This window comes from Coregonus lavaretus (assembly GCF_964263955.1).
Source record: "Coregonus lavaretus genome assembly, chromosome: 12".
Taxonomy (NCBI): Eukaryota; Metazoa; Chordata; class Actinopteri; order Salmoniformes; family Salmonidae; genus Coregonus; species Coregonus lavaretus.
The window spans coordinates 49,557,431-49,681,040 of NC_139999.1; the positions used below are offsets into that span (position 1 = coordinate 49,557,431).

At 41.7% G+C, this 123,610-nt stretch overlaps 2 protein-coding genes across 2 annotated transcripts in view; one reads left to right on the forward strand and one right to left on the reverse strand.

The window, feature by feature from the left end:
* Positions 1 to 10,352, forward strand: part of LOC311138539 (protein-glutamine gamma-glutamyltransferase 2-like) — a 24,719-nt gene extending 14,367 nt beyond the window's left edge. Inside the window, exons 2-13 of the mRNA XM_084173275.1 lie at positions 601 to 780; positions 1,905 to 2,123; positions 3,197 to 3,315; positions 4,233 to 4,361; positions 4,524 to 4,701; positions 4,915 to 5,050; positions 5,669 to 5,772; positions 6,042 to 6,281; positions 7,127 to 7,402; positions 7,775 to 7,935; positions 8,110 to 8,246; positions 9,304 to 10,352. Of these exons, the coding sequence (XP_084029401.1) occupies positions 601 to 780; positions 1,905 to 2,123; positions 3,197 to 3,315; positions 4,233 to 4,361; positions 4,524 to 4,701; positions 4,915 to 5,050; positions 5,669 to 5,772; positions 6,042 to 6,281; positions 7,127 to 7,402; positions 7,775 to 7,935; positions 8,110 to 8,246; positions 9,304 to 9,454 (2,030 nt within the window). The 3' untranslated portion in view covers positions 9,455 to 10,352. The remainder of the gene's footprint in view (positions 1 to 600; positions 781 to 1,904; positions 2,124 to 3,196; positions 3,316 to 4,232; positions 4,362 to 4,523; positions 4,702 to 4,914; positions 5,051 to 5,668; positions 5,773 to 6,041; positions 6,282 to 7,126; positions 7,403 to 7,774; positions 7,936 to 8,109; positions 8,247 to 9,303) is intronic.
* Positions 10,353 to 37,876: 27,524 nt separating this feature from the next.
* LOC311138941 (V-set and transmembrane domain-containing protein 2-like protein) lies at positions 37,877 to 93,796 on the reverse strand (the record flags this gene model as incomplete). The annotated part of the gene is made up of 4 exons (XM_084173753.1): positions 37,877 to 38,191; positions 38,350 to 38,391; positions 40,880 to 41,046; positions 93,679 to 93,796. 4 exons carry the CDS (start codon positions 93,794 to 93,796, stop codon positions 37,877 to 37,879), a joined length of 642 nt encoding a protein of 213 aa, XP_084029879.1.
* Between the last annotated feature and the right edge of the window lie 29,814 nt (positions 93,797 to 123,610).

Below are 123,610 nucleotides of genomic sequence, written 5' to 3' on the forward strand. Positions count from 1 at the left end.
ATGGAGTTTTTTCAATGCCCGAGATTGCTTAACAACACCCTGTCTTGTCTTGAGGAAGCAGGATGACTATAGTTCTTCCTATAAACAGGAAATCAGAAGGTGGGATTTTAGTCACACCGAGCCCTGGGAATAAGGAGGAGTACAATATGTGCTTGTACACGTCGCCTAGCAGGCAGTAACAGAAAAGTAATGTTGTCTAATTTTCTCTCTTGTGAAATACGTCCCTTTTGAATCAATGAAAGTGTTGAGAGAGGGGAGCCAGGTGCAATTGGAAGAGTCAAGTTCTTCTCAGCCTATGGCTGAAGACAAAGAAAGCCTTTATAGACCCTACTGTCCTAAAAGCAGGGGGAGGGTTGGTCCACCACTGAGGCGCCAAGATAGTCATTCAATAAAATTGTATTTGTATAGCTCTTTTAGAAAAACATTTGTCAGAAAGTGTTAAACCATACTATAATGAAGGTGGGCCTACACCCTCAAAGAACAAACAGAGGAACTGTAGAGCATAATTCTGTTCCCTTGTAACTGGCTGGGTAGATGTTAAGAAGTAAATCCTGAGGTCATTCCACTCACTATGTCCTCTCTCTCTCATCCATCTCCCAGCAATGGAAATTGCCCGATGGGACCTGGAGTGTGAGTTCAACAACACAGACCACCGTACGGAGCTCAACGGGGTGGAGCACCTCATCGTTAGAAGGGGCCAGCCGTTCACCATAAACCTGCACCTCCGCTCGGGGGTCTACCAGCCTGGTGTCAGTGCCCTCGACCTCACCGTGGAGACAGGTAACTGTGTTATCACTGAGTTGTCAGCTAACATCAATTCAGTGTGAACGGCACTTGCTCAATGTTATTTAATTTTGATTTAAAACCATAGGTTAAAATAATACAAAAATAGAGCATAGAGTCTGTTGTTATGGTATTTGCAAATTTAGACTTGATCCCCACTGAGCAAAAACTGGTTGAATCAACGTTGTTTCCACGTCATTTCAAAAATGTTGAATCAACATGGAAAACTGATTGGATTTGCAAAAGGTCATCAACGTAAGGGAATTTCTTTTTTTTTTACCAACATTTAACCTAAATCCAATGTCATGGTGACATGTTTTGTTGATTTCATGTTGAATTCACGTTAGTTGACAACTCAAACAAATGTAAATAAAAAATGTACGTTTAACTGACGTCTGTGCCCAGTGGGGAGACGTTGCTGCCACGCCCAATAGACTTAAATATTTTGGAAATAAGTTTCTGTTTACATTTTGAACAGAGAATGGAGAACATTCTTTAACTGGGTCTTGTCTGTCTGGAAATGTCAACGGTACGATGGAAATGCCTAATTGTGTGTTTCTATTGGCACTGGGACCTTGTTTATTTTCCGCAATGGCAATTGTGATCTAGAAAATGATAGGGAGAAAGAAAAGATGATGGTGAGGTCTAATGTTGCTTGCTCCAATTGTCAGTGTTACCAGTATTGAGCAGAATAGTTAGCTGCCTCCTCTACCATTACTTACCCTCAGGGTTGGGTATGTTACATTCTAAATGTAATCCGTTACAGTTACTAGTTAATTGTCCCAAATTCTTATCAGTAACGGAACTTTACCCAAACTCAGTAATGTAATCTGATTTGTTTCCGTTACTTTTGGATGACTTTCCCCTTAAGAGGCATTAGAAGACAAAAAGGATCCATCAAAAGCATTTGGTGTGTCAACATAGTGGTCTCTGACTTGTGGTCAGACTCGCTCAGATGGAGCAAACTTAAACTTGCACCTATTTTCAATGCTGAATTGAATGTCATTGAGAAAACCACAGAATGGTGTCATAATGTAATTTTTTTCCACAAACATCCTTTCGGTGTTTCAACAGTTCCTATTCCATCCCTATCCCTTTCTCTCCTCCATGTCCTCTTCCAGGTCCCCAGCCCAATGATCAGTATGGCACACGGGCCTCCTTTGGTCTGATTGACCAAATCGACACCTCCCGCTGGAGTGCTGCCGTCACCAGTCCCCCCGGGAACATGGTGTCCCTGTCCATCTGTTCCCCCCCGGACGCGCCTATCGGACGATGGCGCCTGACCCTGGGTCAGGGGGGCTTGGTGGAGTTTGTGCTGCTCTATAACCCTTGGTGCACAGGTGGGTAAACATTCCTGGAGTCACGCTGTCTGCGAGTGTATCCATTCAGTGTAGTGGGGCCTATGTACAGTATAGCGAGGGAATGCCTTAGATGTCTCTGTTACATAGACAGAGAGCATGACCAATGGAGAGATACGGGCTTACAGCAGTGGAAGGATCACGAAGTGTGGAGAACAGGATGGATGGATGGATTGTAGTTTGGGAGAGGATCTGATGATCATGAATGGGATGGATGGGGATGGATTTTTTCCCTACCAAGTGCTGTATCTACAATACATGTTTTACTTAGAAATGGTGTCCCCATAGGCAACAAAGTCAATAAACAGCATGTAGTCTCATTAATAGAGACAGTTCTACCATGCATGTTTTAGCCAGCAGCATACCATCCTGCATCCCACTGCTGGCTTGCCTCTGAAGATAAGCAGGGTTGGTCCTGGTTGGTCCCTAGAAGGGAGACCAGATGCTGCTGAAAGTGGTGTTGGAGGGCCAGTAGGAAGCACTCTTTCCTCTGGTCTAAAAAGTATCCCAATGCCCCAGTGATTGGGGACATTGCCCTGTGTAGGGTGCTGTCTTTTGTTGGGATGTTAAATGGGTGTCCTGACTCTCTGTGGTCACTAAAGATCCCATGGCACTTATCGTAAGAGTAGGGGTGTTAACCCCGGTGTTCTAAATTCCCAATCTGGCCCTCATACCATCATGGCCACCTAATCATCCCCAGCTTCCAATTGTCTCATTCACACACAGTATCTGCACATGTGCACGGTTCATTTTATGCAGTTCACAGCTTGGTGACCAGGGCACCAAAACAGAGGAGAAGTTGAGCTTCGCACTTTAATGTTCTAAGTTGTTGCGGAAATTGACCCACTATTCTGTTTATTTCTTAATCTACGTCATATCACTGAGTCTACCTTTAATAAACCCTATGCATGTTGAAAATGTTGAAATACTGTTTTCTTACTGTAAGCACATAATGAGGTGTCCTTCATTCCATTTCATTTAGCATTTTGGGAGCTTGTCTTTTTCTATGGAGGACGATACCTTATCACTGTATTATTTATGTCTCTTGGCAACAGGCGATGTGGTGTACATGGACAGTGAGGAAAAACTGACGGAGTACGTCTTGGCTCAAGATGGTATCATTTTCCGAGGCAGCTGTAAACACATCATCTCTACACCTTGGAACTTTGGCCAGGTACCAACACCAACACAAGCGCTATCAGCTCCACTTTGTAAAAACATCTTCCTTGGGGGAGAGACAAACTGGAATTTGGTAATGATAAAGGCTTGACTTTTGAATTTGGCTGAAGCTTACCCCAATAAGGAAAACATTTCCATTATCAAGAGATGTGCTCTAAACCGCTTTCCTACTACTGTACTGTGTACTGTACTCTGTCCTGTACTGTGTACTTTCAAAATAGAGATAGTGCTGCTTATCAGTGGCCTGACAAGTTTGATGAAATAAAAAGGGAAAATAGGGTTCAGATGAACTTGTGATGGGTGGGACTTCCTGTCAACTGTTGACTGGTGATATCCACGAATCTAGACACTTCCATTGGTTCAATCAGTGTATGATTGACAGATCATGATAATCCCATTGTGAGATTGTGAGACCTAGATTCCATTGTTGATACAGCTCTGTATTTCATTGGTGTGTGTCATAGTTACATACTGCTTATGCATGTGACTGGCATCCAGCTTTACTAAGCGTTTGCACCTGTTATTTTCAGGGCGGAATCAAAGACGAAGCAAACTTCTAATCCTTCGATCTTTATTTGACATTTTGCTCACCCTTGCATGTTTAGTTCCATTTAGAAAATAAATAGGTGCTATTTGCATGTACAGATGTAGGATCTTGAACGTTTAGTTCATAATGTTGCTTGATTGGTAGTTAGGCTATTAGCTGACCAAAAGTAGGCTACATGAAAAGTGCAATACTGTTAATATAACTAACTGTGTGTTAGTGTGGGTTTTCAGTTATTTTTTGTAAATCCCTAAAATAATCTGCATTTCCTGTGGTGTAGAAAAGTTTTCAGCAACAAAAGAGTCCTCAAATTGAGATCCTACATCTGTAGTCAATCTTTCCTTGTTTGTTTTGTCTGTGTTGTGTAGTTTGAGGATGGGATCCTGGAAGCTTGTCTGAGAATCCTGGAAATGAATCCCAAGTGCCTGCGTAACCCTGGGAAAGACGCTTCAGGCAGGAGGAACCCAATCTATGTGTCCAGAGTTCTCAGTGCCATGGTGAGATCACATCAAATGGGTTTCCCATCCAGTCATGCACTGCATTACACACTACAGTACATACAGCAGAATAGTTTAATATAGATGGCAAATGGCACCGCTCAAGATTACAAAGCAAAATGTGAAATGAAGAGCCTGACCATTGTTGTCCATGTCCCTCAGTTGAACTGCAATGACGACAAAGGGGTCTTGCTGGGCAGGTGGACTAAAGACTATGAGGGCGGGGTGAGCCCCATGTCATGGAGGGGCAGTGTGGAGATCCTGCGGAACTGGGACACAAATGCCTGTCAACCTGTGCGCTTTGGCCAATGCTGGGTGTTTGCAGCAGTGGCCTGCTCAGGTTAGACATGAACGCATAGAAATGCTAACAGCATGTTTTCATACTGTATCGTGATGTAAGATAAATACGTTTTGTTTTGCACAAGACGCGTTAAGTAACACATTCTATGAACTACTTGTGTACAATGTATTTATAATGCCATATGTTCCACCTGTAGTAGTATAGTTCATGAGTAGTACTGGCTAACTATACATTATTTCTGTGCCCTGTCAGTTTCACGAGCCCTGGGCATCCCTTGTCGAGTAGTCACCAACTACGATTCAGCCCACGACACCAACAGTAACCTGGTGATAGAGCGCTACGTGGATGAGAACGGACAACTTGTTCAGACGTCGAAAGACATGATATGGTGAGAACTCACGAGGACTATCAAATTGATGAGTGACTGAATTTCCACTTAAACAAATTCAACACAGAGCTACAGTATATAGTTGGAAAATATCGGTTTCACTTTTTAAAATAAAAGTGTAGATTCAAAAGACATCTTTCAAAAGAAAATCTTAAAATTACAGACATTTACATTAAGAGTAAGAGTGAAAAAAACTGTTAATGAACTAATATTAACTGCTTTGGCAGGCTAAAATGACAGTACAAAAACTGTACTTTTTTTATCAAAGTATGTGTTTTAAGATGTAACTGAAAAGTATTGTAGATATACATTCTAAATAATCAATTTTAGGGGTAAATTACTGTATATTTACAGTTTTCAACAGTACAGTAATTCTATAGAAATACAAAATCAAAATACAGTAATTTCTGATTAAAGTAGGTGTTTTAAGATGCAAATCAACCTGCCGATTTTGTAAAAATATATTGTAGTATAGATTAAATTTGCTCATGCCTTTTTGCCAACAATCTGGAAATAGTCAAAGCATTCGGGAAGATATGTGAGCAAATGTCCTGCTCTTTTGCCAGACAGCAATCTGGAAATGTTTAAGGGGTTACAATGGTTGTTGTGTCTTTGTAGGAACTTCCACTGCTGGGTCGAGAACTGGATGACCAGACCTGACCTTAAACCAGGTTATGATGGCTGGCAGGTCATGGACCCCACACCACAGGAGAAGAGTGAAGGTAAGGCCTACATGGCATTGAGAATAACCCCAACTACAATAACCTCAACAGCCTCAGAATAGCCCATAAAATGGCCTTACCCCAATTAAAATGTGTATTGATTCCACTGATACCATTCAAGTTAAGTCTTGGGATTTGGTGTAGAAACTACTGAGTTGCTAATCATCATATTTTACTAGTAGGGATAAAGATATACCTTTAGATACGTCTTAAAAACATGTCATTATCAGTTCTGACTTTTTCACTCACTCACTATCGCTTTCTTTCAGGAGTTTACTGCTGTGGCCCTATCCCACTGAAAGCCATCAAGGAGGGCGAGCTCACTTATAAATATGATGCCCCATTTGTGTTCGCTGAGGTCAACGCTGACGTGCACACCTTTATTAAGCGTGAAGATGGCAGCACAACGAAAATCATCAGCTACGACCATGTGGGCCAGAAGATCAGCACTAAGAGTGTGGGCAGTGATAGAAGAGAGGACATTACACACCTGTACAAATACCCTGAGGGTAGGGAGCTTCACTACAACAAAAAATAAGGAACCCCAACACTTACCCCTGAGGTACACCACAGGGGCCACATGTAACCGTGATAAACATTTGTGGCAAGGCTGGCATTCTATTATGTAGGGTGACCAACAGAGTCAGATAAGTGATAACCTGAGGTGCATTCAACGAGGGAAATAGTTTGCGAATGTTACCTAACGTTAGCTTACATATTCCATTTCTCTTGTGTTAGCCGTGACCGTTCGCTTACATTAGCTAACATTCTAAGAAGGTAGCGTGTGGCGAACATAAGTGTCTGTTTCGGGTCTAAACTGCCACTACAAATAATCAAGTGACCATGTAGGCTTTCTATTACATGTAGTAGGAATAGCAAAGCCATTTGCAGTTTGAATATTGTTGATAAAAAGTCATCCTTACAAAAAGTAGCTGTTTGATGTTTCACCGTAACATTTGAGAATGTATATTCAAATCGTTGAACTGAAATTGTTACTCTGGCAACATGTTGGCAAACAGAAGCCTTGTTGAACTCGCCTCAGGTTGCAGTGAAAAGGCGGGGATAGAAGAAGGGGAAGGAGAGGTAGGAAACAGGGGAAGCTTGGGGTCGATGATACAAACACACCACTGTAACATGCCACCAGGACACACCAATGTCACATTACACCACAATATGCCACCAAGATAGCAGATAGGAAAGCGTATGGAGCCTCGACAGAGGAAATATATGGTGAAAGTCACTAAGGACTACTCTGCTTTGGAAACAAGTTCTTATTCTTCCCTAAATGTGTCAGAGTTGATCAGAGGCTAAACACAGTATGAAGGCATGTATAACTTGTTTTTTGTGCCCCCAGGTTCTGACGAGGAAAGGGAGGCCTTTACAAAAGCCAACCACCAGAACAAACTTCTGCAGCAGCAAGAGAATGCTGGCCTGCTTATCGTTATCAAGGTTTCCGCGGAGATGAGGAAGGGCTGCGACTTTGACGTGTTCGCCGTGGTTATGAATAACACGCCCAATGAGAAAAAGTGCCGTCTGGTGTTCGGCTCTAGAGCTGTGTCCTCCAACGGCATTCTGGGAGAGAACTGTGGGTTCAAAGACCTGCTCAACGTAGAGTTGGCACCTGGAGAAGGTCAGTTGGCTTTGTAGAATGGAGTGTTCTGTGTAAATATGTATGAGTGTGATATACTGTATGTATTTCTGGCATTGATTATCATTTACACCTAGCTCATTTAGAGTATAAGACTGTGTATGGATTTATCTCTTCATGTTCTTTCATTGTCTAATGCTAATTGTGTATCTGTGTCTATTTAGGCCTCCTGTAGCTCAGTTGGTAGAGCATGGCGCTTGTAACGCCAGGCTGTAAGTCGCTCTGGATAAGAGCGTCTGCTAAATGACTAAAATGTAAAAACTCTCCAGTGCTTTATGTATCTGCTTATGTCAACATGTGAGATGTTGTGCTTTTGTGAGTGTCTCACTTCCTCTGCTTTATGTCTCGCTCCAGAGAAGCGGGTTCCTCTGAGAATGAACTACTCCAAGTATGTCGAGAACCTCACTGAGGACAATTTGATCCGGCTGGCGGCTCTGCTCCTAGACTACGGCACCCAAGAGACCTATCTTGCTGTGAGGAACGTTGTACTGGAAAACCCTGAGATCAAAGTCAGGGTACGGTCACTACTGTCACTACCTCAACACTTTACAAAACAAGAATACAGCATACAATAAAAATGTGTTCATGTAATAGTTAACATGAATAGTGTATTCATTAATGCATGAATCTTTCTCTAGCCGATTAAATGCAATGTTTTAAAGCATTAAGAGATGTTCCTTACGCTGTAGATTCTTGGGGAACCCAAAGAGAACCGTAAGCTGGCGGCTGAGATCACCCTACAGAACCCTCTGCCAGTACCACTGCAGAACTGCTGCTTCACCGTGGAGGGGTCCAACCTCACTGGAGGACAGATCATCACTGAGAAGTAGGACAACCATGGCAGTGTGACATCTATGTTATGTCCAAAAATAACTAATAACAGATCATTAAACACTAACAACAGGACAGGTGCTTTTGTGTATATAGCACATGTTAGTAAAGGTCAAAGCATATATAGCCATTTAGTGTTGTGTGACAGGTATGTCCATAACCATGTGTAATTCATGCACATAAAATAATCTAGTCACTGAGTGGTGTATGTCCATGCTTTGGTAGTTGTAGTCAATGATAAGATAAATGTCTGTTTTGTAGCAGACAATAATGCTTACATGTCAAAAGCAGAATAACAGCCTTATTAGGGCTAAGATGGATACTGAATTCCCAGCCATCTACAAATCAAGCAGACTAAAACTATCCAAGACTTTTGCCAAGGTCACAATTCATGAAGCTTTTCAAAAAAAGATTTTGATTTGAAAAGTAACACTTTCACATAAAAGACTAGGGAGTTGGCTTGACAAAAGCTGTCTGTTTCACCAGTTAATGAATGTTAGTCAGGATTAATTCACTATTTATAACATAATTGGATTTTGAGAGTATCGCTTTGTCAGAGTTGGGTCTCCAAGCATTCAGATGGTTGTGATGATAGGGTTTAGTTGACTTGCGACTCCCAGGTGTTTGGCTCAATGTGGTGTTACGCAATCAAGACGACTGCCCAGAGGCAGAGAATATGAATGGATTTGATCATAAAGACAGTTTTGAATGTGTTTGACAATCTCCTATGACAGATTTACATATCCTATACGGATATATGAATATGGTTATATGGTTATTTTGCAGATTTTTTTATCCAAAGTAACTTCTATTTATATGGCTGGCAGTGTAGGATGAGAGCATACTGTAGACAGTGATGCAATACATACACAGTCCTGGCTGGTCAACTCAGCAAAATTATTACAATAACACTAGCTAAAGACATCCATTGATAGCCAAGGTGTTCATCAAAAAAACGATCAACTATCTAAACAGTTATGCTGAGAATATTGCATGATAGAGTGTTACAGAGCATGTCATTAGAGTCACTTCTAAATATGTACTTTCCTTAGACTTAACTCCACGGTGGAACCCGGGCAAGATGCCAAGGTCAAAATCTACTTCACGCCCACCCATTCAGGCCTGAGGAAACTGGTGGTCGACTTTAACAGCAATGAGCTGTGTCACGTCAAGGGATACAGGAATGTCATCATCGGCAAATAGAAGACCCACCCTGAGCCTACACGCTATGCATATTTCTATACCCCAAGATCTATTTTATCACCTATAGATATACATTTCTCTGTTTGTTAGAATTATATCATATCATCAAGTAAAATTCTGAGTATGTGTAAATGTACTTGGCAAAAAAAGGTGATTCGGATTATACATTTTTGCATGCAAAGCTTAGAAATGTAGGACTTTTATATTTTTGCTTATTGATATATTTTAAATGAATTTATTTACAATATAGTGCACACTAGAGGCCTTTTCATATAAATGGACGCAAAACAACATTTACATTTTCGGGCTCACTTAAAAAAAAAACTATTGTCAAGCAAATCCACTATTTGTTGGGATTAGAAGTCTGTGCAAGTAAAGCTTTATAATGTCATATTTTTATTACGCTTTTTGATGTAGTAAGTGGCCTATGTTGAACATGAATATATTGACAATGCTGCAGACTAGTATTGCTAATAGTTATAGAAGTATTAAATGGATTTGAATTGTCTATTAAAAGTCTACAATGATGAATGGCAGAATGTGTACTATGTAATATTTTTATACTCAGTTTGCAGTAACCACTATCATTAAAATGTATTGGATTATACTGTGTATTTTCTTATTGCAATGCAGCAGGCAATATTACAATATGTTAATTGGTAGAAATACATTTCGATACCCATGAAAAAGTATTTGATATGCTCATTTATTATTTAGTCATATAGCTCTACAGAAGTCACGCCAGCTCCAACCCTACAGTATATGAAACCTTCATAAACAATTGTACAATGAGAAGAGCAACATGAACAAATACAGTGGCTTGAAAAAGTATTCACCCCCCTTGGCATTTTTCCTATTTTGTTGCCTTACAACCTGGAATTAAAATAGATTTGGGGGGGATTGGTATCATTTGATTTACACAACATGCCTACCACTTTGAAGATGCAAAACATATTTTATTGTGAAACAAACAAGAAATAAGACGAAAAAACAGAACTTGAGCATGCATAACTATTCACACTATTCACTGTGGGGATGGTGTTCTCGGGTGATGAGAGGTGTTGGTTTGCGCCAGACATGGCATTTTCCTGGATGGCCAAAAATATCAATTTTAGTCTCAACTGATCAGAGTACCTTTTTCCATATGTTTGGGGAGTCTCCCACATGCCTTTTGGCGAACACCAATCGTGTTTGCTTATTTTTTTCTTTAAGCGATGGCTTTTTTCTGGCCACTCTTCCGTAAAGCCCACCTCTGTGGAGTGTACGGTTTAAAGTGGTCCTATGGACAGATACTCCAATCTCCGCTGTGGAGCTTTGCAGCTCCTTCAGGGTTATCTTTGGTCTCTTTGTTGCCTCTCTGATTAATGCCCTCCTTGCCTGGTCTGTGAGTTTTGGTGGGTGGCCCTCTCTTGGCGGGTTTGCTGTGATGCCATATTCATTCAATTTTTAAATAATGGATATAATGGTGCTCAGTGGGATGTTCAAAGATTTGGATGTTTTTTTATAACCCAACCCTGATCTTTACTTCTCCACAACTTTGTCCCTGACCTGTTTGGAGAGCTCCTTGGTCTTCATGGTGCCGCTTGCTTGGTGGTGCCCCTTGCTTAGTGGTGTTGTGGACTCTGGGACCTTTCAGAACAGGTGTATATATGCTGAGATCATGTGACACTTAGATTGCACACAGGTGGACTTTATTTAACTAATTATGACTTCTGAAGGTAATTGGTTGCACCAGATCTTATTTAGGGCCTTCATAGCAAAGGGGGTGAATACATATGCACGCACCACCTTTCCATTATTAATTTTTTAGAATTTTTTGAAACCAGTTATTTTTTAATTTCACTTCACCAATTTTGATTATTTTGTGTGGTTACGAATAACACGCCCAATGAGAAAAGTGCCGTCTGGTGTTTGCAATGATCATGAGAACGGTGAGGAATCAGCCCAGAACTACACGGGAGGATCTTGTCAATGATCTCAAGGCAGCTGGGACCATAGTCACCAAGAAAACAATTGGTAACACACTACGCCGTGAAGGACTGAAATCCTGCAGCGCCCGCAAGGTCCCCCTGCTCAAGAAAGCACATATACATGCCCGTCTGAAGTTTGCCAATGAACATCTGAATGATTCAGAGGAGAACTGGGTGAAAGTGTTGTGGTCAGATGAGACCAAAATGGAGCTCTTTGGCATCAACTCAACTCGCCGTGTTTGGAGGAGGAGGAATGCTGCCTATGACCCCAAGAACACCATCCCCACCGTCAAACATGGAGGTGGAAACATTATGCTTTGGGGGTGTTTTTATTCTAAGGGGACAGGACAACTTCACCGCATCAAAGTGGCACAGTGGTCTAACGCACTGCATCGCAGTGCTAGCTGTGCCACTAGAGATCCTGGTTTGAATCCAGGCTCTGTCGTAACCGGCCGCGACTGGGAGCACAATTTGGCCCAGCGTCGTCCAGGGTAGGGGAGGGAATGGCCGGCAGGGATGTAGCTCAGTTGGTAGAGCATGGCGTTTGCAACGCCAGGGTTGTGGGTTCGTTTCCCACGGGGGGCCAGTATAAAAAAATAATGTATGCACTCACTAACTGTAAGTCGCTCTGGGTAAGAGCGTCTGCTAAATGACTAAAATGTCAAATGTAATATAAATGTATGATGGACGGGGCCATGTACCATCAAATCTTGGGTGAGAATCTCCTTCCCTCAGCCAGGGCATTGAAAATGGGTTGTGGATGGGTATTCCAGCATGACAATGACCCAAAACACACGGTCAAGGCAACAAAGGAGTGTCTCAAGAAGAAGCACATTAAGGTCCTGGAGTGGCCTAGCCAGTCTCCAGACCGTAATCACATAGAACATCTGTGGAGGGAGCTGAAGGTTCAAGTTGCCAAAAATCAGCCTTCGAAACCTTAATGACATGGGGAAGATCTGCAAAGAGGAGTGGGACAAAATCCCTCCTGAGATGTGTGCAAACCTGGTGGCCAACTACAAGAAACGTCTGACCTCTGTGATTGCCAATAAGTATTTTGCCACCAAGTACTAAGTCATGTTTTGCAGAGGGGTCAAATACTTCTTTCCTCATTAAAATGCAAATCAATTTATAAAATTTTTGACATGCGTTTTTCTGGATTTTTGTTGTTGTTATTCTGTCTCTCACTGTTCAAATAAACCTACCATTAAAATTATAGACTGACCATTTCTTTGTCAGTGGGCAAACGTACAAAATCAGCAGGGGATCAAATACTTTTTTCCCTCACTGTAGGACATGTTAGTAAAGGTCAAAGTGTATAGCCATTTAGTGTTGTTTGTCAGGTATGTCCATAACCATGTGTAATTCATACACATATAATCATCTAGTCACTGAGTGTTGTATGTCCATGCTTTGGTAGTTGTAGTCAATGATAAGAGAAATATCTGTTTTGTTGCAGACAATAATGCTTACATGTCAAAAGCAGAATAACAGCCTTATTAGGGCTAAGATGTATACTGAATTCCCAGCCATCTACAAATCAAGCAGACTAAAACTATCCAAGAGTCTTGCCAAGGTCACAATTCATGAAGCTTCTCAAAAAATTATTTTAAATTGAAAGTAACACTTTCACATCAAAGACTAGGGAGTTTGCTGGACAAAAGATGTCTGTTTCAACAGTTAATGAATGTTTGTCTGGATTTATTCACTATTTATGAAATAATTTAATTTTGAGAGTAGCTCAATTGGTAGAGCATGGCGCTTGTAACGCCAGGTTAGTGGGTTCGATCCCCGGGACCACCCATACGTAAACATTTATGCACACATGACTGTAAGTGGCTTTGGATAAAAGCGTCTGCTAAATGACATATTATTATTATTATTATTATTATTATTATTATTATTATTATTATTATTATTATTATTATTATCGCTTTGTCAGAGTTGGGTCTCCAAGCATTCAGATGGTTGTGATGATAGGGTTTAGTTGACATGCGACTCCCAGATGTTTGGCTCAATGTGGTGTTACGCAATCGAGACGACTGCCTAAAGGCAGAGAATATGAATAGATTTGATCATAAAGACAGTTTTGAATGTGTTTGACAAGCTCCTATGACAGATTTACATATCCTATACGGATATATGAATATGGTTATATGGTTATTTAGCAGATGTTTTAATCCAAAGTAACTTCTAGTTCACAAATACTGTATTTATATGTCTGGCGGTGTTGGATGAGAGCATACTGTAGACAGTGATGCAATACATACACAGTCCTGGCTGGTCAACTCAGCAAAATTATTACAATCACACTAGCTAAAGATATCCATTGATAGCCAAGGTATTCATCAAAAAAATTATCAACTCTCTAAACAGTTATGCTGAGAATATCGCATGATAGAGTGTTACGGAGCATGTCGATAGAGTAACTTATAAATACAGTGCCTTGCAAAAGTATTCAGCCCCCTTGGCATTTTTCCTATTTTGTTGCATTACAACCTGTAATTTAAATGGATTTTTATTTCGATTTCATGTAATGGACATACACAAAATAGTCCAAATTGGTGAAGTGAAAGGAAAAAAATAACTTGTTTCAAAAAATTCTAAAAAATAAATAACGGAAAAGTGGTGCGTGCATATGTATTCACTCCCTTTGCTATGAAGGCCATAAAGAAGATCTGGGGCAACCAATTACCTTCAGAAGTCACTTAATTAGTTAAATAAAGTCCACCTGTGTGCAATCTATGTTTCACATGATTTCAGTATATATACACCTGTTCTGAAAGGCCCCAGAGTCTGCAACACCACTAAGCAAGGGGCACCAACAAGCAAGCGGCACCAAACAGGTCAGGGACAAAGTTGTGGAGAAGTACAGATCAGGGTTGGGTTATAAAAAAATATCCTAAACTTTGAACATCCCATGGAGCACCATTAAATCTATTATTAAAAATGGAATCACAACAAACCTGCCAAGAGAGGGCCGCCCAACAAAACTCACGGACGAGGCAAGGAGGGCATTAATCAGAGAGGCAACAAAGAGACCAAAGATAACCCTGAAGGAGCTGCAAAGCTCCACAGCTGTGATTGGAGTATCTGTCCATAGGACCACTTTAAGCCGTACACTCCACAGAGCTGGGCTTTACGGAAGAGTGGCCAGAAAAAAGCCATTGCTTAAAGAAAAAAATAAGATAACACTTTTGGTGTTCACCTAAAGGCATGTGGGATACTCCCCAAACATATGGAAGAAGGTACTCTGGTCAGATGAGACTAAAATTGATATTTTTGGCCATCCAGGAAAACGCTATGTCTGGCGCAAACCCAACACCTCTCATCACCCCGAAGAACACCATCCCCACAGTGAAACATGGTGGTTGCAGCATTTTTCATCGGCAGGGACTGGGAAACTGGTCAGAATTGAAGGAATGATGGATGGCGCTAAATACAGGGAAATTCTTGAGGGAAACCTGTTTCAGTCTTCCAGAGAATTGAGACCGGGACGGAGGTTCACCTTCCAGCAGGACAATGACCCTAAGCATATAAAAATAAAAATAAACAAAATTACCTTATTTACAGAAATATTCAGACCCTTTGCTATGCGACTCAAAATTGAGCTCAGGTGCATCCAGTTTCCATTGATCATCCTTGAGATGTTTCTACAACTTGATTGGAGTCCACTTGTGCTACATTCAATTGATTGGACATGATTTGGAAAGGCACACAACTGTCTATATAACAATGCATAAATGACAGTGCATATCAGAGCAAAAACCAAGCCATGAGGTCGAAGGAATTGTCTGTAGAGCTCCGAAACAGGATTGTGTCGAGGTACAGATCTGGGGAAGGGTACCAAAAAATGTCTGCAGTATTGAAGGTTCCCAAGAACACAGTGGCCTCCATCATTCTTAAATGGAAGAAGTTTGGAACCACCAAGACTTTTCCAAGAGCTGGCCGCCCGGCCAAACTGCGCAATCAATCAGGCCTTTATGGTAGATTGGCCAGACGGAAGCCACTGCTCAGTAAAAGGCACACGACAGCCCGCTTGGAGTTTGCCAAAAGGCACCTAAAGACTCTCAGACCATGAGAAAAAAGATGCTCTGGTCTAATGAAACCAAGATTCAACTCTTTGGCCTGAATGCCAAGCGTCACATCTGGAGGAAACCTGGCACCTCCTCTACGGTGAAGCGTGGTGGTGGCAGCATCATGCTGTGGGGATGTTTTTCAGCGACAGGGACTGGGAGACTAGTCAGAATCGAGGCAAAAATGAACAGAGCAAAGTACAGAGAGACCCTTGATGAAAACCTGCTCCAGAGGGCTCAGGACCTCAGACTGGGGCGAAGTTTCACCTTCTAACAGGACAACGACCCTAATCACACAGTCAAGACAATGCAGGAGTGGCTTCAGGACAAGTCTCTGGATGTCCTTGAGTTGCCCAGCCAGAGCCCAGACTTGAACTCGATCGAACATAGAGAGAGAGAGACCTGAAAATAGCTGTGCAGGAATGCTCCCCATCCAACTGACAGAGCTTGAGAGGATCTGCAGAGAAGAATGGGAGAAAATCCCCAAATACAGGTGTGCCAAGCTTGTAGCGTCATACCCAACAAGACTCGATGCTGTAATTGCTGCCAAAGGTGCTTCAAAAAAGTACTGAGTAAAGGGTCTGAATACTAATGTACTCTAAACGGGATATTTCATTTTTTTATTTTTAATAAATTAGAAAACATTTCTAAAAACCTGTTTTTGCTTTGTCATTATGGGGTATTGTGTGTAGATTGATGAAGAAAAAAAACTATTTAATCAATTTTAGAATAAGGCTGTAACATAACAAAATGTGGAAAACTTCAAGGGTCTGAATACTTTCTGAAGGCACTATCATATCATTAAGTAAAATTCTGAGTATGTGTAAATGTACTTGGCAAATAAAGGTGTTTCTGATGATACATTTTTGCATGCAAAGCTTTGATATGTAGGACTTTTATATTTTTGCTTATTGATATATTTTAAATGAATGTATTGACAATATAATGCAGACTAGAGGCCTTTTAATATAAATTAACGCAAAACAACATTTACATTTTTACTTTAAAAAAAACATTGTCAAGCAAATCATCTATTTTCTTGGGATTAGAAACCTGTACAATTAAAGCTTTATAATGTCATATTTTTTTATACGCTTCTTTTGATACAGTTAGTGGCCTATGTTGAAAGTGAATGTATTGACAATGCTGCAGACTAGTATTGCTATTAGATATAGAAGTATTAAATGGATTTGGATTGTCTATTAAAAGTCTACAATGATGAATGGCAGAATGTGTACTATGTAATATTTTTATACTCAGTTTGCAGTAACCGCTATCATTAAAATTTATTGGATTACACTGTGTATTTTCTTATTGCAGCAGGCAATATTTCAAAATGTTAATTGGTAGAAATACATTTCAATACCCATGAAAAAGTATTTGATATGCTCATTTATTATTTAGTCAGATAGCTTTACAGAAGTCAAGCCAGCTCCAACCCTACAGTATATGAACTCTTCATCAACGATTGTGCAATGAGAAGAGCAACATGAACAAATACAGTGGCTTGCTATCAGTAATCCTTTGGCGAATACTGAGCATTTTATTATGGAGGGCAAAAGGTTCACTTCCATCTTCTTGACAAATATGTAATAGTAAAACTGTCTTCTGCATCAATTAAATAAATCATTGGCAGAAGCTAGAGATACAAATCATTCAACAAGACTGGTTCAAGAGATGAGATGACACATTGGCTCCATGTAAAACTTGCTGTACCTGGAAACTGGTCAAGTCTATCATGAACGGACAAAGCACTGTGGTAGAATTCATCTTGATGAACACTTAGCACACCATCAAAGTATTTATATGATTAGTCCCTACACGTTGAACAATCCACAGGAACATTTTAATGTCTTCCATTGAATGATGATGCCATGAAGAATGGGGGTGCCATTAAGTAATAGTTTCCATCTAATCTTTCCACTTCCTTTGGTTTCAGTTTGTGGTGGACACACTCAACACCCACACAATATACTCCCTATATACTCTCTTACCTTTCATAACTGTCTAGAAATACACCTCAGAAGCACTGAGGTGTATTTCTAGACAGTTATGAAAGGTAAGAGAGTGAGAAGGGAAACTAGCTTGTTAAACCAGGAATGTGCCATGTCGTTTGGGGATTCTACCCAGTAAAATGCCTATTCTACCCATAAACCTTTGGACTGTGTAGAATCCATCCACTTTCATTGATAAATCAGATCCAGGGGGAAAATGCACAAACAAATGCAATAATTCATTTTGAGCAGGACATCTGGATGTAATGCTCTGGATCTGGTTAGGTTCTGATAGTTGGTTCTTACAAATGGACCTCCATTTCGTCGTGCATAGCAAAGTTAGCCACAGGGACATTTTAAGCCCTGATTGTTCGTTGAATTGTTGACTTTGACAAAACATTACATGTTATTAATTAATAGATGTTAAATCCTCCATATGTCCGACTGACATTTAGGTATACTAAGTGCTCTGTGAATGCAGTAGGGTCCTGTGCCTTGTCAGAAAGCCCCATTTGTCTACTCTCCCCTTGTACTCTCTCAGTGGAGCTGACTTGAAGTGTCAGGTTTCAGACCCCACATTTGCACGAACAGTGACAGTTTATCTGTTGTGGTTTCATCTCGCTGTGATATTTTCAGCTGGATTTAGAGCTCTCAACATGAAAAAATACTTCATTGGACTGTGTGTACCATGTGTATCCTGTACATGCTGTACGACTAATAAAAGTTGATACACATGGCCATCTAATGAAAAATAATTACGTTTGGGTATGTCTATTTAGGCGGAAATAGATATGTTTCCCTATCATAAAATCTACTGCTACCAACAGAGGGCAACAGGTTCACAAAACCATCCTCTTTAAATTGGCAATCCAGGATTTAATCCACAACAGCGCTGGTACCCTGCCACTTCTTTTGTGAACAAAGCAATACAAACATTGGACTAAAATAAGCTTTTATTTTGGAGTTATGATGGGGTAAGACAGTTGAACAAAGAGGCATGAGGCATTTATAAGTTGTATTCTTCAAAAATCAATGGCTATTACATCATTAATTTAAAAGTCCACAAATGGATGTACCAATCCCAAATTGTCCCTTTAAAGCTAGAATTCTTTTTTGGTCAAACTGCTACGTCCATTTGGGATATTACAACAACGAAGAAGTTACAGCAAACAACGAACACAGTTTTAAAACAGCTGAATATGTACAGATATTTTTTTTACCATACCACGCTACCGGACACTCCTCCATTTCGTCAAAAAAACTCATACAAAGGCGCTGGGGAAAACAGTAGTGCTGTTTCCCCAAATGCGAATTGGTTCTTCAAGGTATAGAAGATATTGTACAATTTTACTTCATGTTTTTTTTAAATGATTTGATTGTTTGAAAACAAGAAAAATAAGTTTAAGTATAGGTTGTAAATCAAGTGTGTTAACACAAACATAACTTAGTTGCATGGATATAATCATTCTGAAGGTAGTTATACCAATGACCTCAGATAACTCTAAACTTAAGAGTTTCCATCAGGGCGGAGTTTTCATCTGGGCTGGGATACAGCATTTCTAGACATGCTTTAGAGCAGTGATTCCCAAAATGTGTAGGGGGCACGAGGGGTCGGCAGGGGGGTGCGGGAACTCAGTCCGGCTTTTAAGGAACTCAGTCCGGCTTTAAACTTACTCTTGAAAGTTGTAATAGTAGAATGCACAAGGTGCAATTTCGAAATTGGGTAGTGCATCATCAGTTCCTCTTGTCATGTTAGTCATTGCACACCTTTTTTATTTAGGTTTTTTAGCCCATAGATATTGTTGTAATTTTTTTGTCACTCAAATATCACATGAATACACATACACATAGAGCACGCAGGCAGGGGGGGAGTGGGATGTTCCCCAATGCTGGAAGTGGGGCCCGAGTGAAAAGGTTTGGGAACCCCTGCTTTAGAGCACCACAGTGAACTACCTCCTGCTGAAATGGAACATGTCTCGCACCATCTGAAGAAACCTGAACTGCCTCATATCCACACGGACCTCTACTGTTCAAACAAGGAAGTGTACCTAAACAGGCTGAAGAGCACCGGTGATTGTAGTTCATCGTTAGGACTGTGTGTGGCAGTAGTGCACTGTATCCCAATTGATAAATAAAGTGTGAGAAGAGTGAAAAGGGGTGTGTGAAAAAAAACTGTATCCTAAAATATTTCCCAGTGGCAGTATAACCTTGTGTATGTTGCATCCCTGCTCTCCTTTAAAATGTTCAGAGAGTATGTAACTGTAAATGGAAGATAACCTTCACCTACCTTACTTTAATTGTATTCATGCCTAAAACAAAAGACACAAATTAGTCAAATCACCCCCTAAAGAACACATGGATGCTGGTGGAAGTAAATACTCAGAGACTAATTAATACACTAATTTAACACCAGTTATAAGAATGTATTTATCCATTCCTCATAATGTACCTCAAGTGAAAACTTGAGCCGACTAGATATACTCCTGCACACTGTACTTGCGAATTCAAAATGTATTCTAACATACAATGAATTGGTCACAAAGATTAATAATTAATAATAATTCATTGTGAAGTCATATAGATATGGACAAAAATATATAAACAATCAGAAACAGTTCAATTGACACGAATGGAAAATAGTAAATACATGAGTTAAAACAACTGATTATGAAGGCCATAGAAACAAAACATACTTTATATTACAAATACAATATCTAAAAAATATAAAATACAATCACATTTTAAGTAAAATCCTGCACAAGAGAAGACTTCAAATAAAAAGTGCAGTGACTTTGAATATACAATAAGAACAAGAACAATATGATTACAGCAGGACACACAAAATCAGTTCATTATTCAAGCCTCTGTAAGAAGGCTTGACTTTGCGAGTCTTTCACCACCTAAACAGATGGATTTCAACATCATTAGTGTATACACTACCAGTCAAAAGTTTGGACACACCTACTCATTCAAGGGTTTTTCTTTATTTGTACAATTTTTTACATTGTAGAAAAATAATGAAGTCATCAAAACTATGAAATAACACATATGGAATCATGTAGAAAACAAAAAAGTGTTAAACAAAACTATATTTTATATTTGAGATTGTTCATATACAGTGCCTTGTAAAAGTATTCATCCCCCTTGGTGTTTTTCCTATTTTGTTGCATTTCAACCTGTAATTTAAATTGATTTTTATTTGGATTTCATGTAATAGACATACACAAAATAGTCCAAATTGGTGAAGTGAAAGGAAAAAAATTACTTGTTTCAAAAAATTCTAAAAAATAAATAACGGAAAAGTGGTGCGTGCATATGTATTCACCCCCTTTGCTATGAATCCCCTAAAGAAGATCTGGTGCAACCAATTACCTTCAGAACTCACATAATGAGTTAAAAAAATCCACCTGTGTGCAATCTAAGTGTCACATGATCTGTCACATGATGTCAGTATATATATACACCTGTTCTGAAAGGCCCCAGAGTCTGCAACACCACTAAGCATGGGGCACCAACAAGCAAGGTGGTCCTCTGTAGCTCAAATGGTAGAGCATGGCGCTTGTAACGCCAGGGTAGTGGGTTTGATCCCTGGGACCACCCATATGTAAAAATATATGCGCACATGACTGTAAGTCGCTTTGGATAAAAGCGTCTGCTAAATGGCATATTATTATTATTATTATTACCATGAAGACCAAGGAGCTCTCCAAACAGGTCAGGGACAAAGTTGTGGAGAAGTACAGATCAGGATTGGGTTAAAAAAAAATTACTTTGAACATCCCACAGAGCACCATAAAATCCATTATTTAAAAAATTGAAGGAATACCCCCCCGTCCCCAGGGAAAGTTGCGCCCCTGGATTTAAAAGCTGTTAAGATATTAATGTTTCAAGAAAGGAGTGTATATATTTGGCCTGGCGAAGCGGTTTTATGCGCTGACTGATAATTATGAGTTTTTTACTCCGCTGGTCTCTGCTTGTTTCTGGAAGAAATTACGAGTCCTCACTGTCCGAGACAGAGTAAAAATATATCCGACTCCGAGACAAGACCAAGACACTCAATATGTGGTCTCGAGGCCAGTACAATACTGGATTGAGGTGTCATTTCTCCTCAACCTCCCAGACACAACAACTGTGTAAAAACTGCCTTCCTAAGACTTTTCACACCTTCTTTAGCCCCCCCAGCCCATTCACTTTGTTGACTGATCTTTCCTCTCAAAGCAGCTCCCAATGTCTCCTCATTGTCCCTAAACAATACGCTAGCCGGTCCCATTCGATTGACACCTTTACCAACAAAGGCGTGTTGCCCTATGTCCATTCCACTTTCCAGGAGATGTGCAGTACAAGCAAATCTTCTGCAAGAGGACCAAACAGTTGGTGGTTAAGAAGCCGTACACCACTTTCGTCAGAGTCTTATCCAGCTGGCCACTCACCGCAGACAGGACAAGCCCATCGCCATAAGCAAAAAGAGTCTCAACTTCCCCAGCCCACCATTCTGAATAAAATTGCCAGCGTATTGAAGCCTGATAAAGGACTATCGCTGCGTTTCCACATGCAGCCCAATTCGGATATTTTTTTCACTAATTGGTCTTTTGACCAATCAGATCAGTTCTGAAAAAAATCTGATGGGATTAAGACCAATTTGTTTGAAAAAATATCCGAATTGGGCTGCCTGTGTAAACCATGTTGAACACACAGGAGGCTGCTGAGGGGAGGACGGCTCATAAAATGGCCGGAACGGAGCGAATGGAATGGGATGTATTTAATACCATTCCACTAATTCCGCTCCAGCCATAACCACGAGCCCGTCCTCCCCAATTAAGGTGCCACCAACCTGTTGTGGTAGAACAGGGGTCTCCAACCCTGTTCCTGGAGAGCTACCATCCTGTAGGTTTTCGCTCCAACCCCAGTTGTAACTAACCTGGTTCAGCTTATCAACCAGCTAATTATTAGAATCAGGTGTGCTAGATTAGGGTTGGAGTGAAAACTTACAGGACAGTAGTGCTCCAGGAACAGGGTTGGAGAGCACTGATTTGGTATTTTCTATCAATCACCCTTATGCATTCACAGAATATATTTATATAAGCTGTACAGACCTCTGTAGTAGCAAACAAATGCTAGACATTCAGATAGCCAAAGAATGTTTGTTTAATGCTAACTCAAGCGAACTGTGTATTCAACAAGACTGTTGTATGGTAAAAGTAACATACAAAATAAATAGTATGAACAGTGTAGTGCAGTGTGTCCGAGTGTGTCTCAGGTAGAGACACACAAGTGCAGAGAATTGTAGCTACAGATTGTTACACCAGATAATGTGATTTACCCAAAGATTTTTGCTGACATCTTGTCTATTTCAAGTCTTCTCTCATTGATCAAGACAGGTGGGTGTCCACCCTAAAGTGCTGCATGTCATGATGACAGAGACCTGTCTCGATCAATGAGTGAGAAGACTTGAAATAGACACGATGGCGGCGCACATATTGTTGGATAAATTTAGCAAAAAAAGTACTTTTTAAATAACGGAGCATTTTCTAAATTCAAATTGTACCTATCCTGTAACTCCCAGTAATGGATACCAACAATCTTTGGGTAAATCACATTATCTAGTGCAACAATCAGTAGCTAAGAGAACTGGTGATCAGTTGATGATGGGAAAGGTGGTCATGAAGAAATTGCCATTCCAAAGAAACATACAGTAAGTTCAGGGAATACTTGTAACGCTGGGGGAGTAGTGTTGTCATGATCAAACTGCCATTCAGCTCCTCATGAGTCATCTGTTTGAAATCCAGCATAATGTCTAATCCCTGGAGAGGTATACAGTTCACGGAATACAGTTCTGCTACAATGACACACGCAGGCAAAGGAATTATGTTTCTGTATCTAGAATCCACTCCAGGAAGAAGTCCAGGCACCACAAGGTATTTTCTGTACTCGATTGTACAGTTTGAACAACATTTGAACCGTGCCAGAATAACATCAAAGACTCCAGCCACCCAAGGCATAGACTGTTGTCTCTGCTACCTCACGGCAAGTGGTACCGGAGCGCCAAGTCCAGGTCCAAAATGCTCCTTTACAGCTTCTACCCCCAATCTATACGACTGCTGAACAGTTAAATCAAATGGCTAACAGTACTATTTGCATTGACCCGCCCCCTCCCCCCCTTTTTTAATGCTGCTTCTACTTGCTGTTTATTATCTATCCATAGTTACTTTACCCCTACCTACATTACCTCAACTAACCCGTAACCCCGCACATTGACTCAGTACCAGTACCCCCTGTATATAGCCTTAATATTGTTATTTTATTGTGTTACTTTTTTTTACTTTAGTTTATTTACACCTGTATATAGCCTCGTTATTGTTATTTTATTGTGTTACTTTTTTTACTTTACTTTATTTAGCAAATATTTTCTTACTCTGCATTGTTGGTTAAGGGCTTGTAAGTAAGCATTTCACGGTAAGGTCTACACCTTTTGTATTCGGCACATGTGATTTGATCAACGTTAGGGTAGACTAGTTGAACATGCATACATGTGCACAGACAAAGAGATTACATTTACAACCATATCTAGCCTAATAGAAAGAAATATTGCATAACCCTCAACATTTGCAAAGTGACCAGACCGTACAAATAAGCCTAGGTAGGTAGGCAGACAGTATCTACCTACAGCCATGTCTATCAGGAATGCTTAGGCAAATATGTTCATAGTAAAACCAGCTTCAGTTTTAGAGATTTACAACAGTAAATTGTGATATGATTGTTTCTCCTCACTGTTTGCAAGTAAACTGGCTTGCTGGATCTAGTTCCTTGGTGTCCACATCACGAACAAACTAACATGGTCCAAGCACACCAAGACAGTCGTGAAGAGGGCACGACAAAACCTATCCTCAGATCCTCAAAAGGTTCTACAGCTGCACCACCAAGAGCATCCTGACTGGTTGCATCACTGCCTGGTATGGCAACTGCATGGCCTCTGACCACAAGGCACTACAGAGGGTAATGTGGACGGCCCAGTACATCACTGGGGCCAAGCTTCCTGCCATCCAGGACCTCTATACCAGGTGGTGTCAGAGGAAGGTCCTAAGAATTGACAAAGACTCCAGCCACCCTAGTCATAGACTGTTCTCTCTGCTACCGCACGTCAAGTGGTACCGGAGCGCCAAGTTTAGGTCCAAGAGGCTTCTAAACATTTTCTACCCCCAAGCCTGAACATCTAATCAAATGGCTACCCAGACTATTTGCATTGCCCCCCCTTCTACGCTGCTGTTACTCTCTGTTTATTATCTATGCATAGTCACTTTAATAACTCTATCTACTTGTACATATTACCTCAATTACCTCGACTAACCGGTGCCCCCGCACATTGACTCTGTGCCGGTAACCTCTGTGTATAGCCTCGCTATTGTTATTTTACTATTGTTATTTTTCTGCTGCTCTTTAATTATTTTTTTACTTTTATTTCTTATTTTTTAGGGTATTCTTTCTGAAAACTGCATTGTTGGTTAAGGGCTTGTAAGTAAGCATTTCACTGTAACGTCTACACCTGTTTTATTCGGGGCATGTGACAAATAAAATGTGATTTGATTTGGATATGCAATACTTGTTATTTACACCTTTTTTTTATCCTATCTTGACTATAATTTTGTAAGATTGATATGCATCCATGGTCATCATAACCAATGTCAACCCTCATCAATTATGTTACATAGCTAGCTAGTAAAATTATTTACAGTTGCTGATGTTACAAATGTTTGTGAACAAGTTACATATGCGAGGCATGGTGCATAACAAGTTAGCAGGCGCCAGGCTAACTAGCTAGCTAACTCCAGCCATGCGCTAACGTTTGCTGGTAAACCTAGCTTTAGGTGGCTGGTTGTAATGTTGTAGCTTGCTGTTTAGTAGCTAGCCATATCTACGACTAAAAAGAGAATCGTTTTTTACAATCGAGATACAAAAGATCTCAGATTGTAAAACCTCTTCTATTTTTAGTCATAGATATGGCTACCAGTAGTTCTTAAGCTAGCTAACGTAGTCTGGTCAGTTCTTTCAATTTTGCCCAAAATATTGTTGTTAGAGTCCACCTCCTTTTCAAAAAAGCCTGCCTTGGGGGAGGGACGAGGGCCAGAGCATGAAGCACCTCCAAACACAAGTTGTAGTCTTTCAGAGACTGGAAAACATGTCTACTTGTAAATTTAGCAATGAATCCGCCAATAGGAACATTGCTGAAAGACGTCCAATGGCTCTATCGAACAAGGACAAGCATATCTACACCCACAAAAATGTATAGTGCGATCAGTATAACATAGAGCCTTCGCTAAATGCCACAAAGCAGGACTACATTCAACAATATACCTGAAGCGGCCATAGGGTGTATAATTCAGCGCGCGAAGCCCTGACCTGCCTTCCTCCTGGGCAATTATGTGTAAAACACATCTATCTCACTGTCCTAGAAATGCCTCAGACATGATGAAAACAAGCCCAGATTCCCCCAGGGTGAAATTCCCACCTAGTGTTCTCACTATTGCCCCCTATCTTTGATAAACCCAGATATTAAACTGTTTTCCAAAATGTTGCTGTTCCGTCTCGAGACTGACTTACCCAAATTGGTCCACATGGACCAAAGCTTGTTTGTTAAAAAACTTTTCTCCTCGAATAACCTCCGTCGACTTTTACATATCTTAAAGTCTTCACCAGAAACAACAGCTCCTTGGGCTGTTTTATCTCTCGATGCAGAAAAGACTAGAATTGTCAGATGTCTGGTCTGTCTTGGAACATATGGGAATTGTCTCCAATTTCATTAATATGATTAAAATATCATATGCCAATCACTCAGGCATAGTTAGAACAGGTCATATCTGCTCTTCTCCATTCAGAATAACTAGAAGCAGCAGACAAGGCGATCCGATTTCTCCTTTGCTATTTTAATTACCCATGGAACCCCTGGGCCAGGCAATTCATCAATCAAAGGAAATAACACAAATTTCCCTCAAATCTACTGATGACTTAACCTCATTATACGCTGACAATATTTTACTTTATCTAGACAATGTATCTCAAATGCTCCCAAACGCATTGAAGATCATAGATAAATGTAACTTGATCTCAAGTTATAAAATGAATCTAACCAAATCAGCCCTACTGCCTTTCAAGACCCCGATGGAGGACTCGATCTCTACTTATGGAATCCCAATGGTTTCCGATAGAAAATTTCCTTCTTTTGGTAAAACCATTGCCAGAAACTTTAACAGAATGCTCAAGTCAATTAATTCCGACCTCAGTAGATGGACTAACATCCCAGGTGCTTTAACCGGCAGAATATCTATTGTCAAAATCAATATATTGCCATGGCTGAATTTCTGTAGTTCAATGCTTTCCATGTCTCCCCCATCTGGCTATTGGGATAAAATTCATGGTGCAGCTTCAACATTTATATGACAAGGTAAGCGATCCCGGATTAAATTAGCACACTAACAAAGAGGGAAAGACGTAGGAGGACTATACGTACCAGAAAAATTGTATTTCCAGGCACTAGCATTTCACCCCATCCTAAATTGGTTTAGACATGATTATTCTGCCCCCTGGCTGAGTATAGAGAAAAATATGGTGTCTCCTATTGCCCAGGAAGAGGTGGTCTTCACTGATATATCCCTTAAACAATGTAAACTATGCTTTGGTCGTATTATTGCTCACACAATTTGTATTTGGCGCAAAATGTTAAAACAATGTAACTGGGAATCAAAATGGCATGCCCATACTCCAATATTTAACCACAATGCCTTGCGTTCTGGAGGACGGCCATTTGCATTCCCCCAATGGTCAAAATTTGGAATCTGTACCCTTGCTGATATCATGAACAGTAATGGTTTGAGAACATTCCAAGATTTGAAAGACACGTACACACTACCAGGCAAGTCCTATATTTACATCTTAGGTCAGCTTTGCTAGCCTATGTAGTCCCTTGAGAAAACCAACAACCTATTACAAAATCCTATGTGATCATATGATGTGTTTCTTGCGTTTGTTTTTCTTTTTAGTGGTAGCCCATTGGTACATGTTATATAAACTGAATATATGAATTGTTATGAATATTGTACCGGTAACCCCCCCCCCCCCCAGTCTGGGGTAGAACTGGCAGCTGAAAAGCAGACATTACAGATGGCTGGATTATTGATCCCAGACAGAAACAAAGAAGCTATATGTATGCGGGGAAATGGGAAAGGTAAAATGGCTGTGGACAGAGAAAAGGTTGCAATTTTGAGAGGGACATCAGTTAAAGTAAGAGGGGTAGTTAATTAGGGAAAGGTACATCAGGTGGAGCAGCAGGCGAGACTGTAGCTGGTTGACAGGCTGGAGTGGTTGGGGAAGGGGAAGGAACTAGGAGCTGCAACAGGAAAAGGATTAGGAGTATCAGGAGGAGTTTTAGCCACAGCAGGGGCATTAGGAGGAGTGAGAAAATGAGAAAAAGGTGCAAGAACATTTGACGAAATGAATCATCCAAATTAATCTGAAAAGAGCAAAAAGCAGACATTACTGATGGATAGAATCGAAAAAGATGCAAACAACGAAGACATGATAAAATGTGGAGGGAACAGGGACAGTAGGAGTAGTTGAGGTAGGAGCAGCAGGTGGGGCAGCAGGCATAGCAGTATCTGGTTTAGACGCTGTAGAGGCTGGGGTAGGACTGCGAGCTGGGGAGTCAATAGGAATAGGACCAGGAGCATCAGATGGAGTTTGAGCGGCAGGAGGGGCAGTGAGAGGAGGGATAAAAGGAGCAAAGGTTCAAGAAAATCTGACCCAGTGGCGATGCGTGATTCACCTGTTTTGAGTCCCACCTCTTTGTTATTTGTGTGACTGTTTTGCATGTTATTTTGGTATTAATACGTGTCACATATCAGTTTGCAAACAATGTTTAAAAAAATCATTGAGTTAATAAAGTCGCATAGAAACATAGTCTATTTTTTGCTTTCTTGAGTAAGGCAGCTCCAAAATGCAGGTGTTTCAGCCTAGCTCAGTGCTTTCTGTGGTGGTGGAGCAGCCAGCGGAAAATACGGAGCGTAGGGGTTGGTAATGTTATCTAGTTGCACCGTGATTGGCTCATTGTTTTGTCACTCATGGGGACACTACGTCACCGCAAAATCTACGGGTAGAGCTTGAAAATTCATGCCCCTTGGGTGCTGCCATAGACTTACATTAGAAGTGCCCATCGAAGAAGGCTCAAGGTCATTGGCCACAGATAAAATTACGTAAAATCATGTAGATTTGATTGGACTGGGGTGTTCTTAATGTTTTGTACACTCAGTGAATATTGATACTGTAGATGCTTAATGTTTTGTACACTCAGTGAATATTGATACTGTAGATGCTTAATGTTTTGTACACTCAGATAAAATGACGTAAAATCATGTAGATTTGATTGGACTGGGGTGTTCTTAATGTTTTGTACACTCAGTGAATATTGATACTGTAGATGCTTAATGTTTTGTACACTCAGTGAATATTGATACTGTAGATGCTTCACAAAGTATTTTCTGGTGGATTCCTGATCACAGCAAAGTAGATGTAAAAGAACAGAAGCATCCATGACCTCCATTGAACTGCAACTGTTTAATCAACTATCGTGTTGAAATGTTTAGATTTTTGTGATTACATTTTTCTCTGACATGAGATCACGCAGGTATCATAGTCCTGTAACTGAACAATAAAAAACAATTCCAAAGACCAACGTTTTTTTTTCTCCATCAAATCAATGTATTTAACAGAATAGCTATCAAACAGCCGCACTTAGATTGATTGAAGAAGAAACCCAGTCAAGAAGAGGAAAAACATACCTTGTCATTTTAACTCCATTGATTAAATAATTGCACAAAAAAATACCCTGCGCTAGTTGAGAGTACATACTCTAAGGGCAGGTTTCCCAGACACAGATTAAGCGTAGTTCTGGACTAACAATCATTCTCAATGGAGAATTTTCATTGACAGTGCATTTTATTCCAGGACTAGGTATAATCTGGGGCCGGGTAACTGACTCATAGTGTGCAATGATTCATTTGGTTAATTAGCACTTAATACATTGTGTTGTGCTGATAGGAAAAGTGTGTGTGTACAGTGTGGAGACAATATACAATTTATTAAATGTGATGAAGGCATACATGTATGTTTGGGTTTTCGTCGGAAATTCTAGAAGTGGTTTAGATAGTTCCACCATTTCGATCAAGATATACACTACCGTACAAAAGTTTGGGGTCACTTAGAAATGTCCTTGTTTTCCATGAAAACATACATGAAATGAGTTTGAATAGGAAATATAGCAACCTGCATAGGAAATGTAGTCATTGACAAGGTTAGAAATAATGATTTTTATAGAAATAATAATTGTGTCCTTCAAACTTTGCTTTCAGCAAAGAATCCTCAATTTGCAGCAATTACAGCCTTGCAGACCTTTGGCATTCTAGTTGTCAATTTGTTGAGGTAATCTGAAGAGATTTCACCCCATGCTTCCTGAAGCACCTCCCACAAGTTGGATTGGCTTGATGGACACTTCTTACGTACCATACGGTCAAGCTGCTCCCACAACAGCTCAATAGGGTTGAGATCCGGTGACTGTGCTGGCCACTCCATTATAGACAGAATACCAGCTGACTGCTTCTTCCCTAAATAGTTCTTGCATAGTTTAGAGCTGTGCTTTGAGTCATTGTCCTGTTGTAGGAGGGAATTGGCTCCAATCAAGCACCGTCCACAGGGCATGGCATTGCAAAATGGAGTGATAGCCTTCTGTCACGGTTTCGGCCGAGGCTGCTCCTCCTCCTGGTTCGGGCAGGCTTCGGCGTTCACCGTCCCCGGAGTACTAGCTGCCACCGCTCTATGTTTCTGTGTTTGTTTGCTTTTGTCTGTCTGTCACACCTGTGTCTGTTTGGGAGTTGATTACGTGTCTTATAAGTTCCGTGTTGTGATCTAGGGTATTTGTGTGTTGTTATTCTGTTGCCACTGTGTCTATGATACGTGTTTGTTTTTCCGTGTCATTTTTTCATGTTTAGTGTTTTACGCGTGTGCGTAATTTTCCCTCGCCACTTCGTGTTTTCGAGGTCGGGGTTTTGTTCTCATGTTATTGAGACTATTAAAAGTCTTTTTGGACTAAACCTCTGTTTCCTGCGCTTGACTCCTCCACCACATCCACGACGGCTTAGTGACAGAACAACACACCATCATGGAGTCAGCAGGAACAGCGGCGGCACCCGAATCCCTGCTGGACCGGATCAACTTCCAGGACGCCATGATCCGGCAACTCGGGACCGCCATGGACGAGGTGTCCAACACTCTGCGCCGATTGGTGAACCCTGAGGTGGCCAAGGACCCTTACAACATCGCATCACCAACGGCCAGTCCTCCTCTCTCAGCACCGGAACCCAGTGGCATTCGGCTCTCACTCCCGAGGGCATATGACGGTTCTGCAGCCGGGTGTCAGGGATTCCTCCTGCAGGTAGAACTTTACCTTGCCACCATACACCCGGCGCCCTCGGGATACGAGAGCGTCTCCGCCCTCATCTCCTGTCTCTCCGGCAAGGCGTTGGAGTGGGCCAACGCCGAATGGAGGGGAATAGACGCCGCAACCATCACCTACGCGGAGTTCTCCCGCCGCTTCAGGGCTGTCTTCGATCATCCCCCTGAGGGGAAAGCGGCGGGAGAGCGTCTATTCCACCTCCAACAGGGGAAGAGGAGCGCACAGGAGTTCGCACTGGAGTTCCGGACACTAGCGGCGGATGCGGGGTGGAATGAGAGGGCCCTCATCGACCAGTACCGGTGTAGTCTACGAGGGGACGTTCGTCGGGAGCTGGCCTGCAGGGACACCAACCTGTCGTTTGACCAGTAGGTGGACATTTCCATCCGTCTGGATACCCTGCTGGCTACCCGCGAACGTCCCGAGTGGGGGTCGTCCAGTCCACCCTCCAGCACCCCCGAGCCGATTCCCATGGAGCTCGGGGGTGCTGGCGCTAGAGAGAGGAGGAGAGGGAACCCGAGGGGGGCCATCCCCTGCACCACCTGCGGTCGTGGAGGACACACTGCGGCCAGGTGCTGGGGAGGGTCTCCTGGGAGAGGTGACAACAGGCCACGCACTGGGGAGTCATTTCAGGTGAGTAGGCGCCCCACTCACCCAGAGCTCTCTGTTGGTCACATGAGTATTCCTGTGAGGTTTCCACAGGTGGCACCTCATTCCCAGCATAAGGCGCTAGTAGATTCAGGCGCAGCTGGGAACTTTATTGATCGGGCATTTTGTAGTAGGTTAGGAATTCCCCTTCGGCCGGTAGACGATCCATTTCCTGTCCACGCATTAGACAGCCGGCCGTTGGGGTCGGGCCTGATCAGGGAGGTCACAGCACCACTGACGATGACGACGCAGGGGGGTCATGAGGAGATCATTCAGTTTTATCTGATTGACTCTCCTGCGTACCCCGTGGTGTTGGGCCTTCCCTGGTTAAGCACCCATGATCCTACCATAGCGTGGCAACAGAGGGCTCTTATGGAGTGGTCTGCTCAGTGTGTAGGGAGATGTCTAGGTGTTTCCGTAGGGGCGACCTCGGTAGAGAGTCCGAACCAAGTGCCCGCACTGCGCATTCCCCCTGAGTATGAGGATTTAGCACTCGTGTTTAGCAAATCGAGGGCAACACGGCTACCTCCTCATAGACAGGGGGACTGTGCGATAAATCTCCAAACAGGAGCGGCTCTTCCACGGAGTCATGTGTATCCCCTGTCTCAAGAGGAGACAGCGGCTATGGAGACATACATAGCCGAGTCCTTGGCACAGGGATACATACGGTCCTCTACTTCCCCAGTCTCCTTGAGTTTCTTCTTTGTGAAGAAGAAGGACGGGGGATTGCGCCCGTGTATTGATTATCGTAGTCTCAATCAGATCACAGTTAAATACAGCTACCCACTTCCACTGATTGCGACGATGACGGAATCATTACGCGGAGCGCGGTTCTTCACAAAGTTGGATCTCAGGAGCGCGTACAATCTGGTGCGCATTAGGGAGGGGGATGAATGGAAGACAGCATTTAGCACCACCTCGGGTCATTACGAGTATCTCGTCATGCCATACGGGTTAATGAATGCTCCGTCAGTCTTCCAATCCTTTGTTGACGAGATTTTCCGTGACATGCATGGGCAGGGGGTAGTAGTTTACATCGACGACATCCTAGTGTACTCTGCTACTCGAGCCGAGCATGTAGCCCAGGTGCGCCGAGTATTGAGAAGACTGTTGGAGCATGACTTGTATGTCAAGGCAGAGAAATGCCTGTTCTTCCAGGAGTCCGTCTCCTTTTTGGGTTATCGGTTGTCCGCGTCTGGTGTGGAGATAGAGGTAGACCGGGTATCGGCCGTGCGTAATTGGCAAACTCCAACCACTGTAAAAGAGGTGCAGCAGTTCTTGGGTTTTGCTAATTACTACCGGAGGTTTATTCGGGGTTTTGGACAGGTTGCAGCTCCCATTACGTCCCTGCTAAAGGGGGGTCCGGTTCGTTTGCAGTGGTCGGCTGAGGCGGACAGGGCATTTGTCAAACTTAAGAACCTGTTCACCTCGGCTCCGGTGCTGGCGCATCCGGATCCCTCTTTACCATTCCAGGTTGAGGTAGACGCGTCCGAGACCGGTATTGGGGCAGTCCTGTCACAACGGTCCGGCGCGCCACCTAAACTCCGCCCCTGTGCTTTCTACTCGAAGAAGCTCAGCTCGGCGGAGCGCAACTATGATGTTGGGGACAGGGAGCTGTTAGCCGTAGTCCAAGCCCTAAAGGTGTGGAGGCATTGGCTTGAGGGGGCTCAACACCCTTTCCTCATTCTGACTGATCACCGTAACCTGGAGTACATCCGGGCAGCTAGGAGATTGAACCCTCGTCAGGCTAGGTGGAATATGTTCCTGACCCGGTTTGTTTTTAAGATCACATACATCCCAGGGTCCCAGAATGGTAAGGCAGACGCCCTGTCCCGGCGGTATGACACGGAGGAGAGGTCCAACGAGCCTACTTCCATATTGCCGGAATCTTGTTTGGTGGCTCCGGTAGTATGGGAGGTCGATACGGAATTCGAGCGGGCACTGCGTACCGACCCTACTCCCCCCGAGTGTCCTGTGGGGCGGACGTACATTCCGCTCGAGGTCCGTGATCGTCTTATTTATTGGGCTCATACATCACCCTCCTCTAGACATCCAGGTATTGGCCGGACCGTGCACTGTCTTAGCATGAAATACTGGTGGCCAACGTTAGCTAGGGATGTGAGGGTTTATGTCTCCTCCTGCTCGGTGTGTGCCCAGTGTAAGGCGCCTAGACATTTGCCCAGGGGTAAGCTACATCCCCTGCCCGTTCCACAACGACCATGGTCCCACCTATCGGTGGATTTCGTAACAGACCTACCCCCCTCCCAGGGGAATACCACCATATTGGTCGTTGTGGATCGGTTTTCCAAGGCCTGTCGTCTCCTTCCCATGCCGGGTCTACCTACTGCCCTACAAACCGCTGAGGCCCTATTTACCCATGTGTTCCGGCACTATGGGGTCCCCGAGGATATTGTGTCTGACCGAGGTCCCCAGTTCACTTCCAGAGTTTGGGGAGCGTTCATGGAACGGTTGGGGGTCTCGGTAAGCCTTACCTCGGGGTACCACCCAGAGAGTAATGGGCAGGTGGAACGTGTCAACCAGAATGTGGGTAGGTTTTTGAGGTCCTATTGCCGGGACCGGCCGGAGGAGTGGTCGAGGTTCATCCCCTGGGCAGAGATGGCCCAGAACTCTCTCCGCCACTCCTCCACCAACTTAACACCTTTCCAGTGTGTTTTAGGTTATCAGCCGGTCCTGGCACCGTGGCACGAGAGCCAGATCGAGGCCCCTGCGGTGGACGAGTGGATTCGGCGCTCGGAAGAGACGTGGGACGCTGCCCATGTCCATCTGCAGCGTGCCATCCGTCAACAAAAGGCGAGCGCCGATCGCCACCGCAGTGAGGGACCGGTGTACGCACCGGGAGATCGAGTCTGGCTCTCGACTCGAAACCTGCCCCTCCGCCTGCGCTGCCGGAAGCTGGGTCGGCGGTTTGTGGGGCCCTTCAAAGTCCTGAGAAGATTGAACGAGGTGTGTTACAGGTTACAACTGCCAATTGAGTATAAAAATATTAACCCCTCGTTCCATGTGTCTCTTCTCAGGCCGGTGGTAGCTGGCCCACTCCAAGAAGATGAGATAGGAGAGACCCCTCCGCCCCCTTTGGACATCGAGGGGGTCCCGGCGTACAGGGTCCGGACCATCTTGGACTCGAGGCGCCAGAGGAGTGGTCTCCAGTATCTCGTGGAGTGGGAGGGGTACGGTCCGGAGGAACGGTGCTGGGTGCCCAGGAGGGACATACTCGATCCATCCCTCCTGACTGAGTTTCACCATGGGCATCCCACGCGCCCGGGTCCGCGTCCTCCTGGCCGTCCCCGAGTACCCCCCCCTGGAGTCAAGGGGGGGGTACTGTCACGGTTTCGGCTGAGGCTGCTCCTCCTCCTGGTTCGGGCAGGCTTCGGCGTTCGCCGTCCCCGGAGTACTAGCTGCCACCGCTCTATGTTTCTGTGTTTGATTGCTTTTGTCTGTCTGTCACACCTGTGTCTGTTTGGGAGTTGATTACGTGTCTTATAAGTTCCGTGTTGTGATCTAGGGTATTTGTGTGTTGTTATTCTGTTGCCACTGTGTCTATGATACGTGTTTGTTTTTCCGTGTCATTTTTTCATGTTTAGTGTTTTACGCGTGTGCGTAATTTTCCCTCGCCACTTCGTGTTTTCGAGGTCGGGGTTTTGTTCTCGTGTTATTGAGACTATTAAAAGTCTTGTTGGACTAAACCTCTGTTTCCTGCGCTTGACTCCTCCACCACATCCACGACGGCTTAGTGACACCTTCCTTCTTCAAGATCCCTTTTACCCTGTACAAATCTCCCACTTTACCACCACCAAAGCACCCCCAGACCATCACATTGCCTCCACCAAACTTCGATTCGTCTGTCCATAACACTTTTTCCCAATCTTCCTCTGTCCAGTGTCTGTGTTCTTTCTTAATCTTTTATTTTTATTGGCCAGTCTGAGATATGGCTTTTTCTTTGCAACTCTACCTAGAAGGTCAGCATCCCGGAGTCACCTCTTCACTGTTGACGTTGATACTGGTGTTTTATGGGTACTATTTAATGAAGCCAGATGAGGACCTATGAGGCGTCTGTTTCTCAAACTAGACACTCTAATGTATTTGTCCTCTTGCTCTGTTGTGCACCGGGGCCTCACACTCTGCGCTGTTCTGTGAAGGGAGTAGTACACAGTGTTGTATGAGATCTTCAGTTTCTTAGCAATTTCTCGCATGGAATAGCCTTCATTTCTCAGAACAAGAATAGACTGATGAGTTTCAGAAGAAAGTTATTTGTTTCTGGTCATTTTGATCATGTAATCGAATCCACAATTGCTGATGCTACAGATACTCAACTAGTCTCAAGAAGGCCAGTTGTATTGCTTCTTTAATCAGCATAACAGTTTTCAGCTGTGCTAACATAATCTCAAAAGGGTTTTCTAATGATAAATTAGGATTTTAAAATGATAAACTTAGATTAGCAAACACAACGTGCCATTGGAACACTGGTTGCTGATAATGGGCCTCTGTATGCCTACGTAGATATTCCATTAAAAATCAGCCGTTTCTATCTACAATAGCCATTTACAACATTAACAATATCTTCACTGTATTTCTGATCAATTTGATGTTATTTTAATGGACAACAAAATAGCTTTTCTTTCGAAAACAAGGACATTTCTAAGTGACCCCAAACTTTTGAACGGTAGAGTATATATATATATATTTTTTTTTACAAAACATCAAAGCAAAATGTCAGTACAAACCGAAGAACAACCTCCAAAGTCCTTTCACAGAGCTTGATAAATTAAAATGTGGTTTACATGTAAGTACTGCAGCTTTTTTTGGAATATGTTGCCATTAAAGACCATTAAGAAACAAGGCATTTCAAAGTGTATGTCACAGACAGCAAAACCTCTCTTTTGATGAACCATGGGGTCTAAATACTCCTGAATCACTTCCTCTAATTGTCTCCTTTACTTCATAACTTCAGATATAGAAATACCTGGATTGGTTCCTACTATACTGAACAAAAATGTAAACATAACATGTAAGGTTTTGGTCCCATTTCTCATGAGCTGAAATAAAAAAGGCCAGAAATATTTCATATGCACATAAAGCTTATTTCTCTCAAATGTTGTGCACAAATTTGTTTCAATCACTGTTAGAGAGCATTTCTCCTTTGCCAAGAGCAGGAATCCATCCACCTGACAGGTGTGGTATATCAAGAAGCTGATTAAACAGCATGATCATTACACAGGTGCACCTTGTGCTGGGGACAATAAAAGGCCACTCTAGAATGTGTAGTTTTGTCACACAACACAATGCCACAGATGTCTCAAGTTTTTGCGTGCAATTGGCTTGGTCACTGCAGGAATGTCCAACAGAGCTGTTGCCAGAGAATTGAATGTTAATTTCTCTACCATAAGCCGCCTCCAACATCGTTTTAGAGAATTTAGCAGTACATCCAACTGGCCTCAAAACCGCAGCCCACGTGTAAACATGCCATCCCAGGACCTCCACATCTGGCTTCTTCACCTGCGGGATCGTCTGAGGAGGGGGGTGCTCAGGAGTATTTCTGTCTGTAATAAAGCCCTTTTGTGGGGAAAAACGAATTCTAATTGGCTGGGCCTGAATCACCAGTGGGTGGACCTGGCTCCCAAGTGGGTGGGCCTATGCCCTCCTAGGCCCACCCATGGCTGTGCCCCTGACCAGTCATGTGAAATCCATAGATTAAGGCATAATTAATTTATTTCAAATGACTGATTTCCTTCTTGGAACTGTAACTCAATAAAATCTTTGACATTGTTGCATGTTGCGTTTATATTTTTGTTCAGTACATATTGCTGTGTCCTTTCCATTCATTTCAGATCAGTGTTTATTAAGGAAAGGATACAAAGGAAAGAAGCTACTTCAGACTATTGAGATACAGGCCTTCCCTGCATCCTTTCCACCCAACGACACCCTCATCTTCAACCATCACAACCCCAGAGTCAGAAATCATGGACAAAGCATTTAACGAAGGTGATGAGAAATATCATTACATTAAGAACCAAGACAACACGATCATGCCCTCTGGTGGTCTGTGACAATCCGAATTCAAACAAGCATAAACAACTCTCAGATAAACAAACAACTAAACAAATCGATTCATAAATGAACATATAAATTACGCAGTTTTTGTCCAGGCCTCTCCAGGTGTATAAATAATCATCCTTCTTAAGATAACTGGGAACATGCACTCCTGTTCTTCCTATCTGAACCAGACTCTAGAGCACACAGCTCTCAGTGCAGTCCGTGGTGCTGTCATCGGCCGATCGCCTCTTCAGTTCCCGGCCCTCTGTTTGGTGGGGGTGCACCTGGCTCCCCTGTCCCTTCTGTCGGGGCTCCTTGGGCTGGGAGTCTGCTGACCCGTGGCCCAGCCTTCTCTCGGCTTCCACCTGGAGGTAGGCCCGGATGTGGTGGTGCTGTGCCACGCTGCCGCTGAAGTCGATGACGCGGCACTCGTACATGCCCTCGTCTGACCGCTTGACGCTGGAGAGGCGGAGCTTGTGGGAGATGTTGCTCCCGGCCACTTTCACCACCTGTGGCAGGAGATAATGTATTTGTAAGTCATATGCATATGAATCATATTCCTGGGTTTCAACACAGGTAATTAAGTTAGTAATGAGTTAATCATGTTTAGTTAAGAGTCAATTTAGTTTACAGTGCAGTACTGTATACTGTACATGTGTCTCCTCACACTTATTTTGGTGGCATCCTTAGACATCTCCATTGGCACCACCTATAAGGAATTGATTAAAATAAGTCAGGCATATGGCTGAAATAACATTAGCAAGTGACATACAGTATCAATTTAGATAGAATCAAAATGACTTGACTTGTTTTTCAATGATTGTGTTTTGCTTTTAGTGTATTGATGTGAATATTGATGTGTATATTGATGTGAACTTACAGACGCACACAAACAATGGCTACATATCATCTGCCCAGACCCGCATGCTCACAACCCCATCCCTAGTGCCTACATTATTGTTTGGCACTTGGCCTTAAATTGTACCAATTCGTTTTTCTCAGTCGCCCATGCTATTTCAATATTTCAATAATAAATCATTAGATTTTTCCATTGGGTTAATGATGGCGTATTGATTTCCACATTTTTAGTATAAATTTTTTCAAGATCAGTGTTGAGAAGAGAATCGTCCAGCCCATTGGGTAACTTGAAATATGCAGACAGACAGATTAAAATAAGTTTACGTTCTGACAGCCATCTTTCTAGCTCCACCCATAACTTTTGGACTTCATAGCATTCCCAGTAAGCATGGATTATTGAGTCATTATTAGTTTTACACTTAAGACATGACTCTGCTGTTGTGCTGCATAATTTTGTCTCTTGTATAATACATTCTATACATTAGCTAATACTGGATTAAGCGCACATTTTAGTTAACTGTAATTTTGTTAGTTATTCTCCCAACTTTCCCTCCATCTTGTGCCAACATCAGTTATTTTTATGTCTTGGTTCCAATTGTTTATTTTATTTTTTCTGAGAGATTGTCAGTTGGATATGCTCTCTGCAATGTTTTGTACAGTATATCTTCCCTATCATATGAACATCATTTTCTGACTCAAATAAGATTCCCTCAAGGTTGCTCTGATGTCCAAAGGATTTCAAATCGACATTTTGTGATATGTAACTTTTAAATTGCATGTATTTGAAACTATCTACATTGGTCAGTCCAAATATTAGTTTTATTCTGTCATGGAAATAAATGTATTTCCTGTTACCAAGTCATTTAAGGTTTATATGCCTTTAGTTTTCCATTTGGACCAATTTATCAGTGAATTCTGAAAAGCTAGTCAAGGATTGTTCCATAAGGTTGTGTTTATAGGAAGTGATATTGGTTCTTGTAGAATAAGTTTTATTTTATTCAATATTATTATAGTGTTCTTAACTATGAAGTTGTTAATGTTCTTATGGGCATAGGTATGCATTATGCATCGAACAGAGATTTGGAAAATCTATTCCTTCCTTAATGCCAATTATAGTGTCTAGCGCCACAGCAGGGGGTTAGAGAAGTCAACCTCCTCCCACAGCGCTAGTAAAATGCTAATCAGCAATTATCTATTATTTCCAGTGCCAAGGGCTGTGGCTAATGTATTTCCTCTGCCTGCTGTATTGTAGGCTAATGTGGATTCAGTCGATTCAGTTCTGTCCACAGTAATATACATTATCTCTTTGTATGGTAATAGTGTGTTAACAAAGTCCATGTGGGCTTAATTAATGTTTTTTGCATTTATTTATTTAATTTATTTAATTTAACCTTTATTTGATTAGGGAGTCATACTGAGACCAATTTTTATTTTACAGATGACCATGAATTACATAAATGACAGAAAATACACATATCAAAATATAAATACAAAATGCAAGCAGAAAGAAAAACATGGTCATAAAAAACTAACACATTCATCAGTAATAAGGTCCTCAATCAGCTTTCTGAATTGCCCTAGAGGCACTAAAACATCAAATTTAAGAACATTTTGAAAACTGTTCCACAAATAAGGTGCAAGAAAACTAAGAGCTGATTTTACCTAACTCAGTAGAGACTAAAGGAATTTCCAGAATTAGCCATCCCTGAGACCGGATGTGGTAACTCGTATGGCTAAAATTTAGTAATGATGTTAGGTACAGTGGGACTTTTTGTAAAAGGGCTTTATGAATTAAAACATAGCAATGTATCAACCTATGTGACATCAAAGAGGGTAGTGCTATGATCTGGTAGTGCTATGATCTGGTCTAAAACCCGACTGATGTACATTTAGAATACATTTAAAAGATAATAAATATCTTAGCTAATAATTAATAAAATATTCTAATACTTATAATTATAATCAGATAAAGGGCTACTCTTTTAAGAAACAATAACATAATGCAAGTGAATAATGCATGGTCAGGTTAATGCAGGTTGGGAGGATGTTATACACATGCCGACACACGTATCTCAAGGAAGGATTCGGGACTCCATTTGTAACCTTTCAATAGACAAACCAGGGTTGACAGTTACTAATATTTAGTGGGTGGATCTACATTGATTAATTGTGCTCATCAAGTTAACACAACCACTGCTACTCTATGTCAAACAGAATCACAGAACAGTAACTCGGATCATTGACTCACAGGTGTCACTCAAACACCCAACGGCCAATAACATTCTCCACTTAAAAGGCAAGTCCCGCCCTCCAACCTAACGTTCCTCTCAGCAGCTCACCTGATTGGAGGTCCAGGCGGGTTTCTCTGGCCAGTCTCTGTGGTTCTTCATGTACCACCACTGGATCTCCAGGGAGTAGGAGGGCCCCGCCCCCCGGAATGAACAGGCCATCTCCACATCCTGACCACTATGCGTTGTGATGTCATGAGGGACCTCCGTGAAGAGAGCTGAGTGGAGAAAGAGTGAAGAGAGTGAGCATTTATGCACCCGAAAAGTGACCACCCAGGAGTAGCACTGGAAATAAAAGTTATATATTTGTGCCTTTAAATCACAAAGGGTCAAAAAGTCCCTGTCTGTGGAACATTGCAAAATAATTGTTAAATAACAGTAAAACTAAAAACAGTGTTTCTTATTGGACAACTTCAGGTAGTCCCTCCCTCTTTCAGTCGGTTTTCTTCCATTCGGTACTTAATGAATACCACCCAGCTTTGCTGACTCAGCCAACGTCATGTGTGGGCTTTTTTGTTTTCTTGATCCTTCAGAGGGCTAAAGTAGCCTGGGATATCTTTCCAACAAAGACATCACTCCCCTATATCCCCTATCTATCCCAACACATCGAGCTACTAGACCATCTGTAAATCCTGTTAACTGCACCCTTAAAACACATTGCTAATTCATGGACTAATCATCCTTTATAACTTCACTACCACAGAGGCTTCCTCCACCAAGAGCTTCAGTCTTACAGACAAGTCTATGAAAGATAAGGTAGTCAATTGTATTCTGAATGTGTTGTTGTTTAAGATGCACCATCTGTTATCAGGATAAAACTTCAGAAAGAAACAACAGGCAGATGAAGATAATTAAGTTGAAGGGCACTTTGGGGATTTTGGAGGGGATTTTCTTGTATGCTGTTGGGAGATGTGTCTTGGAGCAGGGACTGCGAGAGATGTTTTGTGTGTCTTAGTACATTCTTAAAGACATTACAGATGTATCAGACAAATGCAACTTTACTGGATAATCTAATTGCTTTCTGAGTCATGCTTCTTAAGGATATTGTCCTTTAGGTAATGAGAAGCATGAGTACAACATGTATCATAATAAATAACTACTTCAATAGATATGGATAGTATGATTGTGAAAATGTGTGTCTTATCTAAGGGATTTACCCCTGAAAAGATATACCCCTATGGAAAAGCATTCAAAGTGTTGTAGGCATTCCTGTGTCCATTACATTTCACAATCCTTCCTGACGGCATATTGTTTTCCCATCTCTCCTGCAGCGACCCCTTGTGTATAGAACATGCAAAGAAACATTAAGGAAACATTACACCTGTCATACAGCAGCCTTTTGTCTTGTGTTGTGATAACATATTGTCCCAACACAACTGCATGACAAAAGCTTAGAGAACACAATACACATTATCACCGTATCATGCCTATCAAATCAAGGTCTATTCCAGGAGTCTCCAAATCCCATCCAGGGTGTGCAGGCTTTTGCTTCAGCCTAGCAATAACACCCCTGTTTTAAAGAATAACCTAATCATGATCTTCAATCTGGACCATGCTAAGGTAAATCAGGTGTGGTAGTGCTGGGCTTGAACGAAAGCCTGCACCCCCAGTAGCTCTCCAGGACCGGACTTGGAGATCCCTGGTCTATTCAATCTCATGCAATGACAACTGGTTCATTTTGTTCACATCAATCATTTTGATCTATCTTCATTTGATCTATCATCACACTAATGATGGTGGTTAATAATGTGTGGTGAAACTAGATGTATGTTCAGTACATTCAGTTCCTGCTCTACACAGCATAGAAGCCTGAGGTCATGTGTGATTGTACACTCATCACACCCCATTGAGTCTCACATTTTTTACTATAAAGGTCTCTCTCTCTCTCTCTCTCTCTCTCTCTCTCTCTCTCTCTCTCTCTCTCTCTCTCTCTCTCTCTCTCTCTCTCTCTCTCTCTCTCTCTCTCTCTCTCTCTCTCTCTCTCTCTCTCTCTCTCTCCATATTGACTTTATATGACTATGTACTTACAGTGGTGAGTTACTTTGGGAGTAAGTGCTTTGTCCTGTACAAGTGGGCCTCTCCTATTTGTTTATTTGATATTTTTACACAAATGTTGTTTCTCAATAAACAGATCATGCAGAGTAGCTCCAAGCCAATTCAATTTTGCACAGGACACGATAGAAAGATACAAGTATGTATAATCATTTTAAATGATTATACATCTGCCCATTTACCAAGGGAGACTCAACTACTACCTCTTCTTGGTGAGGGCAAATGGTAAGTATGTTAAAGGTACATAAACACTGCTGTACTTCAGCAGCCAAATGCTTTAACCTTGAGAGGAAAGGCTGTGTTCTGAATTCGCTGAATCTGGGACCATAAAACAGGCAAGTGTGAGGGCGCCTCATCACTATGTGGGGTCCTTCTCATAAGCACCTGAGTGGTATACTACGAAGCAAGCTAGATCTACTCAGGGCGGACTTCAGCAAAATGCTGCTAAACGAGCCGAAAACTGAGAATTTGAGCAGGATGGAGGACAAGAAGAAAAATAATGACCGCGAGGAGTAATGCGAAGTCAAGATGCGCAAGAAAGATGGCAGAAAAATCGGAAGTAGATCTCCAAAAAGGAAACCCACATCTCCGGTTTATATGATACAAATATTAAAATACAAAATATTCTATATTATGTATTTCCTATTCAACAAAATTGTATGAATAGGGCTTGAAATGACTTATATTCTTTCTAAATATAGTATAATCGAATTATAAAACTACTAACACTAAGATTTCACCTTCATTATAACTGTAAAATACATATTTGTATGTTTAGTGTTAGAGAAAATGTGCATATTTTCTAAAGGTATGTCTTGATAAAAATGCCTGCCCCCATCGCTGTGAATCTCTCACAGAGATTTAGCTTGGCTTCCTGAACTCGTTAGGAACTCGCCTTTCATCTCATATGAATGAGTGTTTTTCTGTTTAAAATCTATTAATTATTTTAGATGAATGGCTATAAATCCATCTCTGAACATGCTACAGTGATGACATCACTCTCTCCTGCTGCACTATGATGTATGGATTGCAGGCATGTGCTTTGTCAGTGTCTGTGATGTAGGGTTCAGCCAGGAGTTGATGGACAGTCAGACGAGCGAATGAAATGGTAGGAGGCAGAGCATGTGAGCGGAGTGGAGCGGGAGCGAGCGTGGAGCGGGAGCGGGCGGATTTTGGACAGAGCGCAGCGCAGAGCGGCATTTTTAAAAGGACGGAGCGTCGCCCTATGTCCCGCTCCAATTTCGCTCGGTCACACCACGAGTCTGAAGCATGCTCAAGCCTGACCCAGAATCCATCTGTTTAATTTAATTTGTGTCGTCCATGAATTTGTATTTTATAGAGCGAGAGGAGCAGCAGCACAAGAGAAAAGGGTTGAGGAATTCAAAAGTTTCTTCACTGCACACAAAGGCCCAACCATAACAAGGGAGAGAAAAATAGAGCTGGATGTAGCATTTTTAAAAATGATTTACATGGACTCTGAACCGCTGAGTAAAGGAGAACGCGAAGGGATGCAACACTTCGCCAGCGCAGCTCAACCGGGCTACACCCCCCCCATGCTACAACACCGTACGGGACACGCTCATGCCACATGCCCTGGAAGAGATGGAAGCCATCCAGGACCTCTATACCAGGCGGTGTCAGAGGAAGGCCCTCAAAATTGTCAAAGACTCCAGCCACCCTAGTCATAGACTGTTCTCTCTGCTACCGCACGGCAAGCGGTACCGGAGTGCCAAGTCTAGGTCCAAAAGACTTCTCAACAGCTTCTACCCCCAAGCCATAAGACTCCTGAACAGCTAATCATGGCTACCCGGACTATTTGCACTGCCCCCCCACCCCATCCTTTTTACGCTGCTGCTACTCTGTTAAGTATTTATGCATAGTCACTTTAACTCTACCCACATGTACATATTACTTCAACTACCTCAACTAGCCGGTGCCCCCGCACATTGACTCTGCACCGGTACACCCCTGTATATATAGCCTCCCTACTGTCACTTTATTTTACTTCTGCTCTTTTTTTCTCAACACTTTTTTTGTTGTTGTTTTATTCTTACTTTTTTTGTTTAAAATAAATGCACTGTTGGTTAAGGGCTGTAAGTAAGCATTTCACTGTAATGTCTGCACCTGTTCTATTCGGCGCATGTGACCAATAAAATTTGATTTGATTTGATTTGAAGCCAAACTGCAAGACCTACTGCAAAATGGTGATGAGCTCGTTCTGTCAGCAGACATTTGGACCAGTAGAAGAGGGCACAGCTTCCTTGGCATCGTGGCCAGTTTCATTGATGGGACGTTCCGGGGGCACACGGTTTTGTTGGGTTTTGAACGTGCAACGACGTGTGATTCGGGAGGCGGAGGGTGAAGCCTCCACTGAAGAGGAGGCGGAGGGTGAAGTGACCGCGGATGCCAGCAGCAGCGCAGAACATGAAGAGGAGGATGAGGGACCACCTGCGCCCTCGCAAGTCCATGTGGAAGTGATAACCACTAATGTAGAAACTATGATAAATCAGTACTTTACTGTGTCAAATTTACATCTGAGATGCCCCATTCACATGCTTCAGCTGGCGATCAAAGACGCCGTTAACGAGCACGACAACATGAATAGGCTGTTAGTGAAAGTCGGCACCTGGTGAAAAGTGTACGCAAGAGCACCCTGAACACAGAGGAAACCGACCAATTAGGTGTCCGCCCCACAAATGCCTGCGCCACTCGATGGAGCAGCCAGCTGCGGATGATTCAGTCGTTCATCCAGTTGTTCCAAAAAGACCTGTTATGGCAAAACAAAACTCAAGTCTAATGTTGCTAACATCACCCTGAATCAAGTACGGCAGCTGACGCACCTTGTCAGTGTGCTGACACCACTGGCAGACCTCACAGACAAAATGCAGAAGGAGCTGGGGAACCTGGGGATGATCCTCCCTGCTGTCACAGAAATCAAATCCCTGTTCACCGATGACACTGCATTTCCAATGGGCATCGCTGCTTTTGCAGAAACATTGGCAAACAACGTGTCAATTCGCTATGGAATATACTATACTGATAAACATCTCATTTTAGCATCAGTGTTATATCCCAGTTTCAAGACAGAATGGATAATCCGAAATGAGTCTGTATGCAACAAACTCGGGGAGATAAGGTAAGGCTGTGGTTTAAGCTAAAAGTGAAATACATGCAGATTGTTTTCCTTTTTTGGAGCGAGCGGGGGGGGGGGGGGGGGGCGATTTGAGTGGAGCGCAATGCAAACTGCGTTGAGCGCTGAGCAATAATGAGCGGACTGGCCTGATGTGGCTTTGAGCGGGGGGAGCGGAGGGGTGAACAGCTCCGTGAGCGAGGAGATGACATTCTCACCGCTCCACTCCGCTCATATGCTCTGGTAGGAGGGACATTCCAGCTTCAAGAGGTTTCAGATTTCACATCCTATGTCACAGAGACTCAGAAAATATACTACTCTGTCCGTGGGAACCAGAGCTATTGCTCAATGCAAGCCATTTCGATCTATGGTGTCCACAGATCGATTTCTAAGCAAAAAGGGCCCAGATTTGTGCACTCAAATCATCATTAAATCATCATAAAAGCATAACCTACCGTATACCCTACTGTAATAGATTGCACACAACAAACCATCTAACATGTGATTTCGAATTACAGACCAAATAGTCTTGTAGGCCTACGTAAATCCATGACTCTTGCATTTAACATGCAACTCACATAGACCTACACATAGTAAACCATAGGCCTATAATTAATAGACTATGAGACTTGAACATAATGCCCTGATATAACAATAATAATCACAATAGGCTTGGCAACCTCTCACTGGCTCAGCGACCAGGAGATAGTAGTCTAGGCTAGGCTAGGCTCAGCGACCAGGAGATAGTAGGCTCAGGGATCAGGAGATAGTAGACTAGGCTAGGCTCAGGGACCAGGAGATAGTAGGCTAGGCTAGGCTCAGGGACCAGGAGATAGTAGGCTAGGCTCAGGGATCAGGAGATAGTAGACTAGGCTAGGCTCAGCGACCAGGAGATAGTAGGCTAGGCTCAGGGATCAGGAGATAGTAGACTAGGATAGGCTCAGGGACCAGGAGATAGTAGGCTCAGGGATCAGGAGATAGTAGACTAGGCTCAGGGACCAGGAGATAGTAGGCTAGACTAGGCTCAGGGACCAGGAGATAGTAGGCTAGACTAGGCTCAGGGACCAGGAGATAGTAGGCTAGGCTCAGGGACCAGGAGATAGTAGGCTAGGCTCAGGGACCTTGAGATAGTAGGCTAGACTAGGCTCAGGGACCAGGAGATAGTAGGCTAGGCTCAGGGACCTTGAGATAGTAGGCTAGGCTAGCCTCAGGGACCAGGAGATAGTAGGCTCAGGGACCAGGAGATAGTAGGCTAGGCTCAGGGACCAGGAGATGCTAGGATCAGGGACCAGGCTAGGCGGCCACAAATGTAACCATTTAACACTAGGAGAGCAGTGAGTGTCATATTGACTCAAAACACATTAACTTTTGTAATTACTCTGTCATTTTTAAAGTTATGTCCCTCCCATCCTTGACTTTTGCTAAATAAGTCTAACACACTATCATTGTTAGAATCTTAATATCACAAACTCATTTTTCCCCCCTGCCTGTCAGGCGTCTGCAGCTAATGATGGCCCATCGAAACTACACCTAAACTATATATCGAAACTAATTTCACACATATAATAATAGAAGATAAAAGATAAGATTAAATTGTCTATAGTCTAATGGGTGAGAATATTATCAATTGTTAAATTGTATATGAATAATCTGATGAACAGCGCAGCTTGGAACTGACAACAGAGGCAGGGAAGTGAAATGGAGTGCCAAAAAGTGACTTTTGCTCATTATCTTACAGAGTCACAAGCAGGTAAGACATCTTGATGTCTATATAGTATCAGAAAGAGCAGATTCTGAGGTTTCCAAATCACCTATGCTTGCCAAACAACTCTTACAAATGAGCTCTATTTCAAAATATAACTTTTGGGGCAGAATTACTGCTATTACATGCGCTCCCCGCACCCAAAGCACAGTAATATATTTAAACTCAAAATATGCCATTCTGTTCTGTTGAAATGCATTTTCTTAAATTCATAAATTAATTCCTTAAGACCTGCCCTTAATAAATTAATAATGAATGATCTATTTGATGGTGTTTATTTAATGGATTTTAAACCTGAATTCTGTTGTTTTAGTGTTTTTTATTTTGTATATATAGCCTACTGTTACATAAACTAATGAAAATGTTCTTTGAAATACTTTTTTCTTTCGGGAGGGAGGTTCAGCACAGACTGACTGACTGAGCTCCCACGAGTCTGCCCTCGACGCTCCGCTGCTCGCGGCCAGGCAGCAGCCTCATTTGTGAGAAGGAGAGAGAGAGGGACAGAGGTCGATGAGAGAGGGAAAGGGACAGAGACAGAGAAACAGGAATGGAAGAGAGGGATAAACTAAGAGAGTGGGGGGATGAAGGGTAAGAGAGGGATAGGGAGGGGATATAGAGAAAGACAGAAAGATAAAGAAATGGTACAGAGAGAGGTTACCTTATAAATCAGACTTTTATACCAATACTTGATATACAGTCTGAAACATAGCAAAATGTTTCATAAAATTACATTTTATCTTAATCTACCGGTTGGTCCTTCAAAATATCCACCGGAAACTACCAGACTTTTTAGAGTGCTGGTGTCATGAGATAACTCACGGCCAGAATAGATGGCCACCAAACGCACATTGCAAAGAACGCTCGGTAAACCACACCCCAGTTGGCAGAGGCATGTTGCTTGTTTACTGGGATACATTTTACTATGAGAAAGCCAGATTGGCCTCTCATTTTACAATGGTCCGCAGTAGTTCTGTGTAGTTATGCTAATATATTTCAGACAAGTGTATTGCAGTGAATTTCATCCATGACTTAATTATCAGCAGCCAGGGAAACAACAAGTCCCAGACAGTTCTCAATATAACATTTTCTGCCTGATGGGGGCGTTGTTTACCTGGATTCTTTGGATTATCTAGTGACCAGTGTTGGAGTAAATTGTGCTCGTTGACAAGACAGACCTGGGCCTGGTTTCCCAATAGCGATGGAATTTAGGCATACGAGTGGTTTAACGATGCATAATTTTTACAACAGCCCAAGATGTAACATGCGTTTCCCAAAACACCATGCAGAGAGAACGATCGCTAAGTGCATCGTTGGCGCATGTGTCGATACTAATAGGATCAAAAGAAAAGGAGCGCTGCTCTCGGATCAGCTTTCTCCATTCAAATCTTTCCTTAACATTATAATTACTTCACAATACTGACGATGGATCAGCTCCTAGAGAGATATTACCACCTACGGCTGCAAATATTAAGGCGTCTTATTCTAATGCTTACCCAATATAAATGCACTAAATCACCGATTTGGAACATTATTGCACACATGTTAAGCTACATATCATGAAATATATTGAGACAAATTAGAGACAGTAGCCTACAAGTAGCAAAATAGAACTCAATTGATTGAACATGAAATGTATTTCAATATGATTGAAATAGGCCTACAGCCTACTGTTTATATTTTAATGCAGTCATCTCGGTTTCTTTTTATAGGTCGCTTGTTTGTATCAATTACAAAGACATTGGCCACTTTGTGTTTGTAGTCAACTTTGTTCTGAAGTTATCGGCGGCCACAGAGAGACGGCTAAACCATGTGATTCTATGTTTAGCAGAGATATTTTGTGTGTAAAGTGACGCGTGAGGGCAAAGAAACATGTAAGGACGCACTTACAGTAGCTGTGGTCTGAGGCAGGCATTAGATTCAAGTGCAACGTTAATAACGATGTTTTGGGAAACAGCTTGGAGATTTAATGATGCTCCTACGAAAGTTATAACGATGAACTTCGCCTTAAGATGCTTTTGGGAAACTTGGCCCTGGTTAAAAAATGTTTGGTCATTTAGCAGACACTCTTATCCAGAGCGACTTACAGTTAGTGAGTGCTTACATTTTCATACTGGCCCTCCGTGGGAAATGAACCCACAACCCTGGCGTTGCAAGCGCCATGCTCTACCACCTGAGCTACAGGGGACATTAAATTCATATTATTGTGAAGAACGGCCATGTTGCAATTGTGGTGGGGAACATGACCCAGAGTTTTGGAGTGCCCTGTAAGGGTGAAGAAGGTTGAGGTGGCTTAGGTTAGGGTGGTCCTATGTGGAGGCAATCAAAATAATTGAACTTTTTTGGTGTTAAAGCTTTCCAGTTTTCACCCCATCAAGTAGGTGGCGCAATACACATAATAGGATGTAGTCCGCCGTAAAACCCCACAGAAGAACAAGGTTAGATGCATGCGTCGCGTGCATGTACTTCCGTCTTGTGCACCTGCACAAGACCAACTGAAGGACCAACACCACGGACAATCACAGACCATGGGTGCATCTCAATAGTATAGAGATGACAGCCTTTCCTCGTCTCATCTCCTTCATTTGCACACTTATCTGAAAGGAGTCAACATGTGGAAACCAATACTCCGATTTATATTGCTGAGATGCACCCAACAACACTTATGGAAGGCAATGATCATTGTACATAGCGGCAAAGCTACAGTATAAAACTAGCTGAAAACTGCACACACATAATTAAAGGGTGCCTACACACTGGAAATGGTCCAAAGGGTGCATTACACAGAACAGAAAGTGACCCGAACATTGACTAACCATTGCCGTCTTTTGAATCATGAACAGTGTGCAGGCATGCACCCTTTGTTTTATAAAAGTGGTTTATCGGAACATCCAAATTCAAGTGTGGCATACCCAAGATAGCAACAGTACATTTGTGGCAGTCTACTGACAACAGCATCTCTTAAAAAAAGCTAAACACAAACAAAAATAAATAGGTGAAGGATGGTGGTTGACAGAAAGAGAGAAAATGAACATTAAGGATCATAGCGAAGTTATTAAAATTATGTTTTTTAAACAATGAACTACAACTAATTTGGTTAGTGATCACTTTCATATGGGCTTATGGCTTGGGAAGGGCATTGAAAGAGAGTCAGCAGACAGTGAAGTCTAATTTTGACAAACCAGCCTTTGCTGCCCACGGTCTTCTGTATCTACAGTGCATTCGGAAAGTATTCAGACCCCTTGACTTTTTCCACATTTTGTTACGTTACAGCCTTATTCAAAAATGTATTATATTGTTTTTTCCACATCAATCCACACACAATGCCCCATAATGACAAAGCAAAAACAGGTTTTAAGATGTTTTTGCAAATGTATTAAATATAAAAAATGGAAATATCACATTTACATAAGTATTTAGACCCTTTACTCAGTACTTTGTTGAAGCACTTTTGGCAGCAATTACAGTCTTCTTGGGTATGACGCTACAAGCTTCGCACACCTGTATTTTGGGAGTTTCTCCCATTCTTCTCTATAGATCCTCTCAAGCCCTGTCAGTTTGGATGGGGAGCGTCGCTGCACAGTTATTTTCAGGTCTCTCCAGAGATGTTCAATCACGTTCAGGTCCGGGCTCTGGCTGGGCCACTCAAGGACATTCAGAGACTTGCCCCAAAGCCACTCCTGCATTGTCTTGGCTGTGTGCTTAGGGTCGTTGTCCTGCTGGAAGGTGAACCTTTATCACAGTCTGCGGTCATGAGCGCTCTGGAGCAGGTTTTCATCAAGGATCTCTCTGTACTTTTTTCCGTTAATCTTTCCCTCGATCCTGACTAGTCTCCCAGTCTTCCTGACAGCATGATGCTGCCACCACCATGCTTCACCGTAGGGATGGTGCCGGGTTTTCTCTAGACGTGACGCTTGGCATTCAGGCCAAAGAGTTCAACCTTGGTTTCATCAGACCAGATAATCTTCTTTCTCATGGTCTGAGAGTCATTAGGTGCCTTCTGGCAAACTCCAAGTGGGCTGTCATGTGCCTTTTACTGAGGAGTGGCTTCCGTCTGGCCACTCTACCATAAAGGCCTGATTGGTGGAGTGCTGCAGAGATGGCTGTCCTTCTGGAAGATTCTCCCATCTCCACAGAGGAACTCTGGAGCTCTGTCAGAGTGACCATCGGGTTCTTGTTCACCTTCCTGACCAAGGCCCTTCTCCCCCGATTGCTCAATATGGCCGGGCGGCCAGCTCTAGGAAGAGTCTTGGTGCTGCCACTGTGTTCTTGGGGACCTTCAATGCTGCAGAAATGTTTTGGTACGGTTCCCCAGATCTGTGCCTTGACACAATCCTGTCTCGGATCTCTACGGACAATTCCTTCGACCTCATGGATTGGTTTTTGCTCTGACATGCACTGTCAACTGTGGGACCTTATATAGACAGGTGTGTGCCTTTACAAATCATGTCAAATCAATTGTATTTACCACAGGTGGACTCCAATCAAGTTGTAGAAACATCTCAAGGATGATGGATGGAAACAGGATGCACCTTAGCACAATTTTGAGTCTCATAGCAAAGGGTCTGAATACTTATGTAAATAAGGTATTTCTGTTGTCTAATGTCTAAAAACCTGTTTTCGCTTTGTCATTATGGTGTACTGTGTGTAGATTGATGAGGAAAATAATTAATTGAATCCATTTTAGAATAAGGCTGTAACTTAACAGAATGTGAAAAAGGTCAAGGGGTCTGAATACTTTCCGAATGCACTGTATAGCCTAACAGATAAAACCCTAAAGCAAAGCAAAGTCATCTCAATGACAGCACTATGCAGGGAGCCATGTAAGATTCTTAGATTTGGGATTCCACACAACAGTAGGATGGTCTTGGGCATTTCCATGTAAAAAGCCTCATGAGCACTAACGTGTTCATCGGAGCACATCAAATTAAAGCTAAGCCTAGCTAAGCTAATTTTTTCAACAATTTTTCATCCCAAAAATATGGAATAAGCAAAGACCTTGATTTCTGGTCAACAGATGGAAAAGCAGTCTTAGAAAACGTTTAGCATAAATGTCACGGTTTCGGCCGAGGCTGCTCCTCCTCCTTGTTCGGGCAGGCTTTGGCAGTCGTCGTCCCCGGAGTACTAGCTACCACCGTTCGATGTTTCATGTTTGTTTGGTTTTGTCTGTTTGTACACCTGTCCCTTGTTAGTGTTTGATTTTGTTTCCTATTTAGTTATCGTGTGTTGGGTCAGGTGTTATGTGTGATTGTTATGTCAGCTGTTAGCTGTTGGTGGGTTTTCCTCTCATGTTGTTTGTTTTTTGAGAGTCCGCACTGCGTGCGCGTTTCTACTATTTTACGCACTGTTGTGTTTGTGCGTAATTGTTCATGCCTCCCGGTTGGGTTGGCCAGTTACCTGTTTGGAGTTATATTTTTGGATCACTAAAGTCTGTTGACGAACGCCCTTGTTCCTGCGCTTGATTTCTCGCACCACATCCACACTCAGCATTCTTGACAGAATCACACATCCTACCATGGAATCAGCAGGAGCAACCGCGCCAACGGACATCATGGAGGACCGTCTTCATGGGCAGGAGGACAGGATCAACCAGATCGGTCACGCCCTGCATCGGGTGATGAACACTCTCCACCGATGGGAAAGCAGCGGGGTACCCACGCCCCCACCTACCGGACCATCCCCATCGGTCAGTCCTCCTGTTCCCCTTCCGGAACCCAGCGGGATTCGGCTCTCTCTCCCGAGGGCGTACGACGGCTCCGCTGCCGGGTGTCAAGGGTTCCTGCTGCAAGTGGAGCTCTACCTTGCCACCGTACACCCGGCGCCCTCGGGACACGAGAGCGTCTCCGCCCTCATCTCCTGTCTCACCGGCAAGGCGTTGGAGTGGGCCAACGCCGAATGGAGGAGAATAGACGCCGCTACTATTACCTATGCGGAGTTCTCCCGCCGCTTCCGTGCCGTGTTTGACCATCCACCAGAAGGGAAGGCGGCGGGGGAGCGTCTGTTCTACCTCCGACAGGGGATGAGGAGCGCACAGGATTTTGCTTTGGAGTTCCGGACTCTAGCGGCAGATGCAGGGTGGAATGAGCGAGCCCTCATAGACCACTTCCGCTGCAGCCTCCGGGAGGACGTCCAGAGAGAGTTGGCGTGCAGGGATACCACGTTGTTGTTTGACCAACTGGTCGACATGGCCATTCGGCTGGACACCCTGCTCGCCACCCGTGGACGTCCCGGGTGGGGGTTGCCCATTCCACCCTCCGGCACCTCCGAGCCGAGCCCTATGGAGCTCGGAGGTGCTGGCGCTAGAGAACGGAGGAGTAGGAACCCGAGGGGGGCCGTTCCCCGCACCAACTGTGGCCGTGGAGGGCACACCGCGGCTAGGTGTTGGGGAAGGTCCCCCGGTGGAGGTGAAGGCAGGCCACGCATTGGGGAGTCCTCCCAGGTGAGTAGGCGCCCTACTTACCCAGATCTTTCTGTCGTTCACATAACCTTGCCTGTTTGTTTTCCACAGGTTGCACCTCGTTCCCAGCATAAGGCTCTAGTAGATTCAGGCGCAGCTGGGAATTTTGTAGATCGCCAGTTCTGTGTAGAGTTAGGGATTCCTCTCCTTCCCGTTGATAAGCCTTTCCCTGTACATGCCCTAGATAGCCGTCCGTTAGGATCTGGGTTAATTAGGGAGGTCACAGCGCCCCTTAGGATGGAGACGCAGGGGGGTCATGAGGAGACGATTCAGCTCTATCTGATTGACTCTCCTGCGTATGCGGTGGTGCTGGGACTTCCCTGGTTGATTACCCATGATCCTACTATTTCGTGGCGAGAGAAAGCTCTTAAAGGGTGGTCTGTTCAGTGTGAGGGGCTATGTCTGGGTGTTTCCATAGGGGCGACCTCGGTGGAGAGTCCAAATCAAATGCCCGCACTGCATATTCCCCCCGAGTATGAGGATTTGACACTGGTGTTTAGTAAGAAAAGGGCGGCGCAGCTGCCGCCTCATAGACAGGGGGATTGTGCGATAGATCTCCAGTTAGGAGCAGCACTCCCGCGGAGCCATGTGTATCCCTTGTCTCAAGAGGAGAGGAAGGCGATGGAAACTTACATCGCCGAGTCTCTGAGACAGGGATACATACGGGCCTCCACTTCACCCGCTTCCTCAAGCTTCTTTTTTGTGAAGAAAAAAGATGGAGGTTTGCGCCCGTGTATTGATTACCGCGGTCTCAATCAGATTACGGTGAAGTACAGTTATCCACTTCCTCTGATTACGACTATGACGGAGTCATTACACGGTGCTCAGTTCTTCACAAAATTGGATCTCAGGAGCGCATATAACTTGGTGCGCATTAGAGAGGGCGATGAATGGAAGACAGCATTTAGCACGACCTCCGGTCAATACGAGTATCTCGTCATGCCATATGGGTTAATGAATGCTCCCTCAGTCTTCCAATCCTTTGTAGATGAGATTTTCCGGGACATGCAGGGGCAGGGAGTAGTCGTGTACATAGACGATATTCTGGTGTACAGTTCTACCCGAGCTGAGCATGTAGCCCTGGTGCGCCGAGTATTGAGGAGGCTGTTGGAGCATGACCTATATGTCAAGGCAGAGAAATGTCTGTTCTTTCAGGAGTCGGTCTCCTTTTTGGGTTATCAGTTGTCTGCGTCAGGGGTGAAGATGGAGGTTGACCGGGTGTCAGCTGTGCGTAATTGGCAAACCCCAACCACTGTGAAAGAGGTGCAACAGTTCTTGGGTTTTGCAAATTACTACCGGAGGTTTATCCGGGGTTTTGGACAGGTGGCAGCTCCCATAACGTCCCTGTTGAAGGGGGGTCCGGTGCGCTTGCGGTGGTCAGCTGAGGCGGACAGGGCTTTTGGGAGACTGAAGGACCTGTTTACCTCGGCGCCGGTGCTGGCGCATCCGGATCCCGCTTTACCATTCCAGGTAGAGGTAGACGTGTCTGAGGCCGGTATCGGGGCCGTTCTCTCACAACGGTCTGGCACACCACCTAAACTCCGCCCCTGTGCTTTTTATTCTAAGAAGCTCAGTCCGGCGGAGCGGAATTATGACGTAGGGGACAGGGAGCTGTTAGCCGTGGTACAAGCCCTAAAGGTGTGGAGGGATTGGCTTGAGGGGGCTCAACACCCTTTCCTCATTTTGACCGACCACCGTAACCTGGAATACATCCGGGCAGGTAGGAGACTGAATCCTCGCCAGGCTCGCTGGACTATGTTTCTAGCCCGGTTTGTATTTAAAATCACTTACATTCCTGGGTCCCAGAACGGGAAGGCAGATGCCCTGTCTCGGCGGTATGACACGGAGGAGAGGTCCGTTGAGCCCACTCCCATACTACCAAAGTCTTGTCTGGTGGCACCGGTGGTATGTGAGGTCGATGCAGAGATCGAGCGGGCGTTATGCACCGACCCAAGTCCTCCACAGTGTCCAGTGGGTCGGACGTACGTTCCGCTCGAGGTACGCGATCGCCTCATTTATTGGGCTCATACGTCCCCCTCCTCTGGACATCCAGGTATCGGCCGGACAGTTCACTGCCTTAGCACTAAGTACTGGTGGCCAACGTTAGCCAGGGATGTGAGGGTTTATGTCTCCTCCTGTTCGGTGTGTGCCCAGTGTAAGGCGCCCAGACATTTGCCCAGGGGTAAGCTACAACCCCTGCCCGTTCCGCAACGACCCTGGTCCCAGCTCTCGGTGGACTTTGTTACAGACCTTCCCCCCTCACAGGGGAATACTACCATCCTGGTCGTTGTGGATCGGTTCTCGAAGGCCTGTCGTCTCCTTCCCATGCCGGGTCTCCCTACTGCCCTACAGACCGCTGAGGCTCTGTTTACCCATGTCTTCCAGCATTACGGGGTACCCGAGGATATAGTGTCTGATCGAGGCCCCCAGTTCACCTCCAGAGTGTGGAGAGCCTTTATGGAACGGTTGGGGGTTTCGGTGAGCCTTACCTCGGGTTACCACCCGGAGAGTAATGGGCAGGTTGAACGTGTCAACCAGGATGTGGGTAGGTTTCTGAGGTCATATTGCCAGGGCCGGCTGGAGGATTGGGCGAGATATGTTCCCTGGGCCGAAATGGCACAAAACTCTCTCCGCCACTCCTCCACCAAACTAACCCCTTTCCAGTGTGTGTTAGGGTACCAGCCGGTTCTGGCACCTTGGCATGAGAGCCAGATCGAGGCCCCTGCGGTGGATGAGTGGGTGCGGCGCTCGGAGGAGACGTGGAACGCTGCCCACGTTCTTCTGCAGCGGGCCATCCGTCGACATAAGACGAGCGCCGATCTCCACCGCAGTGAGGGGCCTGTGTACGCACCTGGAGATCGAGTCTGGCTCTCGACCAGAAACCTGCCCCTCCGCCTGCCCTGCCGGAAGCTGGGTCGGCGGTTTGTGGGGCCATTCAAAGTCCTGAGGAGGTTGAACGAGGTGTGTTACAGGTTAGAACTGCCCATTGATTACAATAATATTAACCCCTCGCTCCATGTGTCTCTCCTCAGGCCGGTGGTAGCTGGTCCACTCCAGGACTATGAGATAGAAGAGACTCCTCCGCCCCCGTTGGACATCGAGGGGGCTCCGGCGTACACCGTTAGGTCCATCCTTGATTCGAGACGCCGGATGGGGGGTCTCCAATATCTCATGGAGTGGGAGGGGTACGGCCCGGAGGAGCGGTGCTGGGTGCCGAGGAGGGACATATTAGACCTGTCTCTTCTGACCGAGTTCCATCGGGGTCATCCTACGCGCCCTGCTCCGCGTCTTCCTGGTCGTCCCCGAGGCTGGGGTCGGCGCACGGCTGGAGCCACGCGTCGGGGGGGGGGGGGGGGGGGGGGGGGGGTACTGTCACGGTTTCGGCCGAGGCTGCTCCTCCTCCTTGTTCGGGCAGGCTTCGGCGGTCGTTGTCCCCGGAGTACTAGCTACCACCGTTCGATGTTTCATGTTTGTTTGGTTTTGTCTGTTTGTACACCTGTCCCTTGTTAGTGTTTGATTTTGTTTCCTATTTAGTTATCGTGTGTTGGGTCAGGTGTTATGTGTGATTGTTATGTCAGCTGTTAGCTGTTGGTGTGTTTTCCTCTCATGTTGTTTGTTTTTTGAGAGTCCGCACTGCGTGCGCGTTTCTACTATTTTACGCACTGTTGTGTGTGTGCGTAATTGTTCATGCCTCCCGGTTGGGTTGGCCAGTTACCTGTTTGGAGTTATATTTTTGGATCATATTCTCGCACCACATCCACACTCAGCATTCTTGACAATAAAAAGTCTTAAAAGGTATTAGAAATACACCAAAACACAATAATGTTGAAGTAAAGACCCTACCAAATAATATCAACATTTATATTTAGTTTTGCAGAGGTTATTTGCCTTCTGTAAATTTAAGAAATAATTGTCATTCTGTTACAAAAAAAACATATACAGTGGGGAAAAAAGTATTTAGTCAGCCACCAATTGTGCAAGTTCTCCCACTTAAAAAGATGAGAGAGGTCTGTAATTTCCATCATAGGTACACGTCAACTATGACAGACAAATTGAAAAAAAAATTCCAGAAAATTACATTGTAGGATTTTTTATGAATGTATTTGCAAATTATGGTGGAAAATAAGTATTTGGTCACCTACAAACAAGCAAGATTTCTGGCTCTCACAGACCTGTAACTTCTTCTTTAAGAGGCTCCTCTGTCCTCCACTCGTTACCTGTATTAATGGCACCTGTTTGAACTTGTTATCAGTATAAAAGACACCTGTCCACAACCTCAAACAGTCACACTCCAAACTCCACTATGGCCAAGACCAAAGAGCTGTCAAAGGACACCAGAAACAAAATTGTAGACCTGCACCAGGCTGGGAAGACTGAATCTGCAATAGGTAAGCAGCTTGGTTTGAAGAAATCAACTGTGGGAGCAATTATTAGGAAATGGAAGACATACAAGACCACTGATAATCTCCCTCGATCTGGGGCTCCACGCAAGATCTCACCCCGTGGGGTCAAAATGATCACAAGAACGGTGAGCAAAAATCCCAGAACCACACGGGGGGACCTAGTGAATGACCTGCAGAGAGCTGGGACCAAAGTAACAAAGCCTACCATCAGTAACACACTACGCCGCCAGGGACTCAAATCCTGCAGTGCCAGACGTGTCCCCCTGCTTAAGCCAGTACATGTCCAGGCCCGTCTGAAGTTTGCTAGAGTGCATTTGGATGATCCAGAAGAGGATTGGGAGAATGTCATATGGTCAGATGAAACCAAAATATAACTTTTTGGTAAAAACTCAACTCGTCGTGTTTGGAGGACAAAGAATGCTGAGTTGCATCCAAAGAACACCATACCTACTGTGAAGCATGGGGGTGGAAACATCATGCTTTGGGGCTGTTTTTCTGCAAAGGGACCAGGACGACTGATCTGTGTAAAGGAAAGAATGAATGGGGCCATGTATCGTGAGATTCTGAGTGAAAACCTCCTTCCATCAGCAAGGGCATTGAAGATGAAACGTGGCTGGGTCTTTCAGCATGACAATGATCCCAAACACACCACCGGGCAACGAAGGAGTGGCTTCGTAAGAAGCATTTCAAGGTCCTGTAGTGGCCTAGCCAGTCTCCAGATCTCAACCCCATAGAAAATCTTTGGAGGGAGTTGAAAGTCTGTGTTGCCCAGCGACAGCCCCCAAACATCACTGCTCTAGAGGAGATCAGCATGGAGGAATGGGCCAAAATACCAGCAACAGTGTGTGAAAACCTTGTGAAGACTTACAGAAAACGTTTGACCTGTGTCATTGCAAACAAAGGGTATATAACAAAGTATTGAGAAACTTTTGTTATTGACCAAATACTTATTTTCCACCATAATTTGCAAATAAATTCAGAATTTTTTATTTTTTTCTCATTTTGTCTGTCATAGTTGACGTGTACCTATGATGAAAATTACAAGCCTCTCTCATCTTTTTTAAGTGGGAGAACTTGCACAATTGGTGGCTGACTAAATACTTTTTTCCCCCACTGTATCTTTAAGATATTTTCTTATTTTTCTTCTTCATGAGGAGGGAAGATAAAAGTTCACAGAAGTAACAAGTAAAGATAGACTTTTAGTTAGCAATTAGTTATAGTGTTTGTTTTACTGATAACAATTTGGTATACGATTTAAGTGATTCAAACGCGTCATTCTGTTACCAAATCTGTAACAGAATGACCAAAAAATAAATAACAGAATGACTTCAACTGAATTGGCTACAATAAGAATTCATAGTAGTCACAAACCACAGTTGGGTCACCTGCTCCTGTGCTCCCTTCCTCTGGCATATTGTTATGTTCAGCTCATAACTGTTTTCTTTCTCTTTCTGTTGCGGGGTGGTCAAAGAAAGAGTATGAAAACAGTCTGGACAACCACTCCTTCTCTCCCTCCCTGTCTCTCTATCTCTCCAGTTAATGTCACCTCTTCCAGCTCTTACTGACACCTACCCATGAGCCCCCTCTCTTTCCATTTACTGTAACCAGCCCTCTCACCTGCTGAGCTCAGACCGACACCTGACGTCTATGGGCATTGAAAGTAGTTGAAATTTGTTCAGTCCAAATCTGAACCAATCATAGACGTCATAGACGACAGCACAGTAAAGTACAGTACAGTAAAGCAAAGTAGAGTATAGGTCAGTACAATACAGTACATTACTGTACAGTAGAGTTTAGTACAGTACAGTAGTGCACACTAGAGTAGAGTACAGTATAATGTACTGAACTATACTCTACTGTGCTGTACTGTGATGTCCAAACTTGAAAATAGACATCTATGATTGGTGTAGATTTGGCCCAGTCCATACAAACCAAATGTGTTACCGTGGAATTGCCCCCTCATAGCTTTGAGGTAGACCCTGTTATTTCAATTCCCCCAGCCCAAAAGAGACTTACTAAACATACTAATTCTGCAGACTCAAGCGTTTTCTCTCTATTTCCCCTCCCTCTCTCTCGCTTGTTATCTTTCACTCTCTCATATGTGTGTATCAGTGGAGGCTGCTGAGGGGAGGACGGCTCATAATAATGGCTGAAACGGAGCTAATGCAATGGCATCAAACCATTTGTTTGACATATTTGAGACCATTCCACCTATTCCACTCCAGTCATTACCACGAGCCCGTCCTCCCCAATTAATGTGCCACCAACCTCCTGTGGTGTGTATCCCTTTATTGGTTGTTCCTTCCTTCTCTCTCTCCAAAACCTACAGTTTCACACTGAGCTGCTCTCTTCCTCTCAAACAAACCCTCAGCTTTCTCTTCCCCTCTACTGCAAGCTGTTGCCTCTCCTCTTTTTCTATCCCTCCTTCCTCCCTCTCTATACCCCCCTGCATCTCTGTTCTCTTTCTTTCTTTCTCACTCACTCCCTCCTGTCTGGCATACAGTTATGCTCTCACACTATCAGTGGCATAGTAGAGCACCTGGAGGCTCTCCCACTGGCTCTGGCAGCTGTTCACAACCGTAGGAGAATTAACTGTGTGTGCGTGTAAGTGTGCTTGTGTGTGTCTGTGTGTGGGTGTGTGTGAGTGCAGAGTGGGAAGGAAGTCTCTAGGTAGGAATTGCCATCCATGATGTCCTTTGATACTCCGAGAGAGGAAGGATGCATGTAGCCTTGGCCCTATCAATTTACAGAGAATTAGAACCATTTCAAAGATGAAAGATGAAAACAAGAATTGTATCCTCTGTGCATAGGAAGAGAGAAAGGGACAGAGTGCATCTGAGAAAAAATAACATGGAAGGGTGATTCTCTATGCATTGACTGCATGCAAGGAAAACAGTAAATTATTTCGCAAAATCAACAACATGGTTACGTTCTTAATTTGAGTTATTGTTTTTCTTAACCATGCAGTGGTAGAGAGTGTTGTTGATGTGATGTTATTGTAATTAATCAAATTAGCATTTATGTGTTTATTGTTTATGCTTGTTCATGCCTGTTTTAGAAACATGAAAATAACTGGTTTCATATCAGTAATGCTTCAGGCTTAAAAATACAGAGCAAGATTCACTACATGACCAAAAGTATGTGGACACCTGCTCGTCGAACATCTCATTCCAAAATCATGGGCATTAATATGGAGTTGGTCCCCCCTTTGCTGCTATAACAGCCTCCACTCTTTTGGGAAGGCTTTCCACTAGATGTTGGAACATTGCTGTGGGGACTTGGTTCCATTCAGGCACAAGAGCATTCGTGAGGTCGGGCACTGATGTTGGGCGATAAGACCTGGCAGTCAGTGTTCCAATTCATCCCAAAAGTGTTCGATAGGGTTGAGGTCAGGGCTCTGTGCAGGCCAGTCAAGTTCTTTCACACCGATCTGGACAAACCATTTCTGTATAGACCTCGCTTTGTGCACGGCGGCATTGTCATGCTGAAACAGGAATGGGCCTTCCCCAAACTGTTGCCACAAAGTTGGAAGCACAAAATGGTCTAGAATGTCATTGTATGCTGTAGCATTAATATTTCCCTTCACTGGAACTAAGGGGCCTAGCCAGAACCATGAAAACAGCCGCAGACCATTATTCCTCCTTTACAGTTGGCACTATGCATTGGAGCAGGTAGTGTTTTCCTGGCATCCACCAAACCCAGATTTGTCCGTCGGGTAGCCAGAGAACGCATTTCCACTGCTCCAGAGTCCAATGGCGGCGAGCTTTACACCACTCAAGCCAACGCTTGGCATTGCGCATGGTGATCCAAGGCTTGTGTGCGCCATGGAAACCCATTTCATGAAGCTCCCGACAAACAGTTATTGTGCTGACTTTGCTTCCAGTGCAGTTTGGAACTTGATAGTGAGTGTTGCAACCGAGGACAGACGATTTTTACGTGGCTGAGCCGTTGTTGCTCCTAGATGTTTTCACTTCACAATAACAGCACTTACAGTTGAGCGGGGCAGCTCTAGCAGGGCAGAAATTTGACCAACTGACTTTTTGGAAAGGTGGCTTCCTATGACGGTGCCACGTTGAAAGTCACTGAGATCTTCAGTACGGGCCATTCTACTGCCAATGTTTGTCTATGGAGATTGCATGGCTGTGTGTTCAATTTTAAAATGGCCGAATCCACTCATTTAAAGGGGTGTCCACCTACTTTTGTATATATAGTGTAAATAAAGAGGATCAAGCTAGAAAGACAGACAGTCAGACACACAGACACATGGCGATGATAGACAGATAGATAGATATGGCTCAATGGTTGGTAACAAACATGGGTCAAAGTATTCGTTTTCTTCCAGTGACTATAGGTGCACTTGATTTGGCTTGTGTGGGCAGGGTTTGCACACAGGACCTTTTATATATATTTTTTTATTTTTTTATATATTTTTTTTTTATTATTTATTTTTTTATTTTTATTTTTTTGGGGGGGGAAGGATCAGCTTAATATTGCAGATAGATTGTATCTTCTATCAATGTAATTGTCTGCATCACTTCCAATCCCCCATATTTTTTTTTATTTTTTATATATATATATTCCCCTTTTTTACTTTTCAACCCCACCATCCTTTCCCTACTTGGAGTAAATTAGTGAACAACAACGCCCAGGCCTCTACTTCCGGTCCATACTCACTATCTACACCTTATGGACAGAGTTAATTTTACAATAATTCTATATCTATATATATATATATATATATATACACACACATACACACACACATACATATATATATATATATATATATATATATATATATATATATATATATATATACATACACATATATATATATATATATATATATATACATACATACATACATATACATATACACATCTATTTATTTTTTTTCTCCTGAACTTCTTCTACTCTCAACCTCTCCGATCATCTTCATGATGTCCATCCGGTTTGCCTCTAAATGCCATATCTTTCTAACTGTGCTCCTTCCCAAAAGCTCCCAACATACAACCTATATACTTATTATGGACACAGTATGCTTACATTATTAGCTATCTTTGTTATTATTTGTTGTTATTTGTTATTAGTCCCATTCTTCAACTCTATTCAATACCTCCCATCTATCTCTTAACACCATCCATATAGGATTTCTATTTGCCATATATATTTCAACCATACTGTGATGTTTTACAAAAGTTCTGAACCTTTCTATTCTCATTGCTTCTACAGATTGTGAATTAAAAATAAACATTTTTGCTAAAAGTATTATTATATTATTGATTGATTGACTATGACTTTTCAGATCACCCAGTAATGCTATCTGCAAGGTTAGTTCCAGGTAAATATTGCAATCCTTTAGCCATTCCTGGACCTGTGTCCAAAAACAAGCTACAAATGGACAGAACCAAAACAAATGATCTAATGATTCTATCTCTTCACAGCAAAATCTGCAGAGCTGGGAAGATTGTATCCCCCATATAAATAACATTCTATTGGTAGCAAGAATTTTATATAATAATTTAAATTGAAAGATTCTAATTTTTGAATCCGGTGTCGTTTTGCGTGTCAGTTCATAAACACTATGCCATGGGATCGGTACGTCAAAGATCTCTTCCCAACTATTTTGCAATCTATATGGGACTGCTGTCAATCCTTTGGTCCTTAAGTGAAACTGATATACTTTTTTATTTATCACAGTTTTCCTTAACCAATTATGTTCTTTAATGCAAGGCCGACAGACAAGTTCCTTACTTTCTCCCCCTTCAACTTTCCTCTTCCACTTTTGCGGTATGGCTGCAATTATTTGGTTGTAATTTTGGGTAGAGCAGACATTTCCATATGTTTTTATTAGCTGCATGTGCGACATAACTCCACCAGTCCTACCGATGATATCATTTACGAAGATTATACCTTTTTTAAACATTCTGTCAATAAATATAGGTTTTTTGTCAATTAGTATATTTGAATTTAACCACAATATTTGTTGCATTATTTGTTCTGTCGTTTCTGGAGGATTAAATTGAAATTGTAACCAACTTTCTATGGCTTGTTTTAGAAATAGTGACATTTGGGAGATTATTTCCTTTTCAAATAACTGAAAGTGAGAGGTTGTAATCTGAATAAAGGGAAAAAGGCCTTTCTTGAACAGTGGGTGAGACAATCTTACTAATTTGCTTGAGAACCAGTTCGGATTTAAGTATAACTTTTGGATGACTGAAGATTTTAGTGATAGGTCTAATGCTTTAATATTTAATAATTTCTGTCCTCCGAATTCATATTCATTATATAAATATGCTCTTTTAATTTTGTCTGGCTTGCCGTTCCAAATAAAATTGAATATTTTTTTCTCATATAATTTAAAAAACTGTTTGCTAGGCGTAGGCAAGACCATAAGCAAATAGGTAAACTGGGATAATACTAAAGAGTTAATCAGGGTGATTTTTCCACAAATTGACAGGTATTTTCCTTTCCATGGTAGTAAGATCTTATCTATTTTTGCTAACTTTCTATTAAAATTTATTGAAGTGAGATCATTTATTTCCTTTGGGATATGTATTCCGAGTATATCCACATCACCATCAGACCATTTTATTGGTAAACTACATGGTAATGTAAAAATTGTATTTTTTAGTGATCCAATACGTAATATAGTACATTTGTCATAATTTGGTTTTAATCCAGAGAGGTTAGAAAATGTATCTAGATCCTCTATGAGGCTGTGGAGGGATTCTAGTTGTGGATCTAAAAGAAAACATGAATCATCTGCGTACAATGACACCTTTGTTTTTAAGCCCTGTATTTCTAATCCTCTGATATTATTATTGGATCTGATTTTAATAGCTAACATCTCGATGGCCACAATAAATAGATATGCCGATAGTGGACAACCTTGTTTCACTCCTCTTGACAGTTTGAAACTTTCTGAGAAATAGCCATTATTTACTATTTTACACCTAGGGTTACTATACATGATTTTGACCCATTTTATAAGAGATTCTCCAAAATTGAAATGCTCCAGGCATTTATATATGAATTCCAGTCGAACTTTATCAAATGCCTTTTCGAAGTCTGCTATGAATAGCAGGCCTGGTTTCCCATATTTTCCATAGTGTTCTATTGTTTCCAATACTTGCCTTATATTGTCTCCAATGTATCTTCCATGTAAAAAACCTGTCTGATTAGAATGAATAATATCCGACAATACCTTTTTAATTCTATGCGCTATACATTTTGCTAGGATTTTTGCATCACAACACTGAAGTGTAAGGGGCCTCCAATTTTGTAAATGGACTGGATCTTTATATTTTCCACTTGTATCCTGTTTCAGTAATAATGAGATCAGACCTTCTTCTTGAGTGTCAGATAATCTACCATTTACATAGGAGTGGTTAAAACATGCTAATAACGGTCCTCTTAGTATTTCAAAAAAGGTTTGGTATACCTCGATTGGTATGCCATCCAACCCTGGAGTTTTCCCGGACTTAAAGTCTTTAATTGCATCCAGAAGTTCCTCCTCTGTAATTTCACCTTCACATGAGTCTTTCTGTGTGGCTGTTAATTTGACATTATCAATAGGAAAAAAATCTCTACAATTAGCTTCAGTTAGAGGAGATGGAGGCGACTGAAAAGAAAACATATGCTTAAAATACTTTGTTTCTTCCTTCAAAATATCATTAGGTGAATTATGGGTGACTCCGTCAATTGTAACCAGTTTCATTAAGTTCTTTTTGGTAGCATTCATATGTTGAAGATTAAAAAAGAATTTTGTACATTTTTCCCCATATTCCATCCAGTTTGCTTTATTTTTATAATATATTACACTTGATCTTTCTTGAATAAGTTTTTCCATTTCTTTTTGTTTTTCCTCTAATTTATTCTGAGCCTCTATGTTACAGTTTTTATTGCCATCTATCTGTTCTGTTAGACTTTCTATTTCCTTTCTTAGTATAAACTCTTTTGACCTAAATTGCTTTTGTTTTCGAGATGAGTACTGAATTGCATGGCCTCTAAAGGCACATTTAAAGGTGTCCCATACAATAAGGGGATTCGCTGTACCTAAGTTATGTTGGAAAAAGTCAGTTATAAATTCCTTTGTTCTAATTATAAATAAATTATCATCTAATAGGCTTTGATTAAATTTCCAATATCCTCGCCCACGTGGAAATTCAGTCAGAGTAATGTATATGCCTATTATATGATGGTCCGACCGCATTCTGTCCCCTATCAACACTTTTTTTACTTTTGGTGCCAACGAGAATGAGATAAGAAAGAAGTCAAGACGACTAGCTTGATTCAGTCTCCGCCATGTATATCTCACTAGATCAGCATATTTAAGCCTCCATATATCTACTAGTTCTAATGTATCCATGACATTCACAATTTCCTTAAGAGCATGTGGGTGATTGTTTGTGGTGTGATTTCCTTTTCGGTCCATTGAGCTATTTAAAACAGTATTATAATCCCCCACCATAATAATATTGTCTTGAGTTGCTTGCAGGCTTGATAATTTATTATATATATTGTCAAAGAATTGTGGATCATCATTATTTGGTCCGTAAAGGTTAATGAGCCATATCTGTTTATTGTTCAATACCATATTTAAAATAATCCATCTACCTTGCGTATCTATTTGGACAATTTGCACATTCGGATCGAAATTACTATTAATTAATATCATCACCCCTTTTGAATTTCTTTGCCCATGGGAGAAGTATATTTCCCCCCCCCATTCTTTTTTCCACGCTACTTCATCTCGAATTGTTGAATGAGTTTCCTGTATACAATAGATATTATATTCCTTCTCTTTGAGCCATGTAAATATTGTTCTTCTTTTGTTATTATCAGCTAAGCCATTACAATTATAACTGGCTATACTTATTTCACCATACACCATAATGAGATATAAGTTTCAAGTCTATTTATCATTATATATGTTTGTAAATTTACCAATAAAAAATAGCGTACAGGACTATTGGTTTAATTGCAGCAGGTAAGCTAAATCAAGCGCACCTAAAGAATTTGGAAGACAACAAAAACCTGTATCCTCACACCGCTTCCATCCCTTACAGATGGAATCTGCAGTAGAGGAAACAGTGCCACAGTCTGCCCAACTGCCGTTGGTATTGGTTTTGTTTTGTTGGCGAAGCAGAGGTGAGGAGCGTCGGACAAAAAAATTGCTGTATTTTTTTTTTTTATATTCGCACGTGCAATGATGTCCAAGTGAAAAAAATAGGGTTTGTTGTTTGCAGAAACTTCTTTGTTGTTGTAAATTCGCAAACGGACTTGGCAGTTTCACTATTAAGGATCCCAACTTGAAGTATAGTGCTGTTAATACATGACCCGCATTCATCTGTAAATAACAGTCTAGACATACACTGAGTATACCAAACATTAGGAACACCTTCCTAATATTGAGTTGCACCCCCCCTTTTGCGCTCAGAACAGACTCAATATGTTGGGGCATGGACTCTACAAGGTGTCAAAAGCATTCCACAGGGATGCTGGCCCATGTTGACTCCAATGCTTCCCACAGTTGTGTCAAGTTGGCTGGATGTCCTTTGTAAAAGCACATTGTCAAAAGCACATTGTCAACGATTCCACGGAAACACTCCTGATGTCATGGGCCCAAGGACTAGAAGTTGGGTTTCATAAATTGGACTAAAGACTCAAGAAGGAACTCTCATGTGGTGCGGGCCGTTTCTTCCTATATTGGACACAGGCTGTCCATGTACAGCTTCTGTTCAGGGAGGATTTGTAGGCTCGGCCCTAATTCATGTGTTCTCTGTCACCTGGAGCTGAATGGCAAATGGTCCAGGAACACAAGGAAAGGACAATGCCCAAGGACTAGTCAGCCCTTCCCCCTCTGAGAGGCCAAAATACATCTCTCTGTTACAGTATACAGAGCACTGAATATTGAATGTGATAGAATAATACTATAGCGTCCATGTATGGTTTCTATCTGAAACTTGTTCACTAAGGATAACTCTGATGCTATCTATATGTATGTATGATCTCTGTGGTTACTTGTATCTGTATAGGGGTGAACTCTGAATTACTATATGAAAATAGGTTTTATAGTCCTCTCAGGAATTCTGTCTTATTTACATTGGTCTCATCCCCCACACAAGCCTCTAAATGCTGTGACACCCTGTGGAGATTGGGCCTTGGTGGTCAGGTTACACTGTAAACTTGGTATCGTTTGTTATAGATGTTATAAATGGAATTAAATGCCTTTGTACTCTCTCTCCTATCCTGTATCCAGTCCATGGAGGAAGGTTGTATGATCAATTCTCATTTCCTAGGCTTCTAGGCCTCTGGCCTAGTAAGCATCTCTTTGTTCATGCTTTGTCCTGTAAGTTAACCTTAGGATCTACACTACCAGTCAAAAGTTTGGACACACCTACTCATTCAAGGGTTTTTCTTTATTTTTTACTATTTTTTACATTGTAGAATAATAGTGAAGACATCAAAACTATGAAATAACACATATGGAATCATGTAGTAACCAAAAAGGTGTTAAACAAAAACAAAATACATTCTTCAAATAGCCACCCTTTGCCTTGATGACAGCATTGCACACTCTTGGCATTCTCTCAACCAGCTTCGTGAGGTATTCACCTGGAATGCATTTCAATTAACAGGTGTGCCTTCTTAAAAGTTAATTTGTGGAATTTCTTTCCTTCTTAATCCATTTGTGCTAATCAGCTGTGTTGTGACAAGGTGTGTGGGGGGGGGGGGGTGTACAGAAGATAGCCCTATTTGGTAAAAGTCCATGTTATGGCAAGAACAGCTCAAATAAGCAAAGAGAAATGACAGTCCTCATCAAAACTTTAAGACACGAAAGTCAGTCAATCCGGAAAATGTCAAGAACTTTGAAAGTTTCTTCAAGTGCACGGCTTTCTTCAAGTTTCTTGGCTCTCATGAGGACCACCACAGGAATGGAAGACCCAGAGTTACCTCTGCTGCAGAGGATAAGTTTATTAGAGTTACCAGCCTCAGAAATTGCTCAAGTTCAAGTCACAGGCACATCTCAACATCAACTGTTCAGAGGGGACTATGTGAATCAGGCCTTCATGGTCGAATTGCTGCAAAGAAACCACTACTAAAGGACACCAATAAGAAGAAGAGACCTGCTTGGGCCAAGAAATTAGACCGGTGGGAATTTGTCCTTTCGTCTGGAGTCCAAATTTGAGATTTTTGGTTCCAACCGCCGTGTCTACAAGCGCCATGCTCTACCAGCTGAGCTTCAGAGGACCACAGTAAATGCATCTACTTACTTATAAGTGATATGAAAGCTCTAATCTTTTTGATCTTACTTTAATTTATGTAGTTTACTTTTTGTTTCCCCATGACAGTGTAGAAGTAGTACCACAACCTGTCCTGTAGATGGCATGGTGTACACCTGTTCAAAGCACTGAAAATCCAGATTCTGTGAACTTGATATTGTTGAATGTGGATCAGAATGATCCTATCTGATTATTTTCTAAACTTCTTGATGCAATTAAAGCCTTTAAGTCCGGGAAAATTCCAGGGCTGGATGGCATACCAGTTGAGGTATATCTAACCTTATTTGATATACTCAGAGGGTCTTTCTTTTGTATGTTTTAACCACTCTTATAAAAATGGTAGACTATCAGATACTCAGCAAGAAGGTCTGATTTCACTATTACTGAAACAGGACCCAGGTGGTAAATATAAAGATCCAGTCCATTTTAAAAACTGGAGGCCCCTTACACTTCAGTGTTGTGACGCAACAATTATAGCAAAATGCATAGCGCATAGAAATTAAAAGGTATTGTCAGAAATATTCATCCTAATCAGACAGGTTTTTTACATGGACGAAACGTTGGAGATAATATAAGACAAGTACTGGAAACAAAAGAATACTGTGAAAAGGCCTGGTATCCATAGCTGACTTTGAAAAGGCCTTTGATAAAGTACATATGGAATTTATATATAAATGCCTGGACTATTTTAATTTTGGAGAATCTCTTATACAATGGGTTAAAGTTATGTATAGTAACCCCAAATGTAAAAAAGTTAATAATGGCTACTTCTCAGAAAGTATTAAACTGTCAAGAGGAGTAAAACAAGGTTGTCCACTATCGGCATATCTATTTATTTTGGCTATCGAAATGTTAGCTATTAAAATGAGATCCAACAATAATATCAAGGGGCTAGAAATCCAGGGCTTAAAAACAAAGGCGTCATTCTAAGCTGACAATTCGTGTTTAGTTTTTATATCCGCAATTTGGATCGCTGCACAGCCACACAGAATTTTTCTAACCGCTCTGGATTACAATCGGTATTCATATCCCAAATGAAAGAAATGATCTCACTACAATACATTTTCATAGAAAGTTAGCAAAAATAGATAAGATCTTGCTACCACGGAAAGGGCAATACCTGTCTATTTGTGGAAAAATCACCCTGTTTAACTCTTTAGTCATATCCCAGTTTACCTATTTACTTATGGCCCTGCCTACACCTAACGACTTGTGTTCTTAATTCTATGAGAAAAAAAATATTATACTTTATTTGGAACAGGAAGCCAGATAAAATTAAACAGGCCTATTTATATAATGAATATGTATTCGGAGGGCAGAAATAATTAAATACTAAAGCATTGGACCTCTCACTAAAGGCTTCAGTCATACAAAAGCTATATTTAAATCCAAACCCAGTTCTAGCAGATTAGTAAGAATGGCTCACCCCGTGTTCAAGAATGGTATTTTTCCCTTTATTCAGATTACAACCTCTCACGCGGTGTGGGTGAACGGATGATCTCCGCATGTGTAGTTCCCACCATAAAGCATGGAGGAGGAGGTCTTATGGTGTTGGGGTGCTTTCCTGGTGACACTGTCTGTGATTTATTTAGAATTCAAGGCACACTTAACCAGCATGGCTACCACAGCATTCTGCAGCGATACGCCATCCCATCTGGTTTGAGCATATCGGGACTATCATTTGTTTTTCAACAGGACAATGATCCAACACACCTCCAGGCTGTGTAAGGGCTATTTTACCAAGAAGGAGAGTGATGGAGTGCTGCATCAGATGACCTGGCCTTCTCAATCCCCCGACCTCAACCCAATTGAGATGGTTTAGGATGAGTCGGATGGCAGAGTGAAGGAAAAGCAGCCAACAAGTGCTCAGCATATGTGGGAACTCCTTCAAGACTGTTGGAAAAGCATTCAAACAAACAAAAATGCAGCTAGTGTACTGTCATTCCAGGTTCAATGTTTGACATGAATAAGTTAGTGAAAAGTTGGCTAGCTAGCTAACTAGCAAGTAACAAGAACATTATCCAGCCTGCATAGCAACCATTTTGTTTTGACTGGGTCGCGTCTGTAGCAGCATCACCAAAATAACTAACAACCAGATTTTTGTCCGGGCTATATCTTCTGGTAGAAGAATGACGTTTTATGAATGTACTTATTAAAATAAAGTTTTATTGAAAATATGTAATTCATTGTTATATTAATATGTTGGTAACAGTTTTATTAAAGCAATAAGGCACACAAGGCAGTGCTGTATTATGAATACAGACACAGGAAAATGGGTTGACTGGCCTCCTGCTATCGCGTCTGGCTGAACAGTGCCATTTACCTGTGACTATGTTCATCACACAGCGCGGCCTCTTGTGGCTTTTTCACTTCATTTTGTGTAGGTGGGTGAGAAAAAAATCTATTTAATCCATTTTGAATTCAGGCTGTAACACAACAAAAATGTGGAATAAGTCAAGGGGTATCAATACTTTCTGAAGGCACTGTATATATATATTTTTAAATCATCATAGCGCTGCCTATACACTCACACATAAATACATACAGTATACCCACAAACTCACTCACTCAATCACTCACTCACTCACACACATCTCCATCCACCCACTCACATCAACACTTCATTCTGAGCACACACTTCTATCTACAACACATCATCACCACCAGCAAATCATACTTGGAAAAGGGCTCTGCATCTCTCTCTCTCGCTCTCTCGCTCTCGCTCTCTCGCTCTCGCTCTCTCGCTCTCGCTCTCTCCCTGCCTTATTGATCTGACAGTTGTCAAATTGCCTTCCACCTCAGTATGCAGGCGCCTTCTTCCAGCGGCGTATAAAACATGACTTGTTGACAAACAGGCCACATCCCAGGGTGCTTTGTGCCAACGTCAGGTCCTGACAGGCCTGCTCAGCAAACATCCGACAGGTTCGTGACTTAAATCAAATTAGTGTGGTGGGAAATCAATCCTCTAACCTTGTCAACATGTTGCATACCTCCAGTGCGCTTCAACGGCCACTCGCCACTGAGAACGAGAGTGGGAATCAACTGGCAACATTTGAATTTCAATACTGTTGAAGGAAAAAACTGCCACCTTTGTGGTATTTCGTACCACAACAAAAATAATTCCAGGAGAGGGGAGCAGTGTCTAAATTGAACCATTCTTGTTCAGTTAACTTGAATATTGTTATGTACAGTCAGCCTTGCTACCCAACCATTTGTGCAATTCCAAGCAGAAAACTCATAAAGGCAGTGGTGTCATAATCCTCCCCCGGCAGTGGCAGACAATGCTCGTTTGAAGATGCAGCACATGCATTTTTAAATGCTCTACACACGCATGGCATTTTTCACTGTATGACTTGGAGTGCTATGATAGCCGGCAGCTGCCGACTGAAGCCTCATTAAAAATTAAAAGGGTAGAAATAATGAAATAAAGCGGAAAGTGCTGTGGGTAAATAAATATCTAAACAAATTCACATATATAGCTCAATCTCGAGAGACCCCACTCCGTAACATTCGCTACATCCTCCTGGGGGTCTGACATTAAATTAGACTGATTAATTCAGCTAGGGAGTACCAACGTGAGGTCGATCTGTCAATCTCTCTTTATTTCTCTCTCTCTCTCCCTTCCCTCTCTCTCTTTCTGTCAGTCTTTCTAAAGGGAGTTGCATGAGTTAGGCCAAATCACAGTAGTCTAATTACCATGGGTTGGAGCCATATAGGTTAGGTCTGGAACCGAGAACCAGATGCCTGATCAGGCAAAAGACGGACAACAGTGACAGAAAACAAAAAAACACTGTGTTGTCAAAGTCATGTGTTGTCATCGCTCATTCTCTCTATCCATTCAACACTCTCTATCCATCCTGCTTCCTTTCCTGCACTTGTTTTCTGTCAGGCCTAAATAGTAATCCTAAATGGTCATCCGCAGTAAGGATTGTAGTCACTGGACCGTTCCGATCGCTTTGCCTTTGTGTGTAGTTACTGTGCTTGTAACTTTGTTTACTATCAAATAGATACTAGCTTGAAGAACAATTTGTTGAAAATCACTTTGCATAAATTGCATGCAGATCCTGTAGTGATACAATAACTACCTCAATAATAACATATTACACAGTTGTCAGTCTTATACCTGCAGAGAGTAATTTAGGAGCACCATCATCCCACACATAAACATACTGAGAGGTTTTGAGTGATACATGGCGTAAGGTATTTGATGTCATTGACTCATCGCTTACATTTGAGTCACATCCGGAGGGTGAGAGACAGAACTAAGATACATAGTGCTATAACAAAAGGGATATACTGTATATCCCGGATTCCCAGCACAAAGAAAATCCATGTAAACATCCACCAAGGTGAATGCATATAGCCCTTGAGTAGGACCATTTGGGAATAGACAATGTGCACTAAATTGATTAATGAGTTTAATAATTAGGGCAGTCCGAAGGGAATAGTTGCTGTAACAAACTGTTGCTTCTTGTATAAAGATAGCTAGTTTATCATTTTCAGTGTAGTGTAGTGTAGCGTAATGTTGTGAGGTGTAATTTACAACTATTGCACTACAAGTAGGATAGTTGATCATAATGCTTTGCACTGATCACACCTTATACTACGAAAGACCATTTCTGAAACATGTAGTTATGCTTAAAGTATAGCATGCAGTGCACAACAACAAAGACATGTAAAGAAATGTATTGGTAGCTTAACAATTAGCTTTCAGAACGCTAGAGATGTAGGACCTATTTTACCTATAGTGTCACAGCAAAATAATCCTGCAGCAACAGGATTTCAACATTTAGTCCATAACGTTGCTTGATCGGTGGTTAAGCTATTAGCTGGTCAAAGGTAGGCTACATGAAATGTGCAATACTGTATATATAACCATGTGTTAGTGTGGGTTTTCAGTGAATTTATGTAATTCATGAAGCTCATCTACATTTTCTGCGGTGCAGGAAAATTCTCAGCAACAAAACAGTGATCAAATTAAGATCCCACCGTAGTAGCAGTAGTTTAATCAATAACTGTGTATTTGTTCATGATACAAGAAAGGCCAAAATAAAATGTCCACTATAGTTTGTGAATAAACCGTTGGAGAGAAGAAGAATATATCACATTATGCAAGAACAGTTGTGGAACCTTGCTATCATCCTTCTCTAATGTGTTGAGGCATTTCAGTGAAATACAGTTACTGTCTCATAAACAAATATGAGAAAATGTCATAATACTTATAAACAGAAATCTTGTCTGGGAATTCGCTGAGAAGCCAATAACTGCCAAGGCAGCTTAGAGTCACCATCAGGTTGAGCAGGCGTAACCTCCTTGGGGAAATAATGGCTCGATGAGACCTTCAATCTTCATTGAAGGTGGAAGGTAAAAGAGTTAAATAAGAATGGGCCGGTAATCAACCAAGCAGTTGTCGGCTTGTTGTTGCCGATGCGCAGGCCTTGGGAGTGAATTTTTCATAGCTCTGGGGACAGGTAGCCCAGAAGCTATTACATTTTCCTGCTCAGATGTAGTCGTCTGTGTTGACAAGAGTGGCTGAGAGCTATACGGCAGCTCCACATAATTTTGTTTTGTGTGTGTGTGAAATAGGCTTTTAGAAGTGCCGTCTTTATTTTATTATGTATCGTTAATGCTGTCTTTGGTGTGATTTGGTGTGCTTATCAATGCACAAGCACCTTTTTGCCACTCCCATCACTCCTTCTTCTACAGTGCCTTCAGAAAGTGGGATTAAATGGATTTAATTGTCATTTTTTGTCAACGATCTAAACAAAATACTCCGTAATGTCAATGTGGAAGAAAAATTCAAAATAAATCAAATAAATAATGGAAAATAAAACACTAATATATCTTGATTAGATAAGTATTCAGCCCCGAGTCAATACATGTTAGAATCATCTTTGGCAGTGATTACAGCTGTGAGTCTTTATGGGTACGCCTCTAAGAGCTTTGCACACCAGGATTCTACAATATTTGCCCATTATTCTTTAAAACATTTGTCAATCTCCGTCAAGTTGGTTGTTGATCATTGATAGACAGGCATTTTCAAGTCTTGCCATAGATTTTCAAGCCGATTTAAGTCAAAACTGTAACTAAACCACTCAGGAACATTCAGTGTCGTGTTGGTAAGCAATTCCAGTGTATATCTGTTTAAGGTAATTGTTCTGCTGAATTTGTCTCCCAGTGTCTGTTGGAAAGCAGACTGAACAAAGTTTTCCTCTAGGATTTTGCCTGTGCTTAGCTCTATTCCATTTATTTTTATACTAACAAACTCCCTAGTCCTTGTCGATGACAAGCATACCCATAACATGATGCAGCCACCACCATGCTTGAAAATATGAAGAGAGGTACTCAGTGATGTGTTATGATGGATTTGCCCCAAACACAACTCTTTGTATTCAGGAAAAAAAGTCAATTTCGTTGCCACATTTTCACTTGAGTGCCTTATTGCAAACAGGATGCATGTTTTGGAATATTTTTATTCTGTACAGGATTCCTTCTTTTCACTCTGTCATTATGTTAGTATTGTGGAGTAACTACAAAGGTGTTGATCCATCATCAGTTATCGCCTATCACAGCAATTCAACTCTGTAAATGTTTTAAAATCACAATTCGCTTCATGGTGAAATCCCTGAGCGGTTTCCTTCAAAGGAGTTAGGAACTGCGCCTGTATCTTTGTACTGACTGGGTGTATTGATACACCATCCAAAGTATAATGAATAACTTCACCATGCTCAAAAGGATATTTAAGGATATATAAAAAAAAAAATACCCATCTACCAATAGGTGCCATTCTTTGCGAACCATTGGAAAACCTACCTGGTCTTTATGGTTCAATCTGTGCTTGAAATTCACTACTCGTCTGAGGGACTTACAGATAATTGAATGTGTGGGGTACAGAGATGGGGTAGTATTTAAAAATCATGTTAAACACCATTATTGCACACAGAGTCAGTCCATGCAACTTATTATGTGACTTGTTAAGCACATTTTTACTCCTGAATTTATTTAGGCTTGCCATAAGAAAAGGGTTGAATTCTTATTGACTCAAGACATTTCAGATTTAATTTTTTTATTAATTTGTAAACATTTCTAAAAACAAAATTCCACTTTGACATTATGGGGTATTGTGTGTAGATCAGTGACACAAAATCTAAATTTAATCCATTTGTGGATACTTTTTGAAGGCACTGTATACAGTGCATTCGGAAAGTATTCAGACCCCATTTTTCCCCCTCATCAATCTACACATAATACCCCATAATGACAAAGCAAAAAGAGGTTTTTAGAAATGTTTGCAAATATAAAAAAATAAATAAAAATGAAATATCACATTTACATAAATACTCAGTACTTTGTTGAAGCACGTTTGGCAGCGATTACAGCCTACAAGCTTCGCACACCTGTATTTGGGGAGTTTCTCCCATTCTTCTCTGCAGATCCTCACAAGCTCTGTCAGGTTGGATGGGGAGCGTCGCAGCACAGCAATTTTCAGGTCTTTCCAGAGATGTTCCATCGGGTTCAAGTCCGGGCTCTGGCTGGGCCACTCAAAGACATTCAGAGACTTGTCCCGAAGCCACTCCTGCGTTGTCTTGGCTGTGTGCTTAGAGTCATTGTCCTGTTGGAGGATGAACCTTCACCACAGTCTGAGGTCCTGAGCACTCTGGAGCAGGTTTTCATCAAGGATCTCTCTGTACTTTGCTCCGTTCATCTTTGCCTCGATCCTGACTAGTCTCCCAGTCCCTGCCGCTGAAAAACATCCCCACAGCATGAATCTGCTGTTGTCAGGTTTCCTCCAGATGTGACGCTTGGCATTCAGGCCAATGAGTTCAATGTTGGTTTCATCAGACCAGAGAATATTGTTTCTCATGGTCTGAGAGTCCTTTAGGTGCCTTTTGGCAAAACCAAACGGCTGTCATGTGCATTCTACTGAGGATTGGCTTCCGTCTGGCCACTCTACCATAAAGGCCTGATTGGTAGAGTTCTGTAGAGATGGTTGTCCTTCTGGATGGTTCTCCCATCTCCACAGAGGAACTCTGGAGCTCTATCAGAGTGACCATCGGGTTCTTGGTCACCTCCCTGACCAAGGCCCTTCTCCACCGATTGCTCAGTTTGGCCGGGTGGCCAGCTCTAGGAAGAGTCTTGGTGGTTCTAAACTTCTTCCATTTAAGAATGACGGAGGCCACTGTGTTCTTGTCTACAACGCTTGCTGCCGCTAATTGGGCCTTGGTTTGGGCATGTTCAAAAAACATTTTTCTGAAGGCTCTTTGTTGCTTTTTTACGTCGAAGGCAGAGGACGTTACTGTACATTCCACCCACTCTTTTGCTAGTTTCATCCCTCCAGTCTTTTCCGGGCCTTTTAGCATGTTGTACAGCCCGGCTTTGAATTTTGCTTGACAAGCCTAGGGTTATACGTTTGCTTGTTCTTGAACTGAGCCTCCGTCCAAATTGAGCCTCCGTCCCCCCCGCTGCTCCCCGTCCGCCTCTCCCGCCGAGTCTGACTTGCTAGTAGGCCTACTAGCTAGCGGAGATGCTGGTGGTGGTGCTGAACTGGCGGGATTAGCAGCGCTGCTAGTTAAGGCTTCGCCATCAGGAACAGCTTGCCCCTCACTCCTCTCATCCGCCACTGACAGTTCTCTGGCTCGTTTCAGGTTTGATTCACCATCTTTTTCAGGATTTTTGGACTTCAAAAACGTCATTAAAGTTGTTTGCCTTTGCTTATCAATTTTTGTTGGGCTTTTCCACGTTTCAAATTCATTAGGGAGACGACTAGCCTAGACTACATGATGTGATTACGTCGGAAACTCTTCACTAGCTGCCAAGACCTGCTTAAAAATCTGTTATTTACCTCGCCGGCCCACCCCATAACTTATATGTACAAATAAGAGAGCGGGTCTGAAATTAGTTTGGAATGATAGGATGATTGCACAGAAGGATCACCACGCTTTTACATGATGGTTTCTCTGGGAGGCGGGAGAAATAACCAGGAGGCAACTTGATTTAACTCTTATCGCTTCAAATCTTTTATACAAATACAGCGCAAACAGTGAACAAATTGTATAAATAATGCTGTGAGAGGTACCGTAGCTGGGCAAATAGGTGCCAGTACGAACAAGGTCAAATCTGAGAGGTGCCGGATCCTGTTCTGGCAGGATCTTGCTCAAATTTAGCACTGCTAGCACCTACTACCATACTCCGTTCAAAGGCACTTAAATATTTTGTCTTGCCCATTCACCCTTTGAATGGCACAAATACACAATACATGTCTCAATTGTCTTAAGGCTTAAAAATCCTTCTTTAACCTGTCTCATCCCATTCATCTGACTGAAGCAATTTAACAAGTGACATTAATAAGGGATCAGAGATTTCACCTGGATTCACATGGTCAGTCTATGTCATGGAAAGAGCAGGTGTTCTTAATGTTTTGTACACAGTGTATATTATTATAATTATATATTATGATTGTTAGATTTGGCCCAGGCTCATTTGTATCCAGCCCCAGATAAGTTAATTTGTCCGGGGTTTCGTGGCCCTGCATGGTCCCTGCTCAGCCGATGTGTACAGGTCTGTAGGTCTAACACCTGTGCAGCTAGGCGGAACATTGTATGGCATCGGAAGGGAAGGTGAAGAGGTCAGGTCTAACAACACCTGGCTCCTTTGACACGTGTGTGTCTGGGTCTGCCCAATCCTGTCAATCTCACAGAATCAGGTCTCGGAAGGTTGCACAGAGAAAAGACGAGGGAAGGGGGGGACAATGTTGAGTGTGTGTCCATGTGTACCTGGAAGACCAATAATGAACACAGTACAAGATATGAGAATGCGACATGGGACGTCATAATTGTCTGGTTGTAAATCGGTTCCCTAATTGTAGAGGCGTCAGCTTATCACAAGGAAAATACGTATTTTGTTCACGACGACACCAAGGCGGCTAGCAAAGATGGCACATCATTGTCTGGTAAGATATCCAGGTAACAACCATCAGAACAAAACACCAGACAACACCGGACGATCCGGATTAACACAACATCAGATGTATTTTTCCTGGTCGCTAAAAAAGCATGAAAAAAAACAAACATCTGTAGGCCTATACAACCTGACCATGACCTCACAAAATATGTAATTGTAGTCAGAATAACGCCATTGAAATCCGTTTTCCCCAGGACACTGTTTTGTTGAATATACTGCACTGTGAAGGCACAGTCCAATTTGGCACCATTTGAAATCCCACCCAACAGAACGTCATTGTACTCTGATTGTTTCACCACGTAATCAGTGTTCACACTAAATTTAGCGTCTGGGCGTACTGTATAAATTGATTACACACAAAAAGTACCACACTCTGCTTGGTGTCTATTTAATGAGTCTTGTCTGCCCAGGCAGTTTGCATTGGCTTTCAATTCAATGTGGCTCTGGCTGTGAGAGAGGGGCCAACAGATTGGTTACTTACACTGTCACAGCAGAGGGTCACGACAGAGACCTGGTGAGTGAGTGAATAGGAATGACAGGTCTGACGTGGATGAAGTGATGCACAGTGGTGTGTTTTGGCGGAGGAGGACACCAGGGAAAGGAGAGCTCCACTTTGTAGTTAAGGTTGAACTAAGAAGGGTCAATCCACAAGATTGCTACACAAAAGTAGTTCTCTAAGACTCTATGACTGTATGATACATTAGTCCGGGAATTAGTTTCTGTGGTAGAATGATACTGTTTTTAGGAAATCGCATGTTTACTGTCAAAGTGTTAGACTGACACCAAAAATAAGTCTACGTCACTAATGTCACATTTTGTCACATTCAGTCTCAGGAAGTTGGAAATACTAAAATATCACTGTCATCCAAGAGTCTTGTAGGACCAATACACAGATTCTGAAATAGGCAGATGCTTCTCTACCATGAATGTGGTGTAATAATAATTAGGCTCCTGGGGAGTTTGGGACTAGACATGGCACTGAAATTATGGCAAGGAATATCAAAATAAATGCTCTGAGCCTTTGATCTGTTGAGAGGAGTCTTTGGCAATCAAGATCACAGACAGTGTAACATTTCGAGAAATAGGTCCACAGAGCGTGACACTTAGCAGGGAGCCTGGGGGATTGGGCTTTGTGCAAGCCTGCAAGGCCTTATCTATTCTTGGCTGTAGAAAGCCTGGATACCCCCATGTGAGGTTCAAGACTCAAAGGGTTTGCTGTGCAAAACTGGTGAATTACTCACTCAAACAGGTGTATTGAAGACTCCAAATTCGCAATTCTGAACTTTCATCTGTGGTATAAACTAGTTCCATGAGATGGAATTCTTCACATTTGACTCTCTGCTACCTGTGGTATTTACTGCAGGTACATGAACCATAGCATCCAAATTGTGAATAACTCCTGAACAGCAAGCCCTAATTGAGCTCAACCATGTGATCTTAGGCAATGGAAAGGATATAGAGACAGACATAACCTTAATGCTGATCACATTAGTAGAAGTGTAGCCATTCTGCACTGCACTAACCATTACAGCTCCTCAAAAGGTGTACCAGAAAAACCCTCTATGAGGCAGGGTGTTGAGAGGAAGATATGAAGTCCAACGTTAGCTTTGTTCCCCTGGGTCTTCTGATGGAGGAAAGTGATGTGGTGAATTAACACTGGGTCAAACTAATGTTAGCCTAAATGAAATTAGTAAAGCCAATTGTAACTGGTTTAAGAAAGTACATTTTAAACCACTACTTTCCCATGGGGCAGGACATTTTGATGTTATTCGTTTCGTCTACGCTACCTTTCTCTCTCCACCCCTTTTCCACATTAGTTAAACAGCCTGAGCGATGGAACAGCGACCCTGGTGCAAAAAGGTGTAATTAAATAATATTTTCTATAGATAGATCTACAATTAAATTATACATATATAATAATCGCTCTAATTACCAGATCTGCATACTGTGATGTATTATTATTTTGCCTTGTCCTTTAGTGTCAAGGGTGATTATAAATTAGGATTATGTGTTCTTTCAAGGGTGTTGTGATGTGTAAAGCGGATACCCATCATCAGTGATTGCCAGTTCCTCAAATGACTATTTTTAATGCCGAATAGGCAACGTGCGAGTAATGGACATTAAGAACTGTTCTTGTTGTTTTCAATTTCTTTCTCTTGTTTTACTGACAGTCAGATCTAATGAACTGAACGAACTGGGCTGATATGCCTTTCCTCTATTGTGATTGTCTGAATGCGAATAAGGGCTCTACTCAATCAGATCCACTTCAGCTGACATCCACATAGCGGTTGTTTTGACGGTGATGGAGTTGGAACTGAGTTAGAGCTGTCAAATCCACCAGCGGCTCCCAGCATTATACCTAAAGCGGACATGCCAGTGGCTGCATGGAGTCACATTAAGAGAAATCCCATGCAGCCTTGTTTACAAGTTCGAACACTGGAATGTGAGATGTAATCTACAAATTAATTAGGATGGTATAAATCCTCATTATTTAGTTGAATGATTTTTTTATTTGAGAGTAATTATTTCTATATAGCCTACACTTTCTTGTTCTGAACTTGTAGCTTTGTGACAATGATGGCAAAAGCAGCTGCTCACCGATTTGACAAAGCATTTCCACCTCCAACACCACCAAAACATCTATTATGCTGCTGTCTGCTATGACCGGTTAAGGCTTGATCCAGGCCTAAGTGAGCCTATGATGTTTTTGCTGAACTTTTCTTCCATTTTCATTGGCAAGAGGAGCAAATGAACTGATGAAATTGTCTGATATACCTTCTGTTGTGATTGAAGACTGCAAACTTGCAAAGTGAGATAATAATGAGCTGGTGTACACTACCGGTCAAAAGTTTTAGAACACCTACTCATTCAAGGGTTGTTCTTTATTTTTACTATTTTCTACATTGCAGAAAAGTAGTGAAGACATCAAAACTATGAAATAACACATATGGAATCATGTAGTATCCAAAAAAGTAATACATTCTTCAAAGTAGCCACCCTTGATGACAGCTTTGCACACTCTTGGCATTCTCTAAACCAGCTTCATGAGGTAGTCACCTGGAATGCATTTCAATTAACAGGTGTGCCTTCTTAAAAGTTAATTTGTGGAAGTCCATATTATGGCAAGAACAGCTCAAACAAGCAAAGAGAAATGACAGTCCATCATTACTTTAAGACATGAAGGTCAGTCAATACGGAACATTTCAAGAACTTTGAAAGTTTCTTCAAGTCCAGTCACAAAACCATCAAGCGCTATGATGAAACTGGCTCTCATGAGGACCGCCACAGGAATGGAAGACCCAGAGTTACCTCTGCTGCAGAGGATAAGTTGATTTGAAGGCAAAGGGTGGCTATTTGAAGAATTTCAAATATCAAATATATTTTCATTTGTTTAACACTTTTTTGGTTACTACATGATGTGTTATTTCATAGTTTTGATGTCTTCGCTATTATTCTACAATGTAAGAAAAACCCTTGAATGGTGTTCTAAAAGTTTTGACCGGTAGTGTATATGGATATCTGCACATTCTTGTTTTTTCTGTTTGTGCGTGTGGCTAGTAGTTTTTCGATTGACTTATTGATGATGACAGTGATGATGATGATTGTATTGTTGTGGATGTTATTATTATTTTTATTATTATTATTATTATTATTATTATTATTATTATTATTATTATTATTATTATTATTATTATTATTATTATTATTATTATGCTTATTATAGCTGTTAATATGACAGTGTTTATGATAAATACCAATATTATGATTAATATTTCGTTTACTTATTGGTGAAGATAACAAGGGAATAATAGCTAAGATCTTGTTACGGGAGGGGGTCGCAGTTCCAGAGCGATCCACTAGGTGTCATCCTCCGACAACCTCAGGCACCTCCTCACTCACAGTCTGGACTAATCTTTACCCTATTGGTGTCACCTGTGTCTACCTATTCACCTGTGTATTTATGCCCTCACTTCCCTGTGTTACCTTGCTCTATTTTTTCTGCTAGTTTCTCGATGCCAAACAGTACTAATCAGTGTCTGATCGCGTGACGTACAGGTACTTGAAGTGTTCTCCCTGTTTCATTGTTGTTTTCAGTCGTAGTTAGTATTTCGTATGTTTGCTGTCAGCCTGTTTTTGGAGACCAATTTGCTCCTCCTTTATTTTATCGTGGCAAGTCCGTTATTTTTGTATCCTGGTTTTGGGACCACCAGTAAATATCCTTGTTTCACCATCTCTGCCTACTGCCTACTGTCTATCCTGCACCGCACCTGGGTCACACCAACCTTTACAGGATCTTGGTAGTGCTTAAGTATTGATGATTGTTGTTGTTATTGTCAGTATTGGTATTGACAATACAGTGGAGGAGGATTTCAAATAAATTTTGCGCATAGTGCATTTATACAGTACGCCCAGACGGTAAATTTAGTGTGAACACTGATAACATGGTGAAACAATCAGAGTACAATGATGTTCTATTGGGTGGGATTTCAAATGGTGCCAAATTGGACTGTGCCTTCATAGAGCAGAATATTCAACAAAACAGAGTCCCGGGGAAAACGGATTTCAATGGCGTTTTTCTGACTACAATTACATATTTTGTGAGGTCATGGTCAGGTTGTATAGGCCTACAGATGTTTGTATTTTTTCATGCTTTTCTAGCGACCAGGAAAAATACATCTGATGTTGTGTTGATCCGGATCTTCCGGTGTTGTCTGGTGTTTTTGTTCTGATGGTTGTTACCTGGATATCTTACCAGACAATGATGTGCCATCTTTGCTAGCCGCCTTGGTGTCGTCGTGAACAAAATACGTATTTTCCTTGTGATAAACTGACGCCTCTACAATTAGGGGACCAATTTACAACCAAACAATTATGACGTCCCATGTCGCATTCTCATATCTTGTACTGTGTTCATTATTGGTCTTCTAGGTACACATGGACACACACTCAACATTGTCCCCCCCTTCCCTCGTCTTTTCTCTGTGCAACCTTCCGAGTCCTGATTCTGTGAGATTGACAGGATTGGGCAGACCCAGACACACACGTGTCAAAGGAGCCAGGTGTTGTTAGACCTGACCTCTTCACCTTCCCTTCCGATGCCATACAATGTTCCGCCTAGCTGCACAGGTGTTAGACCTACAGACCTGTACACATCGGCTGAGCAGGGACCATGCAGGGCCACGAAACCCCGGACAAATGCACTTATCTGGGGCTGGATACAAATTAGCCTGGCCTAAATCTAACAAGCGCTCTATGGAGCACTGCATCGGCTGCTGTGTTCTATAATATAATATAAAATGCCTCCTAGTAGACGCTTTTATCCAACGCAACTTACAGTCATGTGTGCATACATTTTACGTATTGGTGGCCTCACGGGGAATCAAACCCACAACCCTTGGCATAAGCAAGCGCCGTACTCTACCGACTGAGCCACACATAAGTGCCGGTGCTCCACAGATTTGGTCGCGTACACAGATTTACAGATGTTATCGCAGGTGCAGCGAAATTATTGTGTTTCTACCTCCAACAGTCCAGTAATAATACCTAGCAATACAAAACAATACGCACATAATCCAAAAAGTAAAAAGAAAGAAATGAAGAAATATCAGAACAAACAATGTCAGAGTATATATATATATATACCATGCCTTCAGAAAGTATTCACACCCTTTGACTTCTTCCACATTTTCTTGTGTTAAAGCCTGAGTTTCAAATTGAGATTTTGTGTCACTGGCCTACACACAATACCCCATAATAGTGTTTATCATGTTTTTTTATGACTACCTCATCTCTGTACCCCACACATACAATTATCTGTAAGGTCCCTCAATTGAGCAGTGAATTTCAAACACAGATTCAACCACAAAGACCAGGGAGGTTTTCCAATGCCTCGCAAAGAAGGGCACCTATTGGTAGATGGGTACAAATGTCAAAAAGCAGACAATGAATATCCCTTTGAGCATGGTGAAGTTATTAAAACCCCATAGTCGATTGACGCACCGTTTTTGTTATATATTTATTTGGTATACCTAAATGGGTCCTAAAATTCAAAATCAAATAGCTAAATGATTCATAGTATGACCATCTTAAAACAATTCCATCATATTTAATGCCAAGAGTGTGCAAAGCTGTCATCAAGGCAAAGGTTGGCTACTTTGAAGAATCTGAAATGTAAAATATATTTTCATTTGTTGAACACTTTTTTGGTTACTACATGATTCCATATGTGTTATTTCATAGTTTTGATGTCTTCACTATTATTCTACATTGTAGAAAATAGTAAAAATAAAGAAAAACCCTTGAATGAGTAGGTGTGTCCAACCTTTTGACTGTCACTGTTTATATATTTTTTTAGCAGTCATTGAATATCCCTTTGAGCATGGTGAAGTTATTAATAACTTCAAGAGTCAATTGACGCACTGGTGCGTCAATCTAAGTAACATAATAAAAATATCCCCATCAAAATCCATCAGTTTAAGATAGAGATATCTTCTAAATAATCCACCGCATCCACCTGTGGCGGCCTTCCGCATCTGCGGTGGAAGGTGGCCTAGGTACAGCGGTGTTTGTCAGACCATGAGATATCCTGAAAATCTGCCTTTTCATGAAAACGTCTATAGCATCCGAACAGTTTGGCCTACAAAACGATTATGACCACTCTATTGAAAGGGGAGACTCTCAAGAGTGTCACGGGACTCGTCTGAAGGTAACCGGTACCGGCTTTAAAAATGTAATATAAGTATAGAGGAAGTTTTGTGTCTACACAAAAAAGGTGTTAAATATGTGTAAAAAAAATACAAAAATATTTTCTGAGCTTTCTTAACCTTGTTCTTATGATTTATTTCTGGACTGTCTTTTTTGCCATTTATGAATGTGTTATTCAATGTGTTTCTATGGGCTATAGTAGTAAAGGCTAAATTCAATATTTTATCAAATAAATGTTTAATATATTTTGGGGCTACAATTCAAAATCAAATAGGTAAATGATCCATAGTATGACCATCTTAAAACAATTCCATATGTCAGCTTAGAATCCCCCAAAGATACATGCATCCTTCATAATCGGAGAGGAAGGAAACTGCTCAGGGATTTCACCATGAGGGCAATGATGACATTAAAACAGTTACAGATTTGAATGGCTGTGATAGGAGAAAACTGAGGATGGATCAACAACATAGTAGTTTCTCCACAAAACTAACCAAAATGACAGAGTGAAAAGAAGGAAGCCTGTATAGCATAATAATATTCCAAAACATGCATTCTGTTTGCATTAAGGCAAAACATTTGGCAAATAAATTAACGTAATGTCCTGAATACAAAGCATTATGTTTGGGGCAAATCCAACACAACACATCACTGAGTACCACTTTTCATATTTTCAAGCATGGTGGTGGTGGTGGTTGCATCATGTTATGGGTATGCTTGTCATTGGCAAGGACTAGGGAGTTCTTTAGGATAAAAATAAACGGAATAGAGCTAAGCACAGGCAACATCTTAGAGGAAAACCTGGTTCAGTCTGCTTTCCAACAGACACAGGGAGAAAAAACCACCTTTCAGCAGGACAATACCTAAAACACAAGGCTAAATATACACTGGAGTTGCTGACCAGATGACACTGAATGTTCGTGAGTGGCCTAGTTACAGTTGTGACTTGAATCGGATGGAAATCTATTGCAAGACATGAAAATGGCTGTCTAGCAATGATAAGCAACCAACTTGACAGAGCTTAAATAATTTTTTTAAGAAGTTTACATACACTTAGGTTGGAGTCATTAAAACTTGTTTTTCAAACACTCCACAAATGTCTTGTTAACAAACTATAGTTTTGGCAACTCGGTTAGGACATCTACTTTGTGCATGACACAAGTAATTTTTCCAACAATTGTTTACAGACAGATTATTTCACTTATAATTCACTGTATCACAATTCCAGTGGGTCAGAAGTTTACATACACTAAGTTGACTGTGTCTTTAAGCAGCTTGGAAAATTCCAGAAAATGATGTCATGGCTTTAGAAGCTTCTGATAGGCTAATTGACATAATTTGAGTCAATTGGAGGTGTACCTGTGGATGTATTTCAAGGCCTAGTGCCTCTTTGCTTGACATCATGGGAAAATCAAAAGAAATCAGCCAAGACCTCGGAAAATATATTGTAGACCTCCACAAGTCCGGTTCATCCTTGGGAGCAATTTCCAAACGCCTGAAGGTACCACGTTCATCTGTACAAACAATAATACGCAAGTATAAACACCATGGGACCACGCAGCCATCATACCGCTCAGGAAGGAGATGCATTATGTCTCCTAGAGATGAACATACTTAGGTGTGAAAAGTGCAAATCAATCCCAGAACAACAGCAAAGGAACTTGTGATGATGCTGGAGGAAACAGGTACAAAAGTATCTATATCCACAGTAAAACGAGTCCTATATCGACGTAACCTGAAAGGCAGCTCAGCAAGGAAGAAGCCACTGCTCCAAAACCACCATAAAAAAGCTACGGTTTGCTACTGCACATGGGGACAAAGATCGTACTTTTTGGAGAAATGTCCTCTGGTCTGATGAAACAAAAATAGAACTGTTTGGCCATAATGACCATCGTTATCTTTAGAGGAAAAGGGGGTGGCTTGCAAGCCGAAGAACACCATCCCAACCTTGAAGCACGGGGTGGCAGCATCATGGGACTGGTGCACTTCACAAAATAGATGGCATCATGAGGAAGGAAAATGATGCGGATATATTGAAGCAACATCTCAAGACATCAATCAGGAAGTTAAAGCTTGGTCGCAAATGGGTCTTCCAAATGCACAATGACCCCAAGCATACTTCCAAAGTTGTGGCAAAATGGCTTAAGGACAACAAAGTCAAGGTATTGGAGTGGCCATCACAAAGCCCTGACCTCAAGCCTATAGAAAATGTGTGGGCAGAACTGAAAAAGCGTGTGCGAGCAAGGAGGCCTACAACCTGAGTCAGTTACACCAGCTCTGTCAGGAGGAATGGGCCAAAATTCACCCAAGTTATTGTGGGAAGCTTGTGGAAGGCTACCCGAAACGTTTGACCCAAGTTAAACAATTTAAAGGCAATGCTACCAAATACTAATTGAGTGTATGCAAACTTCTGACCCACTGGGAATGTGATGAAAGAAATAAAAGCTTAAATAAATAATTCTCTCTACTATTATTTTGACATTTCACATCCTTAAAATAAAGTGGTGATCCTAACTGACCTAAGATGGAATTTCTACTAGGATTAAATGTTATGCTAAGGTGTATGTAAACTTCCGACTTCAACTGTATATCATACACTACAGTTGAGGAACAGTGGGAAAGTAATTCTGCTTTGAAAGTTAATAAACTTGTAACCTCACTTTTGAAAAAAATGGCCTTGAATGTTTTGTTACACCTACTGGAGAGCTCTTCTTTGTCTACACCCATTCAGCATCGTTCACACCCTCGTAAGCCTTAGCCCCACCCATCGCTTTAAGGATTCACATGTGAGGCCATGTCCTAAACAACCAAAGATTTCAAGACTAAAGGCTGGTTTATACTACGGTTGTATTCATAAATGTAATCTGGAGTGCCAGAGTGTGCTCTGAGTGCGCTCTGAGAGTTCGTAAACTCAGAGCGTTGTCAGATTGTCCGTTCGTAAATTCAGAGCGTTTCGATCTCTGAGCATTCAGAGCGTGGACTGGATGCTCTGGCCGAGGAGTAAGGTTGGTACGAGTGTTCTGACCAAACAACAGCATTCACGCACCCAAGCTAACTGTCTAACGTTGGCTAGCTTGCTAGCTACTTCCAGACACATATTAGAAAATAGCTCACTCTGACCATTTTACTCGCCCTAGCAGAGCTGGTTAGGCTGTTTTTATGTTGTCCAGAGCGTTGGTGACTCCAACTGTGCTGCTGGCAACAATTTTATTACGCTTTTTTGCCAAAGTTTACTGACACCGGCCATATTCAACGGGTGTTGAGCGTTCGTAAATTCGTCAGTTATTCTGCGCTCTGGCACACTCAGACGAGAGTAATCTGAATTCGGCGTAAATAGCCAGAGCGAATTGACCAGTTACGTCTATCGACAGTTGTCGCAGTGACATCATGAACATTCTATTGAAATGGTTACTTGCATAATGGAGTCTTTTGTTTAGACATGTACAGTGGCTTGCGAAAGTATTCACCCCCCTTGGGATTTTTCCTATTTTGTTGCCTTACAACCTGGAATTAAAATGGATTTTTTTGGGGGTTTGTATCATTTCAGTTACACAACACGCCTACCACTTTGAAGATGCTAAATCATTTTTTATTGTGAAACAAACAAGAAATAAGTCAAAAAAATAGAACTTGAGCGTGCATAACTATTCACCCCCCCAAAGTCTATACTTTGTAGAGCCACCTTTTGCAGCAATTACAGCTGCAAGTCTCTTGGTGTATGTCTCTATAAGCTTGGTACATCTAGCCACTGGGATTTTTGCCCATTCTTCAAGGCAAAACTGCTCCAGCTCCTTCAAGTTGGATGGGTTCTGCTGGTGTACAGCAATTTTTAAGTCATACCACAGATTCTCAGTTGGATTGAGGTCTGGGCTTTGACTAGGCCATTCCAATACATTTAAATGTTTCCCCTTAAACAACTCGAGTGTTGCTTTAGCAGTATGCTTAGGGTCATTGTCCTGCTGGAAGGTGAACCTCCGTCCCAGTCTCAAATCTCTGGAAAACTGAAACAGGTTTCCCTCAAGAATTTCCCTGTATTTAGCGCCATCCATCATTCCTTCAATTTTGACCAGTTTCCCAGTCCCTGCCGATGAAAAACATCCCCACAGCATGATGGTGTTCTCGGGGTGATGAGAGGTGTTGGGTTTGCGCCAGACACAGCGTTTTCCTTGATGGCCAAAAAGCTCAATTTTAGTCTCATCTGACCAGAGTACCTTCTTCCATATGTTTGGGGAGTCTCCCACATGCCTTTTGGCGAACACCAAACGTGTTTGCTCATGTTCATCTTTAAGCAATGGCTTTTTTCTGGCCACTCTTCTGTCTTAAAGTGGTCCTATGGACAGATACTCCAATCTCCGCTGTGGAGCTTTGCAGCTCCGTCAGGGTTATCTTTGGTCTCTTTGTTGTCTCTGATTAATGCCCTCCTTGCCTGGTCCGTGAGTTTTGGTGGGCGGCCCTCTCTTGGCAGGTTTGTTGTGGTGCCATATTATTTCAATTTTTTTTATAATGGATTTAATGGTGCTCCGTGGGATGTTCAAAGTTTCTGATATTTTTGTATAACCCAACCCTGATCTGTACTTCTCCACAACTTTGTCCCTGACCTGTTTGGAGAGCTCCTTGGTCTTCATAGTGCTGCTTGCTTGGTGGTGCCCCTTGCTTAGTGGTGTTGCAGACTCTGGGGCCTTTCAGAACAGGTGTATATATACTGAGATCATGTGACAGATCATGTGACACTTAGATTGCACACAGGTGGACTTTATTTAACTAATTATGTGACTTCTGAAGGTTATTGGTTGCACCAGATCTTATTTAGGGGCTTCATAGCAAAGGGGGTGAATACATATGCACGCACCACTTTTCGGTTATTTATTTTGTAGAATTTTTTGAAACAAGTAATTTTTTTCATTTCACTTCACCAATTTTGACTATTTTGTGTATGTCCATTACAGGTTGTAATGCAACAAAATAGGAAAAATGCCAAGGTGGATGAATACTTTTGCAAGGCACTGTAGCTAGCTAGCTAAACAATTAACCATAATCCCAACTCATAATGTTAATACCTTGCATGGATCTACAGGTAGCTAACCAACCAGGTTCAATGTTAGCTAGCTAACATTAGGCTATAACTAGCAATGCAAATGTCTCTGAGACTACACAGATCTCATACAAATAACGCTAGCTAGCGAGCCAGCCAGCTAACGTCAGCTAGCTAGCTAACAGTACACTAACTTGAAATAAAAATGACGTTGAGGGATGACTTAACCTCAAAGGGATGCAGCTCTCATTTGGGTTGAGAGAGCCAGTCTCCTCCAAGAGTGAATCAAAAGGCTATTTTTCCAGGTCACCAAACAGAGAACAGCTAATGAAGATAGTAGGACCTGAGTTATAGCTACGCTACAGTAGCCTATTTTGAAATTATGTGCTTTCCCCTTTTATGAAATTCCCACCCTGAGCCAGTCTCTTTTGTAGGTGGTTTGACATAAGACTGGGGAGAGAACATTGCAGTTAAACCCCATTTTAATTAACTCCCTCTGGGAATGATGCGCGTAATAGATTTTTCTACCCATCCAAGATTGTCAATTCATCCAGCGCCAGTATACGCCACACTCATTCATATTGATTTTGCTAAAGCTGATGCGCTAAGGAGAGAGAGAGTGCTCCTGGGACAGGCTGGGGAGACACAATGATAAAGTGTTTATTGCACATAATCAAATAAAATCGTATAGCAGCCTGCAGTTAGAGCCCAAATACTGTAGAAACATTTTGTTGATAGGGAATATGGCAAAAATGCCGTGCCACACCAATTAATAAGCTTCTACTGAGCTCATTGCTGGTAAGATACTGCTATTAAAATAATGCATCAACAGATCATTGCTGTTCTTGTCCATTAGTGTTATGTATTTTGTCATGTTCTATGTTTTGTGTGAACCCCAGAAAGAATAGCGGCTGCTTCTGCAACAGCTAATGGGGATCAGAAATAAATCTTTAAAAAATAATTTAATAATTTAAAAAAGTCCATCAATCTTGATAAGATACATTGGTTTATTCATGTTTCCTCTCAACCTAACTCCAGGGTCTCAGGGTAGTGGCTCATGAACATATTGAAAACACATTTTCTAGATAACATGGATCAAAATGGATTAATAAAGATTTTAAACTATTGCTTTGTCTGTCTAACCCATTACTATGTCTCCCATAGTACCTTAGAATAGGGAACGATTACACACACCCATTGTCTCTGAACAGGTGAAATTAGACTCTGCACACTGCACTCCTATGTGATTGAAGTCCCCTTTCACCTGTTATTCCCATAGTAACTTCCTGAGTAAGTCATAAATTAACCCTCAACATACCATGCCTAGAGTCCTCACACCTGCCATATATTGGTCTGAATCACCTTCCACCAATCTACACCTTCCCTCCAAAAATCCTCCCCATAAAAATCCCACCAATGCACACCCCTGCCATCCTTGATTTAACAGCAGGCAAATTAAGCAAAAGTTGAAATAGAACATATATCCTCCAACAAACTTAAAATGACATGGATGATTTATAGCTTTGGGACATGAACATTGATTTTCAATACTCAAACTTGCCATATAAAGGACTGTTGTGTTCATTAATTTCACACATCATTAATGTATTATAATAACAAAGCAATCTTCACAGATACAGGATAAACAGTCCAGGGAAGTTATCTTAAGAGCCACATGTATTTATTTATTTATTTTTAAATACAGAAAATTCTGAGCTCATTTAATTCATGAACCCATTTTCTATCATAGCCTACTGATATTCATTATTGTATGGACAAAATTATATTCTGTCATAAAGATGTTAATGATTGAATTATATATTTTATTTAAGTGTCATACACCTAGCTACCGGTGCCCAGCCCACATGGGCTTACAAGACACTATTAATATGTGTCCCAGATAACTTAATATTCGAAACAATAGTCGCAGTTATCATCACCATCTTGACATCAGTCAACCCCGCCCAATCAGACTAGTCGCGAGTGCATGGCACAATGTATAACTTGTTTTAAATATGCAACATAATGTATAGGTTACATAATTACCGACAGCATTAAACCTACCATTTCCAGATATATGATTGTCCACCTCGGTGTGCACAGCCGGTTTGTAAGCGGCGTTAAGTTGAATATAGTGTCCCATATAATGTAAAATCCATATGATCACTCCAAATGCTCCCATTTCTTTTGTTCTTGTTTGAAGTCGAGGACGAAAAACTCACATTAGGCAGAGCACGCTCACTAAATAGTATCCAAATACGTCCTGGATGACAGCCCCCTCCGAAATACAAAATAGCGACGGATAACAATTGCGCTATGACGCGCAAGGTGTAGCCTAGTCGGCTGCGGGATATTACAAGCACTGGTTCCCTGTGCTTCTGCAAGCAAGCACCTCCAGCAGAGGCGGACGGAGAAATACATGGAGAGTGCAGTGGCTTGCAGAGAAAGTAAATTAGGCGGGGGATCTAGAAAAATGATAGGCCTACTGTTAACAACTTTTTTAACAAGTTATATTTTGGGATCTGAGGTTTTAACATCCTTTTTTTCAGAATATTCATTATAAAAATATATGCACGCATGACTGTAAGTCGCTTTGGATAAAAGCGTCTGCTAAATGGCATATTATATTATATTATATTATATGTTCAATGCTCAAAGCTCCTGTACTGTTATTCTTACCTCTGTATAATCTTTTTTAACGTGTTATATAGGCAACTCTAAAAAGTAGCCTAAGGTGTATTTTGTCTGAGGACAGGCAAAGTTTACAATTGCAGTTAGCCTGTATTGCATTCCATATACATAGCATGGCATAGCAATCTATCTATTCATCAGTTTATTCAAGAAGGACCATGATATGTTTTCAAATCTCCCCAAATAATATATATATTTGGTATATTTGATCAAATGTGATATTGGGTTAGGCATATGATTCTCAGTCTACTGCAAAGAGATTGATCCCATAGAAATTGTACTTTATGCGAGACTGTCCTTTTCCCAACCACTGGAGGAATACATCAACTAACCAGCTGTCATCACAATTAACACAGGGCATTACAGCATTATTAACCTAGGACTCAACGCTACTACAACTGTTAGCCTGGCCGTACATTTCCTCCTATGGGGCTCATATTGGCATGCAGTGAGCTCGCAGGCTCTTCTTTAATGGACAAGTGTGGTTGAACACATAGTGTAGTTGAGGTCCACATAGGGCATTAATAAAACACCATGCGAGCCTCGTTCGTCATACTGAATGAGCTACGTTGGGTAATGCTAGTCTCTACAGAAGTGAATAAGGGTTCTGCCCACCTATAGAGGCAAATCAATCCTTTCTCTTAAAGAAAAGGTGAGTTTTTGCAGCTTACTGTACTGTACAGCCTAGTATGTGTGTGAAAGTTTTAGTTTAGCAACCTATGGCTGACAGAACTGCTCAAGCAAACATAATTCCTACAGTCATGAGGTCTCACCAAGCCACAAGCTAACAAACATTTGTTCTGACCTTCTGATTCTCTGGTTACAGTCACACACAACACAAGATTGAGCTTCAAGTGTACTTACAATTGGAATTCATTGAATGTCCCAACTCTCACAGAAACAACAGTGGCTTAGTTAACATAAAGTCTCCTAATAAGTGGCCTACCCTCTTCATTCCGTCTCTCACGATCTGTGCTATCTGTGAAAGCTTTACAGCACATTGCAAAGATACATTTTCATTGTCCAGTTTCAATATACTAATTCATTAAGGAGATCTACTTCAAAGCATTTCAATTGTCAACAGGTTTGTGTTCAGTAGGCAGGCACGAAAACAGAACGTGCTATCTTATTGGACTAGTTTACATACTTACCAAGGCTTGGATACAATAATACATGTATTGATAATGTATCTTGAGGAATCAGCATTCTCTTGTTAACAATTCAACAAACTAAACATACCGACCTGCTAGTAGGCCTAACAAGACATTAAACCTATTTAGCTCTATACTTTTCTAAGAAGTATATTGCAGCTGATTAAATGAACAACTTTTACAAATAATTAGACTAATAGCTGGCTATGTCTCTGTTTCCTACAGGAGAGTGTAATCCAGCCTAACTTGATATGCAGACCTCACACTTATTGGTTTTGCTTGAGAGTGTATTTCATTACCATTAGCAGTAAGTAGGACTATTTCTCCTGTTGACAAAACTCCATCTGTGGTACAATGTTCAATGTGGGGGACAAACTGCTAGGAACACTTGTTGTAGAGTTTTGAAAATTATGCAGTTATGAGTCAGTAATATTATTTGCAGATGAAGATTATTCATAATTTTACCAATCTAATTTCAAATATTGAACTTCTGATTTTATATGAGGTTGAACTTCAGAGAGCAATATGAAGATATTCCTGTCAATGAGAGTGAAGTGGTTTTATTTACACTGAGTGTACAAAACATTAGGAACCTTCCTAATATTGAGTTGCAGCCCCTTTTGCCTTCAGAACAGCCTCTACAAGGTGTCTACAGTGTTCCACAGGGATGCTGGCCCATGTTGACTCCAATGCTTCCCACAGTTGTGCCAAGTTGACTGGATGTCCTTTGGGTGGTGGACCATTCTTGATACACACAAGAAACTGTTGAGCGTGAAAAACCCAACAGCGTTGCAGTTCTTGACACACTCAAACCGGTGCGCCTTGGCACCTTCTACCATACCACGTTCAAAGGCACTTAAATATTTTGGTCTTGCCCATTCACCCTCTGAATGACACACATACACAATTATTGTCTCAATTGTCTCAAGGCTTAAAAATCCTTCTTCAACCTGTCTCCCCTTCATCTACACTGATTGAAGTGGATTTAACAAGAGACATCAATAAGGGATCATAGCTTTCACCTGGATTCACCTGGTCAGTCTATGTCATGGAAAGAATGTTTTGTATACTTAGTGTATATTCTATATTTAGCTTTATCTGAGTCCATGATATACATTTTTCAGTTTGAATATCATCTATTTGAGCATTTAATTAACATACAGCAGTCTATGTTATATCAAACCTGGAAATATTTGTTTCTCTCAATAAGACATACAGTAGGATTTGAACATCCCCTTTGAAGAGAAGTAAAAAATCCTGTCAAGGCCTTGAAAAGCAGTTCACCTTTAGGGTCTTGCAGAAACTCTTTCATTTTGACTTTGTGTCAGGTCCAAAAACGTTTCATACTCCATGTCTTTTCTTCTCCCCAGGAGCTCCACTCCTCTCTGCTCTCTTCCTGGAGGTGTCAGCTCCAGGCTGCAGCCGGGGGAGCTGTGGGGGAAAGTGAAGCTGATGTATGCAGACGTGAGGCACTGAGAAGGACAAAACACCTGCCTGGCAGCCCTGAGCTCCACACCTCCTGGCACTAAATGCTTGAGACAGCCCATCCAGAGATGTGAAAGGTGCGTGTGCGTGTTTGTGTGTAGAACTGGAAGAATGTCAAAGCTGTGGCTTTTCCATGGTCATTAAACTCAGAATGTATTGAGTTTCTGAGACATTACTATAGGTTGACTTTTTTACTGCTGCATTTGAATACAATATTTATTGTATAGGACAGGTTTTACATTTATGAGGCTAATTTACTTTCAAGGCCAGTGCACCATCAACAGGTAGAACACAATGGTTATTCTCTTGAATTCTCTCAACCATGCATACTTCTTCTACTTGTACTCTGGCTTGAAAAAAATATGATTGTAGGCATTGTACACATTATCGAATACATCGTTCGCTTTCTCAAAGACAGGTTGTCAGTATGTGTAGGCATAAATGTGTTTGGCTATATGTTAGACTTTCTGCTAAGTAATGGAACTAGTAAGCATTTTCTGAGGGACTTCTGATGGCTTTGAAGTTATATTACATTTGTTGATATTCCAAAAAGGCTTGGGAATTTGCAGTTTGTCTTGAAAATGGCTTCTCTTAATCATGTACAGTGGCTTCTGAAAGTATTCACACCCCTTGACTTTTTCCACATTTCGTTGTGTTATAGCCTGAATTTAAAATGTAATACCCCATAATGTCAAAGTCAAATTATGCTTTTTGAAATGTTGACAAATTATTTTAAAATGAAAAGCTGAAATGTCTTGTGTCAATAAGTCTTCAACCCCTTTGTTATGGCAAGCCTAAATAAGTTCAGTGGTAAAAATGTGTCACATAATAAGTTGCATGGACTCTGTGTGCAATAATAGTGTTTAACATGATTTTTGAATGACTACATCTCTGTACCCCACACATACAATTATCCGTAAGGTCCCTCAGTCGAGCAGTGAATTTCAAACACAGATTCAACCACAAAGACCAGGGAGGCTTTCCAATGCCTTCCAAAGAAGTGGCACCTATTTTCAGGATAAAAAAATTAATGGAATGGAGCTAAGCAGGAAAGCCTGGTTTAGTCTGCTTTCCACCAGACACTGGGAGATAAATTCACCTTTCAGAAGGACAATAACCTAAAACCTAAAAGGCCAAATCTACACTGGAGTTTCTTAGCAAAAAGACAGTGAATATTCACGAGTGACCGAGTTACAGTTTTGACTTAAATCTGCTTGAAAATCTATGACGAGAATTGAAAATGGTTGTCTACCAATGATCAACAACAAATTTGACAGAGCTTGAAGAATTTTGAAAATAATAATGGACAATATTGTACAATCCAGGTGTGCAACGATCTTAGAGAATTACCCAGAAAGACTCACAGTTGTAATTGCTGCCAAAGGTGATTCTAACATGTATTGACTCAGGTGTGTGAATATATATGTAAATCAGATATTTCTCTATTTAATTTTCAATACATTTGTAAAAAATTCTAAAAACATGTTTTCACTTTTTCGTTATGGGGTATTGTGTGTAGATGTACATTTTTATACATTTTGAATTCAGGCTGTAACACAACAAAATGTGGAATAAGTCAAGGAGTGTGAATAATTTCTGAAGGCACTGTAAATGACATGGGTATCACCTCCAAAACGGACACTATTTTGTCAGTCAAATGTAGGGAGTGGGAAATTTAACTTTGCACAGGTAAGGATGTGCAGGGATTACACTTTGAGGAGAGTTTACCTCGGGTCAGTGAGAGACTGAAAAGCATAATGGAACATAAACAGGGGTAAATGTGTGGAGGCCTGGTTTTCTATTTTAGAACCTGGGAGGGAAGTACGAATTGCAATTCAAGGAAAGTGGCAGTACATTGTTTTTATAGCACTAAAACAGCACTTGTATGACTAAATCGGTATTAATTACTCAGCATTTACAATATGTCAGTTATAGCGATATCATTCTATAGTCAACTAGAACAACGATTTAACATTGCGCAGTCGTTTTGATTATAGGGCTCCATTGCTGTGTAGTCTAAAATCCTCTACATGCTAAACAATCTATGTATTTTGTATTGTAGGGCCATCCAACTGACAGACCATATAGGCTGTGTCTACTGCTGCATTGCTGTCCTGGCTACGGTGATGCATTTGCCAACATGACCTCTAAATAACGTAATATTTTCACACGAATTCTCAACAGAAGGAATACATGTTTTTTCACAACCCAACAGACCCATCAATTTCCAGTCAGGAGCTGCTTTGGTCATCCCCTTCCTCTGTCTCCGCTTGTCATCGGGCTGACCGTTCAAGAAAAATTACATGAGGGTGAAACCTTGCCGCCATTTCCTGGTTCACTGACTACAACAGTAGGTCTTTCGCTGTTCATTTCCAGAGCAATTTCAACCCGCTGCCTCAGAGAGAGGAGATGTCAACCAGCCACCCAGCAGCTGGAGTTTCTGAACATTAACTTACTTTAGTGTTCGCTGCCTTCCTCCCAGGGGCTAATGTGGCTTGACAGAGACATGAAATTAATATGGATACGGCTATGAAAAGAGGCCACTGGTTGTGATGAATGCACCACACATGATACGCATCCGGCATGATGTCTCTGGCTGTTCGGGAACATTATGCATCAAAATTGACATTCCATCACATCAACTGCATTGGGGAGACATATATGGTCTTGTTTGTCCATATATGAATAATTATAAACACTTTAGGCCCCATTGAAGCCTTGCCACAGATCATCTCTTGGGCAGTGTATCCCTATACATTTGGCAGTTGGATGGCAGTTGGATGGACACAGAATCTTGCAAGACTTGTATTTGACAAGCAAGAGACAAATGCATTTGTTACAGTACGTGCATTACAGTGTTAACTGTTTATGAAGTTACAACATAGGCTATACCACAAGTAAATGAGTTGTTCCGACACTGCTGTGCTTGATTACTGCACCTCATTTACACTCCTCTAAGGTCTAAGGGCCCGCGGCTGGGTTTCTACTAAGCTAACATATGGAATTGTTTTAAGAAGGTCATACCAAGGATCATTTAGCTATTTGATTTTGAATTTGAGTACCCTGTAAGTATACAAAAAATATGTAGAAATTAGATTAAACATTGAAATTTGGCCTTATTGCTATTAGCCCATAGAAACACATTGAATAACATATTCATACATGGCAAAACATATAGTAAAAAGTTTATCAAACAGAAGTACGTTTTGAAGTGTCGGTCCTATATCGGAGAGACATTTTACCCATATTAACCAATTTTTTCTGGCACTAAATTACTTCCATACTCACTAAGTGTACAAAACATGACCAAGTGAATCCAGGTGAAAGCTATGATTCCTTATTGATGTCACTTGTTAAATCCACTTCAATCAGTGATGAAGGGGGGAGACATTAGGTGCTGTAAAAATAAATATGTTTAAGCCTTTTATTTAAGTGCCTTTGAACGAGGTATGGTAGTAGGTGCCAAGCGCACCAGTTTGATTGTGTCAAGAACTGTAACGCTGCTGGGTTTTTCACACTCAACAGTTTCCTGTGTGTATCAAGAATGGTCCACCAACTTGCCAACTTGACAAAACTGGGGGAAGCATTGGCGTCAACATGGGCCAGCATCCCTGTGAAACAATTTCGACACATTGTAGAGTCCACGCTCTACGAATTGAGTCTGTTCTGAGGGCAAAAGGGAGTGCAACTCAATATCAGGAAGGTGTTCCTAATGTTTTGTACACTCAGCGTATACCTCCATTAATTTTTTTAAACTGGTACCGGGCTACCTTCAGATGAGTCTTGTGAGGCTTTGGGGCATCCTAGAGCAAAACAACCTATATGTACATGTTCGTGAGAGTCTCACCTTTCGATGGTGAGGTCATTTAGTGTGTAGCCCAAACTGTTCGGACGCTACAGACAGAAGTTGGCAGATTGGCGGTACCAACTTCAGATGAGTCCCCTGACGCTTCTGGGGGTCGTAACAAAATGGAGAACACCATCGTGTTCGTGAGAGTCTCATCTTTCCATAGAGGGGTCATTAGTTTGTAGGCCAAACCGTACTGATGCTACAGACGTTTTCGTGAGAATACCGCTTTTTGAGATATCTCCTGGTCTGACAAACACAGCTGTAGCGCTGCCACCTTCTACCGCAGATTCAGTGCAAAAAACAGATATTTCTAGAACAGACCGATTTAGATTAATATAATTTGTTATGCTAATTCAATTTCAGTGGAGGCGCTGACATGGACTCTATATGACTCAATGATCGATGAATCACCCTTTTGAAATCTCATGTGTCACAAATCATCTATAACCGTATGTCAAGCTTTATAAAAAGTTCATAAATGTGGCATAACTGTGTCACATAATCATCTATGACAAATGTGACATAACCCACTATGTCGAATATGGCATAAATGTGTACTTTATGAAGGTTGACATGTTGTGCTGCTGGATGACACACGCTCTAAAGTGAAGTCATGTTAGTCACATTACCCCAGGCAACACTTACCTTGATGAAAGCCCCCTACATAAGGAAATTGAAAGTATTTTTCTTCTAGAACCAAGTTATATGTTCCTCAGTACACAAACACGCACACAACAATATAACGAGCCATACCATGCGGTGCAGGTCTTTGACACATTCACCCTCTCTCCTGCTGAAAGATCAGCCACAAAATGTTGGCACTGTTGTAACAGGTTGTAATCAAGCCCTGGTCTCCAGCATGGGAACAGAAGAGGAATACCTGGTGACTAGGTAGTCTCAGATTGGACTACTCCAAATCATCTTGGCTCTGACAGACACACACACAAACACAAGCTTTGCAGGTCCATCAACCCATCTAAATACCTCTCACACCCTAGAGTAACCTGTGGATCATGGAATCGTTCATAAATTAGCAGAACATTTATAACCTATTTATTGACGCTATATGTAGAGTCCTGTAATACTTTGTTTGAAGTGACACACCTTCTGTCATTCATAACACATCCATAAAGACTCTATATCGCATGACACTGTACTTAATATAAAGTCAGACACCTTTGGTCATTCATTACACATACATAAGGGCTTACTGACGCAAACACAAAGTATTAACACTTAAGGAATTATCACTAACAGCTAAAACAAATAAAAAGATTAAACCATACATTTCCTTTTATCTGTACATTTGAAACCCCTTCCCATTAATAACCCACCCCCACTTATCAACCTCCCTATCCCATGGGATGCCAAATTAAAAAGTTAAAACAATACAAATACGTTAAGTTTCAAAAAGTAAAGCAACGCAATTACATTGAACATTACACAGGGCTGTGAACATCGTAGCGTGTCTCTGAGCTGGCGGATGAATGGTTCTTGCCTCTCTGTCTGCTGGAGGTACTGCATGTTGGTTCCAACCTTAAAAGTAACAAGAACGTCTGCTAGGAAATGCATTTGTCACATCACCTGGATAAGGGCATTTCTGTACTGCACTAATAGGTCAGGTTGATTGCGTTATAGAAATTGTCATATTATGTGTTATTATTTAGCCTATACACTTACAGGTTGTATATTAGGGGCAAATAATTTCCCTTCCATCTATTCTGTATGACGATGGTGTTAGAATGGCAGGAACCACCTTCAGGGCCACATCATCGAGTCTATTGGGGAAAACAACAACAAAAACAAATCTACAATTATTGATGAGATCAGGAAAACATATTGGATCAGGACATTGTTATGTCAATTTCCATAATTAACTAATAAAGTATGACGTCAAAAGCATAATTATGATAGGTCTACTATTTTCACGTTGTCTTACCATTAGAAGGGTTTCAGCATTCTCTTCCAGGTCACTCTTCTCCTCCTCTGGAAGACAACGACTCATGTCCAATGACACTCCGTCACAGGTCACCCATTTTACATTTTAGTCATTTAGCAGACGCTCTTATCCAGAGCGACTTACAGTTAAGTGAGTGCATAAATTTTTCATACTGGCCCCCCGTGGGAATTGAACCCACAACCCTGGCATTGCAAGCGCCATGCTCTACCAACTGAGCTACACGGGGCCTAGAGAAACACAAAGATACATATTTCTTAACAATCTCCAAAAATGACAGGTCAGCAGTCAGTGCATTACATTAGTCTGGGGATGAAGTTGTTGAGGATTGGGATGAGGTAGAGGAGGGGGACATCTCAAGCTCTACTGTTACAATTGCTTTGTCTAAGCAGGTCCTGACATCCTAATCTCACAGCATCCTTTAATCCTGATATCCTAATCTCACTGCACCAGTTGTTCTGTAAACACCAGAGAGAATCTCACAACATCAGGAACCATCTGTGCCCTTGGTTCATAATCATGTGACTCATAGATGCTACTGAATGCAATTGCAACACCCGAAAATTAAAATGCTATGAATTTCACCGAAGTCGTTAACTCCTTCTTAGTTTCCCTGGCGTCAACAGAACCACATATCGTATGGAGTTGCACCTAAATTTCAGTCCTGCCATGTTCCGCTGACGTGAACACAGCAACCATTACAGCAACCATGTATTTTGAAGTATTGTGGTGGCAGCATCATGTTATGGATATGCTTGTCATCGGCAGGCACTGGGGAGTTTGTAAGGATCAAAATAAATATGAAAGGAGTAAAGCCCAGGTAAAGTTAAAGGAAAACCTGACTCAGTCTTCTGAAAACCTAACCCTGGGATAGAGTTTTATTTTTCAGCGAGACAATTACACACATTTATATGCCAAAGACACACCAGCATTTCCAAGACATGTTGAGTGTTCCTGAGTGGTCTAGTCTCAGTCCTTAAATTAGTTTGAAAGTCAGAGACAAGGTTTGAATATTGCTGTCCAAACAAATTTACTGAGCTTGAGCAATTTTGACAAAAGCAATGGACATATGTGACTCGCTTCAGGAAACTAGGCGTATGTCGCGCTTCACTACTTCACAGGAGAGGCATTTGAACGTAAACCTTTTTTTCTAATCAAAATACGTTTTTTTGGCAGAAATGCCTTCTGGAACATTTTAACTTTCATGTGGCTTAATAACAAACTTGTATGCCATCTGTAAATACAAATAAAATTGTTAAATTACGAGCTTAGTTGGTTTAGCCACAGAAAAAGACAGGAACCTTCCCGCTAGCCATGATTGGCTGAGATAATGGATGGGCTGGACATGCCGAGAGATGAGTTTGGATTGGTGCTATGTAGCACGCTTCTGTCTATAACATGAGCTGGTCAGTATGTGTAGGTCATCCTTTCTAACCCAGATTTTTTTTAAAGATATCATGTAGTAGAACTACAAAAGTGTTGCTCTCCACATGCTGGAGGACCGAGTTTTGAAATCAGTGGAATGCCCGGTGGAATTAGAGTATGATAGCTAAGGAGATGGAGAAAATTCAAATATTAACTCTGGGGTCTGAAGACATACGCAAGACCTCTTCGTTTTTTAAATGTATTATTAATTTGGAAACTGTTCTATAACTATCTATCACTTTGAAAGGCAGCAAAATGCGAAGAATGTGCAAGGAGTGTGTAGACTTTCACTAGGCACTGTACCTTGTTTTGCTAAATTCCCCTGACATGAATAAAGTTACTTTGTTGCTGTAAATAAAGCTACCTTTTCATCTACAGTTACCGCCAGCAATGGGTATCCTGGGGTAAAATATAGACTTTATTACAATTACCACCCGTAAAGGGTTTCCTGGGGTAACATGTAATCTCTTGAATCGTTTGGAGTTGCACTGAAGTTTCACTCCTGCTATGTTCCCCTAACGTGAACACAGGAACCTTGAATCGTATAGAGTTGCACTGAAGTATCACTCCCGCTACTTTCCCCAAACGTGAATGCAGCAACCTTGAATCATATGGAGTTGCACCGAAATATTACTCCCACTACTTTCCCTAACATGACCGCAGCAACCTTGAATTGTTTGTAGTTGTACCGAGGTATCACCCACACTACATTCCCCTAACATAAACACAGCAACCTTGAATCGTGTGGAGTTTCCTCCCCCTGAAGTTTCTACTTAATGGTTTCCACCTCAGCAACTTGTCTTACATTTCCATTTTCATTCCCCTACATCATATTCACTCCCAGCAGCATCCACCAGCCGCACACATTTCAGTACAAAGATAAGAGAGCTTACTAAACAGATAGCTGGAGAGCTTATTAAACAGAGATAAGAGTCAAGGAAACATAACACAAGAACAAATATAATAACAGCTAATGCAAAGCAATTCATATTCTACGTCTCAAGGCAATAACAACAAATGTAATGCAATTGATATATTTCATTTATAAGATAACAAAACAATTAGGCCTAGACCTAGCTACCTAGCTACATGGTTTCTGAGCTAGATTCACCTTCAATATTACATTTTCACCATCAGGACCTGATTTTCCACTGTGTTGTCATACACAAAAAAATGTCTAATAAAAATCAAAGATTAGCGGCATATTGAGTTTGTTTTGTGGGAACGTAACAATAGCAATAACCTAGTCCTCTTTCATTTCCAAATCTCATGACGTGGCTATGAGATGTGGCTATGAGATATACTGTGGACCTAGCGGAAATTGTATTTATCTGAGCCTGCTAGCTAGCTAGCTAAATTTCGTATTGGTATAGCTAGCTAGCTAACTAGCTAGCTTATGCTGTTAACGATAGCTAGCTAGCTAGCTAACATTAGCTAGCTAGTTACAGTGCATTCGGAAAGTTTTCAGACCCCTCGACTTTTTCCACATTTTGTTACGTTACAGCCTTATTCTAAAATTGATTAAATAAATAAAAGTCCTCATCAATCTACACACATTACCCCATAATGCCTAAGCAAAAACAGGTTTTTAGAAATTTTGCAAATGTATTAAAAATAAACACAGAAATACCTTATTTACATAAGTATTCAGACCATTTGCTATGAGATTCGAAATTGAGCTCAGGTGTATCCTGTTTCCATTGATCATCCTTGAGAAGGTTCTACAACTTGGAGTCCACCTGTGGTCAATTCAACTGATTGGATATGATTTGGAAAGGCACACACCTGTCTATGTAAGGTCCCACAGTTGACAGTGCATGTCAGAGGAAAAACCAAGCCATGAGGTCAAAGGAATTGTCTGTAGAGCTCCAAGAAAGGATTGTGTCGAGGCATAGATCTGGGGAAGGGTACCAAAAAAGATTCTGCAGCATTGAATGTCCACAAGAACACAGTGGCCTCCATCATTCTTAAATGGAAGAAGTTTGAAACCACCAAGACTCTTCCTAGAGCTGGCCGCCCGGCCAAACTGAGCAATCGGGGGAGAAGGGCCTTGGTCAGGGAGGTGACCAAGAACCCGATGGTCACTCTGGAAGAACTCCAGAGTTCCTCTGTGGAGATGGAAGAACCTTCCAGAAGGACAACCATCTCTGCAGCACTCCACCAATTAGGCCTTTATGGTAGAGTGGCCAGACGGAAGTCACTCCTCAGTAAAAGGCACATGACAGCCCGCTTGGAGTTTGCCAAAAGGCACCTAATGACTCTCAGACCATGAGAAACAAGATTCTCTGGTCTGATGAAACCAAGATTGAACTCTTTGGCCTGAATGCCAAGCGTCACGTCTGGAGAAAACCTGGCACCATCACTACGGTGAAGTATGGTGGTGGCAGCATCATGCTGTCGGTAAGTTTTACAGCGGCAGAGACTGGGAGACTAGTCAGGATCGAGGGAAAGATTAATGGAGAAAAGTACAGAGAGATCCTTGATGAAAACCTGCTCCAGAGCGCTCAGGACCTCAGACTGGGGCGAAAGTTCACCTTCCAACAGGACAACAACCCTAAGCACACAGCCAAGACAAAGCAGGAGTGGCTTCGGGACAAGTCTCTGAATGTCCATGAGTGGCCCAGCCAGGGCCCAGATTTGAACCCGATCGAACATCTCTGGAGAGACCTGAAAATAGCTGTGTAGTGACACTCCCCATCCAACCTGACAGAGCTTGAGAGAATCTGCAGAGAAGAATGGGAGAAACTCCCCAAATACAGGTGTGCCAATTTTGTAGTGTCATACCCAAGAAGACTTGAGGCTGTAATCTCTGCTAATGGTGCTTCAACAAAGTATTGAGTAAATAAAGGGTCTGAATACTTATGTAAATGTTATATTTCAGTTTTTTATTTTTAATACATTTGCAAAAATGTCTAAAAACCTGTTTGTTTTTTGTGATTATGGGGTATTGTTTGAAAAAAACGGTTTAATCGATTTTAGAATAAGGCTGTAACCTAACAAAATGTGAAAAAAATCAAGGGGTCTGAATACTTTCCCGAAAAAAGCTGTATCTAACGTTCGCTAGCTAGCAGTTGCTGTGAAGTCACGTATTTGAAATAATAATTGAGGTAGCCATGAAATCTAGCTAAACACTTAACTAATTTAAATGTACATAAATACAATTTACCCGGTTTTCACTGCAATGTTTTTCTTGAGTGGACTGTAAATGTGATGCGTGATTTGAAGGAGTCAGGTGCCGGAGGGTAAATCACAGTATACAGAGTTTATTCCGTAATCCAGCGTAACAAACATGCACACAGGGAAAAAACCCAGGCAATACAAAATACTGAGCTCAACCAATCTACTAATCCTCACAATGAACAATCACCCACAAGGACAAGGGGGGCATAGGGAACACTAAAACACATACTAATGAGGGGGATATGAACCAGGTGTGTGTAATTGACAAGACAAGACAAATTGTATGATGAGATATGGAGCGGCAGTGGCTAGAAGGCCGGTGATGACGAACGCCGAAGCCTGCCCGAACAAAGAGGGTGCCGGAACATAATCATAAATCGTTTGTACTCAGCAAATTGATGCAAGAAGCCCAAACAGATATTATATTTCACAAAAACGTAATAATTTCAAACTTGATTACATTGGTACACGATCAAATCACATTTTTCAAATCAAATCACAGCTGATACCATTTCTCTATATTTATGAGTGGAAATACTTGGGAATAGATTTCCTAAAATCATTTTGAGCTGAATTACTACAGATTTTACAGTATTTTCTGTCCAAATATAATAATGCTCATTAAACATTGGGAGGCCAAATAAAATATAATTTTTCCCACTCCCTTCACTTCGCTTTTGGAGGTAATACACATGTCATTTACAGTGCCTTCAGAAAGTATTCATACCCCTAGACTTATTCCACGTTTTGTTGTGTTACATGCTGAATTCAAAATTGATTAAATCGATTTTTTTCTGCACACAATATCCCATAATGACAAAAATGAAAAAGATGTTTTGAGAAATCTTTGCAATATTATTCAAAATGAAATACAGAAATATCTCATTTACATAAGTATTTACACCCATGAGTCATTACTTTGTAGAAGCACCTTTGGCAGCGATTACAGATGTGAGTCTTTCTGGGTAAGTCTCTAAATCATTGTTCACACTGCAGCCCAAACCATGAAAAACAGCCCCAGACCATTATGAGTCCTCCACCAAACTTTACAGTTGGCACTATGTTTTGGGGCAGGTAGCGTTCTCCTGGCACCCACCAAACCCAGATTTGTCCATTGAGGTGAAGTGTGATTTATTACTCCAGAGAACGCATTTCCACTGCTCCAGAGTCCAATGGTGGCGAGCTTTACACCACTCCAGCCAATGCTTGGCATTGAGCATGGTGATCTAAGGCTTGTCTGCTCAGCCATGGAAACCACAGTTGGGGAGGACGGGCTCATGGTAACGGCTGGAGCGGAATGAGTAGAATGGTATCAAATACATCAAACACATGTTTTCATGTGTTTGATGCCATTCCATTGGCTCTGTTCCAGTCATTATTATGAGCTGTCCTCCCCTCAGTAGCCTCCATTGATGGAAACCCATTTCATTAAGTTCCCGATGAACAGTTATTGTGCTGATGTTGCTTCCAGAGGCAGTTTGGAACTCGGTAGTGAGTGTTGGAACCGAGGACAGACAATTATTACACACTACGCACTTCAGCACTCGGTGGACCCGTTCTGTGAGCTTGTGTGGCCTACCACTTCGCTCAGCCGTTGTTGCTCCTAGTTGTTTCCACTTCACAATTGACCGGGGCAGCTCTAGCAGGGCAGAAATTTGACGAACTGACTTGTTGGAAAGCTGGCATCCTATGACGGTGCCATTTTGCAAGTCACTAAACTCTTCAGTAAGGCCATTCTACTGCCAATGTTTGTCTATGGAGATTGCAAGACTGTGTGCTCGATTTTATAGCAATGGGTGTGGCTGAAATAGCCGAATCCACTAATTTGAAGGGGTGTCCACATACTTTCGTATATATAGTGTATGACATAAACCTGTGCACCGCTTAATAAAGGTCTTAAAAATCATATTAAATTGAGGCTCCACAAAGCATTTATAACCTTGTTATGCATCTTGGTAGAGCATTGCAACGCCAGCATAGTGGGTTCTATTTTTCAGGTTTTGGATTACCCCCATTTTTTCTGGTTTTCCCCCAGTTTTTCAAAACTTTTTTAATAGAAGAACAACAACATTTGTTTGTTGCACAGTGTTTCTGTTGCAGAATAAGCGCATGTGATAACTTTCCAAATCAAATGTCCCCTTGTGGTGACACTACAGCGAAAAACTAGTAAGTTAACCTTTATTTATTGTAATTCAAATTAGTTTGTAGTAGTTAAGTGTTGAGTTAGATTACATAGCTACCTCAATCCCTATTTCAAAGGATTTCGATGACTTCACAGCAATTGCCAGCTAGCTAACGAAATTTAGCTAGCTAGCAGGCTCAGCTAAATAAAAATCCCCCTAGATACATCCATGTCTCATAGTCATGTCATGAGATATGTAAATGAAAGAGGAATATAATAATATGAATAAAATGGAGTTTACCATCTCCCATTTTTGAGTATTTCTGGCGCAGCACAGAAATGCCCTTATCCAGATGGTGTGACAAAGACATTTCCTAACAGACCTACTCACTTTCTTTATTGTTACTTTAAGGTTGGCACCAACATGCTGTTAGCAATAATTCCCTAAGTGTTAATACATTTGTGTTTACATCATTAAGCCTTTATGTATGTGTTATGAGTGACCAAAGGTGTTTGACTTTATAGTAAGTACAGCGTCATATGATACAAGGCATTTATGTATGTGTTATAAATGACCAAAGGGGTCTGACTTTAAAGTAAGTACAGCGTCATGCGATATAGAGTCTTTATGGACGTGTTATGAATGACCGAAGGTGTCTCACTTCAAACAAAGTATTAAAGGACACTACATAAAGTGTCAATAAATAGGTTATTAACGTTCTGCTGATTTATGAAGGTTCTCTCACAATCCACAGGTTACTGTAGGGTGTGAGAGGTATATAAAAATGGTTTGATGGACCTGCAAAGCTTGTGTTTGTGTGTGTGTGCGTATGTCAGAGCCAAGATGATTTGGAGTAGTCCAACCTTGAGACTACCGTACCAGGTATTCCTCTTCTGTTCCCATGCTGGAGACCAGGGCTTGATTACAACCTGTTACAATGGTGGCAACATTTTGGGGCTGATCTTTCAGTGGGGAGAGGGTGAATGTGTCAAAGACCTGACTGGGCCCAGCACCACACAGTATGGCTCGTTATATTGTTGTGTGCGTGTTTGTGTACTGAGGAACATATAACTTGATTCTAGAAGAAAGATACTTTCAATTTCCTTATGTTGGGAGCTTTCATCAAGGTAAGTGTTGCCTGGTGTAACGTTGTCCCCAGGCGTCCCCACACAGCACATATAAGCCTGGGATATCAACCATTCAAAGTTGGCCTTAGTGGGAGTGACCATAGAATTCTATGGGAGTGACCTTAAATACTCATGAGTAAAGTATTTGTCATCATTCCACCTGGTCATCAATAGTTAACACAGCCATAAAGTAATAATTATGGCTAACCCCTACCCATTTCCACAATTTATCTTCTGAGATACAAATAATATTACTACACAGATCATACACGTAACGTTAGCTAAAAAGCCAGCCAGCTAACGTTAGCTAGCTAGCTAACAGTACGATTTAACTTGCAATGAAAATGACTTTCTTACAAAATTAGAAACATATAATATCGGAAAATGTAGCTAGACTCTTACTCGTATACATGGATGAACGCTTCACAGCAGACTGGAACCCCTTTAACTAAGTAAAACATTGTGTGTCGTTTCTGTTTTGTTTGTACAGCTTGCTTGGCATGTTGTGTCAAGTCACTCCGGTTCATACTGACCGTGTGCAATGCCATAATAATCATCAGATCTTTCTCCCTCTCTGTCACAGATGCAATCAAATGCCAGAATTATCTCCATCTCCTTCTCATACTCTGCTTCCACCGGGCATTCCACTGATTTCAAAACTTATTCCGTGACAACAACACTGTTGATCGCTAATTTCTTCCCTGTCACTGTCATCAGAACTCTATGAAAATGTTTTTACTTATGTCAGGGATTTCCTCATCGTCTGATTCATTTTCAGAGTCAGAGAGAGTCAGCATGGCACGGTCGTCCCCCAGAAAGTAGTCCATCACAACTTTTTCCCACTGTTCTTTGCCAATAGTGCCTGCTAAATTCAGGGCAGCAATGTTGTTGAGAGCAGTAGCAACACTTTTGCAGTTCTTCATGGCTACTATATCTTTCAAAAAATCTGCAGTAGCAAGGAATATCTACACATACTGAGCAGCTCATGTTATAGACAGAAGCATGCTACATGGCAGACCAATCTGAACTCATCTCTTGGCATGTCCAGCCCATCCATTACCCAATCATGGCTAGCGAGAAGGTTCCTGTCTTTTTCTGTGGCTCCACAAACTAGGCTCATCTATTTAACAATATAATTTGTTTTTACAGATGGCATACACATTTTTTATTAAGGCACATGAAAGTTCACATGTTCCAGAAGCAATTTCAGCCAAAAAACACATTTTGATAAAAATAAATTTTTAAAAACATTAAAATGCCTCTCCTGTGAAGTAGTGACATGCAACGTACACCTAGCTTCCTGAATCAGATCACAAATGTAAATTACTTAAAAACCTCAAACCAACTATAAATTGTAGATATTCATACAAATACTGAAAGCATTTAATGAGAAAACATAAAAGGTGAGAAAAATGAAAATATTGTCTCATTTACATTGTGTATTTTATTGATAGTCCCTTACTAGACTCAGAGATAGGCTATCCATGTCTAACCAACTTTGCCACATTCACACACCAGCAGCCACAAGCTATTTGGCAAAATAATTTGGCTAACCCTTCCCACCTGTAAACACACATGAGACACCAAAATCAAACCACCTCCCAAAACCAACTTGTGTTTGAATTAAGTCATGGCCTTTAGCATTTCTTAATGAACAAAATCTAACACAAGGCCAAATCAGGAAATGCAGTTGCCCTTTAGCAGTGCAGCTCTTCAATGTAATATTACAAAGAACTGACAGTGTTAAAAGGGGTGCCCAACCTTTGACAACATAACCATCAACCACATAAACTAGTATAACACTTCTACTGACGGTTGGCACAAATACACATATGTTAGATCACACCCACAAATATGCGAATGAACCCCACCAGTGCATTGCCCCACCTACATTTCAAAGCACAGATGATTGTACCTTATACTCAAAATATTGGGTAGAAATTTGTACCATTATACTAGAGTATCCGCACATGTACCCTACAAGCTACATGTTGTCCTTTGAAGCTCAGTTGGTAGTGCATGCTGCTTGTAACGCCAGGCTAGTGGGTTCGTTTCCCAGGACCACCCATATGTAAAATGTCTATATGCATGACTGTAAGTTGTTGTGTCCACTAAATGGCATATATTATTATATTATTATAAAAGCAACCAACCAGTGCCATGTGAGTTCCTATGTGTACCTCTGAAGGTACCTAGTGTACCTTTTACCTTTTTGTACCACAGGGAACAACACCGTACCCTACATTTGAGAGTGTGTGGATATATGTTCTGAAACATAAATGCACTTACGCCCCAAAAGCTTGCAAGTGTATTCCTGCCATTAAATCTGTGGCCAATCTCTGTCATGCCCACAGACCTGGTGGCGTAGCATGACATTTGGGTCATTTGGAACCAATAGGTTGTGAGTTCAAATCCCAAATGAGGTGTAGTCTCAAGCAACCCACATTCAGCATTATACTGTCCTTTTACAGCAATAACACCTTAATTTAGCTGTAAAAATTCAGTAACTTGTTGTTTACTTTACTTTTACTGCAACCAGTAGCCTGTCGTTTACCGGTAAATTACAGGAACCTTTTTACAGTTAGCATTTCATTGCACAAAAGGAAAACATGATGGAGAGGAAAAGAACAGGATGGTTCCTCACAACCATCACAGCAGTAAAGAACTCTTCCTGAAATGCATTTTTTTTTTTACACATTTCACCCTCACCCCTGACAAAGAAAAAAATTTTTTGTGTATGCTGGTCCAGTATGGTCTAGCTCATGGATGGGCAACTGGCAGCCCTTTTTGTAGGCCCGTGGATCAATTTCCAAAAATGGGACCACCAACCCCATACAGTGAGGGAAAAAAGTATTTGATCCCCTGCTGATTTTGTACGTTTGCCCACTGACAAAGAAATGACCAGTCTATCATTTTAATGGTAGGTTTATTTGAACAGTGAGAGACAGAATAACAAACAAAAAAATCCAGAAAAACGCACGTCAAAAATGTTCTAAATTGATTTGCATTTTAATGAGGGAAATAAGTATTTGACCGCTCTGCAAAACATGACTTATTACTTGGTGGCAAAACCCTTGTTGGCAATCACAGAGGTCAGACGTTTCTTGTAGTTGGCCACCAGGTTTGCACACATCTCAGGAGGGATTTTGTCCCACTCCTCTTTGCAGATCTTCTCCAAGTCATTAAGGTTCTGAGGCAACTCGAACCTTCAGCTCCCTCCACAGATTTTCTATGGGATTAAGATCTGGAGACTGGCTAGGACACTCCAGGACCTTAATGTGCTTCTTCTTGAGCCACTCCTTTGTTGCCTTGGCCGTGTGTTTTGGGTCATTGTCATGCTGGAATACCCATCCACGACCCATTTTCAATGCCCTGGCTGAGGGAAGGAGGTTCTCACCCAAGATTTGACGGTACATGGCCCCGTCCATCGTCCCTTTGATGTGGTGAAGTTGTTCTGTCCCCTTAGCAGAAAAACACCCCCAAAGCATAATGTTTCCACCTCCATGTTTGACGGTGGGGATGGTGTTCTTGGGGTCATAGGCAGCATTCCTCCTCCTCCAAACACGGCAAGTTGAGTTGATGCCAAAGAGCTCCATTTTGGTCTCATCTGACCACAACCCTTTCACCCAGTTCTCCTCTGAATCATTCAGATGTTCATTGGCAAACTTCAGACGGGCATGTATATGTGCTTTCTTGAGCAGGGGGACCTTGCGGGCGCTGCAGGATTTCAGTCCTTCACGGCATAGTGTGTTACCAATTGTTTTCTTGGTGACTATGGTACCAGCTGCCTTGAGATCATTGACAAGATCCTCCTGTGTAGTTCTGGGCTGATTCCTCACCGTTCTCATGATCATTGCAACTCCATGAGGTGAGATCTTGCATGGAGCCCCAGGCCGAGGGAGATTGACAGTTTGTGTTTCTTCCATTTGCGAATAATCGCACCAACTGTTGTCACCTTCTCACCAAGCTGCTTGGCGATGGTCTTGTAGCCCATTCCAGCCTTGTTTAGGTCTACAATCTTGTCCCTGACATCATTGGAGAGCTCTTTGGTCTTGGCCATGGTGGAGAGTTTGGAATCTGGTTGATTGATTGCTTCTGTGGACAGGTGTCTTGTATACAGGTAACAAGCTGAGATTAGGAGCACTCCCTTTAAGAGTGTGCTCCTAATCTCAGCTCGTTACCTGTATAAAAGAAACCTGGGAGCCAGAAATCCTTCTGATTGAGAGGGGGTCAAATACTTATTTCCCTCATTAAAATGCAAATCAATTAATAACATTTTTGACATGCGTTTTTCTGGATTTCTTTGTAAGTGGGCAAACGTACAAATACTTTTTTCCCTCACTGTACACCGGATAGGTGCAGTCAAATCTATACACAAGGTGCAATTTCAAAATGTGGTTGTGCATCAGCAGTTTTTTTCTTGTTATGTCTGTCACTGACAGCCAGTCAATTATCTATGTCAGCTTGGTCCGCGGAAAAATATTACCTCAGAATCGCTCTCCAAGGATGGTGTTTTTGACGGTGACTACCTGCTGACTACCTACTTCTTCAGAAGACCTCAAAGAACGAAAAGAGAACAGTCTTTCTTTACATATATTTGTCTTTATATAAGAAAATATTTAAAATTACGAAGGAATAATTTAAGCTGTTTTTAGATTGATTTTTGATTGACATTGATACTTATTTACCTCTGCCTGCCTAGTCAGCTAGCTAGCTAGTTGTATTTAGCTAACTTTAGCTAGCTAGCTAACTGTTATTGTAGCTAGCTTTCTGTTTGTATATAACTTGCACTTTAATGGCATCCCTCAAGGAGATTTTCTTTTATCTTTCCAACCAGGCAATTACATTGAAGGCACCACTGATCTCGACAAGAGGTGCAACATCCATAGGGGGGCAGAAAAATGCACAATTCAGGCTAAGTAGTTAATTTCTATTAGATCAAGGATGTGGACAGCTTGAAATAACATTTTGTTTATCAATCACATTCTATTATATCTGTATGACACAGATACAGGTAAGAATAACGTAATATTCTCTAACACTTTAAATGTTAGGGGTGGACCTCATCAGACCCTTCACGAAAACCAGGAATGGCAACCACTGGTGACTAACGGCGACCGATTACTTCACCAAGTGGGTGGAGGCAATACCATTTAAAGCAGAATTCCACAGGTCGTGGGCGACCCTATGCCACCCCACTTCTTGTGTAGTGTTTTCACTTTGAGCGAAAATAATGGAGTTGAGCCCTGAGTCACCTTGGGATGGCCTTCTGGGCTAGGTGTGTCTTTGCGCTAATCTTGCCTACTCAAATGACCCTGCTGCACCAGAGCTGGAGAGGAAGTAAAACCCAAGATAGACCACAGCCTTTCATTTCCAATGGGAGCAAATGAATCATAGTGGGCAGAAAAGCAAGAAGGTGGGCAGAGCCAAACACGAGCTAGTGAGATCCTGTTGGCGTGTTCTAGCATTTATTTGCATATTTCCGTTAGGGAATGCCTACTCTGTGAAGTGTGCGTGTGCATTAACTAAATTCGCCCTTGCACTCCTTCTTAACAACGCAATTATTTAAAACTTTGGCAAAGGGTAAAGTCTGCAAAACGCAGTCCACTCTGTTTGTTACACATTATAGTTTTGGAAACAGAAAACTGTATGGAGATCCAATGTTTCATTCCTCTCATCACCATATGGCTGGAAACGCCAACTGGATGCTTCACATTTATACATGCAGTGAAATGTCTGGCTCATTGTTCTATCTGTGCAAAAGTTACAGCCGCCAAAAACAAATAGAGCAGATGAAGCCAACAAGCATCATTCTCTGTTCTTGGATCTGAATCAACTCAACCCCAAAAGAGGAAAAGAAGCGCGAAAAAGACTGCATGTGACAAATCCATAAACCGGATAAACATTGGATTTAATTTTGAAAGGTGGAAGAGTGACGCCAAAATGGCCACCGTTCTCATGGACTGGTAATGTTAGGTAAGCGTTGGGTTGCGTGTTTAGTCTGCTAACTACGTTAAATGCTAACCTTAGTGTGTTCAATGTTCAAGCTAGCTAAGAAGGCTACTTAGCTAGCTAGGTAGCTAACATCTTCTGTATTCGGACTGTTTGGTATTCAAAGGAATCTAACGATAACTACACTGCATAAACCCCACAAGATGCCCACTGCCTTTATTTAAACTAGCTAATATTAGCTAGCTAAAGCTAGATATGCAGATTGTTGAGTGGTACTCAGTGATGTGTTGTGTTGGATTTGCCCCAAACATAACGCTTTGTATTCAGGAGTTTTATTTCTTTGCCACATTTTTTTTACAGTTTTACTTTAGTGCCTTATTGCAAACAGGATGCATGATTTGGAAAAAAAAAAATTCTGTACAGGCTTCCTTCTTTTCACTTTGTCATTTGGGTTAGTATTGTGGAGTAACTACAATGTTGTTGATCCATCCTCAATTTTCTCCTATCACAACCATTAAACTGTAGCTGTTTTAAAGTAACCATTGACCTCATGGTGAAATCCCTTAGGAAGAACGCCTGTATCTTTGTAGTGACTGGGTGTATCGATACACCATCCAAAGTGTAATTAATAACTTCACCATGCTCAAAGGGATATTCAATGTGTGTAGGCCAGTGACACAAAATGTGGAAAAAGTCAAGTGGTGTAAATACTTTCTGAACGCACAAGGGTGTACTAATGAGCTATGCGAGATATAACATATTTTTTTTCAAAACGTAGCAATGTTTAAGACATATATCTCATGTTGTTGAAATGTTAACAAGGTACCCAAAAGTAGTTTGAAGTAGGCTAATGTTTTTATCTTATTAGCAAAACTAATTTAAAGGTGCACTATGCAGAAATGGCTCCGCCATTTCCTGTTTGCAAAAATTCAAATAGTTTGCCTAATTTCAGTTTATGTGACAAAATAAGCAAGTATAGTGTAGAGAATCATTGTACCATCTCGCTGTGAAATATATTTTCCATAACCAAAAATATTATTATTTTCAGCTTTTTGAAGCTGGTTTACAAAACCGAAAGTAAAATACGCAAAAACAAAACTTAAGAATGGAAAGCATAAAAATGGCGCACATAGAAAAGATCTACCACTTCTTAGACTTGCTTTCAATGAGAATGACAGATCAATAACTCAAATTTCTATGTGAGGGTCGGCCAAAAATGTTAGTTTTTCAGCTTTAAGGGGATTAAAAGAACGTCATTTTGGCTGTAAAGATCTCCAAAACTCGACGCATTAGCTCATCACACCGTTGATATAGCAACGGAAGCCAATAGCTTATTGAATCCCATTGTGACGCAGGGGGGACACTTTGTGTCAAGTGGATGTTTGTTAGTCACTCTCACTCAGATATCATATTAACATGGCATACGTCATGTCAAAATGTGTAGAATTTGAGGAAATTAGCTGTACAACTGTTTGTTTTTTCTTCTTCTGCCCCATGGCACAATGAGAAGAATTGCATTAAAATGTGTTATTAAATTGCTGCATTTTCTCTACGCCCCATTGATAAATGTGTAGATTTGCAGAAACATGTTTTAAAACTGAAAAAAATATATATCTACGCCCATGGCAAAATGGGTAGAATTGCAGGAAATAACTTTAAAACCAAAAAATTATAATACGGGGGCCAGTAAAAAAAAAATATGCTGTTGAGGTGGGGGTCCCCGCAACCAAATCTCGGCACAGGTCCTAATCCAGGCACTTATCATCTCCCGTCTGGATTACTGCAACTCGCTGTTGGCGGGGCTCCCTGCCTGTGCCATTAAACCCCTACAACTAATCCAGAATGCCGCAGCCCATCTGGTGTTCAACCTTCCCAAGTTCTCTCACGTCACCCCGCTCCTCCGCAAACTCCACTGGCTTCCAGTTGAAGCTCACATCTGCTACAAGACCATGGTGCTTGCCTACGGAGCTGTGAGGGGAACGGCACCTCCGTACCTTCAGGCTCTGATCAGTCCCTACACCCAAACGAGGGCATTGCGTTCATCCACCTCTGGCCTGCTGGCCCCCCTACCTCTGCGGAAGCACAGTTCCCGCTCAGCCCAGTCAAAACTGTTCGCTGCTCTGGCACCCCAATGGTGGAACAAGCTCCCTCACGACGCCAGGACAGCGGAGTCACTCACCACCTTCCGGAGACACTTGAAACCCCACCTCTTTAAGGAATACCTGGGATAGGATAAAGTAATCCTTCTACCCCCCTTACCCCACCCCAAAGAAAGAAAAAAATATATATATTGTTAAGTGGTTATCCCACTGGCTATAAGGTGAATGCACCAATTTGTAAGTCACTCTGGATAAGAGCGTCTGCTAAATGACGTAAATGTAAATGTAAATGTTACATTAAGGTAAATAAATATTATTTCCCTTCGGTAGTTATTGAAAATAGTTTTCACATAATACTATACCTTTCTGTAAATTGTTCTCCACAGGACGAACAGTTTCAGAAAACATCAGCCACACAGTTCAGAGAACTGGACTCCTACCTGGGTAGCAGCCATGTCACAGCCTACCTGAGGGACGATCCTTCTTTCACCATAACAGTGAAATGAATAACAAGGCAGAGAGGTTGGTACTCTTAGTACCAATACACTGAAGCTAATCTGTACGGTCTGATGTAGTGTAACCAAGAGAGACAGTTACACAACTTGAATCCTACCCCCCCACCATTAAAAAATATATATTATTTGCAGATTTGTCCTTACTCTTAAGTATCAATTTCTTCAAGGGGAAGCTAATCGTAGAGTGGACGAGCTTCTGCAACTGCTGTGCGGAGATGTACAGAAGTACTACAGGTAACATAATTTCACTGCTCTCTGTGGGCTCCTCCTACTATTGTCTTTAATATATTCATCTACCTACCCTGCCCTGTTGAGAAATCTGCCAAAAATGGGTGTACTTTGATGGACGTTGAGTTGTTTGATTGTTCATGCCCAGTACTCACTGATGTCTCAACAAGTAAAGATGTAGACTAAATAAACACTACACATACAGTATTTCACAAAGTCTTTTCTTACATATATTCCCTCTTTAACTACCTTGATGACCTTACCGGAGCTGGACGCATCAATGTCAACTAACCTTATGAAAAAAATTGTTTGCTTAACTAAAGTTTTTTTTTTAATGTACTTCACTACATCCTAACTACTTTGTGATATATTATCATATCTAAATCTAAAATGTCATATACCAAAAATTAGCAAGAATAGATCCCTCAGGAGTCAGATGCTAACAGCTACAATGTGGAACAGTAAATCATACACCCATGAAAGGTAGCCTTAAACCACTATCCTCACGGCAGGATTATAGACTGTAGTCATACTGTCCTCAGAGCATCATTGTAGTGGCCTCAAAATGCTGTCAGAGCAACTTTAAATACAGTGGACTAACATGGCCTTTAAGGCAGCTGTTTTTGGTTAAAATACGTTTTCACATACTGTACCTTTGAAATAAATGTTTGATGATTTGTGAATACTTTGTGTAGTCTTGTTAATCTCATTGTAATGTCACTACATCCTTATGACCTTACAACACTGCATTTGTGTATAAAGGAAGAACTCAATAATGTCACCCCATTATGTTTTTATTTAACCTTTATTTAGTGTATCACTAATGCTTTATTTTATTTCTTCTTTATTTAGACAGTTGAGACACATTAGACAAAATCCCTGGATTTTGTGTTAAATGCTCTACAACAACGCTTTCTTAGTGTCCAACAAGCTTTCTCTGCCCTTAACCTTGTTCTGAACACCTCCAAAACAAAGGTCATGTGGTTTGGTAAGAAGAATGCCCCTCTCCCCACCGGTATGATTACTACCTCTAAGGGTTTAGAGCTTGAGGTAGTCACCTCATACAAGTACTTGGGAGTATGGCTAGACGGTACACTATCCTTCTCTCAGCACATATCAAAGCTGCAGGATAAGGTTAAATCTAGACTTGGTTTCCTCTATCGTAATCGCTCCTTTTTCACCCCAGCTGCCAAACTAACCCTGATTCAGATGACCATCCTACCCATGCTAGATTACGGAGATGTAATTTATAGATCGGCAGGTAAGGGTGCTCTCGAGCGGCTAGATGTTCTTTACCATTCGGCCATCAGATTTGCCACCAATGCTCATTATATGACACATCACTGCACTCTTTACTCCTCTGTAAACTGGTCATCTCTGTATACCCGTCGCAAGACCCACTGGTTGATGCTTATTTATTAAACCCTCTTAGGCTTCACTCCCCCCTATATGAGATACCTTCTGCAGCCCTCATCATCCACATAAAACACCTGTTCTGTCAGTCACATTCTGTTAAAGGTCCCCAAAGCACACACATCCCTGGGTCGCTCCTCTTTTCAGTTCGCTGCAGCTAGCGACTGGAACGAGCTGCAAAAAAACACTCAAACTGGACAGTTTTATCTCCATCTCTTCATTGAAAGACTCAATCATGAACACTCTTACTGACAGTTGTGGCTGCTTCGCGTGATGTATTGTTGTCTGTACCTTCTTGCCTTTGTGCTGTTGTCTGTGCCCAATAATGTTTGTACCATGTTTTGTCTGCTACCACGTTGTGCTGCTGCCATGTTGTGTTGCTACCACGTTGTTGTCATGTGGTGATGCTACCATGCTGTGTTGTCATGTGTTGCTGCCATCCTATGTTGTTGTCTTAGGTCTCTCTTTATGTAGTGTTGTGGTGTCTCTCTTGTCGTGATGTATGTTTTGTCCTATATTTGTATTTTTAATCCCAGCCTTTTGCCTTTTGGTAGGCCGTCATTGTAAATAAGAATTTGTTCTTAACTGACTTGCCTAGTTAAATAAAGGTTAAATAAAATAAAAAAATAAAAAAAGTATATTCTATACTTGTGCATTAACAGGATGAATCAGTCTGTACTGTGTTATCCTGATGTTGCTGTTTTAAGAGCAGCATGAGTAAAGGGGGAGGGCGGCTGCTATTAAAACAGCAACTGTTTCAGAACTGTAGAGAGCTATCTTGATGTTGCTGCTCGCCACAGCGATTTACCTGAGTCTCCCGCAGCCTGGTCAATCAGAATGTAATCTGTAAATAGTGAAGTAATTAATGTCTTTAACATAATGTACTGTACATTCAATAAACCCCACAAAGTCCAGCCTATGTCATCCACTCATCACATAACCCCACCCTCTTCAAGAAAAAGGCCTGTCCCCAGCAAAAAAAATGCAAAATGCACCTGAAGATGTTCTTGTATGGTTTCTCCCTTGCAACAATACCATTGTGCACTAGCCTAAAGCCATTGCTATGTGATGAGGCCTTGGCTTTAGCTCAGGGAGCTAACTGATATTTTCAGCTCTCAGGCGAGATTACTCAACAAAACTACTGAAACTGACAGGATTTGTCTCCCACTTGCCACAACACCGTATAACACTAGGGGCAGTAGTGGTTTTCCCCCGGGCGCCTCTCTGACTCTCTGGCTTGGGCGGGGCAACTGCTTCTCCCCCAATGCATCTCTGTGTCGCACAGGTTGAGATGGTGCTGGGTTATTTAGTGGTCCTCGTGGGGGTAGCCCCTCACACCCTTGTTGCCCCTCTGTTGCTCCTGCCCCAAATCGCTGTCGTGGGGGTAGTGTTCACCCCCTTGTTGCCCCTCTGTTGCTCCTGCCCCTGACTGAGTTTACTGCTCGGGCCGTGTCTCTCTTTTAAGTTATGCTGCAAAGGTTGTGGAAATGCCGGGGGGTCGTAGTTCCCTTTCTATTGGTCGCTGCAGCTGCTATTTTTTTACCTTCTGTCTCTGTTACTGTTTCTCCTCACTGAGGGGCACATAAGCCCCTCATAACTACCGTGGATACCAGTTTCCCAAATTCTGTCTGGCTTGAGCCCACCGTGCCCTGACATGATCCTGTGTCCCGTTCTTTCACCATGGTGCCACCGGGACACCGCTGATCCTGCGTGGATATCGTGTCCGTCTCCCCTTGTCTCTCTAACTAAAATGTGTGTGGAATTGATGAAAGAATGACAATTCTCACATTAATCACATAAATAATGCCGAAGTGTCCTGCCTTATTATGGCAAAGGAAGTTTTCATGTACAGTGAGGGAAAAAAGTATTTGATCCCCTGCTGATTTTGTACGTTTGCCCACTGACAAAGAAATGATCAGTCTATCATTTTAATGGTAGCTTTATTTGAACAGTGAGAGACAGAATAACAACAAAATAATCCAGAAAAACGCATCATAAGAGGCCGGAAAAAGTCGTCATTCAGTGGCATTGTCATTCAATGAGAACGGACATGAAAAAGGGGACAGGTAGGTAGCCTAGCGGTTAGAGCATTGGGCCAACAAGGTAAAAAATCTGTCGATGTGCCCTTGAGCAAAGCACTTAACCCTAATTGCTCCAGGGTCACCGTTGATAATAGCAAACCTTGGCCGTGACTCCACACTCTGAGGGTGTCTCAGGGAGAGTGGGATATGCAAAAATCACATTTCCAATTCACACATGCGTATTAATACACAATTGTACATTTCTGAAATAGTACAAATATAAGCACCCACCAAATTATTGTTATTATTACAACGCCAAACAGAATACATCTCTAATCATGAGAAACGAACAGCTGTCTAATGGCTAATGATTGAAAAAGGTTGCACATCGGTTGTAAAGGTCTATTCACGCTATTAGTACATGCAGTGTTAACACACCATCATTAGAGCAAGTGTTTTGCACAGGAGGTGATGCAGTCTTCAACCGCATCCCCGCTTTTAGCAGCCTGTGGCATTTCCACACAGTGGGTGCTGATTGCAGCAAACTGCTTTTTAATCTACAACCACTTTTAATCAGGGTCTCTCACCCTCTTCTCTTTATCCTTTCCACTTCTTACTTTTCTTAAACCTCATACTAGTCACTTGCTTGTAGTAACCAGCCTTCTGCAAAAAAACATTCAGTGGCAGTTCATGGCAAACATGGCAATTGACCAAAATATCTGCTTTACATTGTATGCAGCAGCAGGGGGAGAATACTTCATAATAAGGGAAAACATCAC